Genomic DNA, 144,179 nt, shown 5'->3' with positions numbered 1-144,179 from the left:
ATTGAGCTTGACACCTCTTCATTAAACACCTCTAAACATAGATGTAAGCCCTAGAGGCCTCAGGTCTCAGTGCCAATGTGCTGGGTAAATTAATTGGCATTCCCAATGTGGATGCAGTTGCGCTACTTCCATCACTACAGTTAAACCACTGCTAGTGCCACCCAACCTTGCCTAACTCTGCCTTCCTTCCCTCCCTCCTCATCCAGATCTACATGCACATCCCTGGCAGTGACAAACTGATCCTTGAGCTGCCCCTGGTCATCGGAACCGTGCCCTACAACGGCTTCGGCAGCCGCACCAACAGCATGAGCAGCCAGGACGGCTCGGTAAGCAACGCCTCCAACAGCTGGGTGTCCCTGCGCATGCCCAGCGCGCCCCCCAGCTACTGCGATGTGACCCGCGACGTGCGCCTTGACCAGCCGCTCACGCCCCTGCTGGACGACTACGACGGCGACGACAGCCCGATCTTCATGAACATGCCCCAGTTCACCTTCCCCCCACCTGCTTACACAGAGGTGAGACTCCACACAAAAGCCTTTGACCTCTCAAATCACTAAGTCACAAGGGGTAATCAAGGGAATGGGACAAATGGTTTACTGTTCTGCAATAAATGTAGTATAATTGAGTCATATTTGTTCTGGATGAGCAGGTCAATGGGTTTTCTAACATGCTTCCCTTCTACCTTTGCTGTGTCCTGCAGGTGGATGAGGAGTTCAATGGCAATGTCCGTATGCTACAAGTCTGCTGAACTGCCTTCTAAAACCCCCCACTGGATTCGTGGTGGGGGTCGCTTTCCTTCCACTCATGGCACTTGAGCTAGTTCACCAGAACGAACTCAGGAAAGAAATGGGCTCAAAGAGCCCATTTTGAGGCCTTTGGAAAAAGAACTGTTGGAGGTGTGATTTTTCGTGGTCACCAGGGTCCTGGAGACCAGTCGAGAAGGGGAACAAGAACGTTTTTTTTTTCCGCAAAGAGCACAGAGAGAAAAAGGAAGTCGGTGCTACCCTGTGCCTGCACCGTCAGCAAGTTAGTTATTATTTTCGCAACGCCATCTGAGCTGAACACTAGCACTCTCCCATTTCCAACCTTATATTGCTGTTAAGGTGTCAGTGCTTGAACGGAGGCCCTGCAACAGTCGAGCGGAGCGCTGAAGTTCGCTGTTCTTAAGCTGCTACTACCCCTGTGAACTTTCAGAATTTGGATGAGTCCAAGTGTACTGCTGAGAATCAGAAGCATGTCTTGTCTGTAATAGTTGTTGATGACATCGACACTCCATGACTTCCTCTTCGTTTGGGACTTGTGTCCGTCCTTCATAGCCTTTGTTGTCATTCCATTTGTAATATTATGGGGCATTTCATTTTGAGGAACCATCTTAGCACCTCCTTTGTTCAATTCTCTTCTGTATTTTAATGGAGCATTGTGGAACATTGGTTGCAATTATGACATATACTCCATAAGGTGATGTGAGTCCCCTGCCTATAACGAAGGGGAAAATAATGCAGAATTTAGACCACATTATATGGCAGACCGGTGTTGTCTTCAATAAGCTCTTATTTTCCTTCATGATCATGATGCACTTTTTTTTTGTAATGTACTTTGGATTCTCTTGTCGCCTATAGAGAGGATTTCCTGTAAATGTTTTAGATCATCTTCTATGTTTGACCCCCCAGTCTTCCATTTTATTTCTTTCCATACACTGTATGCGTAGATTAGTCGAAGCAAAAAGCACATCGTTGTGATCTACCCCATGACCTGTCACTGTATGGTGGGCAGAAACCTCTTATTTGCAAGGGCTAAAACAAGTGGTTGTATCTGGTTCTGAACAAGGGCTGAATCACTAGGCCAAAAGAAAAAAGTTGACACAACGAAGTGCCAAAGTGTCTGGTGGTGGTGTAAATGGTGATAAATTCGGAATGACACCTCCACAATAAAAAGAAACTTAATTTGTGGGGAAAACAAATGTATCATTTCACTCAGGACACCATCATGTATTCTGATGATGAATGTTAAGTTTATTTACTTGTGCTACGTTTTCTTCAAACTTAACTGCTTGAAAAGCTTTCAAAGACTGATCTGTGAAATGCACATGTTTTTGTATACGTGTCTTGGAAAGTGTTTTTTGTATTTGAGACCCTATGGGTTAGTTTTGTATAAAATAAATAAAAAGTTTCAAATGCACTTGACTTTGTTTGTTAACTTCTTTGTTTAACGATATTTCTACATAAATGCTTGTGATCATTATAGACTTAGCTAAAATAACCAAGAGATGAAAGATAAGAAAATATTAGCTGTGTCTAAAACAGAAGGCAGCTGCCTCGCTGCGTTAACTAACAACGTATAGTAGGCATCAAGGTAGCACCTATTTGTTTTGGATGGCCAGATAATAATACAGAACGCAATTGCTAGGATACCGTCAGCTGACTTTAATCAGTGGGAGTTGAACCAGAGACGTCCAAAGAATCTTTAGCTGAAGGCAGCATGAAGGATGCATGTATGCTGCCTGCACCCCAAAACAGATTGTGCACTTCAACAGTACTTGGTACTTGGTCATTTGCAGGATGTGTAAAAAGGGGATATGGAAAATATGCCCATCTGATTTTCCTCTAGTTGATCATGAAGTGTGAGTTATGGTCAGTGCATTGGTCTCCTCAAAGTCAAGATCATCAATCGTATCTTTCTACCACATTCAATCCAGGAAAATCGATGGCCATTCGCCAGTCTCCACTTAGTAAGTGAGAACATACTAATAGTCAGACCGTTTAAATAAAGATAATCGCTGGTAGCTATCTGCTTCAGATAGCCTTATCTCAAAAGATTATTTGCTCGATTGATCAACATAGGACAGGACAGTTATAATTGTTAGCTCATAGGATCTATACAAGTGCATTTAAAATAATTGGAATATTGTGGAAAAGTCCATTTCAGTCCAGACTTAGAGATTAAAGGCTCAGGAAACCATTGTCAGTTTTTTGACATAATTGAGTTGATTAGAGCTTTTCTCAAGTCGACATTATAAACTATTTATTCTAAAATTTTGAGATTCTGGATTTTTGATTTCCATGAGTTGTAAACCGTTATCATCAACATTAGAATGATCAAGATTAAAACAAACAAACAAAATGATTGAAATATTTCCCTTTATGTGTCATGAATGTAGATTGTATGTCGGTTTCATTTTTTGAAATAAATTACGGGAAAATATTAAACTTTCAATATTCAAATTTTTGCACCTGTATGCATGTCAAAATATTATTCAATATCTAAGATTGGTGGGATTTGACTATTCATTCTCAGGGATATGCAAAAGGACTAGTAGATTATTCAGGAATACAAATCCATCGAAGTTGTTGGATACTCTATGGTAATGGAGCTGTTTCTACAGTAGGTCAGGCCCATGACTAAGGGTCTATTTCTGTATCTGTGTGATCAGTTTGTCTTGGTCCAGTCAGCAGACCAGAAGACCTTCACATTTTTAGTCTTTAGCAAAATTGGCATTGCTTGACACCTCAACCCAGACCTCAGAACTGAAGCCATCCTTAACTTCATGTCGTTGCTCTCTACATACGCAGAAACTGATTTGAGAGTTGAACATCCTGTGGACGTGCCTTATGTGCTGATAAGGCCGTAAATTGTTTATCTGTCCTGAAACAGACCGGAACATTCCACACCCATTCCCCTCTCATACCGGGCACTGTTAGCTTGGCTCCTCTGCACCGTTCTCATGTGTGATGACATGAGTGGAGTCCCTCTCTCTCCATCTGTAGCTGCGCCTTCCCCTGGCAAATGTTATACCCCTTCTCTGCCAGGGTCCCAATGCTTTGTCTCTCACTTTCCCTCTCAACAGAGAGGTTATAAGATTAGCAGCTGAACTGGGTAAACAGATGCTGACACAAGTGAGACAGAGGACACTAAAACAAACACACACACACAAGGACAGATACAACACTCACTTCCATGTGTGAACCCAAGTATGAATTTTTTGTATATTTCTTACTCATTTTTTTTTTAGTTATGCTGAAGAGTTGGAGTCTTATCAAGGGAACTTTTGTTGTTTTTCTCTTGACACATCAGACCATCTCTCTTTTCACAGCTTCAGTATTAATTTTTCGGACAAAAAAGAACACAGAGAAAAAGAGAAAAAGGAGAAACTGGAAGTTAACTCTCCAGACCTGACCAAACAGATATGCATAACGGAATGATTCATCACTTACCTACCACAAACATTTCTACAGGTGAACGGGAAACCTCCTTAATCTAACCAGAGAGATAATGGTTTGTTATTACCACACCAAACACACATAGGCAGATTTCAGGAAAGGGCCCTGACCTCCCCCATAAATAGCTGACCAGATCCCCAGCGTGTGACATGAGACAACCCCATATGAGCAGGGCTGAATATGGACAACCCTGGAAACTGAAGAGAGTGGCAGGTCCAGCAACTTTCAGGATTTACAATCGACACCTATATTTATGATAAATCTATACAGCCGCTAATTACCAATTAATCGGCTAACTAATTCAGTACTTGATCTACTTGTTGAGCCACAAAGTATAAGACTTATAGCTGCATTACCTCTGCTGGGCTAAGTAATAGTGTAAAATATGCTCTGCTCAGTTATGGACCTTGCAAAGATTTGTATAATCCATCAGTGTCTACATAAATGCAGCACTTGCTTGTGGATGACTACCATTGCTTGTGGATGACTACCAGACACACTCTGAATTACTCATCCCCTCTTTAAAATTCTTTCAACCTGTCCTATAGAAAGGACAGCTGATAAAGTAGGTCTGCAGGCATATTGCATTCACATCTGAGAGTACACCAAATGTAATCCACTTGCAATAAACTTTATTACTTTATAGTTGTCCAGACAGGCAAACCAGCTCTCCTTTGCCGTACAGATATGTTCTTTTTTTTTAGAAGGGAACGTTCTATCTCTCTCTCCATAGCCTTGCATATGCAGTCATCAAGCCTGATATACTTGAAATGACTGCATATCAATGTAAATATACAGTACACGCAAGCACAAGTTTAAACTTCATGTAAAGGTTATCAATGTTATTTATCACTCTGCCACAATGCTGCTGCTACTACTACTCTGTCAGAAGGTTACGCTAGGACTATGTAAATATACAACACAACTACGTCTACTTTTTGATATATGTTCTATATTTCTATATTTTGATATATGTTCTATATTTCAGTCTCGCACTGGTATGTCTGTATAATTTTATTTTTTATTGTCTATGGCTATGTCTATGTCTAAAGTATGTCTATGTCTGTATTTAAAGTATGTCTATGTCTGCATGGGAAAGTAAGAAAGAAAATTTCAATTCTTTGTATGACCAGTGCATGTAAAGAAATTGACAATAAAGCCGACTTGACTTGACTTGATACAGCCTCTTTGGGTTAATGAACAACCCAGAAGTGCTGCAAATGCAGAACTAAGCCCTCATGACTCTTCAAGCTTATCTAATGACTCTTTCTCTAGGGTTGTTCCACTCCATTAAGGTGTAGTTTCCAAGTCTGTCTGACCTTTTTGTAACACATCATTGCAGCAGAATGCCAGCAGAATAGTAATCCTGTAAAGAGTGGAAGGTGAATGTCAACAACCATGACTGAAAAGGGATGGCGAAGATAAAGGGTTATCAGAAAAACAGTGAGCATGCAGGGAAATTTAACCAGAGTTTATGATCAAGACACAACAGGATGCTTTTTGTCAATACATTTGCACTGTTAAAGGATTAATCTGGCGATTTTTCACATATAGATATCCATCTCTCGAAGTCACAGAGAACTGAACTGTCGGTGGGGGAAAAAACTAAAAACAATTGAATTTTACCAAGCTTTAGTTGCTAGTAACTAAAGCAGCCAAGCAGCTATCAGTGCTACTCTGGGGGCATGAACATGGGGGCTCACGGACATGCTCCCAGAGCGTAGCGCTAGCTGCCTGGGTGCTTTAGCTGTTGAAACTAGCAACTCAAGCTAAAACCGATTGTTTACCGGATTTCTCCTTTAAAGCAGCACTATTTCTATCAAACTGATTTGCAACAGATGCAAATGGATTATTGTGCTCCTCTCTTTCCCATAAGACGCCTAAAGATTTGAAAGATTGTAGGCCTCATTATATCACCAGCTTGTGAGAGGATCTGCTCAAGTCATTCTGACAATAAGTGTGAATCCCATGCTTTAAGACAGTGTTTGCATGGTTGCATGCCCTAATCTTCCTATTGTCTGGATAATGTGTAGTTGGTAGGTGTTTTTTTTTTTTTACACTGTTTAGTTGACAAAAACAAGACTGCATGGGAAATCTCTGTGAGGGAATGCCAACATGTAGACAAGAAAGGTCTGCCAAGAGTTTGTTGCAACTTGTAGCATGTTAACAGTTACAAGGCTTGTAACTAGAGATGTCCGATAATATCGGCCCACCGATATTATCGGCCCGATATTAGCATAAAAATGTAATATCTGTTAATATCGTTATCGGATTTTTTTGCCTTAAAACCGATAAAATAATGCTTGCGTTACACACAAATAGTGCCTATGTGCTCCTGAAGCGTTTACCGGCGCACAGATGATGACCTCATCAAGCTGCGTCTTGAAGCATACAAACAGAGAATGTCTAATAAGGAGAAGTCTTAGAAGGGCTCTGATACAAACAAGCGTGGATGGCTGCAGTAACAAACTTGCTCGCTCTGTTTCAACATTATGTCTGTGGTTTGGAATTGGCCATGGCCGTCGTAGCCCCTTGAGTTGGCCGTGACGCCCCTTTGAAAATCAGAGGTTTACAGGCCATGGTGGCCTTGGTGCCCCCTTCTTTAAATATTCTGCTTTGCGTCCTACTAATAGCAATATATATTTAGCCTATGGCCAAATTACGCAGTGGAGAAAGTGACAGCGCAAGAAATTGCGTCCAAATTAACCCATTCTTCTCAGTTGAACTACTCGCGAAGTAGCCTACTCATCACACAGACATCACAAGTATCACATGAAAGAGCTTTTTCTCAGCTTTTAAACGATGTTAGCCGCTAATTGCTGTGGTGAACGGTTCGCGAGAAAAGTAAATAATATCATTCAATCATAAATTCTACTGAAGGTTTTGCGTCCATCTCCCTACCCATTCATCTCGGTGGAATACAGAACCCTTCGTTTAACATATGACAAACCATATATCAGAATAAACAGCAGACCTTACCGAACAGAAAGGTGTAAATCAGTCCCCTGTACAGTTAGCCGTTCCAGACTAATCCCGTTTTGAATTCGCAGTAAATTTCAACATACATGGATGTCTCCAAATTTGGGATTTAAAGGAGAAGTTCGGTGTGAAATTGACCTTAGCTGTACTGAAAGATGTTGCCGAGTACTCACATGTGTCCAATAGGCACCTTCGCTCACCCCCTAGCATTCCAAATTACGCCGTTTTTAGCCGAGTAGCTGTGGGGGCATAGCGTAGCCTATGCAACTAAATCGCTATTTTTACACCATTAAAAAGGTTCCAAGTAACTCCACACTGCATTGGTAGACTTCTGAGGGTCTTGGAACCTTTTTAATTGTGTAAAAATAGCGATTTAGCTGCATAGGCTACGCTATGCCCCCCACAGCTACTTGGCTAAAAACGGCGTAATTCGGAATGCTAGGGGGTGAGCGAAGGTGCCTATTGGACACATGTAAGTACTCAGCAACATCTTTCAGTACAGCTAAGGTCAATTTCACACCGAACTTCTCCTTTAAGTTTTACACTGTGTTTAAATGGTTACACATTATTTCATAACGGGCCAAATACAAAACAAATATTACAAATGTCGCCTAGATATCGGTAAATCAGAGGACAGCTGACTGTAAGAGTTTGTGAAAGTAGCCTTAATGATCACAAAATGCTAAGCATGCATCTAGGCTATTTGAGTTTCTTGCTGAGCTGTGCTTAAATTGTTCAATACATGATTTCATAACAGGCCAAATATAAAATAAATGTTAAATATAGCCTAGATATCTGAAAATATTAGATGATCAGATGATTTACAGTTATATGTAATATGTCATGTTTTATGTTTTTGTAAACAGTGATGCAGGTCTACTGCAATGAATACAACTTTGATCATTTTTATAGCCTACTACTGTATAGTTAACTTTGGCCTTGGTGCCCTGACATGTGGCCTTTGTGCCCCCCACCAAATATGCCCAACTGAAGGCCAAGTGGCCTTGCCCCTAAAATGGTGAAATTCCAAGCCTGATTGTGGGTATGGCCCGTTATGTACTTCACCTCAAGCCTGAAGTATTTTTTGTAGCTCAAACAAATGTTTTCAAAATTGTGCAGTATAGTTGCTTGCCACATTGTAATTGGTGCATTCATTCAATTAAGGTGATTGAGTTTTAGTTAAAGAAACAGTTCATGAAGCATCCTACAAATGCAGGCTCATTTAACACAGAAAAAGGGTAGCCTGTCATACACTATGCCTGTTATTTTAGTTGGCTTTACATTCTGCTATGTTGCACATAGTTGTTCAGGTGCAATGTTTTATCATTTGTGAAGAAGTCAAATTTGCCCTATTTGTTGTGGGCATTGTCAAGATTATCTCAGGGAGAGTGTAATCCAAACTGTTGTTTGAGACAATTAAAAAATAAAAAATAAACATGGCACTTTTTCCCTAAATTTTTCTTATTTTGCACAGACAATGTTAACATTTGGAAAGCCTTGTTGCATTCAAGAATGCATCCAGTGGGGCATCACAATAACATTAAGCATGTTGTGTTAATTCCACAACAGGAGATATGTGATGTTACCTAAATTAGTTTTGAGGAAAAATAACCCACATATCGACATCGGTATCGGCTGATATCGGAATCGAAATTTGAGAGTTGGACAATATCGGCATATCGGATATCGGCAAAAAAGCCAATATCGGACATCCCTACTTGTAACAGTTGTTTCGACTTTGAGGCTGATAGTGAGTCCCACAGTATACATGAATGAGTGGACACCATTTTATGTTTTAGATGCCTTTTAAGTGATTTGATCGTTTACTTTTTTGATGGAGAGATTAGCACACACTCCTTGTTGTAAACAGAGAAACAGAGATAGCTGATTGTTAGACAGATCAGATTAACACACAGAAGTCTCACATATTTTCCATTTAGGTCATTGATGGTTTATTTAACTTTCCATTAGTCATTATAAATAATGCAATGGGTGGTAATCATTGTTCATACAATATCACCAGGTCACAATTGTTTGAGTTTCTTGCTTCTCCCCCTCTAGATCTTTTGTCCAACAGTAGCTTAATAAACTTATCTTATCTCTGTTGCCTTGGAGACACAACTGCTTGACTTTGATAATGTATTATAATTATATCACTGTTGCTATTATAATTGCTATTATGTTGCTATTATAATTATATCACTGACTGTTGTATTGTGCTATTTGTCCAAGCTAAAGTAAAAAAAAAAATCATGATCCTGAGCTGCAAAATAAACATGTTGTGGTGGTGTTCTCTGGTCGGACTATGCTGTGATCTTCAACTCTGCTGACCTGGGGTGCGTTCAAATTCGCAAAAACAGGTGTGTTTGCTTTGAGTTTTTGGAGAATATTCTGAGGAGGTAGTTCTCCACGAACATGCAGTGGACCTGGACATGGGCTTGACGAAGGTAACAATGCAATACCGTTACAATGGAATGTTAACACTAAATCGTTCAAAATGAACTGTTTGGAAAAAACAATTTCACCACAAACGTTCACCAATGTTTGCCAATTTTGAACACAACTCTGACCTTTGACCTCTCAGAAGCCTGGCATGTCTTGGCCCTGAGCTGAGCCCTTGGGCATGAGATGACCACTGACACACTCTAAACCACTGAGAGCTTGGCTACTGAGGAGCCCAAAAAGTCCCACAGTAATCAATAACCAGTCCCACAGTAATCGATAATGGTTTGTTATTACCACACCAAACACACATAGGCAGATTTCAGGAAAGGGCCCTGACCTCCTTCCCCACAAATAGCTGACCAGATCCCCAGCGTGTGACATGAGACAACCCCATATGAGCAGGGCTGAATATGGAAAACTCTGGAAACTGAAGAGAGTGGCTGGTTCAGCAACTTTCAGGATTTACAATCGACACCTATATTTATGATAAATCTATACAGCCGCTAATTAATTAATCAGGTAACCAATTAATCGGCTAACTACTTCTACTTGTTGAGCCCAAAAAGTCCCACAGTAATCAATAACCCTTTACTTTCTGAAGTGAAAGTGAACTGACTTCAGAGATTGGAATATTATTGCAGGTAAAACATAGGCCTTAAGTGTTTCCAATTAGCAAATGCTGCAACCGTATTGGTAGTTGGTTATCTATACAAGAGTTTGTTCACTGAACGTTACCTTAAAACCCAATCTCTAACCCAATAAATTGCAGTTCCCTGTTTCAACAAATAGTTTGTTAATATCTGAACAGCTGTGGATAGTCTATAGGGAACCAGATGATTTAGCCTACTTCTTCATGCTGTCTCAAATCCATTAGAAACAAGAGAGAAAGGGGACTGAATCACACACTATCAGATGCTCAGATTATCAACAAACTTGTTGTTAGATTATGTTTAAGGTTAAGGTCAGGGGTTGGATTTAATGTTTAGTAATTGTTCAACAACAATTTTACATACAGACTTTGAATCTTAACAGATGATCTGTTAAGTCTCTGTGGTTGGACTATCCAAGTAAGATTTTGATTTTGCCAGGGATTGGGTTTTGGAGCAGCCATACAATTCAACCAATCATGAGCAAAACAATCTTTGGTTTCCACATGAAATGTCATAAAGGAAGGAAAATATGTCAGAGATCAAAATTTAGGTGTGTTTGTCTCAGTGAAAGTCTTGCTTGTCTCAGCCTGTCTGGGTGTGTCAGGAAATCCCGGAAATTATGCTGTCAGCGATATTGAACTGAATGTCATCATGTAAACAAACACACCTATAGATCTGATCAAAATTATACTGTAGGTTCTAAGTCCTAATAAATTCTATAAATCCAGAGATTTTGAATGTTTTGAAACTGTATCTTTTCTTTGATGAACGGATGCTTAACAGTCCTTTTTATGAGTAAGAACATGCGTGTGTTGCAATGCTGTCGTTTTCTGTTGTTCAGTCTATTTTGTGACGTTACATTTGAGGTGTGGTAAAGATTCGCACACCACTCTGCCCAGGAGCAGATGAGTAATGCTACGGTGCCATGATTTGGCAGCCCCTGTGGTTTGTCATGGCCCAACAGAATGCCCGCAGGGTGGTAATACACTGATGAGGAATCGTCTGCTAGCTACAGTAAATGACTAACTGCCATGACTAACGGCTCCTACACACAGTTGCGTGCGTTGCCGTGCTGGAGTGCCCATTCACTTTACATGGGCTCACGTCATCCGTTGCCGAACTGAATTGTGGGTCCGTTGCGTCGCGTTTCTCCCATCGCTCGCGTTGAGAAGTTCAGCTGTTGCTGCACCGACATTGGGCACCGGCCAATCAAGCCAATCGATGGACAGCACCAACCAATCAAATTACGGTTATACTTCAAGTCATTTGCATAGCTACGGTCGGGAGCACCCACTGCCATGTGTTGATGGAACGCAACTGTGTGTTGAAGCCGTAATCCCCCTGGATGCCATGGGGCATGCTGTTGAAGATTAGGTAGGACTTTTTTTTAAAGATTTCCGTAGGACTCATTTCACAGCTATTTCTTTCCGATGCCATCAGTCAGGAGAGGACTCATGAGTTTGTTATCACAGTCCTCCAGGGGGGTCCAGGGGAGCCTGGGCATATCGATATGGATCAGGAGGGATTTAGAAATGGAGAGTATGTTTGATATAAATTGTTTTATGTTTCAGTGTTTTTGTATGAATACAACAGTACACTTTTTTTTAAAGTATATTTTTTGGGCTTTTATGCCTTTAATTGACAGGACAGTGGAGAATGACAGGAAGTGAGTGGGAGAGAGAGTCGGGGTGGGATCCGGAAAGGACTACGGGGCGGGAATCGGACCTGGGTCGCCGGCGTACGGTGCAGGTGCCTCAGCCAGTTGCGCCACGGCTGGGACCTATATATCAGTACACTTTGAGGTATAGCATAGTATTAACCGTGGCGCTAAAAGAGATAGAGAACGACTTCAACTTCTCAAGCAAGTGTCAACGACGAATGACAAAAAACGCTAGATTCCTCCAGTAGCCTAAATTCGGTTTGCTGCTGACGTGCATGAGTAAATGTAAGTTACTAGTAGACGTCTAGCTTGTTGAAAATGTGCTATTTTACAACCTTCATGTATTAACCCTTGTGTTATCCTCAAATCTTACCGACACTCATTATCCTTGGGGTCAATTTGACCCCAGCTAAATAAACCCTCAGAAAATGATTATAATTCATATTGTTACCCAGTTTTTTTGTGACAGGTACTTAACAAGAGTGTAATAACCACCATCAAAAGCCCTACAAAACAATTCCACCCCCCTACACCCCTTTATGAACCTTGGAACCCTGGCTGGCAGTATTGCCCATCCAGTGTCAGCAGCCCAAAGGCTTGCTGTTGCTTCCCCTTTTGACTTATACAGTCCTCCCAAAATGACTTATATGTAATATGTACTTGCGTATGTAATAATGATAATAACAATATGTTCCCATACTATTCAAATAATAATATCCATAATGTGTCAAATATTCATGTAGCCCATGTTTCATACAGCTGGGGTCAAACTGACCCCAAGGAACATCAATGTACAAAATATTTGTACAGGACATTGAAAACAAATTATTGTACAAATTTCATGCTAACTCTGTTGTACCCTTCAATTGAGGAAAAGTCATAAAACATGAAGCAAAAAAAAAAAAAGTGAACCATATATTTTATGATGTTAAACGTTGCTTGGGGTCAAATTGACCCCAAGGATAACATGAGGGTTAACGTGTTTTGTTCTTTCATAGCTCATGTCACGTCTTCATACATTTAATTACCGGCTACTATACCTGCTACTTACTTACCCACTGAGGCTAGTAAAGTGGACCTTGGTTAGTTACCAGGGCAATTCCATGCAAAGGTCATCCTTACCATGGAAAAAAAAGTTGTGCATACGCAAATAGAACTGTTGTTAAAATCTTCATTTAGGTCTATATTTTATTGTTTGTAACTGATCTGATTGAATTTGATGGAGAATGACACTCTTTTTACATCATAAATATGGTGTGCAACCATACAGAAACAACGTTTTTTACATGGTAATATTATACATATTTCAAAAGTGGATAAATGGACCCAATGTTCAAACAAATTGTGTAATTTGACAAATTCCAGATTGACAAGGGAATGGTAGAGCAATGTCTATGCTCAGCTTGCCTTTAAGAGCACAACTCCTTACATTTGTAAGGCTTTTGTTTTTAAGTCAGCAAGTTCCATGGCCATGTCACATCCATAACGTTTTATAGGGAAAGTTTATGCTACACATAGTGTTTATGCGACAATGTCCATGTCTGTGCAAAGCTGATTTATATCAATGTAAAGTGTGATGACCCAATTGTGCCCCTTTCTTACTTTTAAAACCTTTAATGGTGCGTTATGGATGTGACGTTATGGATGTTACATAATGTGAATTTACAAGACTGGGGACTTTATTATAGGCTACCTCAAAGCCGATAAAATGTCTGTTCTGGTGGCATGTCAGTTTCAACGCATTTCAACTGAGTGTTTACAATTGACATTTCAAAGATTATTAGGTTGATCAAAACCACAGGGAGGCCTTGCCTAACCATTAGCAAAACAAACATAATATTAAAATACCTCCAGTGATTAGCCTAGCCATAGCCTATTTTCAAGTTGGCCTAATAACGAAAATCTGAGCGATTATCTTCCTGTAACTGTCATACTAATGTTGTACAGTAACTGGATTATCGTGTTAGCTGGTGAAGATGGCTGACTTTGCAGCTGGAGTTAACATAGCAACCTCCTTCTGTTGCAGATCTGTTCAGCCTGCCGTTCACGTCTGCTTAACACAGTTTAATTTAAATGTGACGCGATATGACAGCATTTGAAGTGTCCGGTCCTCTGTAGCTAATACCCACAGAGTAACATGAGTAAGAGCAGCAATAAACTAGATGTACCGGATAGCGGTACAAAATATGACTGCCTCTCAGTCCTGCATATTCTCTTCGCAAAAATAAATCACGCTTGTCAATTTGTCTCCATTTCCTACTCCTGCAACTCATGTGCATGGAAATGAGTGTGTGCAGATGTGAGTTTGCTTTTGTTTATAAGAGTGTGTGTGTGTCTGTGTGTGTGTGTCTGTGTGTGTGCATGTGCGTATGCGTGCCTGTGTTTGTGTGTTTATGTGTGTGTATGTGTGTGTGTGTGTGCGTATGTGTTTGCATGCCCACATGCGTATGCGTGCCTGTGTGTGTGTATTTATGTGTCTGCATTCATGTGGGTGGGTGTTTGTGCATGTGTGTGTGTGTGTGTGTGTGCTTGCCTGTCTGTATGTGTTTATGTGTGTGTATGCTTGCCTGTCTGTATGCGACTGTGCGTGCGTGTGTGTGTGTGCGCATGTGCGTGTGTGTGCATGTGCGCGTGCATGTACTTTATGTGTGCAAATCACAAATGAGTGGGTGTGGGTTAGGTTGATGCGGGCTCTTGAGACTAACATACCATAAATATTTTGTCATCTTGGGTGCAACGGTTAGGCAACAGGTAGGGCTAGTTATTTAGGGGAGTGGCCACCAAGTTTCATGTTCCCTGGTGTTTCAGTAACCTGGGAATCACTGACCAAAATTGATGACGGTAAAAGAAAAAAATACATTTCTTTTTCATATTTTAAATGGTTAGTAGGCCTATTGTTTTTACATTCTGTTTATCGGATTCTTGTAGGTTACCGCTCTGTAGCCTAGTTCTTATGTGGTAGTATGTTTTTTCATAGTAGGCTATATGCTCCTTAATCACATTAAAGATTGCTTAGGTTTCACATATCTCTAGGCAATTGTGTTGATTTGACACTGACTACCATAGACTTTAATGAAAAATTGCTTTCTGTTTATACAGTAGGCTAGGCTATATTAGAGGGTTGGATCTTACCTCCAGGTCTTATGAAATCTAAAAATAAACCAAATCAATATGTCATGAAATAAGCAATAGGCTTCTTGTAAAGGTAGTACTTTTACTAGTAATTAGAATGGTATTTCAGTGCACTTAACTTCTAACTTTTGAGAGTTGATCAAAACAGTTCTCTTTTGGATATAATAACAATGACATATTCTGTAGCCAACTGATTATCAGTTTGTCGCATGTTTACATCTTGTATGTGTGTTGCACAACACATGTTGCACTTGGCGATCGATCACGATGGGGATTGATATCTGACCATGATGGTCATAGAAGAAGTGAAGGAGCAGTACCCCCCAATTATGGTGGGGTAATTCGCACTCTGGTTGGTCATGAAGTAAGACCATAGGAATGGTGACCCATACTGCCACAGGCCAGCGGGGCCAAGCTTGTTTACCTCAAGCCGATTGGCCAGATGACGAGCTGTCTAGTGTTTGGTGATGGTGAGGGGGCTTCACATGGAGCAGTGGCACGCACTGGAGGTATTCCGTGGCTATGTGTGGCTGGCTACGTGCAGATTTGAAGTGGAAAAATGGCGACAGGGCAGTCGGCATGGTGTGAATTACAGGAAGGGGATGACCCCTGTCCCTATTTACTGTAAGACCTTCAGCCATCCCAAAGAAGGCAAAAGTAACAGTTTGGTGAAATCCAAACATTTACACATTTGTTCCATGTATACTCAGAAAGAAAAGAGTGTGTGTCTGTGTGTGTGTGTGTGTGTGTCTGTGTGTGTATGTGTGTGTGCATGTGTGTGTGTCTGTGTGTGTCAATGTGTATGTGTTTGTGTGTGTCTGCATGTGTGTGTGTCTGCATGTGTCTGTGAGTGTGTGTGTGTGTGTGTTATACAATAGAGTTTGGTGAAGAAGGGGTGTCGCAGTCGTACAGGTCAAACGGGGTCCAGTCAGCATGTTATGCAACATGTGATGGCCTTATGTGGACTGCACATGATAATCTCTGTTTAGGTTCAGGGTGTTGGCATAACATACAGATCTGTGCGTACATGCCTGCCCTGTATACATGACAACACAGCTCTCGAACATAACATGTACTGCATATCTTATGCTAGGGCACCACAACTGTGTGATTTTTCCACCCAGGGCATCCGAATACCTGCATGCTGGCTGACTTTGAAGTAGATTGTATGACTATAAATTCAGGCCTGCAGGGATGACATAGCAATGTGACTACTACTGAGAGCTGAGAGAAAGTTATAGGAAGATTTTCCACTCTTTATCTGACCAGTGCCATAGCCTGTTAGTTTAACTACAGCATGTTACAAATATAGAGAGGGTGACTTTGAAGGCCTCACACCCCCACACACACCCACCTCTCTCTCTCTCTCTCTCTCTCTCTCTCTTTGTCTCTCTATCTCTCTCTGGGTTGTGTGACATCAGCCTCCTAAGGACACTGCTCTATTCTTAGGCCCTATTTTTTATTCTTACTGTAAGTCTCGCAGTGACAAAACAGCTCCTCCTGATCTCATTTCCGCTGTGTTGTTTCATTTGAAGTGTTCAGTGGAGTAAACAGACCCAATAATTGATACCAGGAACTTCACCATTTTGTTTTGGATTCCACAGAAACAAGAAAACGTCGCAAATGTTTGTTTGCAAATTCCCGGGTGTACAAACTCCATTTTTAACACTTCCTAATGCATGTAAAAACGTAAAGGGGGAAAATAACTTTTTTGAGTTAACAATGGCACATTCAGCTGTTTGTTTTTTTTAGGAAGGAAACGATGGCAGCTGTCACAGCTAAACACAGACCTCCCTTGCGGCCAGTTCCCCCTTTTTGGCATGTCGAGCGTCGTCCTGCATCCCTGGTCCTAGTGATCACGGGTGATCATTCTAATGCACCCGGAGCCCACTGTCAGAAACCTAATACTGGTGTTTATTTGTGCTGCAACAGCTGGGACCAATCACAGATAACCCTAGGGGGGAGAAAATATAGACACTGATAGAAGAGCTGGCTCTGTGCTTGGAAGTGCACTGGAGCCCTTGGAGTTGTGGTTGAGAGAGGGATGTTGTGGACAACACCTCACATTCACCACCATGGATGTCAGACAACAGAGTGTTTTAAGCTGGATGCTGTTTCAACTTCGCTGTGACAAGGACCGTTATAGAAAGTAATTCCCTCTCTCTATAACAGTTTACAATGACTCCCCTATGTGCAGGGATAGGATAATGATGTCCTGAGAGACAATGCTCAGTTTACATGCAATTGCACAGAGACTTAACATTCTAAATGCTATTTATTTTTGACTGCTAATTGCTGATTGCAGATTGCTGATTGCACCATCATTTTCCTTTGGGGATGAATAAAGTAGTCTATCTATCTATCTATCTAGAGTGAAGAGAGAATTTGAGAGAGATGTGGAAAAGGGGAAATGAAATAGACATATGGACACCGGGAGTGCACATGAATTAGACAGAAATAATAAAAAAGAGAGTGAAAATACAGAGAGAGAGAGAGAGAGAAGGAGAAGAGAGAGAGAGAGAGAGAGTCCCCTTCTCTATCTCCACGGCATCCTCCATGTCATGGCTCAAGTGACTGGTGACAGGAAACCAGAGAAGAGGATGGGTGCGCGAGGCAGGCTGCCAAGTGTGCTCAGGTCAGTCCCTTCTCTGTCCGGCGTGTCTCTCCTCCTCCTCTACATGTGCCGCGTTGCCATGTTTGTCTCACGGTTCCTCTCGGCGTCTCGCTCCGCTACATGTGCCGCGTTGCCATGTTTGTCTCACGCTTCCTCTCTGCGTCTCGCTCCGCTACATGTGCCGCGTTGCCATGTTTGTCTTCATGGTTCCTCTTTCTGCATACCCCTCCACTCCACACTGTTCCACACACGCCGTGACTCCACACTGTTCCACACACGCCGTGCCCAGATGTTGCTATAGCGACCATGTTTGCTTGTGTTGCCCCCTAAAATAGATGGCGGTAGCGGAGAGGTGATCATGCTTGTTATTTTGGCACATTACCTGAAATCTCTGAGCTGATTGATTTAATGTAGCTGTTCTGGTGTCAAACGTCATCAGCTCAACAGTTTGTTGAGTTTATTCTGGCCAGACAATCAACTGGCTATTAATCTTAATCTCTACAACATGGCTACTCTCACACTGCCATTCATTTTATGATATTCCATGAGACCTGATGCCAGCCAAAAATCTGTCCATCGCATACCGAACATGGTGTAGCCATTTTCTAAGTGGTGTGACCTAATTTCCTGTGCTAATATATTAAATGCTGAAGGTATGTAGGGGTAAATACATAATTTACACAATAATACATAATTTACTACCAAAATACAGCGGACTACCATGGAAATACAGCGACGCCTCTGATATATTGTCTGTGGAAACATTAGCCTAGTAATAGATGTCTCAGTGGACCCACACTGGTGCTGCCTTACATAAGTATGCCCCATGTAGGACAAAGGTGGTGGGAGGAGGTTCGCAATCTAGTTTCCATCTCCACACTGCAGGGCACAGAATGACCGGCAGGACGTTTTACGGTGCCGTTAGGTAATGCCGCCCCAGGTGCCGGGCACCCAGTGTCAGGAAGTGGGCATTGAGCGCCCTCACCCGCACAGCTGTCAGAGGGGAATGCTTACGGGTGCTGGTACTTGAGCACATTTTGTTTTGGAACTTTCAGAGGAGTTTGTGACACAAACAAGGTCAAACTATTACCCTGTACACATACACACACACACACACACCTACACACACACCCATACACACACACACACACACACACCTACACACACACCCATACACACACACACACACACACACCTACACACACACCCATACACACACACACGTACACACACGTACATTAACAGTTTCTGCATGCACCAGAATGGCAGCAGTAGAACAGGTCAGACACCTGACTTGTACAGGTCTCGGGACAGAATTGTTTGATCATGCTTAGTTAAGGAAAAACTACAGGAAAGCTCAGGAGAACATTCTGTACTGGTGGTGTTCTTGTATTAGTTTAGGATTAGTCTGTTTAATAATAAAGGATCATTTATGTCCAGTTAAAAATAGCTTTCAATGTTTGTACTGTAATACAATGCAGTGTTTTGAAGGGAATGTGCAGAATGTATGTGATCACTGTACATTGAGGATTAGTTATACATTAAGGATTAAATTGTTTATGCTTTAAATAAGACTTTCCAAGGCCGCATGATGAGAAGGCGGTATAGGGATGCAAAGGTATACTTATTCATACTGAATCGTTTAGGTGCAAGACGTTAGGCTAGATGTGTACCAAATGTACTGAATGCATGCAGTAATCAACGGAAGGCTTTTTTGTGTGCCGACCATGTTTCAAATTCAAGTTCCCACACAATTAAGTGGCAAACCATACGTCAGTCTAGTCAATTAACGTCAAAAAACATTTGACACCTTTTCAAAAATATTCTCAGTTAATTTAAAGCTAGCAGAACAGGCAGGGATGGGCAATATTTATGATATTTCAAATACGTATTTCAAATACAAAATAGTATTTTGTCATTTGTATTTTATTGGGTTGAAGAAAATGGATGCATATTTTATATCAAAATACTTTAGGCGTGTATTATTGTAGTTTAATGTAGCCTCTGACAGGTGCTAATTTGTCCAGACTTGTTGTGATCAGAATATTGAGATTCAGGAAGATGATCCCGTGCAAGGTGCTCACACACACCAAGGGCGTAGGTTTTTTTTTTTTTTTTTTAAGATATTTTTTTGGCCTTTTATGCCTTTAATTGACAGGATAGTAGAGAATGACAGGAAGTGATTGGGAGAGAGAGTCGGGTGGGATCCGGAAAGGACCACGGGGTGGGAATCGAACCCGGGTCGCCGGCGTACGGTGCAGGTGCCCCAGCCAGTTGCGCCACGGCTGGGGCCCAAGGGTGTAGGACATAAACCAGTTGTCCTGGAGATGCTCACTTCATGAGGACACGTTCGAATGAATACGACTTCACAACAAAATAATATTACTTTCTTAGTTTGCTAAAATATTGGTCTGTACAATTTTGTCATCCCAAAATATTGGTATGGCCATGGTTCATATGCAAACCTATCTCTTACACCAACCCATCCACTCAAACACATGCTACTTGCTCACCCACATAAGACCTGTGTTAGAACTTTGGAACAACCTTGACTGTGATGTGTACAGTATGTATTACGAGTTTGATGTGCCATCAATATAATTTTGTAAACATTATTTTAAAGGCCCCCTATGCAACATTTTCAACTTAATAAAATAGTTTAGAAATCATTGTGATGGTTACATGTAAATGACCTGCTGTGGCAAGAATGGTGGCTTTCCCTGCTCCCTCTACTGTCTCCTATAACGGAAAACCAAGATCTGCACTAGCGTTCCGGCAGTGTCTGAATCAGGAAGTCCCATGAGAAGCGAGAAAAACAACTAGCGAGAAAAACAAAATGCTTAAAATTCTCTGGACATACTGTACACATGCCCCCCATGCTGGCTAGCTATTAATTAAGCTATCTTGAATTTCCCCTAGGGATCAATAAAGTATATCTATCTATCTATCTATCTATCTATCTATCTATCTATTAGATGGCTTCATTTTTTTAGATGTTCAGCAGAGCCAGTGAAAAGACCAAAAAGATGGTTGTGAAATATGGCTGTAGCCACAGACGGACTGGGACTAAAAAAAGGCCCTGGACTTTCTTCCAAATAGGCCCATTTCCATACACAGTACACACGCACATACACATTTGTCCCTTGCTGTCTCACATACTTTGTCATTCAAAAATAAAATAGGTGGTCATCAAAAATGCAAATTATTTGCTGCTGGAGAATTTGGGCAAACATACCGGTAAAATACTTTTGGGCTTCCCACATGCTAGGGGGGTTCGGGGGCATGCTCCCCCATGACAAAAACTATGAAAAATAACCCCTTAAATGATGACTTCTGGTAAATTTTGGGGAAACTAATTGATAAATTGACTTAAAATATATTACATGCATTGAAAGCATAATACGGTCTATAAAAAACGTACACAGATTGTTATATTGAACTGATTTAAAGCAAGTCTATTGGAAGTCTGATCTCATCACATAGGCTACTACATCAAGGTAAAGGTCACACCTGTTAAACTCACCTTAACATGACATTTACTGAGTAGGGAAATATCTTATAGCCTAAACAAAGCAACACTGTCAGGCCTGTTTTACCTCTAGTCTGTAGGAAAGGCAGGGGTAGCTCACTGCAAATAACCCCTTATAGCATGTAAATTACCTGGTTACATGTTGGGCTATATTCTTTATGGGGACTTTTCATTTGAAAAGGGCTATTGTGAGATGTATGTACGCCTAGTCTCCCACTCAGTTTTTTGTTGCCTTGTTTTTCGTTTTTGATAGGCCTATCCCAAGTTCTTTCATGACAACTGGCTCTAACTAACATTCACCACCTGTTCTGCATGCACGGAATTCAATTCTAGCGCGTTTTTGAAGCGCAAGGCTATGAGCAAGACTGAACCACAGAGTGGGGCGAAATATAAAGGCTGCATCAACTGGCCTAGTATCATACATTGAAAACGCAATGGCGCAAATGTTTTTTGGATGACAATGACAACTTGTAGCGTAGACATACTGACAGCTTTGATTAAGCCTGAGTGACGTATGTGGAGAGCTAGACAGTCGCCCTACTTGACCGATGAGGCACTGAGCCCAGGCTATAAGAGGCCTTTACAAACTGTAAAAATGCAATATACCATCAGAAGAAACAGCAACAGAAAGTTAGCTGGACATAATTATGTAAGGCTTCTTTCTTTCTATTTCTATTCTTCAGTCTATATTTAACTCAACTTTATTTGAAGTCAAGTTAAATTTGACTTTAACTCCTGAGTGTCTGATCTGCCATTTGTGTGCTGGTCTTTAACACCATGGAAATGTGTGTGTGCTTCCCAGAGGAGCCGAGGAGAGTAAGCCTCTGAAATCCCTGGATTAGAGGCCTAATTTTGAGGAACGATGGACTAAAGACTTGAGTCAGCAAAGAGAGAGAGAGAGAGAGAGAGAGAGAACTCTACGCTACACAGCAACAACTAAACTTGTTCTAGTTTACTAGTTTAACTAGTTTTCCCACCTATCCTAGTACATATAGTAGTAATAGTAGTGTGTGCGTGTGTGTGTGTGTGTGTCTGTGTGTGTGTGACATCACTTAAAAATAACTGTTTCATAAAGTAGGTTTGTGTGTCTGTGTCTATTTAATTGTTCACATCTCTGTGTCTACATGGGTAGATATGGTCTGTGATTCTTCCAATAGTTCGCTAGTTGCTAGACAATATTGTCTGTCGCTAGGGATTGCCAAAAGTTGCTAAATCTAGCAACAAAGTCACTAAATTGGCAACACTGAGCACTGACAGGCCTAAAAGACCAAGAAAGTGACTTCGCATGGACTTCCAGGTCACAGAAATCGGAAAAAATTAAATATCAAAATCATTTTTGGCCCTGAGGCCGTTTTTTTTTAAACATTCTTTTTAATGTTAAAATCAAAAGTCTGACAAAGCATTATGGCATTCATTTTGGAATCTCAATTGAATATCAAATGAATAAATCATACACAGACCTGTATATCAGACACAGATCTGTATATACGTGCCTTTAGGGTGTATTCAATTCAATTAAAAAAACTGCAATTTTCTCTATGCAGGCATAGTGACATATAAGACAAATTATGGCATGCACATACACATACCTCTTCCTGATCTGTATCACAGCTTCACTACGTACTGTAAATGTTCAGACTTGCCTCTATAAACGGCAATGCCATTCCACTATTGCACTCACCCAAGAATGCACTCTTCTCATGTGCCTTTCCTCAAATCTGATTGGCTACGGCCCTGTGTGCATGAACGTTCCTATTGGCTGTCATGCCTTGATCACTCATTCTGTTCGTGATTAAGTCTCATCGTAACTGACTTCATGTGCAGAGAGACAGAGGGGAACATAGATAGATAGATAGATAGATAGATAGATACTTTATTGATCCCTAGGGGAAATTCAAGGTCACAGTAGCATACAGACAACATACACACACACATTCACTAACAGCAGAAAAAGTAATTAAAAGTATATAATATAAAAAAACACAACTAAGCAATAAGGGCTGTAGAAGATAAAGAATATACTAAATATATTAAAATACAAATTATACTAAATAAAACTTAATCTAAATCAATTCTAAAAAACAGTATCTACATAGTCGGTGATTAATCAATCTGGTGCGCTTGCAATGACTGAAGCAGGGACTGAGCCTGTGGTCCTCTGTGCATAAGGTATGGTAAGGTGCTCTTTGTGAATGAGTGATGGTGCAAATGAATGCCGGTCATGGTGATGGTGCAAATGAGTAAGTCAAACAAGTAAGTCAAACAGTGCAAGAATAAAGTCTATATATAAACTAGATGTACCGCAGAGCGGTACAAAATATGACCGCCGCCCAGTCCAGCACATTTTTTCCACAAAAATAAATCACGCTGAAAGGCCTATATGATTCTAACTGTCTCACTAAATTGCATTAGCCACACTCAATTCTCACTGGTATCTGCTAGACAACAAGTACCAAAACATGATTAGTTCATAGATTTCACATGTAAAATTCATTTTATACAACCCCACCCCCATCTTGCCTGTTCATAATTCTGAGAAATTCTTGAATTGTGTGCATGTGTGCGTGTACACGTTTATGTTTATGGGTGTGTGTGTGTGTGTGTGTGTGTGTGTGTGTGTTTGTGCATGTGCATGCATGCGTACATATGTCTACTGTGTGAGTATGTGTCATACGTATGATTACTGTGAATGTATGTGTGTGCGTGTGTATCTGTTTATGCACATGTGTGCACATGGAATGGGTTAACATGACCCCTGGAGGCAAACATACGGAAAAAAAATTGGTCATCCTAGGCCCTACGGTTCTCAAGATATTCACAGAAAACTGTGTCTGCCCTACCCTCCTTTCGGGGGGTCCAGTACAGCGGGGGGGCTACAGATCAAAACGAAAAACGATGGTTCCATGCTATCCATGTGGGGTTATATGCCCACCAAGTTTCGTGTACCCCGGTCTTTCAGTGTCCCGGGAATCCTTTGGTTGGTGTACGGTCACTAAATGTACTTTAGTGTAATGTATTTTATTGTAAGGCCCCCCATGAACGAAAGTTCACAAAACTTGGCATGCATTCGAAGGGTTCAATTTCGTGCAGTTTTGACCATGTCAGCCAGAGATATTGTGATGAAAACACCTCATTTTTTGCTTTTTAATTTTTAACTAGGTGGCGCTATACATGAAATAAGTGGTAATGGGATGGGTTGACATGCCCCCTTAAGACCAACATACAAAAAAAGGTGGACCTCCTAGGCCCTACGGTTCTCGAGATATTCACAGAAAACTGTCTCCGGCCACCTACAGGCCAGTTGGTGTATAGTAACATAATTTAATTTATTGTGTGGCCCCCCATGAACAGAATTCCACGAAACTTGGCGTGCATTCAGAGGGTGTCATAATAATCCTACACTTCCAATTTCGTGCAGTTTTGACTATGTTAGGTCACAGATACCTGCGATTACAACACCTCATTTTTACTTTTTTGTGTTTAACTAGGTGGCGCTATACATGAAATGAGTGGTTATGGAATGGGTTGACATGGCCCCTTGAGATCAAAATACAAAAAAAAAAAGGTCCTCCTAAACCTTACGGTTCTCAAGATATTCACAGAAAACTGTGTCTGCCCTACCCTCCTTTCGGGGGGTGCAGTCCAGCGGGGGGGCTACAGATCAAAACGGAAAACGATGGTTCCATGCTATCCATATTGGGTTACATGCCCACCAAGTTTCGTCTACCCCGGTCTTTCAGTGTCCCGGGAATCATTGACGGAAATTTGGACATGCGAAAAAGAAAAAAAAAAAAAATCTGACCGCTTCGCTGCGCGGCGGTCATAATAACTATATTAAGAAAGGTATAAGTGTGGTCACAGTTTGGCTGTGGCATGGAGGGAGGGGTTGTGCATATGTGCTAATAAAGCACGCAAACAGTGAGGCAGAAGACAATGGTAAAGTGGCTGGTGGACAGACAGTTCAAGACATGGAGGTGGTGAAGAGGCAGACAGACTATGCGGACAGAACATGCGAGCAGACACACAACACGAGACACACATGTAGGCTCTACTTCATGGGGCTCTTGGTGACTTGTCCTAAAAGCACCTTTGTGCCAGCTCTTGTCCTGGCATCAAACTTGTCAGATAGGAGATTCCGAAGCTTTCTTAGAAACCTGGCCGCCAGAAACGCTTGTCTCGCATTGTCCTCTCTCTCTATCGTTGTTTATCCTCAATGTTCATTCATTGAAAACAACATTGTTTTTTTGCCAGTGTTTTTCAAAACAAGGATTCAGGGAAACGTCCTTGTTTTTGTTAGATATAAAAGAGAACATTACTACCCGGCATGACAAATGTGAGTCAGAGTTCAGAAAATCTACATATCGAAACATTCTCATATGAAATTACTTATTATTACTAAATTATGCTGATTATGAAAGCTAGACTTATAAGCCATTATTTTGTTACTGCTGGGTGTGCCACAACCACGGTGGGATGTCAGTTGTTGCGAGGAGTTCTTCCTCGACCCATGACTAATGATGGATGACCACATGAAAAATGCCATGATCACTAGCACAGTTCACCAGAAACAATGACACTGCTCTACACATGCAGAGAGTGCATGGACAGCTGTATGAACACCACCGTCCACCAATCAGATTGTGAGTGATCACAGCTGGGGACCAATGAGAAAGGGCCTGTGTCAGCATCAAAAGAGGAAGTCTGGTGATGACTAAAGGCAGTGGTTGGTTAACTCTCATTGTAATGGCAGGCTGTTACACAATGACTGAGTTGATTTTTCCAACAAAAGTCGCCTGACTCTATACTACAGCTTCCGTCTTAAATGTAAAAGTTCAGCATTTCTGCATCTAGATTTTGTTCCCAGCTCCATATACCAAAACAGCTATACCTACAAAAGCCATAAAAAGTAGCGTACTGCGTAGCACGTTTAACAGCACTGTATTGAGAACAAGTAAACACTCTTCAATCAGAAACAATAGTGGGCTGATTCACTTAAAAATGAAGTGAAATCACATTCAATATAGCTGTATAATGTTAATTGGGCTTGTCACTGCTTATCAACGCTTCAATCTGTCAATCAAGCTATGGAGCTTGATTGACAGATCGAAGCACTGCAGTGCAGAGCAATGAGCATGTAGAGCAAGAGAGCATAGACGCAGATGCAGAGTGATGGGGGATGGGAGGCTTTTGAAGAACAGACCCTGTTTTCTCGGACAGCCCTTCCTGACCAAACAAGGCGTTTGTTATCTGTGACCCTCTACTCTCAGTAAGGCCTTGGTATGTGGGCTCTCAGGTCTCTTGGCTTGCAGTCTTTCTCTCTCTCTTTCTCTCTCTCTTTCTCTCTCCCTCTGTCTCTCCCCTTTTCTCGGACCATCCCTCTCTCTGTCCCCCTTTCTCTCTCTCTCTCTCTCTCTGTCTCTCCCTCTCACTCTGTCTGTCTGTCTCTCCCTCTGTCTCTCTCTTTCTCAGACCACCATCCCTCTCTCTGTCCCCCTTTCTCTCTCTCTCTCTCTCTCTCTCTCTCTCTCTCTCTCTCTCTCTCTCTCTGTCTCTCCCTCTCTCTCTCTGTCTGTCTGTCTCTCCCTCTGTCTCTCTCTTTCTCAGACCACCATCCCTCTCTCTGTCCCCCTTTCTCTCTCTCTCTCTGTCTCTCCCTCTCTCTCTCTGTCTGTCTGTCTCTTCCTCTCTCTCTGACCATCCCTCTCTCTGTCCCCCATTCTTTCTCTCTCTCGCTCCCTCTATCTTTCTTTCTCTTTCTCTCTCTCTGTCTGTCTGTCTCTCTCTCTTTCTCAGCCCTTCTCTCTCTCTGTCCTCATTTCTTTCTCTCTCTCTTCCTTTGTCTGTCTGTCTTTTCCTCTCTCTCTCTGACTATCCCCTCTCTCTGTCTCCCTTTCTTTCTCCCTAATAATCTTGCTCTCCCTCTTTCTCTTGTCCCCTGGGTTTGTAGGCTCCTTTCTTTCTCTCTGACCATCCCTCTCTCTGTCTTCCTTTCTTTCTCTCTTGTGTATTCTCTCTGTCTGTCTTATGTCCTCTGGGTTTGCATGCTATACCTCTCTTTTCTTTCTCTTGATTCTCTCTATCTGCCTCTCTCTCTCTCTCTCTCTCTCTCTCTAATCAGCATCATCCTCATTTTATGACAAACCGCAGCAATGTCAGATTTCTGACAGCAAACACTCCCTCACCTTGTCTACAAGAAGCACTACACTCAAATGCTCCTATCATAGACGGCAACTTTTGACAGTACCGTATCACCACTTCTGTTTGCATTTTTCTGAAGGATCACTTCAGCAGCGAAAGACACAGCTAAAGTTTCTGTGTACATTTTTCTCTTTTACTTTCTGTTTCACATTTTCAGAGCTTCCAGTAATGTAGCCATCAAAGCGACCAGCGTGCTGGAAAAAGTCCCCACTTGTCTGACTTGTCTGTCAGTTGGTTGCTCTGACACACTGAAAAACCCTAGCATTACCCCATTCTCATTTTCCAAACATGAAACCTGCGCCTTGGCTGACAACCAGTGCAGAGTGCCGTCTGATTGGCTTGCAAGCGTGATCACGCGCGCCGTGATTGGTCCAGCCAGTGTTCCACAAGAGCTCACATTCATCCACCGCGTGCACACTGCTCCCATTCACTCGCCTTTCCTCTAGTTGGAACGTTCTCCCTTCGTCTCTCTCTCTCTGTCTCTCTCTCTCTCTCTCTCTTTCTCATGCCCTGGCTATGCTGTACTACATGCCCTTAAAGAGAGAAAAGGGGTGTGCCATAGAAGGGCATGTTGTACTTTCAGGACTCAGAATTAAGAGTTTGATCAAGTCTGATATACAGTATGAGTCTCACTTTCTGAATTCATTTTCACAATTTGTGTGAATGTGATGAGAATTTCTGGCATTTCTGATACTGGGTGGGACGCAGGTGTATCATCTAAATGATTAAATAGCACTAACATTACATCACCGAGTCACACCAGTGCCTGACCTTGATCAAATAAGATAACATTACATGAAGTTCCCACGAGGAGGACCGATTGACTCAATAACATGTCAGGCTGTTGTTGCTCCAAGGCAACCAGTCTGTCAGGTATAGGAGATTGCAGACTAATTTCTGGAGGTTGAACAGGTTACCCTGAGGGAGTCTAAATGTTTTCTCTCTTACCACTGACAGAACCTGACTGAGATCAGTTGTGAACCATGAGGTGGGCATAATTTGTAATAAGTCATATGATATAGGCCTTTCCAATAGGCCTTTACAATAAATAAGATCAAAATATGTGTATGTATAGCTGGAGTTGAATATAATCACAGAGTAGTCAGTCATTCTTTATTCATTTATTGAAACACCATTAGCTCTCTCCTTTAACAGAGCTGAGATTTGAGAGATTGGGCTGTCCGCTTCAATTCCAGAGGCTGAATTATGTCAAGGGCATCGGCAAATAATAAAAAAAAGAACACAGCCGTATATAGAGCCTATTTATTTGAGCCTATTTATAGACAACCTCAAGGGAGACCTTTCATGAATAAACAATTTCTTATATACGTCGACTCAAGAAAGGTCCCCTGCTTGGGGCAGCCGTGGCCTACTGGTTAGCGCTTCGGACCTGGAACCGGAGGGTTGCCGGTTCAAACCCCGACCATAGGCACGGCTGAAGTGCCCTTGAGCAAGGCACCTAACCCCTCACTGCTCCCCGAGCGCCGCTGTTGTTGCGGGCAGTTCACTGCGCCAGGATTAGTGTGTGCTTTACCTCACTGTGTGTTCACTGTGTGCTGAGTGTGTTTCACTAATTCATGGATTGGGATAAATGCAGAGACCAAATTTCCCTCACGGGATCAAAAGAGTTTATATACTTATACTTGCTCCTCGGGAGCTCTTCACGTTTCCAATGGGCCCCGGAGGTCCAGTCTCGTCCTGGGTGACTCATCCTGCCGTTTCCCTTTCATACGTTTTCTGAGAACGCCGGAACATTCCTCCCCATCCATCCCACGTAAGAGCAGCGCCAGCGCCAGTCTCCACTTCTTTTCCCTCTCGTATCTGAACATCCTGTCTCCACAACAGCACCGCGATGCGATTGGCTGTAAGAGAGGCAGCTTGGCGCCTGATTGGCTAGCTGGGCCTGTGCATGAGGGGAGCACTCACTGGATGCATGAACAAGTATGGCTCACACACACACACACACACTCCGTGGGCTGGTCTGGGACTTGCTTTGACTTACTTGAGAGGAGTGTTTCAGGGAGTTTCTGAGGACAAATGCTCACGGCTGCTTTTCCTCCCTCGCCATGTGTAGCCCTCAATAGATGCTAACATTAAGCTGGACTGCCTTTAGAGGGCACACATTGTCCTGGATAGTTCATTGATGATACATACTTTCTATGCAGCCTATTATCACTTTCAGAAGAGTCTGTAGAAATGGTTAGCCTAGCTCTAACTGTTACTTTAATCCTGAAAACTCTAAGGGCCAGTTTCCCTTACGTGGATTAAAACTAATACTAGACTAGGTTTAAACGCTTTTTTAATGTCCATTGAAGTTCTCTTTTAGTGCAGGACTAGATTTAATCCATGCACAGCAAACTGGCTTTTAATGTCGAGAAGTGTAAATCTCAAAAATGTCTATTGTCAGGGATATTCCAGTGTCCCTGAGTAGTGCTAGGATATAATGATTTTAGCGTCTAGACCCACTTCCCCTCAATTTGCCCTCACACCCCAAAACATACTCCTTATGAAACGGAGGTCTGTCTGGATCTTTCTAGGTCATTACACCCCCCCCCCCCCCGGTCTATAGGACTGTGTCTCTGACCCACATCTGACATGAAACTTACATGGCAACACACCTGACAGATCACGTCTCAGGTCGTATGTAACCCTGTCATGCAAGCGTGTTTCATAAGCCTCAACATGACACTCAGGACAGTTTGGACAGGAAGTGACTTCATTTACATAAGACAGACCATGTGTGAGAGAACGTTGCATAAATGTCTCAGGTTTTGTAAGAGCACGAGTAAAATGTATTGAATCTTTTCACGCAGTGCCCCACATTGCTCTTTGCAATAGCTACTGAATCTATGATGTCAAAGTACCTAGCCTGGAAAGAAAGCACACCGTACAGGTATGTTATCTAATGTCATCTAAATAAAGTGTTACTGATATTCAGACCAGATATTTTGTGACAAATAAATAAATAAATAGATAAATAATATCAAATGCATAAACTGAGTACAATGTGAATAAAGCAAAAGATGGTTATGGTCTTTTGATGCAGCACAACAGAACCATGCATGGAAATTTCCTGCTGTGAGTTGAGCATAACATGTTTACTCTCATATAATCCTGTCTGAAGTCACATGCACAACGTCCAACCACATACTACTACTTCACTCTGGAGCCAATAAACATTTTTTTTAATGACATGCCCCTCTTATCAAAATGAAAATGATCTGTTTTCTATTGGAACCCCTTATCATGTGTGTATTGCTTCCGATTGCCTCATGCCTTGTTGTTCACCTACTGTAGAAGGTCACCCCATTCAGTTCACCTTACTCTCCCGCAGTGTGAGAGAAAACCAAAACAACCTGAGGCGGTGCGCAACGTGCAGGAATGCACAGCGCAAGCGAGCCAGTGGGTTGGGTGTAGAGTGGGAGCTTTTTTGTGTCTCCACCCGCCTTCTCCTCTAGAGCGAGAGTGGTGTCTTGCACAGGCTGCTGGGTAAACAACAGGGCCTATACTCCGCCTCCTCACTGCCGCTCGAGATCAGAATGTGCCGTACCCTCTCGCCACAAAGGAAGTAGAAGTAAACACGTGTTTGACTACCTCCTGCCTCTGACCTGCTTACACTGTAACCAACTGCTGGCCTGTACAAAAACAATTGGCAAGGACAGGTCTGTGTTTACAACCTTGTCAGACCACAGCAGAATACTGTATTTTGGATCTCAGAGCTTTTCGAAGCTCCCAATTTTATAACAAATGATAGATTATTTCAGTGGTGCAAATTATGGCTATATGTCATTTTTTATTGATAAACACGCACAACATGTCTCTATGAATGTCGCAAACACCCTGAGCTACCTGGCACAAACACAAAGTCTTAGTCATGATCCAGATTTATTTTTACCACAGAAGTATGATGAGGCAACTGATATGCTATAGGAATCAACCTTCATTTGACTCACTGTCACACAGCAAGTAAACAAAACAAACCTGCAATTTGTCATGTTGCGAGCGCGCTTTGAAGTGAACTGTGGTGGGTTCAAACCTATCGCCCGGCCTGCAAGCGCTGTTTGTCGGCAGACAGCTGACACAGTACGTTCTTTTCATTCACAATGTGCTATACTCGGTAACGGGTGTTCTGGGTATACTGTTAGCGTAGCGTCTATAAGTTATGACCTGCCGAGGTGAGCTGGCACTGCCCCCGGCGGTCCTCTGGCCCCGTCTCTCGCCCTCTTCCTCTCCGTCACATTCCGGGCACTGACAGGACGGGCCCCTGATGATGTGCTGACAGGACGCTGGCTGTGGTGCGGTGTCGGGACATGGCACCTCTCCATACTGGAGGAACCCCATGGGAAACGGTGTCGGAGGTTGCAGAGGGTGGGAAGATATATATATATATATATTGATATTCTCCTTAATGTAGTCTTAGCATGTCATTGTTTTTATATTATTGATTGAATGGACATTATTGTTTTATTATTGCCTTTCCCCTCATTTTCATAGCTTTTTATTAGGCTATTGATTGAATTGATATTATTGTTTATTATAACTATTCTCCTTATTATATTTGACCAACATTCTAATCTGTTCCCTGTTCAATTTTAAATATTATGTTGTTTTGTATTTATGTGTCACTTTGGACAAAGGCGTCTGCTAAATCCATAACCATAACCATATATATAGTATAGAGAGAGAGAGATGAATAAAAGATATCAAGTTTGTATGCAACTGAATGATTCTAGGGATAGGGATAGTGTGTTGTGTGAATGCACACAATTTGCATGGCATAACACTATGTCATAAATAATCTGACAACTAGAGTCCACAATCAAGGATTTGAAAATAACGTTTCCCACTCTGGCAATCATCTTGGGTCAAGTGATAATTAATATCAAGTTAGATTTCACAGAGACCCATATGAAGAATAGAGCCCAAACCAGGAGCAACAGCCTCTGGGGACTGCAGGAGTATTTTAGGCACCTCATAATAAAGACTATACGTCACTAAGGTCGTCAACACAAACAAGCCCATCTGTCAAACCCTGGCCTTGGGGTGTCCACTCTCTCTACACTCTCAGGTAGCATGCAGAGCCCAGCTGCCTGCTGCAGGGAGGCGGCTACGTCTCAGACGTTCCCAAGACTGGCTCTCACAGTGCTGAGGGTAACACGGTGGATAAGAGACAAGAGTCAAGGATCTCGTGGTGGAGTGGAATCAAGACAGTGTTGCAGTATATGAATACAATGTAAGAACACAACGAATACAATGTATATGAATGGGATTTACTTGATCTTGGCTACGTGCTGAAGCTTCAGTACCTTGTTTACAGCCTGCAGGACCTTTCCTTTTTTTAGGGCCTCATTCATAGCAGCTGCATGTTTGCACTGGCTTAAAAACAGACCACTCCTTTGACTCCTATCATATGACTAAGTCTACGAGGAGCAACACACACAATACCGAAACGTTGCGAAATAGGACATGAGAGGGAGCAAACACCCACACACACACACTCACACAAATACACAGAGACACACACACTCACACACACACAAATACACACACAAACATACACACTCACAAATACACACACACTCACACACACACAAATACACCCACCCACACACACACACACAAACATGCACACACACACATACACACACACACACAAACATGCACACACACACAAACATGCACACACACACAGAAATACACACAAACACAAACATGCACACACACACACAGAAATACACACATGCACACACACACACACAGAGAAATACACACACACACACACCACAAACATGCACACACACACGCAAAGAAATACACACACACACATACACATACACACACACAGGGTCTAAAGCACACAACACCACCCCATGGATAACACAATACAGTAATAAAACTCCCTTATGGGAACATAAATGCGGTGTTTGACTCAAGAGCCCTTTGTATCCATCGGTGAGTTTACAGACAAAAATCTCTGCAGGGCCATAAACATCTGAATGTTGTAAGTTGTGACACAGACACAAAGGATCTCAAACTGCAAGGAAAACAAACCCATTCTCAATTCTGGTCTGGTTTGTCTAAGAATACAGAAAACAAACAGTAAACAAACACCATTTCTAATAAAAAGCAGACAATGGTATAATCAAATAAAGCCTTTATAATGAACTGATACCATCTAGAGTAAGTCTCTCAAAGGCACAATCGCTTTGACAAAAGCACACTGAATATCACATCACTGTTTGTTGATGGAGGGAAACTGAATTTTGTATTGGTGTTATAGAGACCCTCTAGGTGTTTACTGAGATAATACAACTACGCAGGCCCTCGGCTTGAGACTGGGAGTGGACAGGAAGTGAAAGCTGTAAAATGGAACAAACAGAGGATGTGCAGAGCGAAGTCCTCCCACGGCCGAGAGCCTCTTTGCAGAGGAAACGCTGAATACAGAGCTCTCTTCTTAGCTGGCTGGGAGGAAGTGGTGTGTCTCGTGGGTGTCACGCTGGAAAGTTGTTGGCGGCGAATCAGCATGGAGCGGTCTGAGAATTATAAAGTCAGCAGAGGATAAAAATAAAATAAAATAAGATAGATAAACTGATAAAATAAGATAAATTGTGCCCAATGTTGTTTTGTTTGGTTCTCTTTTGGATTTTCTTCACCCCACTAATAACCAGTGATGTTTTGTGGTTGTAATGTTGTGAAGCATGAAGCATACTGGGAGACAATCAGAGTTCACTGTGCCAAAGGCCTTGTCTGTAGTCAACAAGGTCACATCCAACCAATGTCTAAGACAGCAGAGACAACAGAGATTACACTGCCAGTAGCATGGAGCTAATTACATTACATCACATTTGGCTGAAGCATTTTTAACCAAAGCGACTAACAACATGGTAAACAGTTTAAGTTTTAAAGCAATTCTCAACAATTGTAGGACAATTTAAAAACGGTAGAGTACAGTAATCACAGCAATAAGGCTCAGCTCATCTTCAACTTAGAAGTCATCACATGACACGCATCATTGGCATGTTGACCTCAGGGAAAGGGACAGTAGTTTAGCAAGAGCAGCAGTGTTTTCAGCAGGAGCACCTCGTCCACCTCCTCCTCCTCTTCCTCCCCCTCTTCCTCATCCTCCTCCTCGTGCTACCAAATCTAACCACAGTTATGGAGTTCACCACTGGCTGGGTCCACATCTCAACTCCTGCCAGACCAAAAAAAAACCAGAGAGAAAAACAAACAAACAATGTGACACCTACTCATTCCCAAAAAACATTCCTGAGATTTTATTTCCCTGGGTTCCCAGAAGTCAAACTCTTAAACCATTCAGGTCACTTCTGCTCAAGGCTAGTGTGCTCAAAATGGCTGACCTGGCGATGGTCTTTGGCTCTGAGGATTAGGGTGTCGGCCCATAACTGTGTGGGGTGTGCTGCCTCCGGCGTCCCTCCCAGAGGTCAGACTACTGAGAATGCTGACTAAAGGAATAGTCCCCACATGCAGTCAGTGCTGTGAAAAGCACATGGGAGTCACAGCCTAAAGGTGTTAAGGGGATTATAGAGTTTGCATTGTCACTCTTCCAGCCTTCAGCCAGGATCTCCTGAGAAATGAAGCACTTATGATCAAATATTAAATATATCTATATATTGCAAATCATATTATTCTGATCGAACATATGTGGATCTTGAATGCGCATGACGAATCACAACTGATTGGTGATTAGCGTTGTGACGCCATGTTACAGCTGGATAACCAGAAGATCAGCATGGGGCCATACATCTGACAGATGCACTGACTTAGATCTGTTATCAACAGACCCTACAGTGGCGTCAGAGAGCTGTCTGTAGCACCCTCGGATTATGAACCAACAAGTTCTCTCTCCTCCACTCTCTTTCTCTCTCTCTCCCTTTCTCTGTCCATCGCCACCTGTAGTTTCTCAAAGCTGTCAGTTGCTCTCCTGGGGATTAGGCTCTTTCTCTCTTATTCTCTTTATCCTCCGATGATTCTCTCTCTCTCTCTATCTCTCTCGCTCTCATCCCCTCTCTCACCCTCTCTCTCTCTCTCTCTCATCCCCTCTCTCATCCTCTCTATCTCTCTCTCATCCCCTCTCTCACCCTCTCTCTCTCTCTCATCCTCTCTATCCCCCTCTCTCTCTCTCTCTGATTTTTAACTTGGCTGGCGCTCCATACTGCACGTGGCACTCTGGTCTCACCTCAATACTTTCCTTTATTCCATTTGGGCTGAAATCCTCTGTCTGGATTACTAACACACACACACACAAGCACACACACACACACACACACAAGCACACACACACACACAAGCACACACACACACACACGAGCACACACACACACACACAAGCACAAGAAAGAGCTATCCCTCTCTCATCCTCTTCCCTGGCTCGTTAAGCGCTCGCGTGCTCGTTCTGGCGTGGAGCCGGAAGTCTGTGTGGCACGGTGGGTGTGAGCTCGGGGTGCCGGCTGCTTAGAATGTGCTGACTACAGGTAGGCTGGAGCGGCATGACACAACAAATTTCCGTCACGCTTATCCCTCCCTCCACCCACACACACACACACACACACACACACACACACACACACACTCTTTCCAGGCTAGTGATTAACCTCCAATGGCCGCCTCAAGGGATTGGGTGCCCTGCCACTGATAGGAGAGACATGATTGGCTGAGTGCAGGTGATGACGTCAGCACACAGGGCGCCCAGGCACACACCAACGCTGTGTGGACCAAGTCGTCATAGCAATCCCATCACAACTCTGACATGGTGGAAATGATGTGTGACCTTTGGCTAGCTATTAATCTGACCTTTAACCTTGGTGTGTTCACTCTTACTCTTCTCTCTCTACTCTTACTCTATCCTCTCTACTTTCTCTACTATTAGCAACACCCTAGCAGCCATCTTAATTACCCTAGCAACAACCTAGCAACCACCACTATGTCAACCTAGCAACCACCATGGCACTACTTTCTCTACTATTATGGCATGCAGAGTCATCACTTCACCCTTTCATTCCACTGTAGTGACTGTAACATGCATTTGACATGAAAGAGGCAGCTTTGAAAGAAGAGGCTGACAGGCAGGCCACACCAGACAGTAAACTGATTCGCTCTGTGCATGCACAGACAGCGTGTGCTGCAACAATTAGCTTCCACTATCATCAATGGATGTGGCTTCACCAGATGTGAAAGAGGCTTTTTGAAAAAATAAATAGACTAGTCTTCTAAAACTATTTTTACACTCAGCTAATGGAACGCTTCAGTTGTGCACCTGGTGTAGGCTACTATCCAGACAACCATAGAAGTCACCTACAAATACCAAGCATAACCTTTCCTGTTGTCGGCCTATACAATTTACACTCAAGTTACATTGTTGGCAAACATGTAAATGTTTGTAAGACGTGTTGAGCCAATATGCATAATATACAGCGGTGTTCTGTAAGCTCAGGAAAAGCTATCATGTTTGGCATGCACAGCAGTATTTGTCAAAAGATTTGGATGTTAACATTTCCTTAAATTACCTGGATCATAGTTAAAAGAAAACAACTATAATCCTATAGTTATTATTATCTGTGTGAAGGCCACTCCACATTTTAGAGTCTGTAGCCTAGTTTTTGCAATAGGGACAGCTGTGGAGTTGATGCAATATGATAAAGAAAGGCTAGTTAGACCTAATCGTTCTTGAATAAAAGCATTTATAATATTCTGTTGCTTCCTTTAGATCTCTGTTAGTGTATGCTATTAGAGCAGGGGTCTCAAACTCAAATGAGCTGGGGGCCAATTCTGCCAACGTCATCTGATTGGAGGGCCGGCTATTTCTGAAAATGCGATGTTCTTTTTTTCAAATACCACAATGCAAACAGAAAGTGCAAGTGTTTTTATCTAGTTTTAGACACCTGTGCTAGCAACCTTAGCTTATAAATAAAATAATGATAAAATAAATATTAATACAAATTATTAAACAAATGAAAAGCATAAAAACAGGTATGTGTGTGTTTCACACCAAATAAAAATATTTGGTGTGAAGCAACACCATTGGATTTTTATATAAAATTTTCAAAAGGTCATGGCTTGAAAGTGGTCAGAGATAAAGTCCTACTGTAAATGTTAAAATCTTTGAGTAAAACAAAAGTTTATGAAGGGGGTAAATTTACCCATCTAATTTGGCACTGGATGGCAAGCACCTCAAATTATGCACCTTTCAATAAATACTGGATGAACATATTTGAGCAGGTTTACTTTCCTTTTTTCATATTGCCCACATAACAAATTAACAGGAAAACACCTAAGATGTATACCAACACCTAAGATGTATATGGTTTCTAAACCACAAGGCCTACAATAAAGTATTCTGGTCAAATCAGTTCCTATCGCGGGTAATCTGAGTACCCAGAAGTTCGCATCATATTGCGGGTGACTTTGTAGTTTTGAGCCCTATTTCTACTAGCCCTGCTGTCTGTACCACGTCCATTACGGACACTATCATCAAGATTACCACTGCAACCTCCAAGCTATGTTGGGCAGAGGGTCGAAATAAGCATGGTATAGTGGACACCGTCGTATACACGCAGACGCACCTCCATTCAATAGACGATCGATCATAATCTCCAAAAGGATATTCTCCTTCAGATTTAGAATAGGTGAATAACATAGCCTACCTAAGACTTCATCACACGTAAACGTTTTTCAACATTTGGTGTAGGCCTATTTCTGCTTCAATTTCTGCAACACTATGGCCTGCATCGCTTCCGCGTCATTACAAACGCACGTCTTTGTTTCTCGCGTGTAATACAAGTAGGCTATTTCCTGAAAACTTTGTGCAGCGATTTTGGGTTTGAATGAAGCTCTGGATGTCTAGCACATAGTGGAGCAGAGTAGAAATGAGATTTGTCACCGTACTTGGAACTATCGTCTATTTTAATCAGTATCGTTGTTTGTCACAATTAAAAAGTCTCAAGGGCCGGATTACATTATTATTTTGACATAGGCCTACGTCGCGGGCCGGAATTAGGCCGGACGCGGGCCGGGTGTTTGAGACCCCTGTATTAGAGAAACTGCAGTGCATAGGCTATACACGCAGCCATAACACAACGTTTAAAAAAGCAGAGGCACCAAGATGATTACGTAATGTTGTAGTTCCTCTTTGGGGCGGGAAAGAGGTAAACAAGCGGACGGGACGTTTACCAGATTTCTTATGTCCTTTTACAGTATGTCACTGGTCTTTTGCAGAGCCGTAACTGGTCTTTTGCGATGCACACTGCCACCTTGTGGTAAATCACTGAATAACAGCACAAATCAGAGGATTCATCATACCTTTACACAGGCTTTTGTAAATATTGTCTCACTGAAGAATGTACTGTGATTTATTAAAAACCTCTCATGTTGTTTGAGAACATGTTAGAAATGTACGGCATCTACTCCAGAAAAGGCTTGCACACATTACTAACATCCTTTTAATGTGTTGGCTGTCAAGATCCATAAATTCACTGACTCAAAATTTATTTTGTTTTCTGTTGACTATCTGGAATCCATTGCAGGAACTTTCACAACATGACTATGGTTTTATTGCGAGTCAACAATAATAGCCATAGGTGCACTTTCCAATTCACAATAACACACACATACAACCCTGTACCATAGCCTACGTGTTCCTCCAAATGCGTTCACCTTGTTTGTTTAGTCACCTTCATACAACTTTTCCTTAGTGGCACATGGCTGTTGTGTAACTTGTTTTCTCACTAGAGGCGGAAATGTACCATGCTGTCTGCATGCTGCCTGCATTCCGCCTGCTGCAGCACACACACATACACACACACACGCACGCACGCACACGCACACACACAAATATGTTATGGCACAAACAGTACAGAGTTACAATTCCATTCATCAACTAAGTGTCCTTACAGTCACAGTTTTTTCCACTTTATGTCACCAGCTTCTCGTATGCAGATAAACACTAGTATGCAGGCTACATAATGTTTAATGTGGAACAGGTTTAATGTAGTCATTGCTTATGTGAAACATTACAGTAAGATACATTCAACAGTGTGTGGTGTACAACTGAGTTAATTTCTGTTTGACACCAAGAGTTTTGTCTACTATAGAGAGTGTGAGGTATAAGGCACTCTGCGACTTTTTGCACGATCATAATACACACTGATATGCGCATACAGAGAAACCTCCAATTCATTAAGTGTGATGGTTCCTTGGGTGGGGATGCAGGTTGCAAGTATTTGAGGGACAGTATACTACCCTTTTTTATTTGTGATTTCAGTTGTGCTCTTTCCGTTTTTTCCGATTCTGCAAGCATAGCTCCTTGGGTGGATGCAATATACTTTTAAAAAAAGCAGGTCTTGTGGACAAGCTTCTCACACCATAAGCCATCGGAACTTTGAGTGAACACTGTGAGAACTGTGGTGTACCTGCACATCCTGTGGTGAGGAAGATGTAGCTGAAGCAGTTTACGTAAGATGCAATGACATTCACGTGTGAAGTGTGAAGATGTCAAGCTGGTCATGCAAACCTGGTCTCAGGTTTAGCAGCTCCTACAAATAAGATGCAATATCCCTAAATCTGGAGCGAACAAGCTAATGCACAAGAGAGAGAGAAAGAGAGAGAGAGAGAGAGAGAGAGAGAGAGACTTGACTTACAGCAGCCAGACAGTGCAGCTAGTGTATGGCCAGAATTGACAACAGCAAAGTCAATCAGTTTTAGAGATACTACAACAGAGGAACTACACCCTAGCCTGACGCCCGTCATACTCAGATTCTAGTCAGAATATGAGTCCGATATTGCTCCATTGGGACGTAATAATGGGGCATGTTTCAGGGGGGATTGCCTCTGCACTCAATTGGATAGACCTTAACCAGTCAGAGCAATGAAATAGCTTACCGGGAGCTGTAGGAAGAACACACAAACCATCCTTCTTCACCACAAATGCCTAATTAACATTGTTTTCTGGTCTTTTGTAAAAGTTTTTGTGCTGTCAATATATCCTACAATACCCGATAGCGAAATCTAAGACAACTAAATACGTTGCAGGGTATAGGCTATTAGGAAAAACGGATATTTCCCCTTTGAATTGAAATAATTCAATTGAACACTGATGCTACAAACATGTTATAAAACAGCTGGGGACTGGTGTCGCAAACCCCTCGAGCAAACAGGTGGCCAATCAGAGATTTCAAACAAACGAGAGAACAACATGTCACAATTGCAAACACGCTGTTTTCCCTTAATGAAAGTGAAACCGCAGTTTTCCCACATTTCAACTTTGGCCAAAGTTTTCAGAAATAATCGTTTTCGATGATGAAACCTCATGGAAATAATATGCATTTTTCCATGGGGTCTTAAAAGCCATCTATCTCCTTCTTGCCACAGCGTTTTTGTCGCAAACAAAATCAACCTAAGGTGTTCAGATGACGTAATAGACGAGGCACTGTTGCTCACCTGTCCATCATCGTAAAGCCCAATTTGATGGGTCCTAACAGCTCTGCATCAAGCATAGTTGCTCCACAACGGCGTAATGCCAGACCGAACTTCCCGACCTTAAATGTTGTGGGCGGGGCTAAGTTCAGCTGGCACCCGGGCTAACTACATCCAGGTCATAGGTTACTATCACATCAACCTGGCAATAAAACAAAGTGCATCAGACAAAGCACCAGGCAAAGCACTCCCCTGGACACAGACAGATGGAGATTTGACTGTGGTGTAATGTTTTATGCAACAGTTGTAATCATGGAATTAACTGATGTTGGACAAGTCTTTGGAATACAATTTTGTCAAAACAGTCAGCACAGTTCCATGCAGCCAATAAACGGTTTTGAATCAGTTTATTGGGAATAAACCAAATATGCATGTGTCTTGTAAACACCTCATTCTGATTGAAATTAACCGAAAAAGGCCATATTCGGTTTACTAATAAACTGGAAGAGTGTTGTAGGCCTGTGCATGCTCAATTCGCACAGAATTAGGATAAAAGGAACCAACGGTCTCTCACACACTTTCCTAATCATGGCGAAACAACGCAAATTGAAAATGTCGTAATAGCGACGTTTTTAAAAAGATTTGTAAAAAACTTAATGAGGCTGGCTATCGACATACGCCTGAACAAGTGAAATACAGGTGGAAGACTCTGAAGACATTGTATTATTCAGCCAAAAGAGGGAATTCCACCAGTGGAGATTTGTGTCATGACGTTGGGAGCCTATTTGTAGGCTGCGTCCCTGACTTATTCGGAATAATGTTGATTGCATGTAAACAAGAATATGCTCAAAATGTGACATTCATTGCTTTCTTGTAAACAGGTTAAACAGAATATTGACAACTGAATTTGGGCAATGAACTGATTCAAAACGGTTTATTCCCGGCATGAAAACGTGCTGATTGTCTGTTGAATTTGAGAGCTAAACATTGGTGTGGGCTAGGTCCTAGCATGCCATCTAGTGGTGATGAGGCAATACATGAGCAATAAAACTCTTCTACATCTTCTACATTACGTTAGGTCACAACAATAAATATTTCCTTTGTTTAAAGGGCTTAGGGCTACATGGCATTTTTCAAGTTTGAAGTCAAAAAATAGCATTTTTGATGTAATGTCACCAACAGCTGATAAATAAAATGTCAAAATCCAGCAAAGTTATATATAACCTCATCAAATAATCAAGACGTTTCATGTCATACCAAACAGTGTACACCTTTACGGTTTAAACTTTCTTCATTGAAAATATGCAAAATTCTTAGAACTGCCATAGCCCCACCCTCCACACCACTGCGGGCTGTGCAAACCTTTTAAACCAGATACGAGACATTCCATTTAACCAGTTATCTGACCAGGCAAGTGATTCAATGATAAAGCCATTAATCTATTTAGATAATGCAAAAGGATGTGTGTAAAAAAAAATCAAATCAAAGAAAGGTCTGCACACTGTTCAAGGCTCCCATACAAGTTATTATGCAATGTTTCGATCACAGATCTTCGTCAGGCATTGTGTGCAACAGTGTGCTGATAGAAACGTTGCCTAATATATTTTATGGAGGCATTGAACAGAGTGCAGATCTTTCTTTTTAATTTTTATCTTCAAGTTTAGTTTTGATCGAGCACCTGCAATTTTTTTTGGATGTGTGTACCCTGCACTCTTTTGTTTTGTACAAGGACAGTGTAGCCGAATGTCATTTAGGGCAACTGAAATGGATTCCCATAATCCTTTGCACAGTGAAAAAATCAATCAAATCAAATTTACCCGTAATTTCCCAACTATTACCTAAGATTTATACATTGATTTTGCTAAGTTATTTCAGATATGAGGTCAATGGGGGCGGCCTGTACATGGGGATGCATTTATTTTCTTCATTCTTCTTTATGATAAAAGCACAATCTTGTATTTGGGCTATTGTATTTGGGCTATTAAGTACTGCGGTTAATATAGCCTATGTGTGGTTAATGCAGTTATTTTGCTTGAAACACTTTCCTGCGGTTTATACACAATACAGATAATACACAGGAAATTACTGTATCTGCAATTTATTGGCTGTGTTTATTAATATTAGTTGCACTAATATATCCTGTACAATAAAAAAAAAAAATTGGTCCATCAAATATCCAGTTGATACATTCAGTTGTGTTGATGCAGCGCCCTCTAGTGACACGGTTATGTCATGCTGCATCAGAAGTCGACCGTTAGACTGTCCTGTCCTCCATAGGTATAACTGTGAAAAAAAATATTGTCTTGTCAATGTAACAGTGCATTCTGTATTGAATTAGGACAGTGGCAGGATGAGACTTTTAAATTCTCACCTCTTGTTTTGGGAATGTCAACTTTAAGTTGTGTTAAATGTTGAGAATATCTGCGGCTGAAGATATCTTTAACCACAACGCTATCTATGTCTATGCTGAAAGCAAGCAGCATCCTCACAAGAAGAACTGAAGAATTGGTTTCACTGTAGGAGAGGCAGAACTGTTCTTTAGAGATCAAACATCTTACCAAAACACTGTCCAATCAACAATACTGCTGGGCATTTACATACAACAGACACACAGCCATCCAAAGTAAGAGGATAATACAGATGAACTTTTAAGTACAAATATGAGGCTTTCTATGACCTTTGGTTGTCTCCTTATAGATAGATAGATAGATAGATAGATAGATAGATAGATAGATAGATACTTTATTGATCCCCAAGGGGAAATTCAAGAGTTATTTATACATTCCTTATCCTACTTGATAAATTCCTCATCCTACTTATTTGGCTACAGGAAATGATATACAAAAACATATCTACTGTTGGATTGTAATCAGTCACACAGTTTGGAATGGCTTAATGTTGATGGAACAAGGCTGTGTGGCAAGGATTAATACCCAAAGGCAATGTCTGAGGCTCCACTGTAGAAAGACTTTGTCAAGCAATCAGGGCATGCATATATGTTATCCACCTAAAAATTAAAAGAAAAAAATAAATAAAAAATCAGCATTAGCTGATATATATATACATATATATATATATATATATATATATATATATATATATATATATATAAATATATAATAGTCTCCAAGATGTCTGTGATTATTACATTTTGCTAGATAAAGATATCTGAGAGGGCACTTTTAATCCAGAGCAACCACTGACCACCACTTCAACACGTCTCTCAAGACTGATTTCAGTTTTTACTAGAAATCAGTGTTACTCACCAAAGTCACAACCTGAGACTTCAGGATCATGTGGTATTCTGAAAAGGGATCCCGAAGTGAGCCCTTAAAGAGTCGGTTGGTGATGGACATTTGGAAGTAAAAGTAACGAGAGACCACAGACTGTTGAGAGTCCGAGATTTCAGCACCTGGTGAGTGAAAGGGGAGGATGTAGAGGAGTTCTTAATAAGTTCTTAATTTTACACCAATGTCGCAATTTATTATTATTTATATCAAATTACATGTAGTAAACAGTGAATTATACTCATTAACTTGTCTGTTCTCGTCATGATACTTTTTTGCCAAAATGTAAAATAGCATGTACAGTATTGTGACGTGGCATCATTGTCTGATAAAAAGCACCTCTGTAACACATTCATACCGATTCCTACACATTATGAGTAGAGGGTAACTGTCATTAATCTATAGTTTGACAGTTTGGATCCACTGAATAATATAATGATATCTCATTACCCGACATCTTTTTTTTTTAAATCCTTTCAGAAATATTCTACCATTGTGTAAGTAAGCTAACAACTACAGGACGTTTGTTTATGTTTTTAAATTACTTGATTACAATTCCATTCACAATTCCAACATGCTCACATGATAATTATCTTTATTTTTAAATAATTGTTTCAAACAAAAATTATAGAGTACTGGTAAAATGGTAGAAGTAGTTTTATATTTATATTATGTTGAATACAAGTAAAGTACATTTTTTTTTTCCCCAGTCCCCTGGTGGCTATATAGTCTACCATGTTAATTTCAAAGCAAACCGATCAACATGAACTATAGAGGAGCTCACCTGAGAACTGGAATATCCCAGAGCACATAAGGCCAACACACAGGATCAGGCTTGCCGGCTGTGCCATTCTCCTCACCTTTAAAAAAAGACTTACAAGTAAATCAAAAATCCAGAAAACAATCGTTCTTGCCTAATGCTATGCAAAGATGTTATACTGCTGCAATCTGGTATTTCATGGGTTTCTGATGAAAGCTAAAGGTGACAGTGTACAGTCAAACTGTGTTCTATGAGTTTATTAAGCACTATTGGAGGGGCTGTGGCCACTCATAATAAACAAATAAACCAATATAATACCAATTACTCAAAGTGTGCCTTTTTGATTACAAGGAAACTTATCGCTGAACGGTAGATATCTTTGGGACAATGGCATATAGGCCTATTGTAGATAACTTTTTGATATGAGTAAACTTTAGATAACTTTGGGATTTTCTCAGAAGTTATGAGAGCTGAAACTATTCCAAACATTGTACTGTACATGTGCAATGCTCACTTCCAGCCATCAAGAAACATTTAGGAATGAGGAGGAAATAGAGTACAGCACTTCATTAAAGGATGACGTTATTTTAACTTTTTCTTTTGATTGACTGATATAAAGTATCACTAAAGGATTTAGTGCACACAGAGACACAACCTCAACCACTCTTGCTATCTCTAAGACACATGTCTTTTAAATTCTGGCTTTGCATGCACTGGTATTTCTTTCAGGAGATGTATGTAGTTACATTTCATATTGAAATCTTTCAGGAGTCATGGTAGATTACCCCTGTAACTATGTTTTCTTGAACCCTGTTGAAAATTGATTATAAAAACAAATTATTGCTCCATATTGCTAATTCAACTTGATTCATTTCTATAGCACCACTGCAAACTGAAATTCTCTCGAGTTTCCAGAGCCTACAGCTTGAGCCACCATAGCAAGCACTTTGGTGACAGTGGCAAAGAAAATTCCTTTTTAACAAGGAAAATACCTTGCCCATAACAACCTCATAAGGGGGAAAATATGGTTTATCATCTAATCTTATCAGTGCCCACACTTCCTTTTAATGGTTGTTAAGAGGAACAACTCCACTTTTTGATAAACCTATAAAGGTTGCTAAATTAAAAAAAAAAATATATAGGCCTAATCAACAACACGGCTACTAGCCTATTTGCATACAGGTCCCAAGGATGGGTGCGTCATAACAATGATAGAAAATTGATAGGTTAAAAATGAACTTGGTCTAATTCTTGTCGCAATTAAAAATTGCACTGGAGCTCCAATTTTTGGTACATAGGCTAAATTAGATACACTTATGGTGTGGGTGCTTGCGTTTCTTTAGGAATCCGCCGTCTTGGTTTGTATATAAATGAATATTAAGTGACACACACGTAAGAGGTTGGACATATGTGACGTTCCGATCATTTTTAGGCAGTAAAAGCTCCCGTTAAGAACCGAACCAGATTGAACTGTAGGCCTATTGTGGACAAAAGCGTCTGCTAAATTACAGTCACGACTTTATTGCAAGACGGTAGCTAACGTTAGCAAACCGTTTAGCCTAAGTTATCTCAGCAGCCACCGGTCGATCTGATGGCAAACTTTCTATTTTCATTCGAACTCAAAATGCTCAAAATAAAAAGTGAACAGCCATTGGGGAAATGCTGAAAACCCATCCGTAGGCTAGTTAAGGGCAGTTTACTACTAACCTGAAACAAGTGAAATGAGGGGCTGTATTTTGGGCTCCAGCGCATGGCGTAAAGCTCGTTATTCACCCGCGCAAAGCTTAATTCGGTAATTCGGTGTGTGCGCCTCTTGGTTATTATTTCAATGACGTACCACAGGTATCACACACACACACACACACACACGCACAGACACACACACACACACCTACACCATCCCTGCTCATACCCACACAATGGATATACAGTATCTAGGTAAATCAGTGTGTTGCGCCAGTTAGGAGTGCCACTGATGTATGCAGTCAGTCCATCAAATCGTTATTCGTGAAATCCTACAGACTTTTGTGCCTGCCATGTACTTACCTGCCCATAAGATATCGCCATTCTGCCACTGTGTGCTTCTGAAATCCAATGATTTTTTGTGCTTGCCATGTACTCACCTGCCCACAAGATGTCGCCATTCTGCCTTTGCGTGTTTTTGTTTACTCGCTCCCCTTTCCTTGGTTAATGGAAATTCTTCTGAGATTGGATGATTGGATAATTGGTGTTGATGTACCGGCCTATTTAAGATCCTGTTTTTTTCTTTGTCTTTGCTGAGTTTTCCTGAAAGACACAGTGTGAGTACCTGTTTTTCTGTGCTGCTAAATCTTGAACTCTTGTTTTGATTTTGACTACTGCCTGCATTTTGGAGAATTTGAAAAGCTTGTTTTTGTGCTGAAATACTTTTTGTTGGAACTTTGATTTTTGACTGAAGACTTTTGTTGTCATTGGACTGCTGGCTGTGAACTTTTGTTTTGGGACTCTGGGAACTTTCACTGAACTGAACTGAAGAACTGCATTTTTTTGTATCCTGTGGTTTTGAAAGTAAAGAACTTCAGAACTCATTGCTTCTCTGCATGTCTGTCCAAGGTCAACCACCCAACTAAATTCCTGACGGTTATTTGTAGCCTCTTGAGGTACAAAAAGTGAATCTCTGCAATTAAAAAATAAAACCATGTAAAGACAACTGACACCTCACCTCACTTTTATTGGTTATTTTTCCAAAATTGCCATATAATAAAGAGCATCCTTCGAGCCTTTTGGATAACTGAATCAATATGATCATGGGGGAAAATAGTGCAAGAACATAGCAGTCATAGCCTATAGTGTTTAATAGACTTGCACACAGAGTTTAATAGAATAGTTGTATATAGGCTGCAATACAAGTAGGCTATAACACTCACCACTAGCAGGCCTAAGCTAGTGCAAAATCTCATCACTGTCTTTCCATTCATTTTGAAATGATCTTGTAAGATCCTGCTAAAAAGCAAAATGGCCTTCTGATAATATTGCAACATTGAACGTAGGCTATGTGATAGTTCTGTACTTTAAAGAACATTTTGAACTAATTCTAACACATTTAGAAAGTGGCTAGGCAGAGGCACCAAATGTGATGGAAAGTTTAAGTGAACAGGACACTCGGCGTGGCCTTTAGTATTTTGTGCTGCTCTGACAGTCCACTTTTATTGACTTAGTCTACTGTTGTTGAGTTTGGGGATGTAGTTTTGCAGCAACAGGCTGTGAATGCCGACACTCCACAACTGTTGCACCTCCCAGCCAGTTGGTGTAATAGATTGCCCACAATGAATCAGTGACAATAACTCAAAGACAAACAATCCAAATGGATGACTTATTTAGAAATTTAAACTAGGTAGCATTTTAACCATCACTACCACACTTATGGTGAGTTTCATCACAGTTGAATCATTTTGTAGACACCTGAAACTGGTGTGTGCACAACCTCTATCAATGGAAATACAAAAAAAAGTAAAAATTAAAATCAGGTTGTTACATTCATACCATCCAATCAGTTAAACCAATTAGAAGACAATTATGACATATTTCACAGGTCAGAGGCTCAATAACTTCAGCCTTACCATCGACGACGACACCAGTCACAGCCTCCATCCATGTCAAAAGCCTAGGTGTCCTCCCTGACTCCGCTCTCTCATTTGAATCTCACATCAACCCGGCAATCATCATCTTCAAAACGTATTCATTTAGCACACACATTTTCCTCAGCGGCCCCCCGCCTGTGGAATGCTCTGCCTCAGCAGATCAGATCTGCTGCCAGGGTCGACTGCTTCAAGTCTCTGCTCAAAACCCATCTGTTTAGGATAGCTTTTAACCTATAATCTACATAGAGCTTCTTTTATTGTCCTTTTAAATTGCTCTCTACTCACTTTTAATTGTACTGGCATCTGTCTGCTTCTATCCACACGTGTGAGTGCATGTACACTTTTTGTGTGCCTCCCAATTTTTTTTATTTTTTTTTATTCTACTTGTCTCCCTTTTTTACCCTACAATGTTCAGTGTTTTGAGTACAACTTTGCCCTCATAGACATGAACTAGGACGACCCATCTTGCTACGCATTAATTATCTTTGGTTAAGCATTACTAACTTCTCAAACAGTGTTGCATTCAGACGACGCCTATGGGGCCTGTTAATCAGTCCAGCAAAGGAAAATAAACGCTCTACTCGAGCAGAGGGGCTTGACCATGCAAGGGTGCCACAAACAGACAGAGACAGAGATTTCGTGCTTTATAGATACTTAGATAGATTTCATCACAGTGTTTCACAGAAAATATTGTACAGTATTTTGAAAATACAAAAATACACAACACTGAAGTATTTTGATACAAAATACAAAGGCATTTTCATCATCTCAATATAATACAAATTACAAAATAGTATTTTGTATTTGAAATACGTATTTGAAATACATGTACAGTATTAGAAATACTGCCGATCACTGAATGTCATTATGAATAACAAACACAATGACTGCGCTTAAATAGTGTGTTTAGACTTTTAACAGTAATAGGCCTATGCCAGAATTTATTTTTATTTATAAACTAAACTGCAAAATACCAAATTCTTTCCTTCAGACTTTGCAAAACGTTTTGTTTGCATCGCACAAGGCTGCAGTAATTCACGGGTATTTCCCTACCCACTCATCCCTGCAGAGACGTTTGTGCTTTTTAGGGGCGTGTTCATCAGGTCCCAGAAGTCAGACAAGGCCTATCCTACTTCGAGTGTATTAGAAATATAGAAAGAATGTATCGTAAATAAATAAAAGCATCCTGATAAAGTTCCCTTGGCCTTTGGAATTAAAATAGCCCCACATCATCACATACCCTTCACTATACCTAGAGATTGGCATGGTGTGTTCTTCAGTTAGCCTGGTTTGATGCTTATTGAGTTCAATGCAAATCAAACCTAATGGTGTATAATATTACCAAAGATCCTTAATATACAAAGATAAAGCAGCACAGGCTTCTACAATGGAATGGAATTGTACACAGTTCCTGCCTCCTAAAAAGGCGTCGTCAGAATGCGCTGACGCTCGTTGATGAAAACGTCAAAGATTTTTCATTTTCGCATCTCTCTCTTGCTGCTGTGACCAACTGGAGCTGGCCTGGGTGACTGAATTTGGTTGGTTCGTCGTGGCAAGATGCGGTCTGATTTCCAGGTAAGTGGCAGTTTGAAATGTGGCAAGGTATTTGTAATTAGTCTGTGTAACGAGTTATCTATGTAGTAAAATGTCTGCAGAGTTTAGGTAATAACATTATTATTATCTTACTTACACCCCTCTCTTGATTGATGGAACACAGGTAAAGAGTTAGTAGTTGGATTTTGAACTTTCTTTCTGGCAGACCCCAGGTAGTGAGAATGGGCCAGTTCACCTCACATTCCATCATTCTGAACACAGGAGCTCCACAGGGCTGTGTCTTGAGCCCACTGCTCTACTCTCTCTACACCTATGACTGTGTGTCATCTCACAGCTCCACTTCCATCGTTAAGTTTGCTGATGATACAGTAGTCCGGGGCCTCATCTCCGACAACTGATTGCTTGCTGTCAGGCAAACTGTCTCCAACTGAATGTTAGCAAAACCAAGGAGCTAATTGTAGACTTCAGAAGGAGGCAGCAGCAGACTTACACCCCTCTCTTGATTGATGGAACACAGGTAGAGAGAGTTAATAGTTTTAAATATCTGGGAGTACACATCTCTGAGGACCTGACCTGGACTACTCACATCCAAGCTCAGGTTAAAAAGGCCAGACAACGAATGTACCATCTAAGACAACTCTGGAAATTCAGGTTCCCCCCAGTGATTTTAAAAACATTTTACACTGGGGTCATAGAGAGTATACTGACACAGTGTACAGCAGTGGTCCCCAAACTACGGCCAACTCACTACATACGGCCCGCCAACTCATTTTGGGTGGCCCCCCAAAACATGTCCGTGGTATATAGCATCTGGCCCGCACGGGAGTACGACATCGTCAAACTATAACCTCCGTAATTTCCCCATTCATTCTCTATGGCGAGTCTTAACAGTACACATGTAATACTCTTTTTGTCCACTGGTGGTTGTTTTGGCGCTGTTTCGCGTTTGCCATCGAAAACGGAATGAAATGTAGGCCTACCTGCAAACAATATAAGAGGCCTATGCTGACTGCATCAGTGCTCAAAGTATTCTAAGAATATATCAATTATTTGTTAACAACTAACTAACTTCTATTCAAGTCATATTTCTGGGATAATTATTTCTATTTTTTTATTCACACGTTCAAATGTTCATACAGAGTTCAAAGTTCTCATTAGGTGAGTGAAAGTTAGAATGGTGGTCATTTCAGATGTGTTTGCCAGCACTTCATAAAACTCTCATAGTTTGATAACTTTAAATTATTTGTAGGATATTGCTTGTTCACAACTTGAGCTATGTATGCAAAGAAGTCTGTATGCAAGAGTCTTTATTATTACAGTGCATGAAAATGCACTGTACTGTTATTCCAAGGCATTTTATTATAGTGCATGAAAATGCACTATACTGTTATTCCAAGGCTTCTTCTTATTAGAGTGCATGAAAATGCACTCTACTGTTCTTCCTAGGCTTCTTCTTATTATTATTATTATTACAGTGCATGAAAATGCACTGTACTGTTCTTCCTAGGCTTCTTCTTCTTCTTCTTCTTCTTCTTCTTATTATTCGTTTTCTTCTAACGCAGTTAATGCAGCTTCAACCGTTAAACGTAGAAACTTCATTAAAACTATGTTGCGTAGGTCTTACTTAGGACATGTGGGCTATGTATTTTTCAGCTTTGTAAATTTTATACTTTTTAAACTATTAATTAAAAACTACTCAAAATTTCCCCATAGACTTAACATGGGCTGATGACATCACAATGGACTAATTAACTTGATTTGCACCTGGTATCATCTTCCAGCTGCTCATCTAGGCCCCATCAAAGAATCAGTTCAACTGATTGCACCTGTATCAACTGCTTTCTACTGAACTAGACCAACTCTCTCTGTCTCTCCATTCTACATGGATATAAGACACATTTCATCCAACTTTCTATCCATTCATCCTCTTCAAACCATTCACTCATCCACCCATTGAACTATCCATCAACATCCATTAAACAATCTGCCTATCAACATCCATTCAACTTTCTGTCTATCAACATCCATTACACTATCTACATTTAACTTTTAAACTATATACTCTGTCTCAGGCTTTAAGCATACAATATGGCTCTATTAAGACTGCCGTTAAGCAATCCTAGGCCAGGTGGCCAGGCCACCTGCACCCTATCAGTTTCTCAGGCTAACCTTTTACACTATCCACCTATTTGACTGTTCAGTCAGTCCAACTATATTAAACCTCATCTACCTAGTTCAGTCATTCCTATATTAAACCTCATCTACCTAGTTCAGTCATTCCAACTATATTAAACCTCATCTACCTAGCAAATAATTTAACCATTTGAATCCTATGGTAGGTGTTCGGGCCACCTGCATCAACTGCCAGTCTCAGGCTTTAAGCATACAAACTGGCCCTATTAAGACTACACATCCTGTTCAACTGCTTCCTCTGCCAAAAACTGTTTCAAAATAAAAGTCCTCACTACAATATTTCACTGTTAAACAATTTAACCCTTTAAACTACTGAACCTTTTAACGGTTCAGCCATTGTAACTGTTACTTGTCATCAACTATGACTCCTACCCACTGTAGCTAGTTAGCATGGTTAGCATAGTTACCATGCTAGCATGTTAGCATGCTAGTTAGCATTTTTAACAAAACTGTTAAAAATGATTAGCTAAGTTAGCTAAGTAACGTGGTTAGCATAGTTAGCATGCTAGCGTGTTAGCATGCTAGTTAGCATTTTTAGCAAAACTGCTAAAAATGATTAGCTAAGTTAACTAAGTAACGTGGTTAACATAGTTAGCATGCTAGCATGTTAACATGCTAGTTAGCATAGTTAGCAAAACTGTTAAAAATGATTAGCTAAGTTAGCTAAGTAACATGGTTAGCATAGTTAACATGCTAGCATGTTAGCATGCTAGTTAGCATTTTTAAAAAAACTGTTAAAAATGATTAGCTAAGTTAGCTAAGTAATGTGGTTAGCATAGTTAGCATGCTAGCGTGTTAACATGCTAGTTAGCATTTTTAGCATAACTACTAAAAATGATTAGCTAAGTTAGCTAAGTAACATGGTTAACATAGTTAGCATGTTAGCATGCTAGTTAGCATTTTTAACAAAACTGCTAAAAATGATTAGCTAAGTTATCTAAGTAACATAGTTAGCATGTTAGTTAGCATAACTACTAAATATGAAAACATTAGCTAAGTTAACTAAGTTAAGTAACTTGGTTAACATTATCTTTGATAATATAGTTAGCATAACTGCTAGCAAACATTAGAGCCATTCCAACTGTCAGTTATCGTCAATTATCTACCTAAATAATTTAACCATTTAAATTATCCATCTATTTAACCGTTCAATCATTCCAACTATATTAAACCTTATCTACCAAGCAAATCATTTAACTATATAAACTATCCACCTATTTAACTGTTCAGTCATTCCAACTATATTAAACCTCGTCTACCTAGCAACCAATATAGTTTGTTTTTACTCTGTATGATATTTTACATCATATTTTTTGCATTTTCATGCACTGTATTTCCTTCAGGAAATGCTTTTCTAGTTCTTATTATTTTTCTTCTTCTAACGCAGTTAATGCAGCTTCAACCGTTTAACGTAGAAACTTCATTCAAACTGTGTTGCGTAGGTCTTACTTATGACATGTGGGCTTTGTATTTTTCATCTTTGTAACTTTTATACTTTTTAAACTATGAATTAAAAACTGCTCAAAATTTCCCCATAGACTTAACATGGGCTGATGACATCACAATGGACTAATTAACTTGATTTGCACCTGGTATCATCTTCCAGCTGCTCATCTAGGCCCCATCAAAGAATCAGTTCAACTGATTGCACCTGTATCAACTGCTTTCTACTGAACTAGGCCAACTCTCTCTGTCTCTCCATTCTACAAGGATATAAGACACATTTCCTCCAACTTTCTATCCATTCATCCTCTTCAAACCATTCACTCATCCACCCATTAAACTATCCATCAACATCCATTAAATAATCTGCCTATCAACATCCATTCAACTTTCTGTCTATCAACATCCATTACACTATCTACATTTAACTTTTAAACTATATACTCTGTCTCAGGCTTTAAGCATACAATATGGCTCTATTAAGACTGCCGTTAAGCAATTAGAATCCTATGGCAGGTGTTCGGGCCAGCTGCATCAACTGCCAGTCTCAGGCTTTAAGCATACAAACTGGCCCTATTAAGACTACACATCCTGTCCAACTGCTTCCTCTGCCAAAAGCTGTTTCAAAATAAAAGTCCTCACTACAATATTTCACTGTTAAACAATTTAACCCTTTAAACGACTGAACTTTTTAACTGTTTAGCCATTGTAACTGTTACTTGTCATCAACTATGACTTCTACCCACTGTAGCTAGTTAGCATGGTTAGCATAGTTAGCATGTTAGCATGCTAGTTAGCATTTTTTTTAAAACTGCTAAAAATGATTAGCTAAGTTAGCTAAGTCACATGGTTAGCATAGTTAGCATGCTAACATGTTAGCATGCTAGTTAGCATTTTTAGCAAAACTGCTAAAAATGATTAGCTAACTTAGCTAAGTCACATGGTTAGTATAGTTAGCATGCTAACATGTTAGCATGCTAGTTAGCATTTTTAGCAAAACTGCTAAAAATGATTAGCTAACTTAGCTAAGTCACATGGTTAGCATAGTTAGCATGCTAACATGCTAATTAGCATTTTTAGCTAAACTATTAAAAATGATTAGCTAAGTTAGCTAAGTAAAATGGTTAGCATAGTTAGCATGCTAGCATGTTAGCATGCTAGTTAGCATAGTTATCAAAACTGCTAAAAATGATTAGCTAGGTTAGCTAAGTCACATGGTTAACATAGTTAGCATGTTAGCATTTCTAACATGCTAGTTAGCATAACTACTAAAAATGAAAACATTAGCTAAGTTAACTAAGTTAAGTATTATCCACCTATTTAACCGTTCAATCATTCCAACTATATTAAACCTTATCTACCAAGCAAATCATTTAACCATATAAACTATCCACCTATTTAACTGTTCAGTCACTCCAACTATATTAAACCTCATCTACCTAGCAACCAATATAGTTTGTTTTTACTCTGTATGATATTTTACATCAGATTTTTTGCATTTTCATGCACTGTATTTCCTTCAGGAAATGCTTTTCTAGTTCTTATTATTCTTCTTCTAACGTAGCTAATGCAGCTTCAACCATTTAACGTAGAAACTTCATTCAAACTATGTTACGTAGGTCTTACTTAGGACATGTAGGCTTTGTATTTTTCATCTTTGTAACTTTTATACTTTTTAAACTATTAATTATTAACTTTTATAAAATCCCCATAGACTTAACATGGGCTGATGACATCACAATGGAGTAATTAACTTGATTTGCACCTGGTATCATCTTCCAGCTGCTCATCTAGGCCCCATCAAAGAATCAGTTCAACTGATTGCACCTGTATCAACTGCTTTCTACTGAACTAGACCAACTCTCTCTGTGTCTCTACATTCTACAAGGATATAAGACACATTTCATCCAACTTTCTATCCATTCATCCTCTTCAAACCATTCACTCATCCACCCATTAAACTATCCATCAACATCCATTAAACAATCTGCCTATCAACATCCATTCAACTTTCTGTCTATCAACATCCATTACACTATCTACATTTAACTTTTAAACTATATACTCTGTCTCAGGCTTTAAGCATACAATATGGCTCTATTAAGACTGCCGATAAGCAATTAGAATCCTAGGCCAGGTGGCCAGGCCACCTGCACCCTATCAGTTTCTCAGGCTAACCTTTTACACTATCCACCTATTTGACTGTTCAGTCAGTCCAACTATATTAAACCTCATCTACCTAGTTCAGTCATTCCAACTATATTAAACCTCATCTACCTAGCAAATAATTTAACCTTTTACACTATCCACCTATTTAACCGTTCAGTCATTCCAACTATATTAAACCTCATCTACCTAGTTCAGTCATTCCAACTATATTAAACCTCATCTACCTAGTTGTCATTCCAACTATATTAAACCTCATCTACCAAGCAAATCATTTAACCATTTGAATCCTATGGCAGGTGTTCGGGCCAGCTGCATCAACTGCCAGTCTCAGGCTTTAAGCATACAAACTGGCCCTATTAAGACTACACATCCTGTTCAACTGCTTCCTCTGCCAAAAACTGTTTCAAAATAAAAGTCCTCACTACAATATTTCACTGTTAAACAATTTAACTTTTTAACTGTTCAGCCATTGTAACTGTTACTTGTCATCAACTATGACTCCTACCCACTGTAGCTAGTTAGCTAAGTTAGCTAAGTCCCATGGTTAGCATAGTTAGCATGCTAACATGTTAGCATGCTAGTTAGCATTTTTTGCAAAACTGCTAAAAATGATTAGCTAAGTTAGCTAAGTCACATGGTTAGCATAGTTAGCATGCTAGTTAGCATTTTTAGCAAAACTGCTAAAAATTATTAGCTAAGTTAGCTAAGTCACATGGTTAGCATAGTTATAGCATGCTAATTAGCATAGTTATCATAACTAATAAAAATGATTAGCTAGGTTAGCTAAGTCATATGGTTAGCATAGTTAGCATTTTAACATTGTTAGCCTGCTAGTTAGCATAGTAACTTGGTTAGCATTATTATCTTTGTTAACATAGTTAGCATAACTACTAGCAAACATTGGAGCCATTCCAACTGTTAGTTATCGTCAACTATCTACCTAAATCATTTAACCATTTAAATCATCAACCTATTTAACTGTTCAGTCATTCCAACTATATTAAACCTTATCTACCAAGCAAATAATTTAACCATATAAACTCATCATATTTTTGCATTTTCATGCACTGTATTTCCTTCAGGAAATGCTTTCTAGTTTCATTTGAGCTACATTTTACACTGATATGGCATGGTGGCAACATAAACACAGCTAGCAATGGTATTAAATTGCAGTAGCCTATGATTAAATGTAATGGAATATTCGTAGACTGCTGTTGTTCACAGCACTAAGCTATTTATGCTTGATATGTCTCTGGCCCTCTCTTAGAGCCAGGCATAGTGAGCTGGCCCTCGGAAGAAAAAGTTTGGGGACCACTGGTGTACAGTATCACTGTGTGGTATGCCAACAGCACTGAGAAAGACCGCCTTGCAGAGAGTGGTGCGCTCAGCCAAGCGCATCTCTAGGACTTCTCTACCCTCCCTGCATGATATATACATCAGCCGTTGCAAGAACAGAGCAACTAAAATCGTAAAGGACTCCACCCATCCCAACTGTCTGTTCAGTTTGTTGAAGTCAGGCAAGCGCTTCTGCAGTTTGAAGGCCAAAACTAAGAGACTAAGGAAAAGCTATTTCCCTCAGGCCATTAGACTCCTCAACATGGACATGCCAACTCTTATGAACACCATGGACTCCATCCCATTTTAATAACATTATTATTCTTATTATTATTATTTATTAGTATTCAAGTCACTTTATTATTCTATTATTTTGAATTATTTATTATTAACTTCTGTTTATTTAGATTATTTCTACTTCACACAGTCATGAAGCTAACCAGACTTACATTTCACTGCTTGTTATATACTAATATAACTATGCATGTGATGAATAAATCTCTCTGAATCTCTGAATTATCTCGTGTTGCCGTCATGAATTTTAGCTCATTGAGGAGTAAGTTAACGTTAGCTGACGTTAGCTAACCATCCGATACCGATAGCAGAGCTAGCTGAGGCACTAGCTACCAGATTAATTTGGTAGTTGGGCTACAAAGATAATTTACGAACCTTATATTTGCTCTACCCAAATCGTCATCACTATAGCTTGTGGATCAAATCTACTGCAAGCAACGTTGATTTAGCAGTTTAGAAATGTGTTTAGCTGCTAGTAAAAAATGAGTAACTGTTACTGTGTACCAGTGTTGTAGTACTCGAGTCCGAGTCATTAGCTAAATTTAGAGACTCGTGACTTGACTTGGACTTGAGCACTGAATGACTCGAACTTGGACTCGTGCATTCGCACTCGCGATGACTCGTCGAGGACTTACTTTTTTTTTGTAATACAAGGCTATAATTGTAGTATGTCATTAGGCCATAATTTGCTATGATTTTAATATCTAAATTATTTGTAATACTAATTTTAGTTCAAGGGAATGTTAGGCTACTGCTTCATGTCGTACATCGCAAGTCACATCATGTTCACATGCAAAGCAAACTAACGTTAACTTTAACACCAAAATGCTTGGAGATATGGCCACCGCTATTTCAATGTAGTATTGTCAGGCAATATTAGTTCTCATACATGACATGACATTACCTAAGATTACACTCAGCCTAGGCTAAACAACACACACTGCTGCTGGATAGCTGATCATCGTGACTTGGTGAACAGTGTTTTTCCTGATTGACGCGAGAAGCGAGGTACCATTCATTAATTTTCATTTGGGGCGTGCCCTGTCTGTTAATTTGCAGCAGGCTATTATCGGATGAAAGAAAAATAAACTAAAAGTTTTCCCGATCAAGATATAGCATACTTCTTAATTTTGGTGTCATAAAATATAGAAGCATAATATTAAATTGCCTAGTAGAGTGTCCATGTAGTGTCAATGTAGGCCTACGTGTCTGCGCAAGTGAAACTGACAAACTGAACCTCTCGTGGGTAGGCCAGAAACAACTATATTTAAAACCACGAATGAACTGGATTACTGTTACTGTTCAAACGAGCGATTTGATAGCCTAATCCACTGCACGAAAAAAAAGGAAATAGCAACGTGTTCTATTTCTAACAGGTGAATATCGTAGCAAATAGTAGCCTATGGCGATGGCAGCTTAAAAAACATTTATTTCACTCATCTCGCTGAAATGAACGTAGAATGTGGCCTGTTGCGCAAAGAAATCAATTAGGCAGATAATCTACATCTGCGTTAACCGAAAGCTAGTCTTCATCTCTATTGTTGACGTGAAATATGTCTCCATAGTGTCAGTGAAGTGATAAAATAATTATGCAGTTGCCGGTAGCCAGTGTTCACGTCACGGGAGTCAGAAAGAAGCTAAGACGGGCCCTGCTCTGTTTCTGTCCCTCCCAAACTGCGCTAAAATTGTGTAGGCTATTTAACAGCCAGAGAAAGAAGCTAAGACGGGCCCTGCTCTGTTAGCCTGGTGTTACCATCCTACGTACTTCCGGCCAAAATTTGATTTCAGCCTCGCACGTAGTCTGGCCCAACCGACAGTATGCGGTTCGCGTACGACCGCGCCAATCAGCGAACAGTTGAGTGATGACGCGGAACTTGCCTGCCGAGTTGCTTGTAGTCCAGCGAAGCTTGTAGTTCAACAGCATAGCAACAATGGCGACGGAGGAAGAGACGCTAGAAGCTATCCACGAAGTTGTCTCAACTCTCGAGGGCATTACGCAATTAAAGCAGGACCGGAGTGGCTACATGATACAGTACACGTTTTGCGGTGAAAATGTTCCGCCTTTTAAAATCAGGTGTAACCTAATCCGTATCACAGTCAAATCCATCAATTAGACAACAGAATCAGTAGGGTACCAGTTTGTACCAGGCCTACTGTATGTCAAAAGCAGGCTCGGATGAAGCTGGGAAGGATTAAACACACATCGTCAAGTTTTTTATTGCGGTTTACCATTATACCGGTAATTGTTACATCCCTACGTGTGTCAAAATAAAAGTCACAGCCATATCTCATGCTTTGCGCATTACATCTCCAGAACGGCTTGACGCATATGCTTCAAATTTGGTACAAGTGTTTGTATGGACTCAAAGATGAAGTGAGTTGATGTTGGAGGTCAAAGGTCAAGTCCATGAATACTCTGAGCGCAATATCCCAAGAATGCCTTGACATACATGCCTGAAATTTGGTATGAGTATTTGTATGGATTCAAAGATGAAGTGAATTGATGTTGGAGGTCAAATGTCAAGGTCAAAAACACCTTGAGTGTTATATCTCAAGAACGCCTTGACACACAAGGTATTCTGGTATGAGGGTTTGTGTGAGGGATCGAGCAGTCGACACAGGGAGCCAGGATTGCAAATTCCGCAAAAATGGTTTTATTACCAAAAATCAATAAATTACTTTTTTAAATACATTTCTGTGCCCAAAATACGGGTATCTAAACAGAATAAACATTAACCTCCGATGCAAACCTCCGACATGAACACACAGCAAGAACTGACAAAAGGAGACAAAGGGGAACTTAAATACAGACTGGCCAGACCATGAATAACTAAAAGGGGAACACGACAAAATCAATTAACTTTCAGACATTACCAAAACATTCAAAAAGATAACCACACATAATGCTAGCAATACATAAACTACACAAAGACATTTGGGCATAAACACAAAATAATCCAACTAGAAAAGCTCCAGACAATAAACACAAAAAGGCTCCTCCTTCCCCCATGGCAAAGACGCACAATGGATGTGGCCATAGATAATTTAAACCAGCGGAACGTGCCGCTCCGTCTTGACAGTCAGGAAGTCCGCCCGGACCAAATACCATGACGCACACAGCTCCCGGAGTCGGCCGCACTCAAACAGGAACACCACAAACATGATACATGGTAGGCTAAATCAACAAAATGCATTAAATAACAAACTTAAACTAATTAGTAACGGAACACAATTGATAAGTTGCGTGCACTCAACCACACAATCACGTACCATTGAACTAAGCAATAAAGTCTGTATGAAATCAAAAGTCTATGTGTTGCGTTTTACTTGGTTTCGTAGTGTTGCTAAATGTAGAGCGTACGTGAATATGAATGTAAATATGTAGACATCAAAGTGTGAGCATATAATTAAGATTTAATGAAAAAGGGAGAGTTAGTGCGTTCGGTGTGTGGCCGCTATGGCGACCATCACATTCCCCCCCTCTTCTAGAAACTCGCTATGATAGCGAGGATGGTAGTCAGCAGCGGCAAACACTTCTTGGAGTATCAAATTCCACCTGATACTGGTTACCGGATCCTGGCCTTCCCTGGGCCCTTGCTGGAAACAGGCTCCCCAGAACCCTTGCAGATGTACCTGTCCCCAGATGTGACTCCACAACCTGTTTAGCATGGGATCTGGAAAATCCAGGAGGAAAGTTTGTTCTCCAACCCTGGGTGACACACTGTGCTGGCTCGGACCATTGCTGCCTTTGGCCAGACCTACGAGGATGGCTCCATGGCTGGTTCCCATTCCGGGCTGCCCCGAAATATCAGCCAATGTTGTTGCCTCAACTGGTGACTTGGGATTGTGCGCCCATACCTGCAGCTCACGAGGCAGCATTTGCTGATAATGTTCAAAAAAGTGTTCTAGTCTAGGTTCAAGCAATCGTGGCTGACCTGCCCAAAGGAAATACAACAGAATACACAACAGCTGGACAGGATACGGCGCTCCATCTGGCTCCTCCTGTCCACCATCCAAAAGAGCAGGCCCTCTTACTTCTCCATCTAGGGGTACTTGAGGTATCCATCGCCTTTCAATGTCCTGTTGCATACGGCTAAACTGATGTCTCAGTGCCTCAAACCATCTCTCTTGCTCGGCCGCTTCCTGGCTACGCCTGGCTTCTCGGGCATCCTGGGCGGCAATGTGAGTCTGCAGCATACTGGCCAAATCCTTCAGGGTTGGTTCAGTGCTGTTCTCACCACCATTAGGTTCGGGCTCTTCTTCGCCACTCCCCTCCACTGATCCACGAGCATACGCCTTGGAACGCATTAAGCCACAGCCTCTTCCTTGGCTCATCTTTGAAAAAGGAAATGTAATCCCAAAATATAGAAACGGAAAGGGGAAAAAAATCAATCCTGCTCCCTTACTGGATCATCCCACCACTGCCACCATATGTGAGGGATCGAGCAGTCGACACAGGGAGCCAGGATTGCAAATTCCGCAAAAATGGTTTTATTACCAAAAATCAATAAATTACTTTTTTAAATACATTTCTGTGCCCAAAATACGGGTATCTAAACAGAATAAACATTAACCTCCGATGCAAACCTCCGACATGAACACACAGCAAGAACTGACAAAAGGAGACAAAGGGGAACTTAAATACAGACTGGCCAGACCATGAATAACTAAAAGGGGAACACGACAAAATCAATTAACTTTCAGACATTACCAAAACATTCAAAAAGATAACCACACATAATGCTAGCAATACATAAACTACACAAAGACATTTGGGCATAAACACAAAATAATCCAACTAGAAAAGCTCCAGACAATAAACACAAAAAGGCTCCTCCTTCCCCCATGGCAAAGACGCACAATGGATGTGGCCATAGATAATTTAAACCAGCGGAACGTGCCGCTCCGTCTTGACAGTCAGGAAGTCCGCCCGGACCAAATACCATGACGCACACAGCTCCCGGAGTCGGCCGCACTCAAACAGGAACACCACAAACATGATACATGGTAGGCTAAATCAACAAAATGCATTAAATAACAAACTTAAACTAATTAGTAACGGAACACAATTGATAAGTTGCGTGCACTCAACCACACAATCACGTACCATTGAACTAAGCAATAAAGTCTGTATGAAATCAAAAGTCTATGTGTTGCGTTTTACTTGGTTTCGTAGTGTTGCTAAATGTAGAGCGTACGTGAATATGAATGTAAATATGTAGACATCAAAGTGTGAGCATATAATTAAGATTTAATGAAAAAGGGAGAGTTAGTGCGTTCGGTGTGTGGCCGCTATGGCGACCATCACAGTTTGTATGAACTCAAAGATTAAGTGATTTAATGTTTTTTTTTTTCAAGGAATTTCCCCACCAACATTAAGCCAGCAGCTTTCCATCCACTATTGTAATTCCTCTGGCATTACATTCTAGTGTTTAGATTGTTAATTGTAACGCCCCTCTGCTCCCCCTACGGGCCGTCTGCCGTTTTCCGTGGTGGCCACACGGGCAGGTTGCCGGCTTGTAGTGGGGAGACTTAATTAAGGGAGATTGGCCTCACCTGCGCCAGAGCCCTTCTAAAGAGAGCCTCCCCACTCTCTATTAATCCCATACAAACCGAATTTGGCTGCAGTTCACCAGAGTTCACCTAGATGGCGATTGCGGGCGAGTCCAAAATACATGGGGTCCTATGGAGCTACATGGCTACATTTATTGTTTTCACCTATTTAACAACTGAAACCCTCAGATTTTATTTTATTTTTCGCAAAATGGATATGGATTTTCAATCAAAAGTTAAATAATCCGGGAGTCATGTCCTTTCGTTTTCTTACAGGTTGGGTCGTTGTTGCCCATAACACGCTAGCATTGATGCTATGCTATGCTATGATCATGCTAATGAATGACGTCATTGGCACGTTTGAAAGGCTTTTTAGAACAATTAAGTGACTTTAAAAAATATAACACTCAACCAAGTGTATTGTCTTTGCCTCCCCTTTCGAATACAATATTCAAATTACTTGAAAAAAAATTATATCCCGAGAAAAGTGGAGATTGAGGGGTACAGCTCCATAGACCTCCATTCATTCTGGACTCGCCCGTGAGCGCCCCTAGATGCAGTACCACACCGGAAGAGTTCCGAGAGTGAAGGTTCTCTCCTTATTAGACATTAGGGGAGTTCGACTTGCGGCAGATCTGTGCAGATCTGACTTGATGTGATGCATGCTGGGTTGAACACAATGCATACTGGGATGGACGCAATGCATACTGGTTAGAAATTCTGTCCGACTTCTGTCAGCCGGGGAGGGACTTACCACCGTGACACCATGTCACATGGCCTTAAAATATCGCGGGAGTCTCACCTAGCTTTCACGGGCTTCGGAAAAACCTTTCTCCGAGTGAAAACATCATCATTCCGCGTCATTCACGTCACTTAATGTGTGAGTCAGAGGTCGGAAACTGGGGCTAGATTTTGCTAACAGAGTTGCCCAGTTAGGGGCTCGTCATCACTTTTGTCGTCACGTTGTAGTTCGTTTGTAGTCCATGTGGCCTTTCATGTCCAACAGTTTTAATGTGAACTTGGGAATTTGCCCTTTTTATCACTTGAAAAGCTGCATATCTTTCTTTCACGAGCATCTTACACTATATTTTAAGCAAATACAGTTGTTTGTTTAGGATTAGTGAGTGTATGTTTTAACCTTTGTTGTGGCATCCGTGTTTGTCACACATTCGATGGCAAAGCACTTGAACACTTGCTGTCGGAAAAACAAAGTAGCCATGGGGGCGGTCCTTGTCATTCCGAGGTGCTCTGAATGCACCCTTAGCCTGCATACAGATCTTGCAGTTGCCTTCCACGAGCTGCACGAGCTGAAACACGCCCTCATGACGTCAGTTCAAAGACGTGATGGGGCCATTTGGGAGGAATGTCCTCATGACGATTATGACTAGAGGCTCATGCTGCTTCCTTATGTTATACCTTCTTATATGTGATTTCTGCAACAATGGTAGTCTAGCCTACTGAAAACGTTTGGATATTCTGTTATTTTCTGCTGTTGGCTAAATAGATAGACACACATATAGGGGAAACACTTGATATTGAATGTATGTGCTACAATGCAGGCCTGTTAACTGTATGACAACAGTGGTTTATTTAAACTACATCATAAGAATTTATTTTGTCAGTCATCATGCTCATTTTAATGAGTAAGAATGAAAGTTCTGCTGTGTTTATCAGTGTTGGGCAAGTTACTTCACAAGCGTAATGCATTATTTATTACTTGTTACGGTCATCTCAAAGTAATTTGTTACATTACAATATTACTGTCTTTGAATTGTAAGGCATTACACTACGTTTACATTACTTTCACCAAAATAACAGGAAATATGGATTTGGTGTTCTCAATAGATCTTCATGTGTTCAATGCAGCTCATTACACGGCAGGAGGTGATGTGGTATAGCAAAATGACTGAGCTAGGCTTAAGGCTAACAAAAGAACAATATAATGGTTGCAGTTATGGCTCATGGGACAATGTAGGCCCCAAAGGCCAAAGGTCACTCACAACTTAATATAGTAAAATATAGTCATAGTGAAATTGTATGTTGACTTTAAATGGTTCTCATCATTGCTGGTTGCCTTTCCTTCCACTTACAGTGGTGTAGACTTAATGCAAATAGTTTGAGAATAATGGCTATGATCTTTGTCTGTAAAAGCAACATTTTAGTTATTCTCACTGCTTGAAATGAGAAGTATAGCCTAACCATGTTAGATCTGTTGTATGAATGGCAGAGATAACTCAAATTCCCTTTCTACAGTCATCTAAACAAGGCAATCAAATTCCAGGACCAGCATAGATGACTTTTTTTAATTCTTGGATAATCTTCTCTGGTGCTAATTGAGCATTTCTCAATTTTGGATTAAAAAGCAAAGTAACTTCAGTTACTGAGAATTGTACCGAGTAAAATATTACTGAAATTGTATTGGTAATGCCTTACATTACTGCATTACAGCAAAAAGCAATGCATTACTGTAATTACATTACTTTTTTAATGCATTACTCCCAACACTGGTGTTTATTGCAAACAACATTCCGCGATATCTCCCGCGAGTCACGTCAGGCAGACTGTAGCCTTTCTGTCCGGGATGAGCTGCCCTCTGTTGTAGCTCCTCCCGGCTAGCCTCTGAAGATCACGTTTACGTAGAAAGCCAGACGAAAGTCAGACTCAGACAAGACGAACAAGCCTATTAGGCTTGTTCGTCTTGTCGCGGGAGATATCGCGGAATGTTGTTTGCAATAAACACAGCAGAACTTTCATTCTTACTCATTAAAATGACCATGATGACTGACGAAATAAATTCTTATGATGTAGTTTAAATAAACCACTGTTGTCATACGGTTAACAGGCCTGCATTGTAGCACATAAATTCAATATCAAGTGTTTTCCCTATATGTGTGTCTATCTATTTAGCCAACAGCAGAAAATAACAGAATATCCAAACGTTTTCAGTAGGCTAGACTACCATTGTTGCAGAAATCACATATAAGAAGGTATCCCTTCGATTTCTGTTTATTTTCGCATATTCCAACATAAGGAAGCAGCATGAGACTCTCGTCAAAATGGTCATGAAGGGATTCCTCCCAAATGGCCCTATCACGTCTTTGAACTGACGTCATGAGGGCGTGTTTCAGCTCGTGGAAGGCAACTGCAAGATCTGTCTGCAGGCTAAGGCTCCCGCAATATTTTAAGGCCATGTGACATGGTGTCACGGTGGTAAGTCCCATAGACATAATATACATAGACGCCGCATTGGCTGCTGGAAACAAGAAATGCGGCCGCCATCTTGGACCTGTCATACTCCTCATTGCGTTGCAGCAGAAAACACAAGATGACAGCACTGTGCAGCATGTTCCTGCTCAAATCGGCGGACCATACTCGGGGGATTTACTTTTCACAAGTAAGATTTAACATTACCGTACTATTGGTTGTATTTTGTATTTTCGAACAATGTGGCCTGTATCATAACTACATGTATGACCTTTGCAGCAAAAAAAACCGCGTGAAAATCTGTTCGGTATTCAGTGAGATATGATTAATTAAGTGCGCTGACAGCTCATTGCACCGGCCAAACAGATTACACTGAGTGGAGTGGATGACCGGTCCAAGATGGCGGCTCCAAATCTCGTCAGCGCTAGTAGGGAGCAGCGGTCGATGCGGCGTCTATGTATATTATGTCTATGGTAAGTCCCTCCCCGGCTGACAGAAATTTCTAACCAGTATGCATTGCGTCCATCCCAGTATGCATTGTGTTCAACCCAGCATGCATCACATCAAGTCAGATCTGCCGCAAGACGAACTCGCCTATTCTCTGCCTGCGCCTTTGCTCTGGGATGTGAAGTGAATAGAGCTGGTAAGTCCCGCCCTTTCCGCTATCCCCACTGGACCTCTAGATTGAAAAATCGTTAATGCAAGTGAATGTGAGAAAATAATTATTTTCTGGTCCCGTTTGAATTTTGCCATGAATGTGAACATATGTTGTCTGTGAATTTTTAATATAAATTTTCGTGTAAAGATTGCTACAATTGAGTGGGTAGAAGATTGATGCGGTTAAAATTTGTGTGAGAGCACTTTGTGGACTACAACTTTCCGCTAGATGACAGCTAGAAGCTAACTAGTTTCCCACAACAACCATCAGTTGGTCGAGATGTAGAGGGTTATTAAGATCGACTTTGAACACAGTGAACCATACAACTTTACAATCACACTGTATCATAGTGTTAATGTGAAGCTAGACATGTTTCGAATATTTTTGTTACCATGTGTGTTTATTCCTGCCGTTACAAAAACTAGCATCTCAGTTAATGTTAGCGATTAGAGCTAGCTCACGTCACAGGCGACATGTAGTCTTTCTCGTTATGTCTTTTCCTCAACTGAAAGCCGAAGAATCATATAATATACTGTCAAACTCGTAACATGAAAAATTATATTAAAAATTCAGACAACATATGTTCACATTCATGGCACAATTCAAACGGGACCAGAAAATAATAATTTTCTCACATTCACTTGCATTGACGATTTTTCAATCTAGAGGTCCACTGGGGGTTTAGCGGATGGGCGGGACTTACCAGCTAACACGCATCCATACACTTAATTTCCACCTTTAGACATATCCATTCATTCATGCTCACTTTAAATAAATATAATTTATTTATAATTGGAATCTGTTGTCAGCCTCTTTTGTGTTGTGCCATGAGCCGGGCGTAACATTAATACATAATGTTTTTAAACCGTTTACTTAATGAGCTTCTAACAAAAGTAGGCTGATATAGGCTATATTTTATGTTTTGGCCCTTCAGTTGAGTTCAAAATAAAATGTACACGTCAAAATAACAAATACTTAAAAATAAATAAATACTAATGAAAGATTAGTCATTAGAAAATTAGTTGTTAGTAGCAGCACTAAAATGAAAGTCATGTTTGCTAATTCTCTCCCCAGTTGCTGGACGAGCAGAAGGACGCTATGGACGTTGAGGATGAACCTGCGATGACAGGGAGGAATGAACTTGAGCCTGTGTTATTCAGAGGATACGTCAATGCTATGTTACATAGTGTTCTGTAACTGTCAGCTCTTGTGGCCTTTCAAATGTATAGGGCAATTCCACGCAAAACTGTCACATCCATAACGGCAACACAATGCCATGGTATTTAGTTGGCATTATGGATGTGACAGTTTTGCGTGGAATTGCTAGCCTGGCTAGCGCCACCACTTCTCAATGAGACGTGGTCTGGGAACCAAACGTTAATTTTCTCGTATTTGAAAAAAAATGCCCAGATCCGTTTATTGGGTGCCACGGATGTCTATCACATGCGTCTGTGCATAACTCATTCCCTATCTCAGGCGAAAATTTGCTCCATGGTCTCCAGGCTGCCTTAGCAGCGTGAATCAAATCGCGCGCAAGGCAGCATGGGAACACCCAGGCTATGAAATTGCCCTATACAAGTTACAAACTTTCAAAGTTAAACATATCAAATACAATTTTATATAGGCTACTCACAATCAGACCTGAAGACTTCATGAAACGCAACCAAAATAAAGTTGAAACTAATTCTACAAAAGGCACTCCAAGGAAAAGCCTTTTTGGCTGCATTGGCCAACATGTTTCGTCACTATGAAACTCTGTAACTATTTAAACTTCCCTCTGTATGGAAAAAAGATCTATTATTCAACATTAGTAAACACACTGAGAATGATTGCTGCATATGTATTGTTCTCTAGCAACCTGAAGGTCCAAGACTCAATCCAATGAAGGCTCTCTCTTGTAAGATGGTGGATCTGATGTCTGCTTTGTGGTCCTAGACGACGCCATGGATTGGGGTCAGAGATGCGCCTGAGAAGTAAGTGTTTGTGTTTTTTAATCAAGTGCTGTTATCACAATTTGACTGATGCTAAAACTGCAGTAGAGGATTTGAATGGACATTTATACCGTGAATTTAAGACATCAAAAAGCCTGTTCATGGCCTCAAAGAAGTCAGTCATAGTGTTTCCCTAACTTGGCAGCCTCTTCAGCTATATAATAGTCTTCAGTCCTATTGTGTTATCACAGCATTTAAAGTAGGAAGGATCATATTAAGCAAAGAAATGTGCAGGTGTAATAACTTAATTTCAAGAACATAAGAACATAATTGTAATTCATGATGTTTTTTTTTTTTACTTTGCAGTGTTGTCTCTGTTTTAGGTGCTGTAAATGCTGGCCATATGACTTCAACCTTCATCCAACCAAACGAAGAGATCCTGCTTTCCTGCACTCACACTAATCCATCGAGGATGTTAGTTAATTCAAAGACAAGAACAGTATTTAGTTTTGTAAATGCTTAACTACCACCATGTCTCTGCAGGACACATCTACTGCAGTTGATGGAGGGGGTTTCGGGCAGTTGATTATTGTGGGAACAGCATCGTCTGTAAGATGCTTTCTTTTTTGCTGTAAAATATATTATCAACATTGTGCTAATCTTTTCCTTGTGGGGAGACTGCAGAATGTGGCTATTAGACAGGTCATCTGCTGGAAAGATTAGGCCTATTTTTTGGTCAAAGGTTTCTTCATGGATTCCTGGTCAGTACCCCTATTGGAACAGATTAAAACTTGGGCCATGTTGAATTTTGTCCAAAAATCCAATATGGCCGCCAAAAAGGGCACATTTTTACACACTTTTTGCTATGGGGACATTTCCGGTGAAACCAGTGTAATTTTAGCAAAAAACTGTTATTTTCTATCAAATACATATTTACAGAGGTTAACTGATGATTTTTAACACCCTAAGTATTTTTCTAACAATTTTAAATCATTAAGAAATGATAATTTTGTCAGATATTTGTCAAATATCAGAAATCATCAAATTTCCTTTCCCAAACAACTCATTAAAAATATTCCCATTGGCCAATTTTTACGACTCGCGAAATGACAGAGCGCTTTCGCAGCAGGGGCTATGCTGAAAGCGACATCTCCGCAGCCTATGTACGAGCCAGATCGACGCAACGAGCACACCTCTAGGTTAAAACCAAATGCGCCTCAAAGCAAAGACTCTTTCTCCACAGAATTCTTGCATATTGGTGGAGAAATAAAGCATGACATTAAGAAACACTGGCACATCTTGCAGAGCGATCCAGCTCTTAAAGACATATGCGCAGAACCGCCGCGTATTACTTTAAACGTCCTCGCTCACTTAGAGACAGGTTGGTTCACACGACCATGAGCCCTCCACCAAAACCTACGTGGTTGCCGGCTCCTCCCCTGGGTTTTTACAGATGTGGACATTGTACTCATTGTTCGAACTCTTATGACACGAATAGGGATGTAACGATTACCGGTATAATGGTAAACCGCGATAAAAGATTTGACGATAAAAATCACCGTTTTCTTTTCAAATATCATGATTATGAGGGTTGATTACCACGGTGTGGAAACCGTGTGTTTAATCCTTCCCAGCTTCATCCGAGCCTGCTTTTGACATACAGTAGGCCTGGTACAATGAAACAAAACTGGTACCCTACTGATTCTGTTGTCTAATTGATGGTTTTAACTGCGATTCGGATTAGGCTACACCTGATTTTAAAAGGCGTAACATTTTCACCGCAAAACGTGTACTGTATCATGTAGCCACTCTGCGTCTTTTTATGTTTGCGTCCACATTAAATCCATTCCACTCACGTTATCAGGAGAATACAGTAGCCTAAAGTTTTATTTCAAACACTTACTTTGGTCTCACTCATTGGATCCAAATAACAGAAATAGCAAACTCCAAGTTATGGTAGGGTAAGTTAAGCTATAAGCACATAGCCAATTAAACATGACCAAGAAAAAAGTGAAATGGACATTTTTTGAAACTATTTCAGCTTGTATAGGCCTATCAGTACTTTCTGAACATATTGAACACACTTGTATATAATACCGTGATAATACCGAAAACCGTGATAATTTTGGTCACTATAACCGTGAGGTTAAATTTTCATACCGTTACATCCCTAGACACGAAGCAATTTTCCCATCCCCAGTCAGGCAAAACATACAACATCAACTCATTTATTAATTGCAACACCACCCATGTGATTTACATTTTGAAATATCCTTGTGGCTTGGTCTATGTGGGCCAAACTAAATGCCCCCTGAAACTACGCATTGCAGAACACAAAGCAGCCATTCGTAACTACAAAGAGAGGCTTTCTGGATTTTCACTCTGAACACAGTAGAACCTAATGGTCTTAATGAGGAACTTGGCCTCTCATGTTTTTTATAATCCACACTTTGAGGTACCTGTATAAATGTTGGGTCTGTATGTATATTTATTTTCAATACCTTTACATGTACTTTATATATATATATATATATATATATATATATATATATATATATATATATATATATATATATATATGTATTTTCCTTTTTTGCTTCCTTTTGGTGTTTTTGTTTTTCCCCTTTTCTGTCTACATCTTAGTGCTTACACAGAACTGGTTAATTGATGTACCACACCCACCTAGGCCAGTAACCAATGCCTTGAAAGATGTTAGTATCTGACTACATCATTGTCATTGACTGTTTGACTCTGAAGAAGACGTTTAACAGTGATGATTTGGTTTCTTCCACTTGCACTCATTTTTGAGTTGTTTTCTTACATACTGGTAACAGTTGGTTGAGTACTGGCCTCTAGTGGTCATACACGTAAAAACTGTGTGGCTTTCCTCATAGTTTGAGGATTAGAGCCAGCGGTAAGTTGTATGTAAACAGAACTCCCACATAATTAGATTAGAATTCATTACTAAACATTCCAAATCAACACCAATGGTCTCGAGGTGTTATGCACTTCCTTTGCCAATGTAACCTGTGTATTTTGTGTAGTGTTTTTGTACATTGGAAGACATTTTACGTCGAAATTTCAAATCACACGTGTGGATAGCTAATATTTCTTCTCCCTCTCATATTAGCATACTGTGTTAAAATCCATGTTGCTGCCTGGCTACGGAATCCCAAAGTGTTATCTCTCATGCCAGGTACATGTTATATCATTTGTTAGTATATCTGTATTGCACCACAGTATATCTGTGACCTTTTAAGTCCCTACTGTCCTTCTAGGCCACTGAGGTCTTCCTCACAACTTCTTCTATCAGTCCCAAAGGCAACCCTTAAAACTAAAGGTGATAGAGCTTTTTCTGTTGCTGCCCCTAGACTCTGGAACAATCTCCCTATAGAAATTAAGTCCTCTCCCACCATCAGTAGTTTTAAATCAAATTTAAAGACCCATCTATTTTCTTTGGCCTATAATGTCCATTAATTTCTCCCCTTGTTTGGTTGTTTATTCCTATTTTATTTCTATTTCTTTTCTGCATTATATTAACTGGCATCTACCTTTACTGTACATCTTTCTCTAGGCCTATAGTAGTAGTAGTTTCAGTAACCATATATTTATTTTTATCTACAATCATAACCTGTTTATTATTATTATTATTATTATTATTTTGTATTTTCATTTATTTACTTATTTATTTATTTTTTGTCATTTATGTTTTTATTTTATTTTTTTGTTTTTATTACTGTATATTTTATTTTTGAGCACCTTGGGTCAATAACATTGCGTTTAAGTGTGCTATATAAATAAATAAATATGACTTGACTTGACTTGACTTGTATTGCATTTTTACTTCATTCATAAATACTTTATAGTTTGAGGATTAGAGCCAGCGCATACTGTGTTAAAATCCATGCTGCTGCCTTGCTACGGAATCCCAAAGTCATATCTCTCATGCCAGGTCAATAAATGACGAACTGGTCCCACGTCTCCTTGCCATTTCTTGGGAAAACACAACACAGACAAGTAGAAGGGGTTACAGACGCATGGGCTTCGAACGTTAGTCAGTTTGCACGAATAAAAACACTTTAAGCATTGAGTGCTCCGGTCCTGCTCCTTGGCTCCTGTTAGACCTTGGATTTCCCTTTTTAACTAAAACAATCTGTAACCAATCTGACTGCAAAATCAGGGCTACAGCACTACCAAGGTTTTATGTTTGCACTTTGGTATGCACAACAGTGGAGGTCAATTTTGTGAAATCAGTCATTCTTGAGATTTGGGACAAAACATGTCCGCCAGATAAAACAAGGTTTTGGGGTAAAAATATGCCCAAAATTGATTTTAAAAAAATACTCAAAATCAGGAGCACAACAAAGCATGATTTCAAAATGTTATTTTTGTTTTATTCTAAATCTAAATGATAGAGAATGTAATTGGTGCCTGGAAAACCATGCCTGGAAGCAGATCTCCTCACTTTAACATACCTTAAAAAGATGTAAAAGTAATGTAAAATACTGATTATAATGTATATAGTTAAGTAAATAATTTCATCAATATCAAAAGTTACAGTTTATCAATATCAAAAGTTACAGTTTTGGTCAACACCGTCAGACTTTTTTTATAATTACATATTTTGTGTATTTAATATCCATCTATTAACACCTGGCATGTCACAACCATTATGTCAACACCAAAATGACCAAAATACAACATTTGTGAAAACAAATCTGTAATAAAGGCTTAATTTAATACATTTATGGAAGTTAACAGGCAACAGTTTTGCTAAAAAAGATGTTTCCTGTAAGAAATTAATAATACTAAATAAATCTATAAAATATAAAACTGTATAAATCCGCTAAAAACCTGCATTTTTGGAAGAGTTTACGTAGTTTGGAATTACGTGTGTGCTTTCGTAAGAAATGTTAGATGTTTTCTCATTTCTTTATGTGTTTTTTTGTGTAAAGTTTTGAAGAAGAGCGCCCTAATTTTAGAATTAGTGCTTTGGCAACAGCAAAAATCTGTATCACAAGAAGACATAAAATGTCTGACTTTTTCTAAATACATGCATTTGACATGCTCATTTGAACATGCATTATTCCGAGCATAACTAAATGTCAGAATTCTGCCATGTAATAACTATGCAACTATACAATGTTTTTGTATTTTTGTCTCAGATAGACTTGCTTGCAAGTATCACTATCAATGCTTGTGGAGATTTATCTGTGAGATGTTTTCATACTATGATCAAACTGACTTTTCTCTCATCCAGGATAATCTCTTCCTGCCTGTTTGAGTCAAGACTTCTCCCTTCCAGTCTCAGAAAACTCGACAATCAGGTGGCTATGGCGCCGGTGAGATGTGGCCTGCCGCATTAAATGTGTGGAGATTATGTCTGTCTTGAAGCTGTGACACTGTAATTTCCTGTAAAGGATTAATAGTCAAAGATCACTGCTCATCTGTCAAGCTGCAGGATTGGTATTTTATAGAAGATATAAGACAAATATGTCTTATATCTTCTGTAAAGGATTAATAAAAGCATCTAATCTACAGTAACTTGTCAACATGTCAAATGCACAAGCAGAAACAAATAAAATGCTAAGTTAAAAGTGATATTAAAAAAAGGTTTCAAAGGTCCATAGTGTTCTACTGTATCCGATTTGTTATTGACAACACTTGATAGCCCACGTTTTATGATGGGGTTGTTTATACATCACCATCTGACAAAAATACTTGACTTGTAACCTTTGATCATACATGCAAATTCACATATTAGCCTAAAGCCCTGTGAAAGGCCCAGTGACGTTTTCTGTTGACTTTCTATGGACGAAGGAAGCTCACCTCGATCGCTATAAAAGGGGAACATCATGTAGACAGGACACAATCAGTGGAAGTATCAAGTCTAGTACAAGACAAGAAAGAAGAGCAGATTTGTTCGGTAAGCTTCTCATGTCTGTCAAGTGTTTTTTTCAGAAATAACAATAGAACCGAACAATATTACTCAAACTATGTACTGTATTGCAGGTTTTCTCAGTCGCTTTGGTGTCACATCCACTCTTGGCTGCCCAGTGCCCACATTTTATTTCAGAAAAAAAAAACATGATTAAAACTTTGTAGTATTCATTTAGAGCTACCGGCCTATGACTTGTTAACATCTCTGTTGCTGTTGTGTCACTGTGTGTGTGTGTCTGTGTGTGTGTTTCAGAATAATTAACTGCCATGGCGATTCTGCCAGTTATCTCTCTTCTCTATGCCATGTTTGCCCTGAGCATGGCTTCAGGTCAGTGGAGCACACCATTAATCATACTAGTAACCGTTTTAGAGGATGCTTAAATTACATTTTAAAAAAGCATGTATATGAAACAACAGTCACTATAATTTGAAAAGAACTGGGTGTGGGGAATCATGCTGACATAATGACCCTCTGTTCTCCAGAGGCCGTAACTGATGGTGGTCCAGGTGAAACTGAAGAGTCTCCAGGTGGGTTTATATCTCCTGTTCCATAAGTCAAGTCTTTTAAGAATATACCATCATGAGTATTGTATGGGTGCTTCAGGCTTCTGTTGTTGTTGCGGAAGACATCATTTGATTGGCACAAATTTGAAATGAATTCCTCATTAATTACTTTGTGGCTACTAGTGATTCTAACAAGAGCTGTTATAAAGGACTAGCTCTAGCTCTGCTAAAGTAGGCTATGTTACTATTTGCTTATAGCACAAACTGACTTTAGGCAATTTAACTGTTTCACCACCTTTAAATTATAATATATGGTATATTTACTTATACCAAAGTCTTTTTAGGCAAGTCCCTCCACTCGGCGGCCATATGGCAACGCTTTTTGGGCACTCATCAGGCATCCATCTTGGCAGAAATGCGCGTGCGCAAGGCTTCACGACACCAATCTACTGCAATCTTGCTCCAGCGGCGAGATCACAACACACCACATTATTAGCTCAATGTATTCACAACATAGAACATGATTGGCTCAATGTATTTACATGTCAACGTTTGGCCGCGGAAGGGGTGTGATATGCGTAGACAACTGCCATATTGGCATTACAAACTAATGCCTATCTCACACTACAGGATAATCTGACCGATTTTGTCAGGCCCAGGTGTGGGGATAAGAAGCCTGCTCTTCCGGCCCCAGCCATGGCGCAACTGGCTGGGGCACCTGCACCGTACGCCGGTGACCCGGGTTCGATTCCTGCCCCGTGATCCTTTCCGTATCCCACCCCGACTCTCTCTCCCACTCACTTCCTGTCATTCTCTACTATCCTGTCAATTAAAAGCATAAAAGGCCAAAAAAATATTCTTTAAAAAAAAAAAAAAAAGAAGCCTGCTCTCCCCATGCTGGGGGCTCTCTTCTCCTTAATTCCAGGTTTCAATTGGCATACAAACGTACTGTAGTTCATACCTTGGATATAATGATGGCAGAGATTGAACAGCTTGCAGTCAGATGCATGACAGAAAAGTGTTGAAGTCAAGGCATGGCATATTTATTTGTATAGCGCATTTCATACACGTGGCAATTCAATGTGCTTCACACATGATAAATGACAATAATAAAGTAAGATGTAGTCAAGTCAAGTCAGATTTATTTTTAAAGCGCATTTAACATGCACATAGTGCAACCCAAAGCACTCCACAAACAAGACACATAACAAGACAAACGATGCCGGATGGAGCGGCGTAGTCGCCAGCGTACCCATGACATCAAGACATGACAAATACATTTAAAAAATAAAAAATACAAAAAATGCCGGACGGAGCGGCGTAGTCGCCAGCGTACCCGTGACACCAATACATACAAGACAGACAACAAAACAAATAAACAAATAAAAAAAAGAAAAAAAGGGGGAATAGTGATGTTAAAATTAGTCCAATTTCCAAACCAGCTGAAAATGTCCAAGGGCAATGATGATCCGTGAAAACTGCACACAGAGCTGTGTCTTCACAACCGATGCAATGCCAACAAAGTTCTTTAGCAACTGACCAACCCGGTGAATTCACTGGCAGTCTAGAGCAGCGGTCCCCAACCACCGGGCCGCGTTCCGACATGAGTTTAAAAAAAAAAAAAAAAAAAATGCAAACCAAATAAACTCAATTTAATTTACAATAATGTCACGTTTTTACATGGCATAGGCCTATATGCAGTTGTTTGATTGCACGCATGTTTGCATTTCGCAAGGTCTATTTTCTTACGTCTGTCTGTCTTTCCCGCCTTCAACACTTTACATATTCCCTTCAGCGCTGCGTCAGCTCACTTCACTTGATCAGTTCTCCGCGAACGGTAGTGTCACACGAAGTTAGCTAAACTGCTAGAATGAGCAACAAAAAACAACAATCTTTAGAGCATTTCTTTGGAAGGGGTAGTGGGGGAAAAAGACCCACTGATGGTGGTAGTGAGCCAGATACCTCAAAGAAAAAGAAGGGGTCATTCAATAGGAAATATGACGAGTCATATTTAAAATATGGTTTCGCAGAGACCGGTGACTCGCATGCACCAAGTCCTTTATGTGTGGTATGTGGCGATAAGTTGTCAAATGAAGCAATGAAACCATCAAAGCTAATTCAACATCTAGAGTCCAAGCATCCTACACTGAAAGACAAACCCCTTGAGTTCTTTGAGCGTAAGAAACGCGAGCAAGAAGGACAAAAACTAGTGCTTAAAGCGACCACATCGGTGAACGTGGCTGCGCTAAAAGCCTCATACTTAGTGGCTAGTCGGATTGCTAAAGCTAAGAAGCCCTTTACTATTGGGGAAGAGTTAATTCTGCCTGCTGCTAAAGACATGTGCAATGAACTCCTTGGGGAGGCTGCAGCTAAAAAAATAGCTCAGGTACCGCTTTCTGCAAGCACTGTCCATAGACAAATTGATGATATGTCAGAGGATATTGAGGCGGAGTGGTTAGAGAGGGTGAATGGGTCACCGTGGTACGCTATCCAAGTTGATGAGTCAACTGATGTTGAAAATAAGGCAATGCTGCTGGTGTTTGTCCGGTACATATTTGAGGAGGATGTTCAGGAGGATTTGTTGTGTGTGCTGTCACTTCCAACGAACACCACAGCTGCAGAACTGTTCCGGGCTTTGGATGGTTATGTGTCTGGAAAATTAGACTGGTCTTTTTGTATTGGCGTATGCACTGATGGGGCTGCAGCCATAACCGGACGGCTGTCCGGTTTCACTGCAAGGGTTAGAGAGGTTGCCCCTGACTGCGAGCCCACACACTGTATCATTCATAGGGAAATGCTGGCTAGCCGAAAACTGTCGCCCGAGTTGAATGGGGTATTAACCAGAGGAGGCTCCTTCATTGAGGAAAGGGAGGAACACCCTCCCTAAAATTTCAAAGAAAAATAAAAAATATATAAAGTGAATTACTAATCTGATAAATTACTGTTAATATTACTATTTTTAACACTTTGAATGAACAAAATCGTTCCCCTAGGTCAAAATGCCAACAGCACCCCCTATCGCTATTGAAAATTACTGTATGGAGGAGCTTCCTCCTCAAGACCCTCATTGAAGTCCATTATAAACGCCTTGGACCCCAGCGGCTCGTGAATCACGTCGTTTTCAATAGACCTCTCCAGAATATATCCCGCCTCCTAACTTCCGTATCCATCCAACTTCCGGGCGTGGATTGTCTATGGGAAATAACATGGCGTTTTGAAAGATCGTACCTGTCAAACTCTGTAGGTGACAAAGTAGAAAAAGCTGCTGGGCAGATTGGCCTACACACTTCTGCGATCTAGTTTCCACTGGATTTTTTGATTTTCGGTGCCGTTTAAGTAGTATAGTCTATAGTATACTACTTAAACGGCACCGACAATCAAAAAATCCAGTGGAAACTATATGGCAGAAGTGTATAGGCCAATCTGCCCACCAGCTTTTTCAACTTCGCTACCTACAGATGTTTTACCTGTATGATATTTCGAAACGCCATGTTATTTCTCATAGACAATCCACGCCCGGAAGTTGGATGGATACGGAAGTTACGGAGGCGGGACTTATTCTGGAGAGGTCAATGGCCAAGGGAGGAAGCTCCTCCGTACAGTAATTTTCAATTGCGATAGGGGGTGCTGTTTTTAGCGGCAACGGTTCAAGAACGTTATCTGCAGTCTACGAATATTATGTTGAACGGAAAGCTTGTTTGTTGTTTGCTCGTGAAATAAACTGTACAATGGAATCAGAGGACAATCTCAAATCTTTTATACATTCAAATACACTGCGAATACACTGATGTATGATGAATGTTTATCAAAGCAGGAAGACCAGCTCCAAAAATTCATATTCCAAAACAAGATGGTAAGGCTAGTGTAGGCTACTGAATGCTACATAGTCAGACAAATAGGCTACTCGTGGCTAACTGGTAACGTTAGCACAGAAAACAATCAGCCATAGCCTACTGCTGGCCTGTCACATACGTGGACAGTTCACTTGGTGATAAAACATTTTTGGATAGTTATGCGTTGTTATAATCATCCAAGTTATGCATTAACTAAACAATAGTTAAATGAGGTTCTTGTTGTTATGTTCTTGTTTTCACCGTTCTAAATGTATCTTGTCAACAATGTCAGACCATGAGGCATTCCTTTAATGACGTCTTCAATAACATTTGCCTTTCGAGTATGCTTTCATGAATTCCCACTTAGCTATTACAACCTGTCTTTAAATTATAGGGATTTGGCTTTAAAAACCATAGCATGTTACAAATAACCACATTTAAGGTCTATTTTTAATGGTAAATAGTTACATGGTTTTATAAAACAAGTGTCTATTTTTATTATTATAGACTTTTCTGCCAGTGTATTACACTGAGCAAAACCTCCAGACTCTGTAATTTTGCACATCTGGAAAACAGTATTTCATAACTAGACCTACATATCTTCCCTGACTTCCCAGACCTAAATTTACATTTATTTACATTTACATTTATTAATTTAGCACTATTATCCAAAGTGACTTATATATTTAAATTATATTACAAAGTCTATTGTGCCCCCCCAGACCCCCCCGAGAATGTCAGAACAGCATTTATTGCACAACATTGCCAGTTAAAATGCTACATAGTACATACTGCTGCTATAAATGTGTCTGGGTAGGCGGCCTACATACTCTATTGTTCACATATGCCACCAACACCATCACAACCTCACATTTGCCACTAACGCCAATCAAGCAGACATTCCTTCCTCCGTTATTTTTTTAACCACCAGCCGCCACTGGTATTAACTGATGTAGTTAAAATTATCAACCACATTAAAGCACACACACTCAACTCTCGTTTATTTGAGCAGCTCTGTGAAGAAATGGATGCAGAGCACAAACGGCCTCTCTTGCACACAGAGGTCAGATGGCTGTCAAGGGGCAGGTCACTGGCCAGAGTGTTTGAGTTGCGAGAGCCGCTACAGAGATTTCTTACAGAAAAAAAGTCACCGTTAGCTGCACATTTTAGTGATGAGGACTGGGTGTCAAAACTCGCTTACCTGTGTGACATATTCGGGTTGCTTAATGACCTCAACCTGTCACTCCAGGGGAGAATGACGACTGTCTTTAAACTGGCAGATAAAGTCGCCGCATTTAAAGCCAAGCTTGATTTGTGGGGACGACGAGTGGACCGGGGTGTATTTGATATGTTCCAAACAGTAGTGGGGGTTTTGGGAGAGACTGAGGCAGGACCCTTTCTCTCGCAGCTGGTGCGCGATCACCTTGTTGCGCTTTCAAATGAGTTTGAGCATTACTTCCCATCCTCCAAAGATCCACGGCAAACCAATGAGTGGGTCCGCAACCCATTTGCCAATATCCCGAATATTCCTAACATGTCAGCGCAGGAGGAAGAGCAGTTGATCGAAATTGCAAATGACGGTGGTCTTAAAAGTGTGTTGGATCAAAACCAAAGCAGAATATCCAGAGATAGCCGTAAAAGCGCTAAAAACGTTGCTACCATTTCCCACCACGTACCTATGCGAGGCCGGGTTTTCGGCAATGACTGCAACTAAGACCAAATTGCGCAATCAACTGGACATTTCGAACACACTGAGGGTGTCACTGCCAAGCTAGGGCAAAAGCTAGCCATAGCAAGCTCCCAATGGACAAATGTCAACGACATCAGCTGACTTAGAAGCAGTAAAAAGGACTAAGAATAACACGAAAACTATCAAAAATAGCGTAAATAAATAGGGAAAACATTTAACTAGACAAACCAATACAAAAAATAAACATGACATTACATAAAATTACGAACATTACATAAACAAAACATGGACGGAGCGGCGTGTCTCGCCAGCGTCCCCGTAACCTAGCAACTACTTTTTACATCAAGTAAGATGTAAAATATATATATGTACATGAAACACCAACAGCAGGGAGGCAGTTTAAAAGTAAATGAGAGAATAAAAAAGAAATGAAAAACATAAAAGCATAAAAAACAATGTGCATTAACTGCAGAAAGCATCTAAAAAGAGTTTGGTCTTAACTTTCGTTTTAAAAGTGGCTATAGTTGGGGCGTTTTTGATGTTATCTGGAAGCTTGTTCCAGAAATGGACGCCATAGTGGCTAAAAGCAGCTTCACCCTGCTTTGTTCTGATGGTCGGTTTCAGTAGTAGTTGTTTATGTTGTGATCTAAGGGACCACCAGTGGCTGGATTTAAAAAAGGGTTCTGTTTAATGGGTGGCAGAATCTTCTTTATTATCATTAGATGCACTGGCCGATTGGTAGCCTACTAACTCTGATTCCCTTTGGTAAGAAGGGTCTGTAGTAGGAAGAGAGGGATAAGGTGTGTGTGTGTGTGTGGCTAGAGGCACAGCAGGGGATGGGGTAAAGAATTCATAAAAGTCCTATGCTCAGTAAAATGTGGGGGCCAGTACTGAGTACTATAAAATAGGTGAATAAATGCTAATATTGAGTGCTGACAAACCAAAAGTGCAAAAGACAGTAAAAAACACTGCAAAACAAGGTAAGAAGGTGAGTAATAAATAAAGGAAATAAAAGGGTACTGGTCCTAAAACAAAGTACAGTGCCAGAACTTATTGATAAATAATGTATTAAATAGTTAAAAGTTAAATATGTAATAAATAAATAAGTAATAATTCATAAACAGTGTTTCCTCTAGTATTTTTTTAAGCAGTGGGGGCAGGCCTGTCCGAACCACCCCCACCGTCCCCCCGTCCCACGGAACTGACAACTGACACTTCGCTGCAACACAAACAATTATATGTATTCACCTCTATTCACACACAATGAGGCATTATTTTCAGTTGTGATTGAGCTGTATATTTGGAGAATCTACAACAGGTCTGCACAATGAATTTTGAAAGGCAACTGCGACAATTGTACGTCTGCCCCATTTCTGATACCATGGGGGAAAAAAAATGTAACCGTGGGGGGCCGCCACTACCAAATCAACATAGAGGAAACACTGATAAATAAGGGTAAGAGGGTGCTGCTCTAGCCTGTACAAATTGAAAGAATGTAAGAAGGTAAGTAAAATATGTAGTTAATAAGATAAATTCCCATAGAGACTGAGAACATTTAATCTTTATTCATTTCATTTCTTGTTCAGACCTGTTGGGAAAAGTGTTTTTAATTTTAAAATCCTCCTACAATCTTTCTGCTCTCTTACTTTGTAGAATTGTCCATGCTGGATTACACTCAAGGGCACAGACCCTCAAGTAAGTAATATTGTGTGTTTGGAAATGTTGTATGGTATGTCTGTTATGTGTGTTGTGTTGCATGTAGTATAAGTGTTGCTTGAGTCGTGTGCGTAGTGCTACCAGTGTCACCAATGTAGAGTATGTGACAGTAGGTGCAGGTGATGGCATAAACCAGATTAGGGGTGTCCATATTCAAGGGTTAGGTGGGTGCTGATGTGTGGCTTTGAATGTTGGTGATGAAGAGTTGGGGGCTAAAATGTATGTTTTCTTTGGGGGGTGGGGGCTTGAGATGGCGAGTGAAAGTGGTCCGGATTAAGTATAGTATAAGTATATATACTCTTTTGATCCCGTGAGGGAAATTTGGTCTCTGCATTTATCCCAATCCGTGAATTAGTGAAACACACACAGCACACAGTGTACACACAGTGACGTGAAGCACACACTAATCCCGTCGCAGTGAGCTGCCTGCAACAACAGCGGTGCTCGGGGAGCAGTGAGGAGCTAGGTGCCTTGCTCAAGGGCACTTCAGCCGTGCCTACTAGTCGGGGTTCGAACCGGCAACCCTCCGGTTACAGGTCCGAAGTGCTAACCAGTAGGCCACGGCTACCCCCCCCCCCAAAAAAAGGGAGGAGTGTGTGTGCTACTTTGGGCCTTAGAGTGGTGTGAATGGCTACCCAGGGCCAAAGCCACTCTGACTGGGGGTAGGGAGGAGTGTGTGAGTGTGTCAGGTCTTTTAGGAGATTAGGAGGTCTTTTAGGTTTTTATTTCTTTTAAAGGCTGAGATGAGGGTGGAATCTGTGAAAATGGATTGTGTGGTCTGTAGTGTGGTGAAATTCTGTTTGAGTGTATAGTGCAAGGATCATGTGTCATGGGAGTATGTGGTGATGAGGGGTATTAAGTCCGGCTGAGCTGTGTTGGGGTTGAGATCACCGGGAGGGTGAAGTGTGATGGTGTGGGGTACAGAAGTGAGGTGAGGGTTGGGATTCATTTTAATTTTAAAATCCACAATCTTTGTGCTCTCTTGCTTTGTAGAATTGTCCAGGCTGTATTACCCTCAAGGGCACAGACCCTCAGGTAAGTGATATTGTGTATTTGGAAATGTTGTACGATATGTCTGTTATGTGTGTTGTGTTGTATGTAGTATAAGTGTTGCTTGAGTCGTGTGCGTATTGTGCTACCAGTGTCACCAATGTAGAGTATGTGACAGTAGGTGCAGGTGATGGCATAAACCGGATTAGGGGTGTCTATATTAGATTAGGAGGTCTTTTAGCTTTTTAGCTTTCTTTTAAAGGCTGAGAGGGTGAAATCTGTGAAAATGGTGTGTCTAGTCTAGCCTGGTCCTACCAGACTCATGTACATTTCATAATGTACAGAGAGTCTGGCCACTTTCCATTGCCAAGCGTTAACTTCCTTGAAGGCGAATACTCTGTTGAAGTTTAAAACTATTGGTCCAGAGCCACTCTGTGTTCTGTGTACACAGATTGTGTATAGCCTAGCCTACTTTTAAAATGCGCTAGCCTACTTCAATGGAAAACTTCTCCTGTGGGGTATTCCAGAAAGCAGGTTTACTGGCTTAACTGGGTATGTTAACCCAGAGTAAACGGTAAACCTGGGATTTCAGTTCCAGAACGCTCAAATATGTTCAGGCTATGTAAGTAACTATGGTAACATAGGCTCTGAACTGAACTGGGTATGTAAACCCAGAGTAAACGGTAAACCTGGGATTCCAGTTCCAGAAAGCAAAAAAATGATCAGGGTAAGTAACTATAGTAACATAGGCTCTGAACTAAACCTGGTAGGGGGTAGGTTTTGTTCAGGTTATGTTCAATTATGTTGGGTTATTTCAGTGCATGTTCAACCAGGCCGCTATTTTTACACTTGTCACACAATGGCGTTTCATTTTGACGAAGGTCCGGTTGACAAAGAAGCACAAAATCATGTAATATTCATCCGTGCAATTCACCGTGAGAGGGCGATAAGACCACGACATCACATGATCGCGTATCCATTCTTTTCCAAACGAGTTTTTCAAGAGCGCTCGAATTTTTCAGCTGAATCCTAAATATACAGTAGGCTACTTGAAAATAATTTTCCATCCCTACATTACGCATGGTGTATTAGAATAGAATAAAATAAATATTTAATGTAGGCTAGCTAGCCTACGTCTTTGGCTCACCAGACAGATGGACAAACAACATCTCAGACACATTGAAGATATAATTAAAACAAGTACAGTACAAAAAAGGGGAAACATAGCCTATAGAAAATTAATAAATAAGTTTAAATATAGCTGTACAGCTCAGCCGGGTATGCATGTTGTCACTAAGTTTGGTTTCACTAGTTCACATCCGTAATTTGCAAACAGATATAATAGCATAATAGAAAAGCATGTTTGGCGAAGTCTCTGGCCAGGGTCCTGAAGTGATTTGCGGGATCGTGCAGGAGTCAACTGCGCAGGCAGGAGTCGTGCAGGATTCCGCAATACACCCCCTTATTCTTGAACTATGGAAGACGGGAGGCGTAAGGGGAGGTGGTGGGTTGCAAGCGGAGTGACGCCGATGCTGCAACTTCGGCAGATAGAGGCAGACTGCAAATAAATAACCTGTCTGATTGAAGGAGGCGTGGCAAATTCCGTCATGCTCCTCCCGAACTTCCGCTTGTTACAAACGCCATTTCACTAGTTCACATCCGTAATTTGCAAACAGATATAATAGCCTAATAGAAAAGCATGTTTGGCGAAGTCTCTGGCCAGGGTCCTGAAGTGATTTGCGGGATCGTGCAGGAGTCAACTGCGCAGGCAGGAGTCGTGCAGGATTCCGCAATACACCCCAAAAAATGCATTAAAGATGAGGGACCCTATAGCCAGGACCACGCGAACAAATTCGACGCGAGAGCGCGAGGTGCGCTAATTCCCTCAGATCAGAGAGACTTGATCTGATATAAGAGTGATAGGCGTCGGAGGACCACGGCGAGAGTTTTGAGCGCTTGATCGGACAGGCCGTTATTTGCCGCGTTGGTGGCTGCACCATAAAATATGTAACGGCCTGCTGGGATTCCGATTTGCGTTAGAACAGCGTTGAGCTGCGTTTGAAAGCGAGTAACGGAGCGTCCGTAGTCTGGAGGGGGGATCTTTCCATGCGATGGAAAAACTAATTAGCCAAATTGTATAGGGCTGCAGGAGAGAGTAGATGTTGAAAATGACAGCCCAAACACGCGCGGTGTGAAGTTCAACATCTAATGCACCCCAATGTTTAGTAGGCTAGTAAGGCCTAAGCAATTAAAATAGGCTGCTGTAGCTAACTGTGGTAGCTATAACGGCAAGAGAAGTGATGAGCAGCAACACATTATAGAGAGGATTCCGAGGAACAGGGCAGAGCTACACGCAGGTGCAGGTGCTCCCTTGGCCAGATAAGGAAGGGCTTTAATAGGCTATGCTGACACTCAATGAACACAGAGGAAGGCGAAAAAACTCCGACATTTAAAGGAGAAAAATTCCTTCCTTGCCCTCTTGTCAATAAGCGACAGAGCAACAGCTCCTGTGTATCAGCTGTCTTACGGCCAACGCCGGCATTGAGTTAAAGCGATGCGCCCTTATTTGTGATGACCACATAGATTAAATTGTATTACTATTTAATGTAGACATGGTCTCAGATGAGATGCCGATACGGTAGCCTATAGGGTGGTGGCACCAATCCAGGGAAAGAGGGGTGAGGGAGAACCAGGGACGCGGTCCCTGGCTGGGGAAAAACGCGGGCTCGAACGCGGTTCGCGCCGGCGGGAGATGAAGGGGAAAGGGGAAAAAGTAGCGACGCGGTCGCTACGGGGGAAGGGGGAGGAGGTTGCGCAGCACCCTAGGTAGGCAAAGAGAAAAGTGGGGAGGGTTGATTAGCTGGAAAAAAAGGCCGTAGTAGCGGAAGGCAAGGTAGAGGGCTGCACGCGGGCTGCCATAACTTGCTGCGTTGAGTGAGCAGGGGGAAAGCTGTTTAGGAATAGAGAAAGAGGCCGCAGTAGCGGAAGACAAGGTAGAGGGCTGCACGCGGGCTGCCATAACTTGCGAGTTGAGTGAGCAGGGGGAAAGCTGTTTAGGAATAGAGAAAGAGGCCGCAGTAGCGGAAGACAAGGTAGTGGGCTGCACGCGGGCTGCCATAACTTGCGGAGTTGAAAAACATGTTGCATGAACAGAGGGGGAGACGCCGGAGAAACGGAGCTCCGCGCTGCGGCGCTGGTGCTCAGTTGATCGGCTATAGTAGGAGAGGAAAGATAAACTGATTGTTGGAGAAGGCGACGTAGGTCTGCTTTCCTTGCGAAACGAGGGCAATCGATCCTACATCCAACTCTGCTCTAATTAAAGATATGGTCCGCGGAGTAGCTCTCCTTGCAAGCGGAGTGACGCCGATGCTGCAACTTCGGCAGATAGAGGCAGACTGCGAATAAATAACCTGTCTGATTGAAGGAGGCGTGGCAAATTCCGTCATGCTCCTCCCGAACTTCCGTTTGTTACAAACGCCATTAAGAATGCTGATGGCATTTGGGATAAAATATTTTTTTAATAGGCTAACAATAATAACAATAATACAATTTAATAACACACGCTCTCCGACTGGGAGTTTTTGTAGTGTTGGAGACGCAGAGCATATCGGCAAGCTGTCGGTCGGTCCGTAAAGTTTGCCTTGCGCTAAACCAGTTCCTGCGCAACTTCATTCGTTTTCCTGGACACAAACCCACGAGGATCATTAAAGTTTAGTTTCACCAACTGGCAGGTCAGCATCACTTATTCAATTTTCCAAATGTGCACCGAAATGTGTCCAATAGGCTACCCATGCCTTCCGACATTCACCCTTCCGATGATGGAGCGCAAAAGTTTAACTTGGCCCACAGCTGCAGAACCCGCGTTAAAATAGAAAATTAAATTTGGGATTCTCAAAGAATTCTATGGCCCACTCAATCTGTGACAAGATAGGCTAGTTTAAGAAAGCATCATTCAAAGCAGTCAATACAATAGGCTACATGATGTCCAGTGAATTATTTAATTGTGCTTTTGACATTAAATAGGCTATCCTAAACGTACGCATTTACACGGTCAGTTAGGCTATTCTCTGCCAAGCAAGGTCTCGGACGCAGGTATTGCGTAAAGTATTGCTTTTTTTTATTATTAGCCTACAGTTCTCTCCTCCTCGTAAGCCTCGACTACTCTAGGTTATCTAACACAGGGTTGATTGAACTAACTGGTAACCGGTGCTTTGGAACCGACAGCTCGGGTTTAGTCGCCACAGGTTCAGACAACCCAGAGGTTAAGTTTTATCTCAGTGTTTGTTAAACCTCCTTTCTGGAATACCCCTCTGGTCCCTAAAATAACGCCAGGATATTTTTAAAAGTTTGCACAGGCCATCATTATAACAGGCCGCTGACAATGACGACGGGTTTTGTGCTTCACATCTTTCCGAATATCACGCCGCTTGTAGTGCATTCCGTTTACTAGGATTTCATTGAAAGTGAAAGTAGACGGGTTGATCAGCTGCGTTCTGAAGAATGCTTGATTCAAGTTCAGTGTGTGTGGCGCACTTCTCAGCAGAAGCCATGATACGGTAAAGATCAACTAATTGATTTAAAAAGACATCATGTATGAAGTTCCCCCCCCCCCCTCGTTTTGGCTTTGCATCCGCTGTTAGGATTTTCCGATAATGAATCTCGTGATGCTGATATTGAATTTTAATTTCTGCACGTGTAAGCTGTGCTTGACGTTAGCTGTGACAGACCTTACAGGTTTTCAAAGCCTGTCTACCTTAGGCCTACTACATTGTTTAGTTAACACCTTGTCATTTCGCGTTTGTCCAGCGGTTCACCTCCGTGAACCTTGCGCCCCTTGTCTAAAACATATTTCAGGATGCCATCTCACCATGAGAAAACGTAACGTTATGGTGACGGTGCGAGATCAAAGCTTTGGCATACTTAGTAAACGTCTTGCACATAATAACATTGAGCTGAATATTTAGTGGAAATAGCCTACTGTAGCATTGTGCTGATAGATAAAAAGTCGCCAATTTAAAGGCGCATTCCGGATTTTAACCCTAGCTCTCCATTTAGTGTTTGCACTTGTAAAACTAGTGTTGTAGCCGCTTAGCCTACACAATCCTGGTGCAGTAGCTTAAAACAGAGCCTACCATTTATTTTAGGAGGAGAGGTGTAGGACCTACAGTGTTACTTTGGGAGGAGAGTAATCGATGTAATTTGATTATCTTTGGAACTGAAATATCAACAACCTTCAAGTTGCAACCTCTTCAATCAGCATCAAAATATCAGTAGGTCTATCACATGATTCACTATTTTGTACGTAGGCCCAGAGGACTGTTAGGGGGCAGGCTATATATTATCATCAAGTAGGAGTATAGTAAATAATGTAGTCAACATTTTAACTCAATGTTGGTTTAAGTTATAAACAAAACATGTTATAAATGGAAAAAATCCATGGTTCTGCGTCACTGTTGGCAAAATGATCATGATGGCCTATATATTTCAGCCATATTTGGTTTAGTCTTGTGTAGGTTATAGGCTACATCAGAGACTTTCTAATGTGGAGACACAGCACTCAACAAATACTCCATAGAAATAAATGGGGCTAGTTTGTCACGCCAATATGGCCGTTGTCTACACATATGTGAATACATTGAGCCAATCATGTGGTGTGATGTGAATACATTGAGCCAATCATATGGTGTGTTGTGAAGACATCGAGCCAATCATGTGTTGTGATCTCGCCGCTGGAGCAAGATTGGTGTCTTGAAGCCTTGCGCACGCGCATTTCTGCCGAAATGGATGCCCTACGAGTGCCCAAAAAGCGTTGGGAAATGGCCGCCGAGTAAAGGGACTTGGCTAAAAGGACTTTGGCTACATCTACTTTGCTCTATTATAAATGTGTTTTCTTTAGGCCTTATAGGCTGTATTGTAATATGCTATAATGTTTGAAATATATGTATCTCAATGTATCAATACTTCCCATAAAAGTAATTATTTAAAGGGTTATTTTTCAAAATGTTCATGCTCCCCCGGACCCCCCTAGTATTTGCCCCAAATATATTTCCTTTAAGGCCCTTTTCCAGTGCCCCAGTGCCACCCTCGCATAGGATTTGCCTCATGAATTTTATGAAGTGTAGGTGATGTAAATATATACGGTAGCCATACGTTTAACTTTTTTGGATATGATATTGTGAGCTCTATGTGCGAATTCGGAGAAGAAGAGGCTGTGTTCTTTCCGTGCATCAATGTAGACAATTTCTTACTATCGCAAACTCTTGTCAGGGGAGGTCATTCATTTTGGGTGTCAACTATGACTTGAACAGATAGCCTGCTATGCCACCCGATGTAGGCTACTATTATTGTTACAGTTTTTAATCAATGCAACTAACATTATGTGTAAAGCGACGCAATATAAACCGTAGCCTATGTAATTTATTATCCCGTCTGTTATGACATGTACAACAATGTTTTTCACAATTTGCGACGGAAGGTTTTGACTGAGCGTGTTAACATGACAATATTATTATTATTTTATCATCGCGAACTGTCGAGTAAGGGGGTCAGTCGTGTTTGTGACGCACAGACAGCCTTGTAGCCTATTTTGCTTAGGCCTCACTTGTAACGACAGTAGGTTGTGAGTGTATGTTGACAAAAAATAACCATACAATTAAAATAGTCAACTTAAAACTTTGCTATAAAATATTATTAATTTATAGCACAAAACCATAACCAGTTGGCCTACCAGAACCTCGCATATTAGCGTCATGATTTGTGTGCGTCTATTTGGCAAGGCCACTAGCTGTCATGGATGCGTTGTTACTAAAGGAAGGCAGGTGTCAAAAGTGAAAAAATAAATGGAGATGGGCAGCTGTTGGAAACGGGGGAGAACTAACAAGCCATGGTGTAAAGAAATTAAAGTGCCAGGGGTTTGCTTTTGCGCGGTTCGCTGCAAGAAAATTGTTTATTAGGGGTTTGCACGGACGTCACGTTCTGGCCGGTAACCATGGTAACCCAGCATGCGCGGCCATATTGGCGATACTCAGTGAATGAAGTACAATGGAGTATTATGCACTTTGGATATCTTACGTGATTGTAGCCGTGTCTAAACAACAGAAAAGCTCATCAAAATGCGTGTAAGATGCAAAGGCATATAGGGCAGGACTTGGACCACAAGAAAAGGCGCGATATTTCGAGAAATTACGGTTTATTGGCAGCACAGATCCATATGCGTTGGGTGAGGGAGACGAAGTACCAAGTTCAACCACAAGCGCCCCCCTTCCTCTGATAACTTCTGTCATTATTCTCCTTTCTCCCTGGTTTTTTAATAACTTTTGGAAGTCGATACCTACACCAGATGTTTTTCTCAGTCTGACCTATTGGTACAACCTAAAACACGGCAATAATTAACCATTTTCCTTGAAGATCTTAGGGATTTACTTCAGTGCCTAATGCTTTCTAATGAGGCGAGTATCTCCAATATGGCGACGTCCAGATCTGATGACACACCGTGCAAACCCCTAATTAACAAGAGTGTCACGAACGAAGTCACAGTCGAGTAGGATGTTATATCGTCAGCTAAACTTTAGTCATAGATGTTCGCACTTGAAATAGGCTACAAACGTACCCGAGTCAAACTTTAGTTTAGTAGGCTACATGGTCTCGTCAAAATCGCTATTTTTCAAACACTAAGAAGGCTTGACATAACATGAAACTTTGATCGAAGCATCATCAGTGTCTCTACATATGAACTTGATCATTGAGAACATTGTTTGTGTACACATAGTTTACTAAAAAGAAAGATTTTGGACAACTCCTTGCAAGATGGCAGCGAGCAAAAAAAAGTGAGTTGTTCAAAACCTTTCTTTTAGTAAACTCTGTGTAAACCAACAATGTTCTCAATGCTCGAATTCATGTGTAGAGACACTGATGATACTTCGATCAAAGTTTCATGTTGTGTCGAGCCTTCGTAGTGTTTGAAAAATAGCGATTTTGACTCGATTGTATCAAAAAAGTAGTGGCCCAATAGGATTCCTATTCAAAAGGTCATTTCACCCGAAAACGACAACGCATACAAGCTTAAAATTGGCGCTTTGGACATACTTATGCATTTATATGAAAGTTTGACTTGGGTACATTCACAAAACACTATATTTTGGCGAGAGTTACGCAGATGAAACATGTGATTGTTTGCTGATAACATGCACGCTTGCTTGTTATGGGCGTGATGCAGAGAAACTTCTCTGTATGACGAAACGCCGGTTGTTAGTGATTGGTTCAAAGCAGTTCAAAGGAACTCCAATGATTTTAAACCTCAAACTGTGCCCTCCCACCCAGAAATAAACGTATGCCTATGGCTCTAGGCCAGACTCTCTGTGAAGTCAGAGAGTCTGGTTTCCAGGCTAACATAGCCTAGGCTACAACATCTATCTTTAGAAATACAAGAGCAGCTTAATATGCTGAAGAGTGATGACTGCGTAGAATGCCAGAATATCCCCAAACTCTAGGATGTAGGCCTACATTAAAACTTTTCGGTAGGCTACAGTAGTCATGTCCAACTTTCCAAGCTGATGGTGCTCAAAATGCAACACAACTGTGTTCAAAGCAGGATGAGGACAACCTGAGGGTGTGTGTGTGTACAAAACAGCTTTGAAAATATTTAATATTGTTTCATGAGTGTAACTGAGATTGCCGAATTGTGGGAAAACTCAATGTCAGTGTCAGAGTCAGTGCATAACCAAACCATATACTGGTAGTAGGCCAGACCTAGTAGGCGCTATTAGATACAGTATGTATCCAACCACCAGATATGGCACTGTAGAATGGTTTGGGGGGCCCGGCATAGAAAAGTTTAAGAACCTGTGGCCTAAAACATAGACGTTTTGGACAATATTGGTGGTTGCATGTTAGGTCTGAAGTGAATTGGGTCGCGATGGTCTGTCATTTTTAAAAAGTGGGTCCCCAGAAAAAAAGTTTGGGAAACACTGAGTTACAACATATAAGATTGATCCATTGTTGGCCATAGCTTGTAATGCAAAAATAGTATGCAATTATAGATGCATACTATATAACTCCAGATGAACCAAATTAGTTTTGGCAGACAGCATTTCATTGGGGAAGACGGGAAAGCAGATAATTTAAAATGTGGACTTTATTCTTCCAACAGATCTCACGCATATTATACATAAAAAAAATTAGCCTAGGCCTACAGCAACTATATAAAATATATCAATGAAATTGAACCATAAACAAAATAATTAGATAGTAGGCTAACCTAGGCCTAAACAAAGTAGGCCTAGTCTATTTTTGAATGTCCCGAAATTTCATAGATAGAAATCAAACGGCAAATAGCCTATCAGTGATGTTTTATGGTACATTGTGGGCGTGACTTAATTAGGCAGATCCTGGGCCTAGGCGGATATCTAACATGATAGCCTATCCAAAGGTGATGACCTATCCCCAAAATATACAGAAATGGTGTGTGTGACTTGTGATTTGGGTATACGCACCCCTGATATCTGATTAGCAACTCAGGAGTCAAAATAAATCAATATTTTCACTGATTCTTAAAAATTCAGGATATGATCAAAAATGCTCCTGATATGCTGCATGTGATAAAAAAATATCCGGTCAGCATATTCCCTGATTCAGAGCCTTTCACCCAGTGTGTCATTTCTGTTGATGCTCAAACAAAACAGAACAAAACAGTGAGCTTGCTACTCCCTCTCTCTCCCTCCCGTGCAATTGAAACCCTCCTAAATGCGCATCTCATCAGTTATTGGCTGGAACACTTATGTTTCGTGGTGCAGGTTGCATAAGTTTGTTTTTGTTGCCGTTTGCGGAGCCTGGCCTGTCTACAGACACCGCGTTTTTTACGGTGTGTTCAGGGGAGAGGCAGCTAGCGGATAGTGATAGCTACGGTGGCCGACAGGTGCAAACGACGTGCAATTTATGACAACAGATGCAAATCAACAAAACACATGCAAATAGACAAAACACAAAGAACTTCAGAAAACGTCTTCATCTTCATTTGACAACACATGCACATCATTTAGAAAACACGCTGCAAATTCAGAAAACATTTACATTTCAGAAACGAGCTGCCAATTCATAACAGCAGTCTGATTCGATTTCGATTCGATTATCGATTATCTCCCCATTAATTCACTAATAGCAACTTAGACATGTTTATTTACATATCTGAATGAAAAAAACATAAATTCTTTAACATTGCAATATATGTTTATTGCTCTTAAGATTCCAAAATAAAAGACTATACAAGTGCAAAGTAATGCATTCTTAGTCAGAGGTAGCATTCAATTAATTTCATTAGTGTATGCCTAATTGAGTGCCTGTCACTTTAAAGGAACACGCCACCCAAAATCAGTAGTAATATATGTTCTTACCGTAACTCCCGCGTCGTTACCTCTCCCGCGTCGGTAGGTGCACTCAAACGCTCTGTCGCGCGGCGCGAATGTGTTAGCATGTTGCTATGCTAGCGGGCTCTGCCGTGGCCGTAGAGAGAGGCACATAGCAGTATTCAAACACCTCCACGTTTTACCTACTTAAATACAGTTGCACGAGTAGTTGATGAAAAATGTTAGGGCACACAACATGAAACGTGACTATTTTCCAAGCGAATAAACATGAGAACTACAATGTGTGGCGCAATAGCACTTGGGAGTACTTCGACCTAGCGTGGTAATATTCTTAACACCTAATTGTAGATCCTATCCACCACAGAGTTTAGAATCCATGCTGGATCGACCCTCAGCCTCTCCCTCCCCTCTGAGCGAGAGAGGCACACACACTAGAGATGCGCTGATGGGCTATTATTTCAACCATAACTGCATAGCAAAACTTATCATCCATCAGCCATCCATCAGCACCAAAGTTTGTTGACCAATTTTCAAAACTGCACCCGCCCACCATCCGCTGGTTGTTTTAATGTAGGCTATATGGGTGATGCAGCGCTGCTGACGTGAGGCTAGAAAGCCCTTGCCTGTTCTAGAAAGACTGATCTAATGCAGCAAATATATTAAAAGGCAAAAGTCGTACATTGGCTAGGCCTATCCCCAGAATATCAGCAGCAAACTCAGTCTCTGTCGCGCAAAACAGTCTCCAAATAAAACGCACATCGGCCTGTTGCCTATTCTGCCAGCTTGTGACAATATATCGTCCAAAATGCTTGATTGCATTGCATTCTCCACATTTTTAGCTACATTTTCATGTACCACATCAGCATTTTTGTTCAGTGAATCTTTTGTAAATTGCTTTACAATTACCGTCGGGCCCTTTTCAGCAGACTTCGGCTTGCCTCTTGCCATATTCACTCCTTGTCTTCCGATGTCATTTCTGAGTCATCTACAGATGTTCACCTCCCTAAATAGAACCAACTTCAACCTGTGTTATATCCTAGATGAGACTGCCTGGGTTATTTTGTTTAGATATTAGCCTATATATAAAACACATAATTGTAGCCTACCATTCAGGGAATAGGCATTTAAAAGAGAGACAGAGAGTGATATGACTAAGAAATGACATCGGGCGATGGCAGTGCGAGATGTTCAGAACGTAAGAGCTAAAACTTCTACAAACTCACTAACATCCACAGCGGAAAAAGAAGGTAATAAAAATAGTCGGAAAACTTAGATGTGTAAGGCAAGCAAGCAAGTTTGGCGGTTGTTACTAAAAATGTGAACATGCACGTTGCATTGTTGTGCGGTGGACTTTCAGAATGAATGGAGTCGGAGTTTCTTTAATATCGAGGCGTCATATTTGTCCGATGGCCTGCTATAAAATGAATTGCGATGTCTGTCTGAAAAAGACGTGCTCGTGCAGTCAAAATTAATGGGAGTCTTCAGAACAGGCTTGTCAGTCAACCTGACATAACAGTGTGTAAAGTAGCCTATAATGTGGATGACTTGTTATTTTATCAAGGATTTCTTTCTTTTTGCAAAAAATAAAGTACAATAGGCATTAATTAGTAGGCCAGGAGCATGCTGAAATTATGTGGCAAATTGCGTTTTTTATTACAATGATAAAATTGTAAAAGGACGTGACCGAAGCTGAGGCAAGCCAGGCAATAGGCCTATAGGCCCGACGGTAATTGTAAAGCAGTTTACAAAAGATTCACTGAACAAAAATGCTGATGTGGTTCATGAAAATGTAGCTAAAAATGTGGAGAATGCAATGCAATCAAGCATTTTGGACGATATATTGTCACAAGCTGGCAGAATAGGCAACAGGCCGATGTGCGTTTTATTTGGAGACTGTTTTGCGCGACAGAGACTGAGTTTGCTGCTGATATTCTGGGGATAGGCCTAGCCAATGTACGACTTTTGCCTTTTAATATATTTGCTGCATTAGATCAGTCTTTCTAGAACAGGCAAGGGCTTTCTAGCCTCACGTCAGCAGCGCTGCATCACCCATATAGCCTACATTAAAACAACCAGCGGATGGTGGGCGGGTGCAGTTTTGAAAATTGGTCAACAAACTTTGGTGCTGATGGATGATAAGTTTTGCTATGCAGTTATGGTTGAAATAATAGCCCATCAGCGCATCTCTAGTGTGTGTGCCTCTCTCGCTCAGAGGGGAGGGAGAGGCTGAGGGTCGATCCAGCATGGATTCTAAACTCTGTGGTGGATAGGATCTACAATTAGGTGTTAATAATATTACCACGCTAGGTCGAAGTACTCTCAAGTGCTATTGCGCCACACATTGTAGTTCTCATGTTTATTCGCTTGGAAAATCGTCACGTTTCATGTTGTGTGCCCTAACATTTTTCATCAACTACTCGTGCAACTGTATTTAAGTAGGTAAAACGTGGAGGTGTTTGAATACTGCTATGTGCCTCTCTCTATGGCCACGGCAGAGCCCGCTAGCATAGCAACATGCTAACACATTCGCGCCGCGCGACAGAGCGTTTGAGTGCACCTACCGACGCGGGAGAGGTACGACTCAACTCGTGAAAGTTACGGTAAGAACATATATCACTACTGATTTTGGGTGGCGTGTTCCTTTAAGGCATTCGTGTGGGAATCCTTGCAATAGAGCATCACAGTCCCGCCCACAGCCGATTCCGGAAGTAAGAATTCAATACAATTTCTCCATTGACAAATAAGCCATAAAAACGTAACCATACATGGTAGACTTAAAACCAGCTACGGCTGTACTAAGCGATTGTATATGCTCATATAGAGGGCGAAAATTCAAGGGGCACTAACATTGTTTTGAGATAAATGTCTTTTAATCGTGATGTCTTGGATAAGTACTTCATTACCCACAATCCTGAACAATCCCACAGTGATGCCTCAGTGGTGGAAAGGCCGTTATGATCATAGTTTGAAACTTTCTCCGCGAAAATTATTGACAAAGATGGCGGAGTCTTTTACTGCTTATGGCGAAAATCTTAATGTGAATAAAAACTTTATAGACGAACATTGGTACCTGTATCAACAAGGATTGTGGTTTATATACCACACAAACTTAGTCTTAGGGCCAATACACCATCAAATAGAAAACTGTAAATGCTAGTTTAAACACTTAACTTTTCAGGTAGCCGATATGCTAATTATTAGCCTTTCAGACATTAGAACGCATTATAATGCTGCTAACATTAGCCTACATGCTGCAATACAGGTATGAAATATATTATGTTTTAGTGACCTTGTTGTTTTTATGAACATGAATTGTTGTTTATAGGAAACATCAACTTAGTCAAGGCATAAATAGCCCTGTATATCCTCATTAAGTACTTAAACTTTTGAACTAGCTAGCTAGCTGATAGCACAAGCTGGATGCTACCACCGGCTGGCAGCTAGACACTGCAGTAAAATGGTTAGCAAACCGTCCATGCCCCCGTGAATATTTCACTGTTTCAAGGACAAAATCAAGAGTGTCCAAAGGGGTGAAAACCACTTTAAATATGGTCACATTATTGACTGTTGTGTGTCCGAGGGTTAGCTTGTGGGTTTTGTAAGGGCCAGCATGAGGGACAAGACCTACAAAGTTGTGTGGTGAGTTTTGCAGTGAGGTTGGTAATTCTAGTTAACATTAGCTAGGCCTTCATACTGTAAGAGTCATATCATCAATCATTAACCTAGAAATACTTCTTCGTACATTTAATGAACATTTTGTGTAATAATTCACAGCAAGTTAATAAACCAGGGCTCTCAAGTTTTGAAGTTTGCAAGGAGTGAGACTTTGTTTCTCAGGGGGGAGGGGGCGAGGCATTGGCACAGTGCCACACCCCCTCCCCCCTGATCGAAGTACATGAAAGTCCTACGTCTGCTTGAACTACTCGTGCCCCCTCCCCCCGATCAACAGACCCACCCTCCCCATGTCCCATCGACCCAGCTTCATTAGAGAGCACAAATTCCATTATTTCAAAAACACACTGTTTTATTTATTCTAGAACCCTATAGTAAATAATAATAAATAATAATAACATAAACTAGACTGCATTTCCGGCGGGAACTGCAAAAGTGTGCTTGCCCTGGTCCTGTCACCAACGTGAACAGACAGTGGCATACGCTATGCTGAACCTGGCTTGATCCAAGCATTCACACAGTGCCTTTCAGTATTGGAGCAGTGGCAATACCGCAAAAGCTCTAGGAGAGGGCTATTCAACTATTGGCTTGCGGGGTGAATGCGGTTCGTTGGATTTTACCTGTGGCCTGCCTTTGAATTTAGCTTCTATGACTAAGATCAAATCAATAAAATAAAACAACAGCAGTGATTGGCTGCAAAAATAAATAATGTCACGCGTCTTGCACCTCTCAAACTGGGCTATCAGGTAACCTAGAAGAATTGAAATTATGAAATATGACTAAGGAATTCAAATGCTGCTTGTTTGTCAGAATACTTTTTCACTGATTTATTTAAAAAATATGAGCTATGAGTGTGAATGTTATATATTCCATCCCCTAATTCTGTTTTACTGGTTTATTTGACAAATAATCTATATGGATTTGCTCTATAAAGACCTTATGTCTGTTTAGGATTGTTTTGAGAGCCTATTGATGTATCTCAGAATAAAGTAATGTCCACAACATTAGTGATTTTTTTTGTGTGTGAATGTATTTTACCTAACTCATTAAATGTAGCTGAATACTCATGAACGCATGTCTCTAATAGCCACAATAGGAGTAATTTTAGCAACACCGTATTTTGTGTGGCCCATAACAACCCAGTGGATCATGAAAACGTGCCAAAATTCACATTCCTTGCTTGATGTTGGTACATTAATCCCATTCAGATTGCCACTTATCTGTGATGTAAGAGTTCAGTATAGGTTTAAGGTCTGGGGCACGGATTTGACATTCTGTGACTTCTTCATTGAGGGCTTGCTTAGCAGCACTGTCCGCTTTCTCATTTCCCCTCAGACCAACATGGCCTGGGACCCAGCAAAAAACTACACTGAAGTTCTGGTTCTTTAGACGTTGTAGTTGATCAAGCTCAGCTTTGGTTGTACTTTTTGCGTGACATTAAAGCCTACTGGAAAGATTTTTAATTGCAATTTAATTAAATGCAATTTACTTTTACGATTAAATAAAATTAATTTATCCCTCTCACCCATAGTTTTCTATTTATTTACAAATGTACATAGGCCTACTGTAATTACATTTATACATAGTTATTCTACTGATCTTTATACTATTCATCCTGCACATAGACTTATTCTTACTACTCTTATAATGTTGTTTCTGCACTACAATGACACTGTTTCCACACTGCACATAGCTGTATGTTATGTACATATCTGTTATATATTTGTCATATTGAATATCCATATTTATTCTGTTTTATTATATTCTGTTAATACACTGCATATATGTATATTATTATTTCTACTATTATAATGTTACTACTACATACATTATTTTACTTATTGTATATTTCTTGACCTGTCTCTGTATATTTTATCACCTTTCTACTTTGCATCACATTGTATGCATACTGTAGCTACATGAATCACAGCTAAGATCCTTGGTTGCTATTTAGGCCAGTCGTTCTAAATGGATGGTTGCTATGGCCAAAGGCCAGTTATCTCTGCCGTTGTCAAGCGGGCATATCCTAACTTTCTTATTTAAAACATCTCTATTTTACTTATCCCACTTCCATACAGTGGGTCCCATTAAGAAGTGGCCACTTCATTCCCGCTTACCGTGATTCACACAGCAGCATTATTAAATTAATCTGTCACCATATGCCTATGCTTACTTTGCAAAGAAAACATTTTAATTTGATTCACATGAAACGTTACATTTCATGTACATGTTGACAATGAGTAGGCTAGTTTTGGTTGTTGGTGGTGTTATTGCATCCCTTAGTTATGCCTACAATGCAAGTTCCCTCGCGATTGGAAGCTCCTGTAGACAATTAGGGGTTTGCACGGATGTCACGTTCTGGCCGGTAACCATGGTAACCCAGCACGCGCGGCCATATTGGCGGTACTCGGTGAATGAAGTACAATGGAGTATTATGCACTTTGGATATCTTACGTGATTGTAGCCGTGTCTAAACAACAGAAAAGCTCATCAAAATGCGTCTAAGATGCAAAGGCATATAGGGCAGGACTTGGACCACAAGAAAAGGCGCGATGTTTCGAGAAATTACAGTTTATTGGCAGCGCAGATCCATATGAGTTGGGTGAGGGAGACGAAGTACCAAGTTCAACCACAAGCGCCCCCCTTCTTCTGATAACTTCTGACATTATTCTCCTTTCTCCCTAGTTTTTTAATAACTTTTGGAAGTTGATACCTACACCAGATGTTTTTCTCAGTCTGACCTATTGGTACAACCTAAAACACGGCAATAATTAACCATTTTCCTTGACTATGTTAGGGATTTACTTCAGTGCCTAATGCTTTCTAATGAGGCGAGTACCTCCACTATGGCAACGTCCAGATCTGATGACACGCCGTGCAAACCCCTAATAGTAGACGCATTTCAAAACATCGCGTTAGGAGTCCTTGCCACTTCTTTTAAGCTGTCACAGACTTAGGTGCTACTTTTAGGGCTAAAGTGCTTCGTGAATTACTGTTAGTAAAAAAAATAGCAGTCCTAAAGTTACAAGTGACGAAGTTACGAGTGCAAGCATCTCATATCAAATGACCATGGCATTACGCTAAACAACATCAATCCCAATTAGCAACATACATCTCCTCCCTATAGCTAGCCACACAAGAAATTAATGATACTAAATCTCTGCTTAGCATGCTTCTCCCATAGCTTCTCCGCTTAGCATTCTAATAACAGAAGGGGCACATTTATGTTGACCACTACAACATGACTCATTATATCTGTAACGTTAACTGTATAAAACACTTACTTTCATAAAGGACGCACACCATACAGCACATACACATGGAAACCGATATTTTAGGTTCTTGGCCACAAACTCAAAACGTGTCTCTCTGAAGCCCTGTTCTAGAATCTTTGCTCTGAAGGCTGTGTTGCTAGGCAACATCAAATAAACGAAATCAGGGCCATATAAAGGTTACCTTTATATGGCTCTGAACGAAATGATAGTCTTTCAGTATTAAATGTGTACGTGTGCTTCCGAATGGATGTGTGTGGTTTGCAATTAGAATAAACAAGAAATAACATTTCCAATAATTTCCCATGATAAATTACATAATATTTGCACCTTCCTTACTTGTGAATCTCACACCGTATTTCAAGTAGGCTACACTAGTGAAATGTAATACAAGGTTGCCACCTAGCGTCCAGATGTAGGCTATTTAACATTAACGTGACATTGCTTGTTTATTCTTTCGTCAACTCCATGCTTTTAGGAAAACAATCTTTTTATCATAGTTCCCTCTTCAATGAGCGATTACCAGCTCGTTTTTGTAACAGAGATAGCCGTTTATTGTCCCTAGGTTTACAGAAACACCTATTCATATTACGTAGCCTATGGAGTGCTGCCGACCACTGTTCATTACATGGCCCAGAATGCCTTGCATGTCTTTACAACAAAACAACACAGTAAAACCTAAATGCCCGTAAACATATGCATTTGCATATATTTTTAATAATACTCTCCCATCATGATATTTAACAATAATGAAAAATTTAATTTGAATACCGTCAATGTGAAAACAACTCTTATGTAAGCTATATATAGCTACTGTTCTCCTTGCTATTTTAGTTCGTAAGTCCATAATATCCCATGGCAGAGCAAGGATTTCATGAGTGGGTAAGGTTGCCCGGAGACATTGTGGCTGCCCAGAGGCATTGAGCATAGTTGGAAGGCATTGTGATAGAAGGTGCAAAGGTGAATGGTGAAAGTAACCAAATACCTGTGGGTGGTTTGCAAAATGATGGAAACTTTTGGAATATTTCTTTTTTTTTAGCTTATGCACCCTCACATTGGAGTCCCCAGTTCATATACAAAATTTGGTATCGATATGTGACAGTGTTCCTGAGATATGGACGACTTCCTGTTTCGGAGCTTCGCCGCCGATTTCATTTGGCTGTGACGGGCAAATGCCTTGGAAAATCAAAAATCTTTCCAGTAACTTTTGTGAGGCTTGGTCCAAGGATAATGTACGGCAGGTTTCGTGGGGTTTGGACCAAATTTGTGACCTGTGAAAATTTAGTTTCGCCTTCTGTTCAATCCAATATGGCGGACGAACGACACGCCCACCTGACGTCATCTTCGCGACCAACTTACACCGGTACTGACCGGACGTTTTAAAGTTGGAACGGTGTCTCTGTCTCTAAGGGCCTAGGCGCTAGAGCTGACAAAAAATTAGGGAGACGGGAAAAATAATAACACTTAAGAAGAACAATAAGTGTGCTGCTTTGCCAGCACACTTAATAAATATAACCGCAAGCGGTGATTTACGGGGTCAGAGCAAAACGAACATGAGGTAGCATAGCTTTTTGGTTTTACATATGCTTTAATTGTTTGGGCCCAATTGTTCAAAAGAGACGTGATCGGATTTCGGTTATCGGATTTCAGTTACCGGATTTCGGCTATCGGATTGGATCAAATCTTGAAAATGGCTTGTTCAAAGGGAAACAAGGATCCTGAAATTGGATTAGATCACATAATCTATTCTTGGTTTTGATCTGGATAAAACCTTCACTTTGTGTTGTTCAAAACTTTGAGTTGGATTGGAATAAATTTGATGCATAAAATTAGGATTACCCTGTGCTGTAACGTTATAGTGTGCTAACCTCCACAACCTAATAGTATTCTAATAATACCCTATTCTAGTGTGCTAACCTCCACAACCCAACAGTATTCTAACAGTAGTATTCTAGTGCGCTAATCTCCACAACTCAATAGTATTCTAACAATACTCTATTCTACAGCACTATGCATTTGTCATGGATAAGATGAAGGGTCTGATAATGGAAGGCAGTGTTTCCCACAGAATGGAATTGTATTTTTGGTGGTAGGTGAAGGGGGGTGGTGGGTTCTGTGTTGGAGTCAATAAGATGAACAGCCTATAATTATGCAGTTATACTTGCCTTGCACGACAAGTCCTGACAAGTAGCTGTAACGTTATAGTGTGCTAACCTCCACAACCCAACAGTATTCTTAACAGTATTCTATTCTAGTATGCTAACCTCCACAACCCAACTGAAGGAACTGTAGGGGGCGATGTGGGTCGAGGTAGAGTGAGTGTGTGGCGAGCAGGCAGAGCCTCGGTCAGAAGGCTCAATGGTATGGAGTGATGACACTGAGATGGCAGGTTTCGGTGCAACACAAGTGAACTTTATTTGAGTTTCAATTCATCTGTTCTTTTGTTCTTTACTTGTATGTGTGCTGCATCAAAGAGTAAACAAACAGAAAATGGAGTAATCAGTGAAATGGGGTAAATCAGTACAGATCCCAACTCACAAACAAACCAATTGACATTTGAACAATAAACTGAAATCATATGGCTATATAAGGTACAACTAAACAATACTTGACATCCCAAGTCAACCAACATCACCTAATCATCTCTCACATGGGACTCCAACACACCAAACCAACAAACAAAGACCTTAACTTTACACATGATGGCAGAGCTACTCTACAAACTGATAAACATCACAAAAGTCATTGTGAGGGTCATTAAAGTGATGACTTACGTTAACTCAAAGACACACACAGAGCAGGACACACTGGAGTGCTGGGTTGAGATGAACAAAAGAGTGAACTGAGGCGGAGCAAACGATTTATCCTGGTCTGTGCCCCTGCTCCAGAGCTACAGGGTTTCCCAGCAGGTAAACCAAAGATAATGAATGCGTAGCAAGATGGGTCGTCCTAGTTCATGTCTATGAGGGCAAAGTGGAGTTCAGTCAGAGACGGGCTCTGGTTCAGTTCCCGCCTGCACAGGGGCGTGTCACTGACGTATGACTTATGTTTGAATGCCTCGGTTCCACGCCAGACAAGCCGGAGTACAAAATAAACTTGGTGTACACCTTCATTAATGTTGATTTTCTCCCGACTGGAGGGTCATACTATCACGACATTCTACTGAAATAGGGAGGAGGGTTTGGAGATCATGATACCGTGTCCGAAATGTGCATCCATTGCTCAGAAAAATAAGGCTTTGACAAATTCTGGGAAATTCTTGGATTCTGCCATAGACCTCAATGTTAAAAAGAGAGCCCGATCACTGCATAAATGTGCGGGGGCGTGTACTGCTACCCTATTTGCATAAATTTCCAGGGACAGGAAATGGCCTCTCATGAAGTATCTTCGTAATCAACCATCTTTGGGTAAACTGGGTGTGGTTAGGTGGCAGAGCCAAACAATCCTGCAATTTCTCCACAGCACTTTCACCTCAAGCCCTCCTTACACTGACAGACTTTGGAAAGATTTGCAAAGATTTGGAAAAGATTTTTGAAAGACTACAGTCTCAGACCCTCTCACATCTAAAGACAAGTAGTAGAGTTTTAAGTCACAGACTATGATTTTGCAATGACTAGGGATCTTGCAGGGTCACTATTTACAAGACTGCAACACGATTCCTTTAAATTATTACCCATCGTGCAATAGATGAACCGGAACTGAAAATTATAGCCTACTAAACTCAAAGTCGTATTTTCGTGTTTTTGCAGCATTGTTTCATGCGTGACATCCTTAACCGATACAGAGTTGTTGTGTCAAGTGGAAGAGCCGACTAAATATGTATAAGAAATGACAAATATTATAAGAATAACTAATAATTATAGGCTACAGCTGTGTCAGAGTCAATAAGATAAACAGCCTATAATTACACAGTTATACTTGCCTTGCACTACAAGTCCATATTGACAAGTAGCTGTAATGTTATAGTGTGTTAACCTCCACAACCCAACAGCATTCTATTGTAGTATGCTAACATCCACAACCCAACAGTATTCTAACACTAATGCTTCAAGTGGGATTTGAACTCTCAACTTAAGGATCACCAGTACAAGGCATTATCCCACTGAGCCACTGTCAATCCTACATATTTCACAGTCACATTCACATGAAAAAAGAGTACACCTGAAAACTTTTTGAAATTCTGGGGCAATTAGACATTTGTAGAGAAGAATACTGGATGAAATATAAATATGATAGACTTAATGATGAAGGAAAAATAGTAAACAAAGAAGTTCCCCTGAATGTCAGAGTGTCTCGGCATTCTGATTCTTGGCAACTGATGAGTGTGAATGTTGATTGGCTGATGTCATTCAGGTGCTGTTCAATGGTGTGAATCTTCAATAACCAATAGTATTCGAGCTAGAGCCTAAAGCACTACCGGGGATTCGAACTCTCAACCTAACAAACACCAGCACTAGGCATTATCCCACTGAGCCACTGACAATCCTACATATTTTGCAGTCACATTCACATGGTGAAAATGTGTGTTGGCAAACACACAACCTCAAGAAAATTCCTAGCATACATTTGACAATAGAATTAAGGGCTTTATAAAAAAGAGTATAGATCTGAAAATGTGCACTGTTAGTGGTATCCACATAATGATGGTTGTATGGTTGTTCTCCAAGGAAAAAAAAAATGTTTAGAGCATAAGACCAGGGTGAAAAAGATGCATCTAAATGTAGAGATTAATATGATGAAAGAATTTTGAGTCTAGGTCAATCTGGTAAGGAGAAATAAGCATTTTTGACAAGAGCGCCACCTTTGGGTGCAGTACCCCAAATTTTGGGTTATGGGTAGTGGGGGGTACTGGTAACAATACTTGAAAATGTGAAGTTTCTAGGAGTTACGGTTTATAGGAATATAGGTGATCTAGGAAAAAAGTGGTCTAACTTTATTGGCCTATATCTCTGAAATGGAACAAAATATCAAAATTCTGAGCAGTAACTTGTGAGACTTGGTCTAAACAATGGGTGTGTTCGAAATGGGAGACAGCTGCCTACTGCCTCCCTCCCTACATAGAGAGCTGTCTCACTAGACATGACTTTGGATTAAATGCATCTTTTAAAAATGAGCGTAGCACTCTAGAATCTTTGGTTAACACTACGGTATGACGTTAAACTAAATTAGCTTACGTAAGCTAGCAGGCTAACGGTATAAATTAGTTTTACGGCCGGCAGATATATCAGACCAGACGCTATTAATGGTTACAACAATGGCATAATCAGATAGTAAATTATTTATTTCTAATCTGTAATCTACAAATCTAAGCAAAATAAGGTCACACAAATGACATTTTAAACAGATTCAGCAGCCATTACCGATGTCATCTGCCATGTTTGTTTACCTTTCACAGCTGTTTTAGACGTTGCCGCAAGGGATTATGGGTAGGAGGGAGCATGAAGCGTGCATCGATGCTGCCTTCAAAAATGACCGTTATTTGGGAATTCTAAAAAGGCAGCAGAATTAGTTTTTTCGGTTTCGAACCGCACTTGCTGCCTTGCTCCCCAGTTAGATATCAGCAACTTTACCCGTTTCGAATACACCCATTGTCTGTGATAATTTTGGTGAAGATTTGATTATTTTTGAAGAGTGTGAAACTTTTTCCCATTTAAAGCACTGTGGTTCAATGTCAGCCATTTTCACAGTCATGAGGCCATCCTTAAAAATATTCTTGTTTGCAGTAACAGCCAAAAAAATTAAAAACAATTTTTCAAGATTCAAAGTAAAAAGAAAAGTACAATTTTGGTCATGGTGATTACGTAGGTATGAATTTAAACAAATGTGCATGTTGTGATGTAACTGACTGGGTCATAACCTGTGCCTTCAGGCGCATCACTGCAAACCTCAATCTGATGCAGGTTATGTAGACCAGCCTCTCTCAAACTTCTTTGACCTGAGGCCCAGTCATGGCAGACTTTGGGGTCATAGGGCTCATCTACACGTACCCAACCCCACTCCCTCCAAATGTAAATATAGCCACAAGCGGCAATGGCGGGCCCGAGCACCTGCGGGCCGCAACCCGTGACATGTCGGAATCCAACAAAGCACCGACGTGGTGCGTTTGTGAAATGTACATATTTGATGCGTGTGCTATGTGTTGTATTTTATTTTCTGCCACATTTACTTGCTTGGCCATGTGGGGGCGCAATGCAAGGCAGGCCCATTGGGCCCATAATCACCAAACAATAATAACAAATAAAAACATAGAAGGGCAATATAGTCAAATAATAATTAAAAGGTAAAGATCATAATAAAAAGAAAACATAAAACACAAGGTAAAATCATTTAAAAATAAAGAATAATTAGCAAGCAAAAACAAAGGCAAAAGTAGTAAAAAAAGTAATAAAGGACAAAGTAGAATAATTATCAAGGCAGACTGAGAATTTGTAACTCGGCACAGTTAGCAAAAAGCATCTGAGAACAGTTTGGTCTTAAGTCTAGATTTAAAACTGGCTACAGTTGGGGCCTTTTTGATGTCATCTGAAAGTTGGTTCCACAGCTGAGCCGCATAGCAGCTAAAAGCTGCTTCACCATGTTTAGTTCTAACTGTAGGTTTTACTAGCAGGTTTTTCACCTGGGACCTGAGAGGACGAGAAGGTGTGTACTGCTGAAGCATGTCTGACAAGTATTTAGGTCCTGCTCCATTTACTGATTTATAAACAAGCAATAGTGCTTTAAAGTCAATTCTGTGACTTACTGGAAGCCAGTGCAAGGACTTAAGAATTGGAGTAATGTGGTCAGTTCTATTAGTTTTTGTTAGAATCCTAGCTGCTGCATTTTGTATCACCTGAAGCTGTTTAATAGTCTTTTTAGGAAGGCCTGTGAACAGTCCATTTCAGTAATCAACCCTGCTGGAGATAAATGCATGAATGAGTTTTTCTAAGTCATGTTTTGACATCAGCCCTCTGAGTTTGGCAATATTTTTGATTTGGTAAAAAGCTGATTTAGTTATCGCTTTCATGTGGCTGTTGAAATTTAGATCACTGTCAATTAATAGACCAAGATTTTTAACAGTATCCTTTGCCTTCAACCCTTTTGTGTCAAGGAGAGTGGCAACCCTAAGTCTTTCCTCATTTTTACCAAATATAATTACTTCAGTTTTTTCTTTGTTCAGCTGAAGAAAATGTTGAGACATCCAGGTGTTGATTTGTTCTATACACTGACACATAGATTCAAGAGGACCATAGTCGTTTGGTGATAGAGCTAAGTAAATTTGTGTGTCATCTGCATAGCTATGATATGAAATCAAATTATTTTGAATGATTTGTCCAAGTGGGAGCATATAGAGGTTGAATAATAGTGGCCCCAAGATCGACCCCTGGGGAACACCACAGGTCAAGGACGTTGGTGTTGAGATACAGTTTCCGATGGCAACAAAGAAGCTCCTTTCTTGTAGATATGATTTTAGCCAGCTGATAACTATGCCTGTAAATCCAACCCAGTGTTCTAGTCTGTGTAGTAAAATATTGTGATCAACAGTGTGAAATGCTGCACTAAGGTCCAGTAGCACTAGGACTGATGTTTTACCTGAATCTGTGTTGAGGCGTATGTCATTGGAAACTTTAATGAGAGCTGTTTCAGTGCTGTGATTTGCCCGAAAACTATCTTGCAGATCCGATGATTTCAAATTCCTCGTATAACTTTGTGTCTTCTTCGTATTCTGCCATCTTCTCAAGATTTGCAAACAGTCCAGTCCACAAGTAATGTAAATAATTACGTAACTGATCAGCTGTTTCCTTCACGTGTGCAGCATGTCTTCCGTCAACAACATTGCAAGATTCCCATCACTGATGTAAAACCTTTTGAGCTTCGTTGATACTTTGTACTCATGCTCATGTAGACAGTAACTATATATTTCCTCTTTACTTTTGTAATTAGTAATTTTGTAATTACTTTTGCAATCTGTTCCCCTGTCCTTCCTGTTCGTTCGTGCTCGGCAGTCGACTAATCGCGACTTCATTACAAGATGGCGGCCAGCGGAGAGATTCTCTGAAGGTACTGCTTGTATAAACAGTCTTTTTTAATAAACTTCCTGTGCACTTCCAAAGTTCTCAGTATCTCGTTTTAAATGTCAGGACCCTCAGAAGTCTACCAATGCAGTGTGGAGTTACTTGGAACATTTTTAATGGTGTAAAAATAGCGATTTAGCTGCATAGGTTACGCTATGCCCCCACAGCTAGCTGAAAACCTTATGCAAGTTTGGCAAAAATCGGCGCAATTCGGAATACTAGGGGGTGACCGAAGGTGACTATTGGACACATGTAAGTACTCGGCAACATCTTTCAGTGCAGCTAAGGTCAATTTCACACCGGAATTCTCCTTTAAGTTTGAATGCCTGGATGTAAGGATTCAGGAAACACAATACCAGCTTTTTTGGCGAGCATATAGGCGTAAATCACTGATCTGTTGATCTTTAACAGATAGAAAGAAGGCTACAATAGCTTTTGGCCACGTTATATTCAAATTTGACGTTGTTCTATTTGTCGTCAAAGCATTCAACAGGTTGAAGCGGAGCTTTGATACCAACATTATCGATTAGTTTCAGTTTCTCTCGTGCAGATGCCTGCATTGAATGAACGCTCATACCACCACTTTATTGTATGGCTCCATGTTTAATGACATCGATAGCAGAAACGTTTGTTTTCGGTCCGCGGTATCTTGATCAACTGCGCAGCAAATTATCAGACGAAATTTCACTCCACGACTCCGCGGACCAGCAGTCTCCACGTTACGGACCCACATCAAAACAAAACTATTTCCTGATTGGTTGAGAAATCCTATTTTCTGATTGGCCAATAGGTTAGTAGCCTAACTGAACAGCAGCTCTTTGAGCTGAATGATCGCACAGACAGCAACGTTGTGTGACACGTTTGTAAAATATAACCCTTAGAAATTTCTGTGCGGGCAGTTAATAATTTCTCGGAGTGAGAAATGCCATGTGTGAGGGTGTGAAGTCATTGAAATGCGTGTGTCTCACGCTCAATGCGTGAGACTTGAGAGGTCTGTCCCGAACTCTGAACTCATGAAACATTGTAGCCTAGAGTTTGGCGCGCATGCACACAGCCACATCATGATACATTGTTAACACACAGCCCTAGCCAGCCACGACGTCAAATACATTGAAACACGCAGTCTAGCGCACACACACAGCCCAGCCACATCAAATACAAACAAGGGGGGTGTTGGAGCCGATAACGGTAACGTTGTCAAGGACAGGGGTGGACGTGGACTTATCACTATTTTGATCCTCGTTTTGAAAAAAGTGGACAAGACGCCTGCAGGAATGAATGCGATGGTACGCACACACCCACCTAACTTTCAATGCTTTGATAATATTTGTCCCGGTTAGGTTCCTGCATTGGTCAATTAAAAAGTAGTCTACATAGTAGGCTAATGACATCCACATGCAATATCTTTACAACAGCAACGCCTAACAACGACCTATTTATTTGGACAACTTTGTATAGCCCTGTAAAGTTACCTTTAGTTTTGTTCTAGCGAAGGCTACGTTCACGTATGGTTTAATCAGCGGTAATGCTAGCCATTTTGACAAGCACGATACTCTTGCCTACCTTGTGCTTGCGGCTTGCCCATTTGAAATAACCCCTCTCGCCCCTATCCTTTCTGTTTTCGTTGTTTAAAAAACGTGTTATATCCATGATGAGTCTAGAGTTAATGAATTAGCTTATAACATTGTGTGCTGATAACCAGCATAGATAGAAAACAACAAGCTAGCCAACAACTTCTGTAGCATGCGTATGTAGGCTCTCCTGCCCAAACAAAAGGTGCGTGCGTGCATAGTTCTGCATTAAGTTGAGTTTTATAACGTGTTTACAAACTTACTTTACAGAAAATTGTAAATAGCCTACTGTCATGCAGTTAATGGAATACTGCGCAGTGTTGGGAAGTTATGGTAGCCTAGGCCTATTTGGTGTGAACACACAGGGGCAATTCTCTCTCGAGTAGCCTGATGATACGCACAGTGCGTACTTGGGTACGGCCGTGGCTTTGGCGCGCCTTACTGAGAACGTCTGGCTGCCGCTCTTTCTTTTTTCGAGCTCCGCTTTCATATTTCCTAATTGTCTCACGCGAAGCCATTGTTGTCTGGGATAGCATGCATTGATAAGGGGAAAGACAGGTGACGATAAGACATTTGTTTTCTTTTTTAAATGTCCCGCACCGGGGCCCCCTAATGACCGGGGCCGGGGGAGCAGCCCCTTTGCCCAATGCACAAACGCGGCCCTGATCAATATGTTTGTTCTGACTGAAAATGACACTCCCACATGCCAAAAGGTTGCAAGACGATGTGGTAGAAACATGGAATCATAAAAAGAAGCATTTTTAATGAAAATGGTGTGTCTCATTATTGTAGGTGTTGTAGGTTGTTGTATATAGGTGGCTGAAAAGAAACTGTGGGTCCAACGTGTCAAAATACCTCAATGAGTGTTACCTTCCCCTTATAATGCATAGGAATTGGATAAATGTGTGGTGTTATTTGATTCAGACAGTAAGACAACTCTGTTATACACCTTGCATTATGGTACTACAATAGACACATGAGTGGGAATGTGTTGAAAACAACACAACTTGCGTTGTTTTTAACACATCTCTGTGTCCATATAGGGACAACACAGTTTGTGTTGTTTCCGTTTTTTTTTTTTTACTCAATATGTTTTGAAAATAACAACTTGCATTGTTTTTTAACACATCTCTGTGTCCAGATAGGGACAACACATTCGTTTTAAGCAATCACACTAGTAACCGTTTTAGATTTTGGCAGATTTAGAACCATTTGGCAGATTTGGAACAAGACTGTCGGTTTATTGAAGACAGTGGTATTTCACACAATGTGTCAGTGCCATGAAAAGAATGACCAAACTTGCAAAAATCACAATCAACTAAAGAGAACATAACCCTATTACCTCAACCTATTCTTGCACTGACATAGTTTTTATATTATCTTGTCTACATTATACATTACTCTCTTATTTGTCTGTATTATTTATGCTGGTCTCTAGACCTTATTCTTGCACTGTTGCACTGTTGGACTACTGTTGGACTACTTTTTGCACCTTCACCACTCACTCTCTTGAGCACCTTACCATGCACACAGAATTACAGGCCAGTCCCGGCCCTGCCACTGCAAGCGTCTCATGCTTGATCATCCTCAAGCACACTGTGGATTTTTAATTTAATTTATATAGTATTTAGTTTTGTTAGTTTTTTCTTATCTTCTACTGTCTCTATTGTACAGTGGAGTTTTGTTTTTTGTTATATGTATATACTTATACAGTATTTACCCTTTCTGCTGTAAGTGCATGTTGTGTGTGATGTCTGTATGCTACTGAGACCTTGAATTTCCCCTTAGTGATCAATAAAGTATAAATCTAGCTGTCTATCTAAACAGTGACATTTTTGATAACAGCTGTTCATGGCTCTGCAGCATGGTTAAAAGAAACGTATCATGGGAATACAATAGGTAGTCAAAGTATTTACATTTTACTAAGGATTAAGATCCAATTGACATGGATAGATGGATTGGAATTGTACGACATGATTTTAACCAGCATGCTATTTCTATGTTTGACAAACTGCAGGTCAAATTAGGATGGGAAATGAAAAGGTTTTTCTAAACAAAGAAAAAAGGGGGGAACTGGACACAGTTGGAGAAGACAGGGAGAGAAACCAGGAGACTGGAGAGAGAGGCTAGAGAAATACAGATAATGCCAGATAACCTACATATATTGATGGCTTATTACACGGTTCTTCATAATGCTGCAGAATGCTCCATTCACTTGATTGGGCCCTCCCAATATTCGGTGGTTGGCTATTTCTCAATATTTATTTCTCAATAACAGACCGTTTAAGTATAACAGACCACTGTCAAGGCAAATTGGATGATCAGTTTGTTTGATACAAGTTCAACGTGTGTTGCAAACAATTTGTTTCTGCAAAAGCCATGATGAAACGGTAACAAATAAATATAAGAGTTACATCGTGTGGAGTTTATTTTTTCGTTTTGGCAAGTAGCCGTGGTTACTTGGCTGCACGTCGGGGTCCTGTTCACCCTGTTGGGACTTAATTTACGATAATGACCGGTGTTCTATACATTATCCCCTAATTATTTTTCTTGACTAAATTTGTCCATATTCCCTCAAAACTCACTAGAAGACATCATTTGAGGGGTCATTTTTTCAAAATTTTCTTTGGGGGAGCATACCCCCAAACCCCCCTAGAATTGCTTTTTGACATTGTACAATTTAAGTACAGAATACACAGACTGTAGTGTTTACACAGAGAAAGGGTCCAAAATTCACAAATTAAGACCCACACCATCCAAAAAGCCAGATACATCTCTGATTTGCCTCCCACCCTGTGTAATGTAGTAAAAAACACATTCAGTGAAATCCGTCAGTCAAAAATCAGTGAATTTTAAGTTTTGAATAATGTTCATGGCCCCCCCTCCTGGAAAATCTCTAGATCCGCCACTGCTCTTTACTATTCTTTTGTAAATCTTTAGCTGATATATGAAGTTATACAAACTTCCCTTCACTTAAAGAAATGCTACATTTCCACCCTTAATATCCACTATACTTGTTGTAGTAGTAATGGTATCGGAGTAGTAATAGTGGTAGTTATGGTTGTCGAAGCATTTTCCATAAATGATTAATTTGTGATTCCTTCAAGGTTGATTTTAGATGCAGTGTGAACTTTTTGATTTAAAGGTGCTATAAGAGATGTTGGGCAACATTACTTCTGTTGACGTTAAAACAAAACAGAACAAAACAGCTAGCTCACTTCTCCCTCTCCCTCCCGTGCAATTGAAACCCTCCTAAATGCACATCTCGTCAGTTATTGGCTGGAACACTGTTATATCTCGTGGTGCAGGTTGCACGAGTTTGTTTTTGTTGTCGTTTGCGGAGCCTGGGCTGTCTAGAGACCGCATTTTTTACGGTGTGTTCAGGGGACAGGCAGCTAGCGGATAGTGAAGAGATGTTTGCTGTATGTGACCAAAAATGTTTTAGCCTAAAAAACGTGTTGCATCACTAGTGGTGCACGATATATCGGCCACCGATAAAATATCGGCCGATATGGTCATTTTTTTACACATTGGTATCGTTCGGATGTCAAAATAGGGCCGATGTGAACAGGCCGATAATCATTCCTGTGTATTTGACGTGTGTGTAGCGATCCAAGCTTGTTATCTGTCTACACTGAATTCGTTAAATATGCCCTTTTATTGCATCATATTTCTTATTTAAAATAGCAGAGCAACAAGACTGACAGAAAGAAGACACTGGGCATCTGACAAGGCAGAACCAACACACCCTTTCTAGTGTCTAGCAGTGCTTTGCAGCTTACGCGGCCGCATAAACAACACACATCTCCCGCTTTACTTGGCGGTAGCCTAGGTTGCTTTCATTGTAGACTTTACCAAACAGTATAAACCCCCTCTCTTTGCCCCGCTCTCTCTCTCTCTCTCTCGCTCACTCAATGGACACGCACGACTCGGCCAACGCAATCCAAATAAAACATTACAATCGTGAAAGCAAGGACTCATAGAAGACGACTAGCTAAATTACTATTAAATCTGCTTAGCAACATTAGCATGCTGCACATATTTGTTTAAAACTCTTGGTTTCAAGTTGACTGATCATCTCAATACCAATGTTTCCCAAAAGTGCCTGTATCAAGGAGAACAAGTATTACCTTGAAACTTAAACACACATGGGGAAACTGAACAGTCCAATCAGTAGACTATGATAAGCTAGCCAACTATGCTACTTTGTTTATAATATTTCCAGGCTTCAACCACACAGCTGAATTAAAGAGGGAGAGTTGTAATGTAAATAGTAGGCCTATAGTGTGCCATACCTATAGGCTAATCTGCATAAAGTGCTGTCATAAATATCAGACATTCAGTATTCTCTCTTTTTATATCAGGATATAAAATAATACAGATATATTCTATTATATTGTAATCCTCTGGTGTTCTAAGATAGGCTATTGAAATGTTATTTAAAAAAATGCATTTTGGAAAATAGCTCTTTATTTGATTATCATAAAAATGTGTTTTCTATACAGATATATCGACATCGGTAAATATCGGTATCGGCCATAACAGCAATATTAATATCGGTTATCGGTATCGGCCACAATTTTCACATCGGTGCATCACTATGCATCACTTAGAGCACCTTTAATAAACTGCTGTCCCTAAGAAATCTAGCATATTTGACAGTTGTATGGCCGACTCATTTTTACTGTATCAAATTGGTCTTGAGATTCAGAACTGCTGTGTCCATGATGCACTTGGTGATCTCTCTGCAATTGAGAGAATATGTTGTCCTCCTGATCTGGTTCACCTGACTGTTCTCAGAGCTGCGGACCGTTGTGGAAAAACGTACTGTGTGTCAGCCTGGATGGCACAGCTGTGGAAATCGTTGCTTTAGGTTTTTCGATCAAGAACTTACTTGGTCTGAGGCAGAGGTGAGTAACAAAATGTAATAACAGAAAATGTAAACAAAAGAGCTTATTTCATAAACATGGTCTTTCTCAGTTTCTGAATGCTGCAGTTTTTTTTTATTACATTATTTGGATTGACTTAATAACCTGCCTTATCACTATTTCAGTTACAGTATATTTGAAGTTAGATTCTGTGCCATGATCTGAAGGCCTGTTTACCTTTAGGGACACTGCGTGAATCAGGGAAGTAATCTTGTATCCATCCACAACATGGATGTGGCACGCTGTGCAGGGGACGCGTCAGGGAATGAAGTCTGGACGTGGATTGGGGCTGGGGGATCCGCTGAGGTAAACTTTTTTTGCAGTGTTTAGAGAACTGCAAAGTTGTATTCAAATCAGAATTTGAGCAGTGATGACCACATTTTTGGCAGATAAAAGAAATAATCATGATCATCCTTAATACATCATAACTCATAATGATGTTCCCACCATACCTAATGCTTTAGGTGATGTGCTATTCATGTATGAGGTTACAAATGAATATCAAATGACTCATGTCAATTCATGATAATTCATGAGATATTAAGGAATGAAGTAATACATATATCATGAATTCATGATAATTCATGTACCCTTACCGTAAAGTGTTACCGAGTCTTGTAACACACCATTTGAATTTCATTATGGGGTGTGTTTCAATTTCCCTGCTTCAAATTTCCTGGGCAGGCTAAATTTGGCCTTGCTTCCAGGTTAAGAGTAAGCACAAAATGGTTAAATGTCCAAAATTACTTTGGGGGTAAAGTTGAAAGAGATTTTGTCCTGTTTGCAGGGTTTCACGTGGTACTGGACTGATGGCAGCCCATTTGACTATTCCAACTGGGCCCCATGGGAGCCTAATAACTATCTTGGAAATGAACACTGCGCAAGCACCAACTTCAATGGTATTGTACTTGTACACTCCATTAACTCAGAGTAATCTGTAGTCTCTCCATTTTCTGGACTCCATCTCTGTCTATCTCTAATCATCTATTGAGCAATATCCTTTCATTGTTTCTATCATTGTTCTGTAAGCATACATATGCACCGATTGCAATTTTTTGGGCCGATTTCGATTTTTCATAGTTTGACCTGCCGATACCAATTTTAGCCAATTCCGATTTCATTTCTTCTAACCACTTTGCAGCACTCACAAAGAGTTATTCTCTATCTTTTCTTTAATAGAACATGTTAATATAGAAATGTACAGCTATGTGCAAAATAATAGCAGTGTGTTTTTAAAAAATTGAATAAAGCTCAAAATCCTTAGAATAGCTGTTAATTCCATAATTCTATAATATCAGGCAAAACCCAGAAATGCAGAGGAATTGTGGAATGTAATTCAACGTCCTGGGCTAGAATACCTGTTCACAGGTGCCAGTAGTTGGTCGACTCCATGCAACACAGATGTGAAGCAATTCTCAGAAATAATGGTAATGCAACTAGATATTAGTGCAGTGATTCAAAGTAAAGCAAAATCTTAAGACATTTTTCAGTTTATACAGTAAATGTTTGAGTTTGTAAAGAAAAATGCAAACACTGCTATTTCTTTGAAAAGCCCAAAATACAGAACTTTCTGTAAAGGTATAACACAAACTTAATCAATTTTGGTCATGTTTTGATTTGAAATTGAATGTGCAGTGTTCCCAATGCATTGATATTATGGAATTAACAGCTATTCCAAGGATTTTGAGCTTTATTCAATTTTTTAAAACACACTGCTATTATTTTGCACATAACTGTAATCAACTTCTTAATAATTTAATGGCTGTTAAAAAAATGGAACTGGTGAACAGACAGATTCTTCTTCAAGTCTAACTTCAACTGCAGTATCAAACTAATGCTTCCCAGTGTGGGACATTCATTTCACACACTAATATATAAATGCACTGTTATGGAACACCCATTTTTTTCTTCTCACATCCAATATCCAACTAAAATACAAAATCATGATACATTTGAACATGCTACCATGGAACATATTTTCATATGCATTGATGCATTTATGGGAGGCCGAGGGAAAAGTGGGAGTATCACGGCAAAACAGAAGAGGAGAAGTGCTAATGGCGATTGATTAGGTGCTCCGCCGTATGAAAACAGCATGCGTCTGTTTTGTGATGAAAAAATTCAATCCAAATTCCGGGTAAATGCATCAATTATAGAAACCGGTCGCTGGTCATGGCCGATCATGGGGAAAATCGCCCGGTTCCGGTCACCGGCCGATCAATCGGTGCAGCTCTAATACATTAGCCTATGGTCTTTACAACGTTTCTGCACTATGCTCTTCACTATGCAGTATGAATGACTAAACCTTCTCTTGCAAGATGGCTACAATTTATGAGGGACTTTTTTTTTTATTTTGTGTAATCTTACATGTTAGTTTGGTATTTGGAATCTGTCATGTGTTTATCTGTCTTTGATGAACAACTGTTGCCTTCTCCTCCAGGTGGCGGCCTTTGGAATGATCTTCCCTGCCACCAGAGTCACCCTTTTGTGTGTGCCTACTAATCAGGCATCTTGTGAGGAGTTCACCCACAACCTGTGATTTTAAGCCTTCTTACCTTCCTTCCTTTGAATTTAAAACACAACATTGAACAGCAGGGCTCTTAGAGATCAGTCACAGGTGGTGTGTCGGTTTGTGTGCAAGATCTGTGTGTATGAGTGCACTGGGGTAAGGCCAGTGTTTATGACACCGGGCAGCCACCTGTGCAGTCATCACCCTTGTGTACACCACACACACCTGTGCAGTCATCACCACACACACCTGTGCAGTCATCACCCTTTTGTGCACCACACACACCTGTGCAGTCATTACCCTTTTGTGCACCACACACACCTGTGCAGTCATGGCCCTTGTGTGCACCACACACACCTGTGCGGTCATCACCACACACACCTGTGCAGTCATCACCCTTTTGTGCACCACACACACCTGTGCAGTCATGGCCCTTGTGTGCACCACACACACCTGTGCAAGTCATGGCTCTTTGTGTGCACCACACACACCTGTGCAATCATTACCTTTGTGTGCACCACACACACCTGTGACTGCAGCCAGCCCAGACCATCAGGTGCTGATGTATCTCCTGCAGAATTCCTTCTCCTCAGTTCAATCTTTGATTGTCACAAATTTAATCAATAAACTCAGCATTAAAATGTAATTCTGGTGTTATTTTTCATCACCCATCTATTTGTGTTCTCTTTTGTTTATAGGTATAGGCTCATGATAGTATACATAATATTGTCCAGTTGCACAATAAAATAATAACTATGTCTGGAACTCAAAAAAGTTTGGTGGCATAAATGTCTGCCCTCACTGGATCTCAAACTGAAAGCAATAGCCATACGAACTGCCGCGGAGTAGTCTATAGTTATGAGCTGCAGCAGCAGCAAAATTAATTCCAGGATCATAGTAGGTTATACATTTATAGCCTACAATGGTCGTCTAGCTTGCACTGAAAAAAAAAACCCTGTTCTATGCAGCCCATAGACCGAGCATCAATAGGCAAATGCACTGTGACCAACGTTGCTGGCAGACCTCTCCTTAATTTGAAAAAAATTAAGAAGCACTTGAAGAGAATTAGCCTATGGACTGCCTTTGAATGAAGTTTGATCGGACTTTAAGTTGATAGAAGAAAGTTTCAAGACACTACCTGTTAAGAAATATATACACACACACATTTTCGCCCTGCATGTGGAAGTAGCCTAGGCTAATTTAAGAACGGCGAAATATTCTTTTTTGAAATGGATTCCCTGATAACTACTTCATGTAGGCCTAGTCTATGGTTATTTGTGTGTTCTTACTTGACTTTATAACCTATAATTATTTTGAAGGGGAGCAATAAAAATAAACCAACTGTTTTTCCCATAGAAGCAAATCCATTAAACATACACTGTTAAACAATCCCCGACCTCTGAGATGATCAGAACAGCCTGTCAGATTAAATTCATTGTGCCAAACAATAACAACAGTCTTATTTACAAGCCATCGGCCTGCGTGCTAGCCTAGAAATCTAGACGCACCCTAGCAGCAGCAAATGTAATTAGCATAGGTGCCAACTCTCACGCATTGGCCGTGAGACACACGCATTTGATTAGTTTCACACGCTCACACGCCACACCCCCGATTTCTCACGCTGAAGTGTCAACCCGGTCGGTCAGATGCCTGAAAAATGAGTTTAGCCTATCTATAGATCTACCTGTTGAGCCACTATTATGCTTTCAGAGACGGTGAGAGGGTTCAAGAGCACCCCCTGTCTGTGGAATTTTCTAAATTTTCTCATTTGCGATGCTACTTCAGAAGCCATCCCAGGCGCATCCCCCCCCCCCGCATTTCCCCGGCTTCAGGTATGCTTTGAGTATTATTGAGTATTTTTCACGCTGAAGTGTCAACCTGGTAGGTCAAATACCTGGCAGATGAGGTTCAACTAAACTAAACCTATACATATGATATCACACATCATGTGAACGTGCGGAATCTAAGCTTTCCAATGATATTAGCGCCAAGTTGCTGTGATAAATGGTTCGCGAGAGAATTAACATTGAACCGACGTGCAATTTAGGCTAATCATATTTGCATTTACCCATTACTCTCGGTTTAATATTTCACTAACCCTTCACACAACACGTGGAAAACCCTATTTCACAATAAACAGCAAACCTACCGAATACGAGGATATAAAGCATGCCTCTGTGCAATAAGTGGTTCCTGAGTAATCCGGTTTTGAAATGGCAACACATTTCTACATAGCCTCATTGGGGCGAAATTATAATGTATTCTAATGTTAACTATTTGTCAGTAGGCCTACATACATTTTTGTAAATTGCTCAGCCATAGATTATCCCACTATCATGGTTCTTATATTGTCAGGTTCCAGCCAATCCCATTACAGATAAATGAATATATTTATATTGGCATGCTTCCTAGTGACATTAATGCAAAAATATGAAGAAAATCAAATAACAAGACACAAATATTGATATAAAGCCTGACATAAGCCATATGCAAACATTCACATCATGCAGATATGGGTACATCCTGAAAAAGGAATAGCATGTAGGCTATAGGCTATGGCCATTACAATGACCAATATATTATCTTAAATAAACTAGCTGAATAACACAGGTGACCACTTCTGCATAATTTCATGGAGTGCTGAAATGTACACACATTTCTGAACTGTGAAATGTAGCATATGTTTTTGTGGTTGTGAACTTATTGCAATATCACCATAACTATTCCACCTGCGTGTGCATGGTTATAATTCTGAAGTGCAAAATAGCTTAGGCTACAGCACAAATATTTCCATAAAAATAAGTCTGACCTCTGAATTTATTTTGAAAGTGCATCTGATTGATGCAAAATATACAAACATTTCTTAAATTCTTACAAAACACCCACCCACTCTTTAAAATTGTTAGTTTGGACCCCCCACCCCCACTTTTGCCATGTGAAACACCAGTGCTGTTTTCAGCATCTGTTTAGTGCTTCATTGTCATTTTCATTGGATTCTCCCATTTTCGCGTAAATCGCTCATAAACTTTTTTTTTTTTGTTACACGCATTCTCCCATTCCGCTTCTGTCACACACACAGTGACAAGCGCCAAATCCCCCGCAGTGTTGAAGAGATCAGTCGTCCCCCTCACTTTTGATAAGGTAAAAAGCCTTATAGGTATGCCAAATAAATAATAACCTATAGGTTTACGCTAGGCTATGTAAAACTCCCCATTAACAGCATCACGTCACTAACCACAGCTAAGACTGCACAATCTCTATTCACTCTGTTGGATATCTGAAGCCAGTTTGTCTACTTAGATACTGTAAATCCTCAAATTATGGCCGGGGTCTTAAGACAAAGTACAGGCCTTTAGGGGCAGGATTGTATTCGAGACAGCCCTTTATTTCTTATGCGAGTTTTATTTTGAGACATGCGTTTCTTGGAGCGGCATACTGGTAGGCCTTCTAAAGCATGACATTTTCGGTTTAGTTTGATATTTAATTTACTTTTGGACTGTTTGATTATATTGTTAAATGTTGGGACTGATGGGCACTGAAATCTGGGGAGGTATTTGATGATCACTATTACGTTCCATGTGTCGGGATTTCAAACAAACCATCCGCTTTCATACGTTCATTGATGAACGTCCGCGGTGCTGTAATGGAAACCTTATTGCGTAGCCAAGTAGCCTATTGAGTTATTTTTAAATTATGCATGATTTACTTTTTATTAATTTCGTAGGCTGGCTTTATTTTGTTATATAGAAGTATCTAAATAACCTGTTAAAATGTACCAGAATTCAGGAAATTGCATCTAGTCCAAAAAAAAATTTCTGGGGGAGGACCCCCATACCCCCTGCTGAAATGTCCCACCCAAGGGCCCAAAAGCTCATAATCCGTCCATGCCTGGTCCCTACACCTGAGAACCACTGATGTGCGTTTTTTTTACTGTACGGTATAATGCTGAATGAGCCAAACAAAAATTTACGCAGCAAAATTTTGGTTGGCCCCACCAAATCTCACTCCAAGGTTTTTTGAAAAGTTGGCAGCCCTGGTAATTAGTCTAGCAACTCTTCGTTGGCTTGCGAGTTGAAAAAATTAAACTTCAATAGGGCCAATCACATCGTGTAGAGACGTTAGACGGGCTTAACATAATGATTGATGGCAGAGTTACAACGGTTTGGCTTGAATTCCCTGCTACTACAAAACAAAGAAGATGGATGTTGCTGTTGACGAACAGTGTGACACGAGTTAAGCTTTTTTTAAGTTGGCAAAAGTTTTAACTAGCCAACTAGCTCCCCTGGTGGGAAAACGCATGGGACTCATGAGTTGTAGCACTGTCCTTCTATTGCGCGCAGAGGGAATTTGAAAGACAACCGATTATCCCGCCCCTCGGACTGAGCACTGCCAACAGTGAGTGCCCAGACCCTACATTTTAATGTGGGTGGCTCATCAGGCTACCTGTGTGCAGTTGTAAGATTGCACATAACATGTTTGCATTTAGGCTAGTCTTCTTTTTCTTGACTCTCCAGCATTCTCTCAGCATTCCCTTAATTAATGGCCTCGTTGCGCAAAACAGGTTTCCGACGCTCCTTTTACAGTAAACCACTTCACAATGAATTGCTCAAATAACCCAGAGTTCAGTGTCCATCAGTCCCAACATTTAGGTACAGTATCGAAAAGTCCAAGCGTGAATTGGGTCAGTGGGGATTTGGGGAGAGACTGGAAAAGGGCCTTATGTCTTGGGCCAAAGATCCACAGCGAATGATGGTTGGTGACTATCCCAACGATGAATGTCAGTGTAGGTCTAGTAGCCTACACTAAAGTGCAAGAAACTAAGTATTTCCCTTATTGATCGTCTGCCTGTTTCTTGCCATCTCCTTTTTTGTGTTTGTGTTTCTCAGGATGGGTACTTGGAGTGGTGAGTTCAGCTGGAAGCGCGATGCAGTCTTGTGTACAGTTTTAACAATTGCATATTGTAATTTAATGTTTTGTCCATATTGGATGTTTTGGGCCTGATTGATTTGAAATTCAGAAACCTATGGTTTCTGTTTTATGGGGGAGGGTGTGACGGCCTGTTAGGCCTTCTGCATATTGACTACTTGTTTTCAGGTGTGCTCAGGACTTAACGAGCTGATGAGCTGCACCTATACACTGGAGTCCTGATAAGAGGACTGCTTCCTCTCCCCTTAGGAGGGCCATTCTTACTTTCGGTTTTGGACATGCAACACTGCACTCAGAAACATTGCAAACACACAACATCCATGCATTACTGATGACTGCCTTGACCCACCTAACACTGTTTGTTTTCTTATTTGGTTAGTTTGGTTAATAAATCTATATTTTAGTTAAAGATCCAACCTCTCGACTCCCTCTTTTGTTGTGGCCTTACCCCTAGGTCATAACACCATCTTGCAATGTTTTCTAGATGATTCCGGACGTCGCAGCACTGTCGTCATCAGTGTAGCTCGCCTTTGTCCCGCCTACACCGATTTGATTGGTCCCTCTCGCTCGAGAGATAGAAGAAATTTGGATCATTGCTCGTGGCCAGAGTATCTTGCGGGCACAATTCAAATTGTGCTCTCGCGAGAACTCTGGATTTCCAGGGTATCTGAACACAGAGATGAGTTAAAAAACAACGCAAGTTGTTAAGTTGTTATTTTCAAAACATATTGAGTAACAAATAAAAAAAAATGGAAACACAAACTGTGTTTTACCTATATGGACACAGAGATGTGTTAAAAACAACGCAAGTTGTGTTCAGCATGCGTAAAGTGCCATGATGTTATTCTCACCCACTAAATGATGTATGTCAACCTGAAGTTTTGTTGGCTGTAGTAGTTCATATTTGAGCTTGAAGAGATATTGAACCACAACTGCATTAATTAATTGTGTTTTGAAGTGAAGTATCATGTTCACGGAAGGCCCTGGGTTGCTGTATGGGAGGAGAAATCATGCTTAACTTAACTACATATTTTGAATGCAATTGACCTCAATTTCTCTATGTACTGCTTTACTTTGTACTCACCAAATCTACAATTTCAGATTTCAGGCTCTTGGAGTAGGTTGAGTCTGGGTCCAGGAGTGAGTCATTGAAGGATCGGTTGGTTACATTCATGCACACATAAAAGTCCGACTCTACATCAGTCAGAGTAGACTCACCTGCTGTGTAAAGGGAGAGGGTGTAAACCATTATGCAGTAATGCATCTCATAATTTATTAAAACAATGAAGATTACATGTAATAAACAATGTAAATCCCACTCAGTAACTGTGTCTACTGTAGTACCATAATGCAAGGTGAATAACAGAGTTGTCTTACTGTCTGAATCAAATAACACCACACATTATCCAATTCCTATGCATTATAAGCGGAAGGTAACACTCATTGAGGTATTTTGACACGTTGGACCCACAGTTTCTTTTCAGCCACCTATATACAACACCTACAATAATTTGGGACACACCATTTTTCATTAAAATGTTAAAGGAAGCATACAGTATGTAAGATTATGGCCAAAACTGGTACTGCAATCACTTTCAAATTACTGTAGAGCAGTGTATCCCCTCCCCCCCCCCTCCTGACTTGAAGTTGCCAACCTGGATGCCAAAACACTACTGACTTTGTGATTAGTAGATAGGTAGAGGGTGGCGCATCAGGCCAAAACACAACATCAACATCAGTTGAGGGCTGCAACTTACACTTTTTAAATGGCAATATCCTGGCCAGACTACTGTTGTCAGTGATATAAGTATTTGAAATGAACATGATTTCTTAATGTCTAGTGACATATCAGGGCCATTTTATGATTAATTGAAATACATTTCTTACATATGATTCCTTTAAACAAATGTTTCTTTTTATGATTCCATGTTTCTACCACATCGTCTTGCAACCTTTTGGCATGTGGGAGTGTCATTTCAGAACAAACATATTGATAAAGAGGAAATCAACATTAAATCAATATTTGCCAGGGGTTTGAATAATTTGTTCTTCACTGTTAAGTTCTTTGAGTGTCTAGAAAAAGTGCTATATACAGTTAAGGGGGAGCCTCACTAACCACCACCAATATACTAAGACTATAACCCTCCATAGCCTTCAGATGAATTTGAAAGGCTATAACCAACATTATGAACATATACTAGAGGAACTCACCTGAGACCAGGAATATCGCAGTATTGAGTCCAACACACAGGATCAGACTTGCTGGCTGTGCCATCTTCTGCACCTTCAGATAGACTGACCAGTAAATCAAAAGCACTCAAAATTATCTTTCTTTCCTAAGAGGAGTTATTCTGTCGCAGTTTTAGTAGATGCAATGTCGCATATCTGGTGAAAACTAAAACTTGATCGTTTATGTGTAGGGTCAGGCTTTTTATACCATAGCATAAAGGTGTTGCTCTTAAACCTAATTTTCAAGTAAATGAGTAAATTTACTCAATGAATTTGTATGTGGACATTTAGTGACTGTAGATGGTGGTGTTGAACAAAGCATTGCCATGAGGGGATGGTGAGAAACTGTCACAAATGCACGCATGAACACACGCAAAGCAAACACACACACACACACACAAACACACACCACATTCACCCCCCCCCACACACACACACACCACATGCATCCCCCACACGTACACCCCATACCCCACGCCCCATCACACACACACACACACACACAAACACACATTGTTACACATAATATTACAGGCATTTTTATCAATCAATTAATCAATCAATCAATCAATCAGTCAATCAATATATTTATCAATCTATCAGGCTATGCATATATCTATTTATGACAGTTAAACATCAACTCAATGGATCCACTAGTCTCTAGAAACACACCATACAGAACCCTCTAGTTTGGTTTGAGTACAGCACACTCTGGTGGTTTGAACGTGTGGCTGTTGCTGGCATCAGGGAAGTCCATGATTAGGCTGTTGGGCTCTGGTCCACACGCTCAACTGTCAGAACAAAACACTTTTCAGAACTAAGCTGTTTCAATGGTCTTGGCAGTGGCAGTCACAACAAATTCTAGATGTAAGATAATAGATTATTATAGTCTTAGAAATACCTAGAAACTTAGAAATACCTCTTATTTTCTGAATGTTTATTTGTTTATTTGGAGGCTGTAAAAAGGTATCAATGAAGACATATTTGACCAGAATGTGTCTGCTAATTTGACAGAGAAATGAGGACTTCAGTGTTCTAATGAGAGTATTTGAAGCCCACTTTCTGGTACCATGAACTGTAAAAGTAAGAAAAGAACAAGCCGTACATAATGTTCTGGGCATGAGGGGAGGAGGCAGAGATCTCCACTCCACCAGAGCTGTATAGGGAGTTTGGCCAACTCAAATCATGGTCACTATGTTGGAGACCAACGTCAAATGATTCTACAGTGTAACCCTATGGGGCAAATATGCTATGTTGAAATAAATAGCTTATTTTCACCATTAAATAGGAATATAAATGTTGTCAATGTTTGTCAATATGTAAGGCCATTGCACAAATATTCCAGTGCGTAGGCCTATTTACCTTCTATATCTTAAATGGGCCTGTATAATGTCCATTGTTGTGGGTGACCACGTCGCCTAATCAGTCTCGGAGCAGTGTTTCCTATGTAGTCTCCCGAGTTCTGACGTAACCTTTTGTAGTTCATCTATGGCCGAGGACAGGTTAAACTTACTCAGTGGTGAAACTTGTAACTGTAACTATTATTGGGCAATTCCAAAATTAAGCGTTTTGTAACATCCATAACGCCAATAAAATGTGATGGTATGGCATAATGTGAATGATTACATGACATTTGAACATTTGCTATTTTTGGCTGAAGAATGTACATGAGAAAAAAATGTAATGTTATTATTCACATCATACAAATGGCAAGGCATTTCACTGGCGTTATGGATGTGACAAAAAGTAAATTTTCCGTGGAATTGCCCTATTGCACTGTTAGTACCAAGGCCGTAGCCATGATGTCAACATTGGGGGGGACCAAATCTGTGGTGCGGTGTGAATTTCAATAACAGAATTTTAATACATTTCCTACCATGCAAAAATATTATTAAAATCACAAACAAGTCATTAGTTAAGTCAGTCATTTAGGATATACCAAACTTTTGACGGACATAGGCACGGATGAATTATGAAGCCCTGGGCATAGATGCAAAAAAACCCTCCTCTGTTAAGATAGGGGGGCCCGGGGGCATACTTCCCCGGAAGACCTTTAAAAAAAAATGACCCTTTATATTATGACGACTTGTGAGTTTTGTGGAAATAGAAGAGAAGGGCGGAGAAGCAACTTCACACAGTCTTAGGCTTCAGGGCCCCCTGAGCTCTTGGGCCCCGTAGGTCCATTCAATAATTGATCCCTGGACATAGACCTGTGGTATGACTCCATTTGTCTCCAAAATGTATATTTTAAAAGAAAATACAAACTAGAGTATCTTTGATAACCTCTATATTACACTGAATGCTTACTCATTTGTTTGGACCTAGCCCAATCATATTTTGTATTTTGACTTTATTATTCTGGCGGCTAATCACACAATTTTAAGGTTGTTTGAAAGGGATGGGATTCAATATAGGCTACTAAGACAGGTCCCTCTTCTGTCTGACTCACCTCAAGTTACCCTATGCATTATAGGCTGGTTTCTGACAGAAATTACGTTTTGTGTTAAAATGTAGAAACACAGCCTTTATTTGGTGAATGGAGGTGGAAATTCCTTTCTTTGGTTAAGGTCCGCGATTTACATGAACTGTAGGCTATCACCGCCATTGTAAACGTTTTTTCAACTTTTGTGCCGTCGCCACATTTGAGTGCTACGTTTTGCCTGCATGGATGTGCGATTGTGTGCGCATCTAAATGTAACATGCAAGATGCAACAGCCATTTCTAAGAGGCTTATAAACCGGTTCATTTCTGACATTACTACTAGCATATGAATGCATTATTTATGTTGTAAGACATGTGAAAGAAATGAATGACACAGGCACGCACAAATTCAAATGAAAGGACACTACGTTTCACTTTCGCTATCATTGCGAGAAAATAGGCTACAATATGGAAAATGCTTCAAAGTTACCTTTGAGTCTGATCAGCTTAAAAAATGAATGGGGTTTCCTTAGACAGTGCTACACCTTTCCAACAAGTTTTGTGAGAATTGTACCGGTATCTTTTGCGATGTTATTGACAGCCCGCACCACAGTAGGGTGCAGAAAGCTTTTGATAGCGCACGCCTCAAACGATAAACGCAAAACCTCCAGGACAAACCACTCACAGTGTACTCTCTGAAACCATGAATAGGTCACTAATTTGTGTGTTATTTACGTTTGATTGCATTTCAGATGGCGGGACTTGTTGGTTTCCTGTAGTAGCCTATAGCGTTTTTTTCTTTATTTTTTTGTATGTCCGAATATTGGGGGGGACATTTTGGTCACATCTGAATATTGGGGGGGGACACGTCCCCCCCAAAGTCTATGGTGACTACGGCCCTGGTTAGTACCATTATTAAAAGACATCGATAAAACCCTTCCTGCAAGCGTCTCATGCTTGATCACCCTCAAGCACACTGTGGATTTTTTTATTTAATTTATATTGTATATTTAGTATTTAGTTTTGTTCGTTTTTCTTATCTTCTACTGTCTCTATTGTACAGTGGAGTTTGGTTATATGTTTACTTATATTTACCATTTCTGCTGTAAGTGCATGTCGTGTGTGATGTCTGTATGCTACTGAGACCTTGAATTTCCCCTTGGGGATCAATAAAGTATCTATCTATCTATCTATCTATCTATCTATTTGCCCTCCAGTTTGTTGTTTTGACCTTCTGCTCCCATGTTTTTCTCTTTTTTTGGTCATGGGGGAACTTGTGCAATTGTTTCCCGCTTCCCGGTCTTGAACTGCAGCCAAACTCGCAACAGTTGGGCATTTTGTTAATAATTTATTTTATTTTAATTGTTCCACTATTCCCTGCAATATGTCAATGGGAATTTGATGAATGTTGGTATCTAACATGTTGTCCACGAACCACGTGACCACCTCGGAACCAATCGGATAACGGGATAGCTCAGACCATTCCATTCCCTAGTTAGCCAAACTCTATATATGCGGCTCTGGTGTTGGGGTCCCCTGGAGGTGATCTCAGGTACTGTATTAAGGCTTCAGTTTTTATAAGCAAACATGCAGTTGTAGCACAGTTCTCGGAAGCAGGTCAGGGACTTGCAAAACAAACAAGTCTTTCCAAAAGGATAGTTTTATAAGCAAACTATATTCTAGCCCAGCTCTCAGTAGCAGCAGAAGAATTTGTTTGGCCCAGACCACTTCACCTCATGACAAAACTAAACAGCATTTACTGTATGCTTGTTTATCTGTTTACTACTACTACTTACATATTACTAACTTACCAAATCCTCAAACTCAGACTTCAGCCACTTGTCGTAGGCTGAACTGGGATTCAGGAGAGTCATGAAAGCATCGATTTGCGATCCCCTGAAGCAATAGGCTGTTGAGGGCCGACCCCTCCAGCAAGTGGGGGAATAAAGTAGAATAAAATCAGGGAAGTAAATAAATATTTTATCCTTTTCTCTTTTAACACAACATGCTATAACTAATATGACATAGTGGTGAATTTATACAGAATATCAGATGAGAAAACTATTGTCACATTCCACTAGGGATTACACATATTCATAGATAATTAACATCATACAGCAAATCTTTGTCTTTTGATTTAGCAGCTTACAGAAATGTCACAATAACAATCTTTAATTCTTATCTCAACAAGTTGGATAAAAAAATGCACGCCTGACACCTGGATTGCCCCAGTACACAAAAGAACACAGCTCTTGACCACTGACTTAGAGACTGTACCATCATCAGCATCTCTGTTCCAATCCAATTAACTTTAAAAGAGGCCCCCAGAAACTTCCTCTGAAATGTTTCCTCTGTGAAGGTTTACTGTTGAAATGCATGTTTCTTTAAGTCTATAACTGCAGTGTTGAGCTGATGGAGTGTAAAAGTATCTCTAAAAGGCTCAAACCGGGACCACCCTTCTGTTGTATATTGTACTTCAGTGTTGTTTATCAAAGACACATAATCCACACCCACATTTACCGGTATCTCAAGGAAAAGACATTTTCTGTAAATCAACTTGGTTGTTAACACTTAGATAAACAAACTACTGTATGCCGCATAGTGCTAGCAGCTGTAATAATTATAATGTCATATCTTGACAACTCAGATAGCTTTGGAAATGTGTGTTTATAATTAGTTAACTCAAAGCAAGTTAACTCTGACATGGCTTACTATATGTCAATCTTTCCTAATTAATTTGCTTTTGATGGTGGTTTCTGTATGTGCTCTGCTCACGTCACTACAATTCCATTACTGGCAAATGACTTCTGCGATGACTTCGGAACCTTGGCGGATATGGATCTGGTTTTCTTGGCATGGAACTTTTAGTCCAGCCATATGTCATGATTTAGGTGAACCTGGTTTTGTCTGTTAAATTTTTTTTTTTTTTTTGCTGTTTCTTGTTGTCAAGGGGTAACTCAATAAGATTAGAGAGGGTGCCCGGTGATATCCCTTGGGCAATTCTCAATATTAACCCTTTCTCGTTCAATGTGCTGAATATAAAGTGAGATACAGGTGAAAAGGGTAAAACATGAATAGAAAAAAAACAATTTCCGCCATGTTTTTAGGAATAAAATCAATTTGAAGGAAAGGACTGAAACACCCCCCTCGTTGTGGGGTCCCTCGAGGGAAGCCAGTGGTGTGACACAATCAGTGAGTTGAATTTTTCATTTCAAATATGGTTTTGGTGATTGTGCGCTACACTGATGCTCCATTTAGAAGTAAATGTGTAATCTTTTCCAACAATGACATTATTCATCTGTCCTTTGATCAACAGGAAGATGTAGAGGAAGGTACTTCAGGTGCTTCAGACACATCTGTGCGAGATATGAGCATTAGCTTTGCGTAAATGGATTTGGACCCTAAAGACACCCGTTTTGTGCCCGAGTGACACCACCTCATCCAGCCCGAGCTCTGACTCTGTCTCCAGCTCTGGCAGCACAAATGGATGGGCGGGCAGGAAGTGGCTAGTCGATGAGGCCAAGCTGATGGAGCTTTTTAGAACACGCGCTCAATGTGGTGCGTCCATCGAGGGGAAACGAGTAGCCACACGTGCCAGCCAGATCAGAATACACTGGACGCGTTTGAAGGGACACACCGGGGAATGGGCATCATGCACCGATCAAAGGAATATGGGCCGCAACATCCTCTTGGCATGTGCTGCAACATTTTTCACCGGAGCCACCTACTCGGACATCAAAGAATAGGCAGAACTAATCAACCTGCAGCTACCAAACAAGACTCAGTTTTACACCATTCAATCCAAATACGTCATCCTTGTGATAAATCATGCATACAAGGGACAACAACAAAACATTCTGGAGAGGATTTCTCAACTTTCTGCTTCGGGGCAAAAACTGGAAATGTGTGGTGATGCGAAGTGTGATAGCCCTGGTAAGCATTGTTGTTCATCAGATTTTGGTTGACTTTCAAATATACACAATTCCTATTTTTTCAAAATCACAGACATGTTTGTTTTCCCAAAAGGCTACAGCTGCAAGTGCAGCACCTATTCTTTTCAAGATGATGCAACAAAAGAGATTCTTCATTTTGAACTAGTACAGGTAAACAAGCATAGACAACAAGCCTGTTGTTATTATGTGAAATAAGCGTACAATTGCTGTCAAGGCAATGAGTTGGGACTATGTACATGCACATGCCCTGGTATTCTTACTATGTTACTAGGTTACAGAAGCATCGAGTTCCGTGGCAATGGGCTTTCAGAGAGGCCTAAATCACCTCCTCGATCTCGGACTGGACATTGGGGTGATGGTGACGGACAGATCGCCATCAATAATAAAACTAATGAGGGAAAGCTATGGCAACATTAGTCACGAATATGACCCTTGACCCTTTACTAGATATCCACATATCCGTGTGTGACTGGTTGTTGCTGGTGAAATGGAAGCTCACGTTGTTTGTGGACTCTCCATAGTTCTCAAGAAGAAACTGGTGTCTGTCTCTAAAAAAAAAAATACATAGAGCTTCGACCATGGCTGAGGTCTATCCGCAATCACTTAAACTGGGCATGCAGTTCCAGCCATGGTGATGAACAGGTAACCATGAAGTTATGAATCATTATTTTATGACCTACATCAGGAAGAATATTTTACAGTTTAAAAATGTATGGCCCAAGAGCCAAGACATGGTTGACACATGGACTTTCACAAAAGTATATTCTCCATAATTTCTAAGGGTTGTATTTTATATAGTTTTTTAGGAGTGTGTGGACATCTGTATTTCACCATATTTGTGGCATCCACAGAATGAAAGAGAATGGGCGGAAATACCAATGTGCTCACCCACCTCTCTCAGAGGAGGATCAGGAGAAAAAAAAGTGGCTGGAACATGACTTCCCAGCTTTCTGTTCTCTCAGAGTTAGTTGAGGAAAAAACTCTCGTGCGTGACCTGAGACAGATGGCTCTGTTCAAACACACTGGTATGCCTTCACTGTCATTGAAATAAGTTTCTTAGAATTGCATTATCTTCGTTATTAAAAAGAGGAAGCGAACAGCTGTTTATTATCTAGTCACACTGTTGTCATTTGTAACCTCAGACAGCATAAGACTGTCAGCATTCCTGATACATCTAAACTTTTCAACACCAGCTATTATCACTTTACATGACTGATATTGATTGATATATTTCAATTGGACATATTTTGCAGGATCTCTTAAAGTCTTTCATAACGTCACCCTGAAGTACGCGCCAAAGCGACTTCACTTTACATACGACTCGATGAGAGCCCGCACAGAGTTGGCCATCATAGATCACAATATGAATAACAAAAAAACAACGCTTGAGGGGTAAAGAAAACGGCTTTGCCTCCAAATTTTGTGTGTTCTGAACAGTACAGTAATTAGTAGAATAACAAACTTGATTTCGGACTTATTTTACCATGACACACATAGCTAAACATAGTTATAGTAGCCTACATAATCAACGACTTATTTTTACTTTTGTCTGTGGGATAGGAAATCCGCAGTAGAAGTACATGTACACAAAGACGACACAGCAGTGGGTGGCTAAGCCGGTGTATGAGCCCACCTCTCAGGACTTTCGAAAAGACCTGATGGAGGACGTCTTGAAGATGAGGGAGGAGAAAAGCCTGGAACCTTGGCCCAGTCCTCCTCGCCCAAGAAGGTTGCTGCAAAACATCGCACCAGTGCCGAGGCCAGACCCGTCTGAGTTGGTGGCCCAAAGGCTGTCGCGGTTCAAGCAACTCTGACTTTGTAGTGACATTTCTTTTGTTCTTTTTTGTATATAGTTTTCTTTGTATTTTTTATTTATAATGTACATAGTTTGTTTTTCCTTTTGTGTTTATTTCATGTTATATGTGTGGTCTACGTCTTTGTTGTTTGTCTATAAATAAATATTGCAGTTTGGAATGAAAACAAACAAAATGTGTTGATTTTATATTGTTATTTCAAATGAGTATAAACAATATTTATATTACCCGTTCACATCGCAATACAAATAATATCAACAAAGTAACAAATTTTAGTAATTGGTAACTAGATGATCCTGGAGGCGTCTTCTGCCTCCTGGAATCCATGGTATACTCCACTGGTAGAGGGGTATTTTTTTCTTATTGCTGTAACCACACAGCTTGGCAGAACTCGTCTTTCCCCTAGTCCCATTGGATTGTAACTATTGGATTGATCAAAAGCAATAAAACCCAAGTGTGCAGAGTACTTACTCAGTAGATAAATGTCCATCTGGGCCCTCCGGCGTGGGTCTTCGTGTCCAGTTTAATTTTTGGACATGGAAAAAGGCTTCCAATACCCACGAGTCCAGAACGGAAGAAAAGCCTTGCGCTAATGTCACGCAGCGTGCGTCTTGAGTGCGATGGTGCAAAAGGTCCCACTCTTTGCAACAAAAACACTCCATGTCAGTAGGCATTGTCTCACAGCACCGGCTGTGTTGTGGCTGTGCTTGCAGCTGCTTTCTCCGCACGCTGTCTCTCAATCTCTCTCCTTTCACGGCGCTCACGCAGCTCTTCCTCCGTATACACAAATCCGGCGAAACACGGAAGTAAAGCAGCGCCGCCATTACTGCGTTGCCTTGCTGCTAAGGAAGTAGCGAAGTAACGTGTTGGTCCCGTAGGCGGCTGTAGCAGACGTTAGCTGTTGTAGCAAAATTTTCTTCTTTTTCTTTAGTTTTTTTTAGCATTTGCTGTTCAGTGATGCCGGGAAGAGCATGTTGTGTGGTCGGCTGTTTTAACAACAGCACGAAAATATAGGCCTAGAATTAAATCGTTTGTGAAATTCACAAAACTTTGTTGCACATTGACTGCCCATGTTTACGGCCTTACGGATTACAGTGTTCCTGGTCGAGCGGAGGACCAAGATATGCATCAAGTGGATGAAATACATACGATTAATAAAATAATCCTGAATACCTGTAAGAACATGTATTTTACTGCTACAGCTGGCCGTGGCTAATAGTTATTTGCAACTTCTGAAGCTTGTGAACATATTAGCAACACAGCTAGTAATGACAGCGTTCGGTTTTATTGCTGTCATTAATTAATACACGTCTTAATACATTATGTTGTCAATAAATGACCTTCATCGGTAAATTTTGGCCACTGCCTGACATCATCTACATACTCAATATTCCCTTTCACCTGATATTTTCTTTCATGAGCAGGATCTCCTATTAGATATTCTCTGACAGGATGCTTTCATTGAAAAGTCATTAGAAGGCACAGGCAAGTGTCACACCGACACTCCGCAGGCACGCAGTAATGGCGGCTGGCAAGATGGCAGCGCCCATAGAGTTTGCGGCGGATTTGTGTATAGTCAGGCTCAAATAAATAAGGACGCCCATCAAACTCAAATGTTTCCTCCTCGTCTTCAAAGTCTTCATAAAACTCTGTAGCTTCATCATCTGACATCCTTGCAATAGTTGCCAACTGTTTGCACTAACTCCAGTCCAAAACTAATGCAAGTATTCACGTGACTTATCAGCTGTAGTTTCGCTCCTGCTCGTCACTCGACTTATCGTGACTAAATTCAAGATGGCAGCGAATGGTAAACTTCCTTAAGGTACTGTCTGTATAAATAGTCTTGTAAATAAACTACCAGTTCTCAATGTCTCGTTTTAAATGTCAGGGCCCTCGGAAGTCTACCAATGAAGTGTGGAGCTACTTTGAGCCTCGTAAATGGTGTAAAACAGTGATTTATTTACATGGCCAGCCCGATGCCCGAGGCACCCCCATTGAAAACCTGTTGGTAGCATCGGCTAAATAGCGCCAGATTTCGGAGTGCAGGTGACAAGCCGAGATAGGCTATGAGACAAAAGTTCACATTCGGTATCATGTTTCAACACACTTTAGGTCAATATCACAAACAAACTTTTCCTTTAACAACCATTTTGATTTACAGAAAATGTCTTTCCCTTGAGATAAATGTGGGTGTGGATTGTGTGTCTTTGTTAAACAACACTTAAGTACAATACACACCCCTTGATATAAAGTGGTTTGAGCATATTAAAGGGCCCTATCATGACAGTCTAAAATGCATGGACGCTGGCGAAAGTTTTTTTAAATTTAGCGGGATGTCCAGTCCACATTGGGAGCGTTTTCGTTATCAAATGTTGGACGGATGGCGCAACAAGGCGTTCCTAGGTTTCTTAATCAGGCATGGTTTTGGGCGTAACATCATTTAAACCAATGAGAATGACATGCGTCATTCCCTTTAACAGCGAGCGGTACAACTTTAAACAGTGCATTGGTATTTTCAGTCAGTGACGCATTTGAAGGAATCTGCTTGCACGTGAGACCGTATGGAACAGTTATTCCACTAAACCATGCTTTTCTAAAACCTAGCAAAGTATAGCCTACATGCATTTGCACTTGTCTATTATTTGAACTCATTGGCAAAGTGAAACTAACTTCACCGTGGTGTCAGTCAACGACAAAACAGTTATACACAGTTAATTACTTTCACTATTGACTGACAATGGTTTACCGTCGAAAACATAGCCTGGAAAAAGCAAAACTTACCCCAATAATGTCCGAATGACTGAATAAAAAACATTTATCTTGCAGAGGAGTTGCTTACATCTCGTGACAGTGCGTCTTCAGCTGTGCTTTATATTTGCCTCGTCGTCATTACCAATTTGCAAATGATGGTGAATACCTATTGTGACATATTACGTGGGTGTAATATCTTTATTCTAATTATGGTTCCCATTGTAATCGTGTAATTAAAATGTTTTGCATGGATGTGCGCTGATGCGCGTTCGTGGATGAGAGAAGCATGGTGCCCATATCACTGTAATGCGCTCCTACTGTAAAATAACATATAAACAACTCGCCACAAGCTGTAGCTGTTTAGACTTGCGAGCAAATTCAAGTTTGATAACAGGTTCATATGGGTTAACCCAGGCTAACACCACTAGATCTTTCCTTCCAAGAAGACTGATAACAGTGGAAGAATTAATGTCTGTGCTCTTAGGTGTCAATATTGAACGCCATTTATCACCATCTAAAAAGGTCATGATCCTTCTTGATCAACAAAGTTACATATTGCGATATCAAGCGTCCCATGCACACACAGGCAATGCCAGAAACTTCACAACACACAAACACACAACCTCCTGCACCTCTCTCCAATCAGAAGAAATGTTGATAGAAATGCAATTAAACTCTCCACCTGGCATTCAAGTGATATGCACTCATTCCTAGGAAATTGAGTACAAAGTAGGCTAAAATAACGTCCAAAGTAAAGTAGGCTAAAATAATGTGCAAATCAAACAAAAGCCAGTTTCCATTCAGCCATGTTAGATATTTGCTGACCTGATGTCACCACAGGACACAGCAATGAATGAAGAGAGTAAATGCCTAGCAAATATAGCTAAGACATAGCACACCAAGGTCTATACTACTGTTCAAGTTTGGGGTCACCCAGACAATTTCATGTTTTCCATGAAAACTCTTTTCATGTTTTCCATGAAACCACTTTTATTAATCAAATGAGTTGCAAAATGAATAAAAATATAATCAAGATGAGAAATAATGATTTTCATTTGAAATATTTTTTTCCTTCAAACTTTGCTTTTGTCAAGGAATTCTCCATTTGCAGCAATTACAGCCTTGCAGACCTTTGGCATTCTAGCTGTCAATTTGTTGGGGTAATTTGAAATTTCACCCCACGCTTCCTGAAGCACCTCCCACAAGTTGGATTGGCTTGATGGGTACTTTTACATACCATACGGTCAAGCTGCTCCCACAACAGCTTAATATGGCTGAGATCTGGTGACTACGCTGGCCACTCCATCACAGACAGAATACCAGCTGACTGCTTCTTCCCTAAATAGTTCTTAGTTTGGAGGTGCGCTTTAGGCCATTGTCCTCTTGTAGGAGAAAATTGGCTCCAATCAAGCGCTGTCCACAGGGTATAGCATGGCGTTGCAAAATAGAGTGATAGCCTTCCTTATTCAAAATCTCTTCTACCTTGTACAAATCTCCCACTTTACCAACACCAAAGCAGCCCCAGACCATCACATTACCTCCAACATGCTTGAAAGATGGTGTCAGGCACTCCTCCAGCTTCTTTTCACTTGTTCCGGAGTCGCCTCTTCACTGTGGATGTAGAGACTGGCATTTTGCGGGTACCATTTAATGAAGCTGCCAGTTGAGGACCTGTGAGGTGTCTATTTTTTAAACTAGTGACCGTTATGTACTTGTCTTACTTAGTTGTGCACCCCAATTCTCCTTCTATTCTGGTTAGAACCAGTTTGTGCTGTTCTCTGAAGGGAGTAGTACACACCATTGTATAGGAAATCTTCAGTTTCTTGGCAATTTCTCGCATGGATAGCATTCATTTTTTCAGAACAAGACTGTCGAGTTCCAGAAGAAAGTTCTCTTTTTCTGGCCATTTTGAGAGTATAATCAAACCAACAAATGCTGATGCTCCAGATACTCAACTTGCTCAAAGGAAGGCCAGTTTTATAGCTTCTCTAATCAGTACAACAGTTTTCAGCTGTGCTAACATAACGGAACAAAGGGTTTTCTAATCATCAGCCTTTTAACGATTAGCTAACACAATGTATCATTAGAACACAGGAGTGATGGTTGCTGGAAATGAGCCTCTGTACACCTATGTAGATATTCCTTTAAAAATCTAATTAAATTTAAAATAGTCATTTACCACATTAACAATTTCTAGACTGTATTTCTGATTAATTTAATGTTATCTTTATTGAAAAAAAAACAGTGCTTTTCTTTCAAAAGATGAAATATTTCTGAGTGACCCTAAACTTTTGAACGGAAGTATATGTAACAATTTGGTAATACTTTAAAGGGATACCAGGCAAGCCTGATGCTTTTTCTCTATGAAACTCCGTCTGTACGTGTCGATACATCATACCTGTCAACATTTAGCTTTCCAAAAACGGGAGATTTTTTTCGGGGGGGGCTGTGTTTATACCGGATCTGTGTTTGCATATTTAATACGTTTCATACACATGTTTCAACACTGCATTTCGGTCGTTGCTTTTACCTTACCATTACCTTACGCATGCCAGTTATGTATCCACCAGCTGCCTGCCTGCAGCCTACTTCTAAAACTCCAAAGCTGCTTGCTGTCAGATTTGGTTCCGAGGGAACAAGTTCAGTGTATCAACAACACTCAATAACAGTTTACGTGATGTGTTAATCAATTAAATTCCCAACAATTTCACAACAGCTAGTTCTGGAGTGGGCCATTCAACTAGCCCGCTTGCTTACGACGAGACTCAGGCTGCGCAGTTGGCACCCGCTTCTTTATTTGGGTTTTGGGTTGCCAGGTTTTAGCCTATGACAAAACAGTTGAAATTGAAACTATAAGTGATAGAGGTGGGTCGGTCGCGAACGAACTAGTTCCTTTGAACGGGTCTTTAAAATGAACGACCTGAACTGGTTCGCCTTTCCAGTTCTTATTCGTTCTTTCGTTCGTCGCTGAATCACACTGACCTAGTGCTGCTGTGAATGTCTATGGCCAAACCAATCGTATGCTGTTGTCTGTATTGTTTCTAAAACGTTCTCATCGAATTAGCCAATGAGAGGCATGAAAGCATAGCAACCGTTTCCATGAAAAAAAACAAATGGGCTAGTGAGACTAGTGGGAGAGCATACGATAAAAAATAACGATAATGGTTTACATTAACAACTCCATTTTGCATTTCAATATTGGCATTTACATTTAAATATCTGTCTAATGGTATATGCATGCTGTCTTTGTATTTTCTGTGTCATGCCAGGTTAATAAATGTCTCTTCAATCTGTCTCGTTCGTTCGTTCGTTCTCACGCCAACCCCCCACCTGTTTCACTTCGGTCTGTCGTTCTCGTTAAGTCAGTCACTCGTTATTGGCAGAGTGAAGCAGAGTTCACTAAAGGATAATTCCGGTATTTAGCACTTTGAGTCCCTTTTCTGGTTTGTTTTGGATGAACTAGAGTGGTGGACACTGAAAGATGGGTCCTGTCTCGACTTTCCGACTCGTTTTGAATCGCCTTTGACTGTTTCAGAGTGGCTGGCTATGGGCATGCACAAACATGTCCGTAAAACAACCATTAATGTTCGTTTTCAAAACTGCAACTTACCGAGTGGTTAGTGGTGTTTGTGCATGCCCATAGCCAGCCACTCTGAAACAGTCAAGGGCGATTCAAAACGAGTCAGAAAGTCAAAACAGGACCCATCGTCAAAATTTCGGTGTCCACCATTCTAGTTCATCCAAAACAAATCAGAAAAGGGACTCAAAGTGCTAAATACCAGAATTATCCTTTAAAGGTTGTATCAGCAATAGCGGGGATACGTCACTTCTGTTGATGTTCAAACAAAACAGAGAGCTAGTTCGCTACTCCCTCCCCCTTCCTCCTATGGGTGTCATAATGATCTTACGCTTTCAATTTCGTGCAGTTTTGACCATGTCAGCCAGAGATATTGTGATGAAAACACCTAATTTTTTGCTTTTTAATTTTTAACTAGGTGGCGCTATACATGAAAGAAGTGGTAATGGGATGGGTTGACATGCCCCCTTAAGACCAACATACAAAAAAAGGTGGACCTCCTAGGCCCTACGGTTCTCGAGATATTTACAGAAAACTGTCTCCGGCCACCTACAGGCCAGTAGGTGTATTGTAACATAAATTAATTTATTGTGTGGCCCCCCATGAACGGAATTCCATGAAACTTGGCATGCATTCAGAGGGTGTCATAATGATCCTACACTTCCAATTTCGTGCCGTTTTGACTATGTTAGGTCACAGATACCTGCGATTACAACACCTCATTTTTACTTTTTTGTGTTTAACTAGGTGGCGCTATACATGAAATGAGTGGTTATGGAATGGGTTGACATGGCCCTTTGAGATCAACATACCAAAAAAAAATGGTCCTCCTAAACCCTACGGTTCTCGAGATATTCACAGAAAACTGTGTCTGCCCTACCCTCCTTTCGGGGGGTGCAGTCCAGCGGGGGGGGGGGGTACAGATCAAAACGAAAAACGATGGTTCCATGCTATCCATATGAGGTTACATGCCCACCAAGTTTCGTCTACCCCGGTCTTTCAGTGTCCCGGGAATCCTTGACGTAAATTTGGACATGCGAAAAAGAAAAAAAGAAAAAATCTGACTAAACCTATATGACCGCCGCTTCACTGCGCGGCGGTCATAATAAGTATTAAACACGTCAATATTTTTGTTTATTTGCATGACATTTTCACCAGCCATTAGTATTCACTCAGATAATCCACCCATTAAAGTCCATAAGTAGAGGTATGTGTAATGAAGTGGAATGATGACATTATACCATAATGATCTCATTATACCATTATTACTTTAGTTTAGGGCAGCCGTGGCCTACTGGTTAGCGCTTCGGACTTGTAACCGGAGAGTTGCCAGTTCGAACCCCGACCAGTAGGAACGGCTGAAGTGCCCTTGAGCAAGACACCTAACCCCCCACTGCTCCCTGAGCACCGCTGTTGTAGCAGGCACCTCACTGCGCCGGGATTGGTGTGTGCTTCACCTCACTGTGTGTTCACTGTGTGCTGAGAGTGTTGCACTAATTCACGGATTGGGATAAATGAAGAGATGGGATCAAAAGAGTATATATATACTTACTTATACTTAATGATTCTCTACAACAACTTTTTACTGCATTGCCATGAACAAAGTGAAGGCAAAAAGGTGTTTCTTTGTTGAAGAAATTGGGATGCAATGTGAGCCTTCAATTGGATGCCATGCAGGAATTTGCTAGGATCTCAAAACCGGATTATGAACATGCTTTGCCATAGAGAAACACACGATTCATAACCCAGAAGGATGTACTTGGTATCAAATGATAGGTCTGTGTCTCCTCTCATCTGACATGTGTGGCATATCTATCCGATCACGGGTCCGCGAGTAATTCAAACATGGGTGTGCAACATTGTTTTCAGACAAGTCAGAAGGATTGATATACATGGTACCAATGGATAGCCCCATGTCTCCTCTTTCATCTGATAAGCTTGCCATATCTGTGCAATCACGGGTTCGCGAGTAATTCAAACGAGAGTAATGGGTGCGCAGGTGAACGCAGAGAAGTATAGACTGTAAATATGATGCAATTTGATTTAATTTCATTATTTATTTTTATTTTTTATTTTCATACTTGACCGTACAGACAAGTGCGTAGTCTCGTTGGAAAGCCCCACTTCTGCTCTGTCTCGCTGTGATGAACAGTTCCGGTGTCAGGATCTGGCCCGGACTGTTGGAGTTTGTGCCACCCTGGTGGCCATTTTGTGTATTGTCCTGTGTTTGTTTTTGCCTGTTCCCCATGTGCTTTGTGTTACCTGCCTGTCATCTGTCTTTGTCTCCGCCCCATCTCCTTATTTGGTCTGTGCTTCCTGTCTTGTTTGTTTTCCCTCCATTTCTGCCTCCTCACCTGTTCCCTGTTATTGTCTCGTTGGTTTCGTCCAGTCCTCTGTCTCTCTGTTAATTGCTCTGTGTATTTCTACCCTCCTGTTTCTCTGTTTCTTGTCGGATCGTCTCTCTGTTTCTTCCTTGTCTAGCCCAAGTCCTGTTTGTTGTAAGTAAGTCTAATTGTTAAGTTTGTGTTAAAATAAATCATGTTTTGTCTGTAATTCTGCCTATTGGAGTCTTGCACTTGGGTCCTCCTGCACAACCCTGACAGTAGGGATGGGCAGAACGAGGCTTTGTGAAACAACGAAACGTTCGAAGCAATTGCGCCGGAATGTGTCGAGGTTTCGAAACAATCCGACACACGTAACTCCATGGTGACATCTAGTGGCCAGTTTTGCTAACATCACATTTTGACCGTGAAGCACAACTGCTTCAGACGAAGAATATAAATAGCCAACATGGAACGCAAGATTTCGTCCACAGCCACGTGGTTCAGTGGTTAACACACTTGCATTCGGCCGGAGCGGCCGGTGTTCGACTGCCTGCTGGTGCTTAGAAATTTCAGACTAGTATATGCCTTCAATAGCTAGAACATATTTATATCTGCCAGTTAGATGTTTTGTTATTTCAGTTTCATAGTACATTATCCTTTGGAATATGCTGGAGAGGAAAATGCTACAATGGTTTTAAAATGTAGGCTATGCTTATGGCCCAGGGTTTTTTTTGGGAACATGTTGTAGGGAAATAAAGGATACATGTGAAGCAGGTTAGACTAATCAGGTACAACATGGGAAATAAACAACAAATTTTTTTGTATGTCAACATACATTTTTATTTAAGAATAACAGTTGTTCTGCCGTCTTGGCATTTAATCTGTTTCTTGTTTTTGAATAAACCTCCCCAGCCTTGGAAAAAATTCTTTCACAAGGCACACTTGTTGCTGGCATGCACAAATATTTTTTTGCCATCACACTTAGGTTTGGATAAACCACTCTCCTCTCCTGCCAGTATTTCAAAGGGTCAGCTGTTCTTGAAATAAAGGCATCAGTCATATATTTTTTTTACTTCTGCTACGATCTAAATATTAACGTCACTAGACTATATCTATCTAAACTATCGCTCACTGTCTGTCTCTAGCCTGTCAATTAATCTATATCACTAACTTATCAATCACAAGAATGCACTATAAATCGCTATATCTCTATATTTCTCTATGTCGCTATATCTCTCAAAATCTCTCTCCTCACAAAAAAACCCACAAAGATAGGATGTGTTTAAATGACTTTTAAGCATTCTGGGACTTTGTAATTTAGATCAAACAGGTGTTTACTCGGGTAATTGGCTCGCGCGGCAAGTGTGCCACCTGTCCAAACCAAATTGAAACACCACTAAGCCATGGTCACGTGACATGGGTGTTTTGAACCACACTTCGAAACACTTGCGTTTCGGAAGCTCGACACTGTTTCGAAACGTCAGCTTCGAGCGTCACATCCCTACCTGACAGTACGATCCGACCACAAATGGACCCAGCAAACTCTGACTTCCCAATAGAGGAGCTAAGTCAGGGGGATTACACTCTCAGCAGGCTCAACTCTGAGCTAGTGAAGTCCACTGACTTGGAGCGCCGGCATGCTATCGTTACCTTGATGGAGAGGACTATTTCCTCAAGGCCCTGGCTACTGAAGGTTCCAGGAATGGCTACCCTGGCCGACCAGCTGTCAGGTCTGGGTAAGAGCCTTCAGTCCCTCCTTGGTCCCTCCAGTAACCCAGTTTTTGAGGCTGCTAGTCTCCCGCCTGACCCTGCCCCTCCAGCTCATTGCCAGGGGCTTAGGGTGGGCGTGCTGCGCCTTCAGCTGGCCGCTTCAGGTCCAGAACCCCAGCCTGAGGAGTTCCAGTTCTCCCCAGAACTCATCCAGGTCCCTCAGGCTCCCTCCAGGAGGAGACGTGCCAAGCGTCGGCCAACCCGGTCATCCGACACCATGCCTCCTGTGCCCAGCCCAGAGAAGCCCGCTCCTGTGCCCGCAGCCGAGTCCGCTCCTGTGCCCGCAGCCCAGTCGCCCGACGCCACGCCTGCAGCCCAGTCGCCCGAGTCTGCCCCGTCTGAGTCTGCCCCGTGGTCACAGTCTGTATGACCAGTCCCTCCGTCCTGGCCCCCTCCGCCCACCCTGGTTGGACTTCAGGGGACGCCAGGAGGTGTCCGTAGAGGGGGGGGGGTACTGTCAGGATCTGGCCTGGACTGTTGGAGTTTGTGCCACCCTGGTGGCCATTTTGTGTATTGTTCTGTGT

The 144,179-nt window shown here is 40.8% G+C and overlaps 1 protein-coding gene and 1 long non-coding RNA gene across 4 annotated transcripts in view; one reads left to right on the top strand and one right to left on the bottom strand.

Moving 5' to 3' along the window:
- txnipa (thioredoxin interacting protein a) overlaps positions 1 to 2,178 on the top strand; it is a 4,264-nt gene extending 2,086 nt beyond the window's left edge. Inside the window, exons 5-6 of the mRNA XM_076301196.1 lie at positions 207 to 515; positions 701 to 2,178. Of these exons, the coding sequence (XP_076157311.1) occupies positions 207 to 515; positions 701 to 748 (357 nt within the window). The 3' untranslated portion in view covers positions 749 to 2,178. The remainder of the gene's footprint in view (positions 1 to 206; positions 516 to 700) is intronic.
- Positions 2,179 to 33,563: 31,385 nt separating this feature from the next.
- On the bottom strand, positions 33,564 to 134,038 carry LOC143140376 (uncharacterized). 3 transcript variants are annotated; one of them, XR_012990647.1, is made up of 2 exons: positions 133,705 to 134,038; positions 33,564 to 34,616 (listed from the first exon to the last, which is right to left on the bottom strand). It is a non-coding gene; the product is annotated as an uncharacterized LOC143140376 (long non-coding RNA). The 3 variants fall into 3 exon arrangements; XR_012990648.1 differs by lacking the exon at positions 133,705 to 134,038 and adding an exon at positions 39,095 to 39,551; XR_012990646.1 differs by lacking the exon at positions 133,705 to 134,038 and adding an exon at positions 34,783 to 38,400.
- Between the last annotated feature and the right edge of the window lie 10,141 nt (positions 134,039 to 144,179).

The sequence above is a fragment of the Alosa pseudoharengus genome, unplaced genomic scaffold (genome assembly GCF_046254945.1).
Source record: "Alosa pseudoharengus isolate Yale_2024_CS ecotype anadromous, Long Island Sound unplaced genomic scaffold, YU_APseudo_1.1 YU_APseudo_1.1_scf_23, whole genome shotgun sequence".
Taxonomy (NCBI): Eukaryota; Metazoa; Chordata; class Actinopteri; order Clupeiformes; family Clupeidae; genus Alosa; species Alosa pseudoharengus.
This window is presented reverse-complemented; position numbering and strand designations above follow the sequence as displayed.